Source organism: Seriola dumerili, unplaced genomic scaffold, assembly GCF_002260705.1.
Source record: "Seriola dumerili isolate Sdu_G_001 unplaced genomic scaffold, Sdu_1.0 BDQW01000088.1, whole genome shotgun sequence".
Classification (NCBI taxonomy): domain Eukaryota; kingdom Metazoa; phylum Chordata; class Actinopteri; order Carangiformes; family Carangidae; genus Seriola; species Seriola dumerili.
This window is the reverse complement of record NW_019174343.1, coordinates 4,670,497-4,814,675: the sequence shown is the minus strand read 5'-3', so window position 1 is coordinate 4,814,675 and position 144,179 is coordinate 4,670,497. Positions and strand designations below refer to the sequence as shown.

Sequence of the window (144,179 nt, the reverse complement as noted above, 5' to 3'; positions counted from 1 at the left end):
GTATTTCCCAAAATGTTGAAGGCTATGGGTTTCCTGTTTACAAGCAATGATGTACGCCCAGCAGGGCGGTAGAAAACTCTGCTAATGGCCATTTTCAGTATTTAGAAATAAATCAGCTTCTTGATAACCAGTAGAATTTCTATTTCAATATAAATGTGCAACACTCATCCTGGATTATTTCCACAACTCTATTTTTTTTTTTTTTACCCCGTGCCACCTTTGAAAGACTTCTGTCAGCTCTGGCTAGCTAGCATGATAATCAGTGCAAAATGGCACCTAGCAGCAATGATAATGCTAACACAAACCACACAAAGTTAGCTCTACAGGTAGTGAGAAATGATCCTAAAACCCAAACTAGCAGCACAGGTTAAAGCCCCCTTTACAACCTTCTCAAGTAAAGATAGCATATAAAGTTAAAAAAAAGTAACACGTTAAAAAAAAGTAACACTAGCATGAAATCCTCCTGTTTGACTGCTGCACAAGAGCGGCACAGAGGCATGGCTATTATTTTGCTGACATTAGCATGTATAAAAATCCTGTTGTTTCCTAGAAAGATATCAGACGCTCCCTATATACCAGATATATTAGTGCAAAAAATGTTTATTTGATATATATTTTCATATCCTGATAAAGATTCAGTCATAGTTTACTGTGTCAAGATTTCTGTATTATTAATATTTATATATATTTCTGTTATTAGTGAAGATTGGTCAGGTCCAAAATGTTCATTCAGCCTCCAAGTCTGCAGGCAAGAGTACACATTTGATTGACAGCTGAGACAATCACTGAGACTCACTGTAAACATATATAGTTTGCTGCTAACTGTAGCTATGCTAATTTTTTGTTAGCAGAGGTACTGAACAATCTGAACCACAGCATTAGGCTCAAATATGGGTGAAAGTGATGTTCACAAATAATAAAAAGTTTGTACTTGTAAATCAGCCTTTGTAAATCTGTAATATAAATCCGCGTGAGGAAGTTTGTAAAACATTTGTAGGCTGTGTGAACAAAATCTGCCAGCAACTTATATCACTGCTGAAGTTAAACAAAGACTAATGTCAATAAAGAAGTGCTTTTGTGAACATCTGTGTACAGATGTTAAAGATTAGAACTTGGAAAACATGAAAGCAATAGCATACTTATCTATCTATCTATCTATCTACTGGTATGGGGCTTCATGAAGCCAAACTGGTTAACCACTGCTCTTAGATCGTCAGCATCTGGTCACATGGTTTACTTAGTTTTTTGCAATTCATTTGTTCAGCATATGATAACACTTAATGCAAGCTTTTGTTCCTGCAGTTATTGTGAATACAGCCAAGCTTGAGCCCCACAGGCCTCTGGTTCACTACAGAGCCTTCCCTCAGGTCGATCGGTGTTGTCAGGCCCACGACTCATGATCCATGTTTCCCCTCATGTCTGCCAGATATCTGTGTCGTTAGGTGATGGGTTTTCCATAGTTTGTGAACATGGGCAGGCTGCTACAATGTCAACAAAAGGCTTTTTTCTGCATAGACTGTAATTCACTCAGGACAATGCCTGTTGTCCTCATAACCGCTTGTCTCAGAGGACGACGAAACACAAGGGCCATGTTTCATATTACCAGAATCAAGAGCTGCACATGGATAAAACCAATCTCCCCCTCTGTGATGCCTGCAAGGGCTTTATTTCATCTCAGAGAACTATTTTATCTTGCTTCCTGTTTTTATGTCCTCTTGAAACTGACACCTGCTCACACACACACACACACACACACACATACACACACACACACACACACACACACAAACACACATAAGCACACACACATTGGCAGCAGATCCCAATGAAGTGCCTAAATATGGTGAACAAAAGGTCTGCAGGGGAGTGAAAGGAGAAGCAGAACAAAAAACAAATAAGTAATGAAATTATAACAATACAGAGAGAGGGGGAGATAGAGAGACAGAGAAAGAGAGGGAGAGAGAGTAGGGTTGCCACAATGGTGAGGAACAATCGCGCCGCGTCAATGGAAAAAGAGAGGTGGGGGGGAGAGGGCTATCTGGACAATAGTGCCGGTGACAGGAGTACAATGGCTGCAGTGTTTTCAATTAGACATTATCTCATAGACAGAGTGGCAGGTCTCATTGTGCGAGGGGGCTATTTCAGGGCTGCCTTTGTGTGGGGCAGTGCCATACTCCCCAACCCCCCACCCACCCACCACTGCACACACACACACACACACACACACACACACACATACACACACACACACACACACACACACATGCCCGCAAAGGTCCTGTAGACAGAGAGCAGGCCTTTTATGCGGGTTGTTATGTGCTTTCCATCAGCGGAGGGCAAAGTGGAGCCGGAGCCGGAGCTGCAGAGAGATGGAGGGAGAGGGGAAAAAAGGTGGGAGATGAGAAGTCGTGATGGGTGCTGGTTGGTGACCCCGTCCATCTGACATGTGCTGCTCAGGCCCATCGTCAAGTCACGTTCGCCGACATTGATCCGATCATCCTCTGTCCTCTGGAGACTTTCTTTAAAAAAAAGAATATTGTGCACATCGCTATCGGCTCAATCAGGTCATTGTGGTCTCCATATCTCAATAGGGTAATGTTTGCGAAAAGCAGCTCTCGCCTTCGACATACGTCCGCAGCGTTGTTTTGCTGAATTAAGCGGATGAGGGGTCGGAAAAATGGGTGTTTCGGTGTGCTTGCTTCTCAGAAATAATATGAACTTTGCTTATCGGATGGGAGCATCTGTAACACGTTGACACGCTCACAAAAAAAAAAAGAAGAGTTGTTTCGACAAGTCTCATTCAGCCGTCTTTCTGCGGTTTGCTATATGTCAGTGCATGTGTGTGTGTTGTGTGTCAGTTTGCCTTTTTGCAACTTTCCAAACACGACACCTTGTTTGGGGTAAATGCACACGTAAGCAGATCTGCACCATTGCTGTGATATTTTATCAGTTAAGCAGAATAATCTTATGAGGTTTTTCCACTGTTGGTGTTTATCTCAGTGTTGTCAGTCAGTCAGGGGCCCTCCCCTCCTCCCTCCCTCCCTCCCTCCCTCCCTCTGGTTCGTATGGTACATTCCATATTAAGGCTGGATGTCATGGGTCACACTGTTGAAGGGTATTACTATAAATCTGTACTAATAGCTTGAAGGTGAAAGGTTGAATCTCACTGTCCAAAGCCATTTGCCTACATATTTACACACTTTAGGTGCAAATGCATTCATGAGGCTTTTTCTTAAATAACCAAATTGCGCTCAACAACCTTATACAACATTAAAATCATGACAAAGTGTAGCTTAAAAAAAAGTATTCAGCCTCTCTGGACATTTTCATATTTTGTTGTGTAAGAAAATAATAATAAACAAATAAAACACAAATTAAAACATAAGTGTGCATCAATTCAGAAACTTTACAAAGTCCCTGTTCACCAATCACTGCCACCATTAGCCACATAGCTTCATTGTAATGCCAGTGTTTGGATTGTACATTTACACTGTCTGGCATGGTAATGCGTCCAGGCCTCATCAAACCGTCAGATTGGCTCCTGGTGACATTTTCAGATCCACATTCAGTACATGTGATGGTGTTAACTCTCATAAGAGAAGTTCCCATGGTTTTAGGATAATAATGGCTGTTCCATTACACTTGTGGAAAACAGAGAAAAGTTGAAATTATCTTTTTTATGTCAAAAATTTCCTCTGGAATTAGATGAGAAATCAGGACAGGAAAAAACATTACTGAATGTGCAAATTCTACATTTCACATGTTTTAACGGAGATGTGATGACTTTTATTTGAATTGAAAACCACCAGTGATAGATGACCATGGACATGTTACAAACGCACCTAAACTTTACTCAAAGACATTAATACACAGAGTATCTCAAAAGAAAAAAATACTGATAACACTTATGGTATTATTAACCTTCAGTTTTTTCTTTTTCTTCTCTTTTTTTTAAAATTGGAAAAATTTGTACAGAGTTTTGTTTATGATACATAAAGAAAATATGAAAAACACTTTGTCCCCAGAGGGGCAGTTGTGTATTTAGCAGTGGGATATATGCATTTAGCACACATAAAAACATAAAAACACAGAGGCACATAAACACAACACCTAGCCCAAAGGATAAAGGACAATAAGTTAATAAAAACAAAACTGATGATAAGTTAAAGCAGCTACCTTTTCCTCCTCAAGTTCAGGAGGGAGATGGCAGAAGGAATCAGAGGAATGTTTGAATCTGTTTGTCTTGGCCAAAGGGAGTCTGCTGTTCGCTGCGTGCACATGCGGCTGAGTTAGAGTGTATACTTTGTTTGCACTTAATTATACATAAATGTCCAGAAAAAAAATACCTGCAATCAATCCGTAAAAAATGAACAGATTTCATCTTCAAAAATGATTGATTTAGATTATTTAACAACTGTATGAAGATGGCTGACTGCTGACAGAAGATGTATTATGAAAGTACTTCAAGAATATAACAGGAAAACATCAACCTAAGATTTAGATTTTACAAAAACATACCAGTGGTAACGGGCATCATAAGCGACACATATCGATCTGATAAGATTATCAGTTAAAATGACCGAATCTATGTGTCTGACCACTGGTGACCCAGAAGCTCCGGCGAGTGATGGCTATAGGCCGACTTCTCTCTTTGCTCCAGTGTTTCTCGTGTCTATTTCCGTGCTCTGAACCACTTCTGTGACCCAACAAACTCCAGCGTGTCTTTGTGAGGGTCATTTTTTTTTTTTTTTTTTTTTTTTGGGGAGGAATGGGGGTGGGGGGGTGGTGGGGTGGTGGTGGTGATAAGTCTCTCTCTGTGGTTTCCACTCATCGCACGGCCCATTACGAGGGTGGACGTTTTTACTCCAAATGGTGCAACAGCAGCTCAGTGGTGATCCTCCTTTCTCCTATCTCCTTTTAGTTGAATCAGTGTTAATCAGCTGATGCAGTGTTTGGATGGAGGGAGAACAGAGTGGTATGAACATACACAACACTGCTGACAGAGAGTTGCAGGCTGTTACAAAGTTCCTCGTCAATTCAAAGTAGGAAGTTTTTAGTAATGTGATACTGACACTGTATTTGGACCGGTGTGCGAGCCCTGATTTCATAAGGTCAGACTGCAATTACAGATGACCACATGTGCATCAGCTTGTATTTTGGTGCAATAGTTGCTTAAGTGTTCATTGTTGGTGCAGCATCTATCTAATATTTGAATAGTGGATATCATCCTGAACATGCCTGGGTGTTGGGTGTGTGTGTATGCGTGTGTGTGTGTGTGTGTGTGTGTGAGTGAAGCGGCAGGTAGTCTGTGCAGTCAGCAGCCCTCAGATAGAGCAGATATCTATCTAATGGCAGAGTGGAGATACAGCAGCTGAGTGACCTGATTCCAATCTCCACCATCAGGGTGTGACAACCCCAGAAAAGAGGGGCAAACTGGGACACAGGAAGGCAGTGTGGGTAATTGACTTCAGTTGAGGTTGGGGTTGTTATGACATGTTGCGTGTAGATTACGTTGGGCTGCTCACACACAGCCTCCACAAGCCTCCAGCAACTGCCACTGTGGCAGGAGGGGTTTGTGTTGCTGTGCATGTAAAAAACAACACATATTTGCTCTAATAACATATTTTCTGTCATTTGTCATATAGCACAGTAATATTTCTGATAAATTCTCACACATTGTAAAAAGATTATAATAAGCATGAATAAACCTTCGTTCAGTCTGGCATGATGTCATTAACTTTACTAAAATCCTGTATTGAACTCCATTTTTTTTGGCACAATTAATGCATTTAGTCTGATGTATTTATGATGCCTTTTACAATAATGTGTAATGAGCTCAATGTGTAACCTGCAGCATAAACATTCACCCATCATCTACATTTTCCTCAATTTGATCTGATTTGTAGACAAATATCTACTTATATGTCCACATCTACAGGTGGTTCAGTGCTACAGTGGTTAGCACTGCTACCTCACAGCACCAAGGTTCTGGGTTCGAACCAGCTGGGGCCTTTCTACGTGGAGTTTGCATGTTCTCCTCGTGCCTGTGTGTGGGTTTCCTCCACGTACTCCGTCTTCCTCCCACCATCCAAAGACATGCGGGTTAACTGGCTGTAAATTCGACTGTAAATTGCCCATAAGTGTGAATGTGAGTGGTTGTTTGTCTCTATATGTCAGCCCTGTGATAGACTGGCGACCCGTCCAGGGTGTTCCCCGCCCTCGCCCCAATGTCAGCTGGGATTGGCTCCACATCTACTGACATACATGAGTGACAAATTTCAGCTTCAGTGCTCCTTGTCATATATTTTACTGGAGGGATGAAACTTTTTCCTATAAAATATATTCCCTATATTGTTTTGATGAAGGTGGTGGACAGCGCAGTCTAACATATCACTCCATCGATGCATAGATGATCAGATGGGTTGAGATTTGGTGAGTATGAAGGCCATTGTAAATCAGTTACATCATTTTCATAGTGTCTATTCATGATCTACAATTTCCATTTTCACATGCATGCAAAATATATTTGTAATATATTTATTTTAAATCTAAACAAACCAACATTCTGGTTTCTTGTCATTTGTTGTTTTCACATGATGAACGTGATTCACGTGATTTCTTACATTTCACATGTGGAATGTATGAAACTGACATGTGCCTAGATGTGACTTTTTCACCTACTAAATGAAATGTATTGACAAATTCACCTGTTTTTGTTTGTTTGTTTGTTTGTTTTTTTGGTATGTCACTTTTTAGCACTTTCTCATATTATGTTTTTGTCTGATTTTAAAGGGGAAAAAAGCAGCAGCTCAATCCATGAGTGTGTGTTGTGAGCGTTGTTGCACCATGTGTGGACTGGTTACATATCTCACACATGTAGGCTGTCTACAGGGCAACTGAGCAACATATTCATGCATGTAACTTAAACCATCCAGCTGGTATACTTCTGCTGTGTGAATAAATGATAGCGGAAATAAAATCCCTCCTGGTTCAGGCTGTCTGTATATTTTAACTGTAAACAAATCCCACAAAGAGACCAACACTGACAATGAACTGAAGTCAAGTCTGATACATCAAATTCCTGTTTACCGAAGAGCTCTGTTGTCGTCCCATAAATATGTATTAATTCACAGCTGGAACTAGTCCCCCTGATAGCACCCTGTGGTGAGATGTTAGGAGGAGCTTGTTCACCGACATCAACTGTCTGATCCTGGAAATGAGGTTTGATGAGAGCCGTGAGACTGAACCAACACAACCAGGCCGAACTGGTGAAGATTGTAAAGACTTTAAAACCAAAACAATGAGCTGAAAGATGCTTAAAAAAAAAAAAGCTTCATAGAGTCGAATCATAATTGTCTGTGTGTTTGTCACTACACACAATATAAAAATATACAAAGTGAATGAAATCCACAGGTTCCTACTTACTACATAAGCCTCGGTATCTCCAGTTTTAACATGCATCTCATTCATACATTTCCACTAAACCTGGTCATTACAAGCCGCTCTTACAGGTTCCTGTTCAATACCCCTATTTACTCTATACCTGTTTCTCCTTTTCTCTGCTGTATCCTATTATTTGTTGTTGCAACAGCTCAATATCCTCATGGGTATCATTAAAGTTTCATCCTCTAAACAACCTGGCACACTGCTATGGAAACTCTGGTGCTTCCAAGAGTACAAATAGAGGCTGAGGCTTTATAGTACAGAGCGTGGTAATACAAGAATACGCTAGAAACTACAGCTGACAGCGGCTGAAGGTGCCGTAGCATGGTCCAGCCTGGCAGAACAAACACAGCCGGCTGGCACTGCCTCGGCAAACCTTGGCCAGCTTCATCAGCACAGACAAAGGTAGACGACCTGAAAGGTAGGAGTGAGAATAAAGCTACGGGACTGTTCAGGCTGGCACCAGGCTTCCCTCTAAGACAAACACTGTGCGGTTTGAATGGACAAAATGACACTTTAGTGGGGATTCAGAAGCAACATTGTTTTTGTTTTCTCCAGTGCGAGCAAGTTTGAAGAATGAACAGCTGCAGTTGGGCTCCCATCATATGTATATAGTTGTTATGTCTAATCTTATTCGTTACTCTATGGTACCCTTTTTTAAAATCAAAATTAGTGGGTATAATCGGGTTTTGTGAACGCAGATAAACGCGCTAAAAAAAGGCGATTGATTCACTCTACCCTGCCAGCCATGTCACCACATGCAGCTACAGAGCACACACACACACACACACACACGCCTCACACAGACGCGAGGGAGAAAGAGAGAGCTGCTAGCCGATGCGCAAACTGGCAGAACGTCCCGTCAGTGTCGGAGCCTCTGTGTGAGACGCTTCGATCAGTGACTGTGTGTTTCTCAAACTTATTTCAGGGCTGCAGTTCACTCTTCCTGAGCGCAGTGTAGCCTGGTGTAACAGCGCCGTGCTGGACAGGTATGTTTACATGGTTTGTGCTCTGAAAGATGGGAAAGGGGGGAAGATCAGTGTGTTCACCCAGGTGTTGTGTTATTTGACCCAGCTGTGGATGCTGACTGTATCCATTCCCATTGCCGACCAAAGCCAGATGTTAGCGGGTCTCAGTGGGTTTTTTGACCAGTGGAAATGGGAATTAACTCTTGTGGCCAATGCTGTTGCACAGCATAAACTAACTCAAAAGAAGTGGTTTTCAAAGTCTGACAGTCAGTGTTATAGACTTTTATTTAGTTTAAGCTCAGGAACTACAGTCCAGTGTGGATGGTAGACGTAAACAGGAAGTGTAATGTTAGTTAGCTGCCAATGAAGCCCAGTATTCCAGCCTGTATTTATTTACATTTATGGCAGATTGGGAGTAAGTATTACTAGATTGAGGGCGCCTCAGTAGATCACCCGGTAGAGCGTGTAGTACTGGGACTCGGTCCTTGCCGCAGCTGCCAGGGCTCGAATCCGACCCGTGGCCCTTTGCTGCTTGTACACACACTTTGAAAATCTTTGCACTAGAGTAAATTTACATATGAGCACGAAAGTTCATTTTTGACCTTCTAAAACTGTAGTTTGACTAAATATTCTAAACTCAAGCTCCACTTTCTAGCTTTTTTTTTTGGACCACCTAGCATCCATCTGCTGATGAAGACTGTGAGGTGTGGTTGAAGGCTCATGAAAAAGCTTGTATGTGTTAAGTTTATTTTGTCAAAGAACAGGTAAAATAATTTATAATTTGCCCGGATGTGTGATTTTGGATCTCTATCATCTGTGTGGGTGTGTAGAGAAACAGTTTTCAGAGTGAGAACATTATCGTGAAATAATTGCAAAATTAAAATAGCTCTATTGGTCATTCACACTACTTTGCTTTGCACTGTAGCGTTTGTTTGGCACTGGAATCAGAGTTATGGTCAAGTTTAGGTTAAGGTAAATGAAGTGGGATTCAATTAAAGAAAATGAAGTATGAAGACAGTTAATACATCACATAAAACTGACACCTTCCACAATAGCTGTTTCTGTCTAGGCCGAATCCAACGCTCTGCCCTGGTGTGAGTGAATGCAAATCCTGGTAATAACTGACATTAAAATTGCACTTCACAGCATGATTGTTACTGGAACTGCACACACACACACACACACACACACACACACACACACACACACACACACACACACACACACACACTGCCACAGTTAACTTCACAGTCTGTCAACAAAACACCAAACAGATGTAAGTGATATATAAACCTGGTTATGAAAATGCTTTCCAAGTCCCGCAATGCACCATGAGGTGTGATGAAAACAGAGCCTATAATTTTTTAGCCTGTTCAACATGTTGACATATCCGTTATTCAGAATGTTTTGGAGTGTTTTTTTTTGTTCGTGTGATGAGATTACATCTAAAATAAATGCTTTTTTTTCCATCTTAAGTATAAGACTGACTGTAATACACATGACATGTTGTCAACTTTTTTCCCACAAACCTTCTACCATGAAGACAATGAATTTCAAACCATGGCTAACTTTACTAACAAAGTTAAAGGTTTATTAACGTAAATCTTTATCATTTTTTTTCTTTTGCCCTAACACTGTATCCATGTGCCAGTGGGTGGGGTTGTGTGAGGTACATATCTACTGCAGTAGATTCAGATCAGTGTGCTCCCAGTTTGGAGAAGCAGCTGGGAGCACTGGCACAGAAGCTGAGTGATGTGCTGCTGTGGTTTGCCACAAAAATGCCCACAGAAAGAAAACAATATCAGTTTGTATGTGCTCAAACAGCCCTTTCCTTTGGAACGACATTTTAGTTCAACCATTGAATTACTGTATGAATACACATGCATGCGTGCGTTGAAGATATTAATGATAGAAATCATTTTTGAGAGTGTAAAAATAAAAAAATAAAAATAAAAGCATTAGAATTGAACAACAGTACTTCACAGGCCTTAGTGTTGGGACGCAAACATCACATAGAAAAAAATCTGATTCTGATTGTTCTGTCTGATTTGACACAGAACGGTCCAGAGATCTCACAGGAAACAAGTCTCAATAATATTCCTGACATCACAACAGTGTGTTTTTGAGTTTGGTTTAGAGTGAATGAATGATTCAGACTTCAGGCAGTATCAGTCATTCATCCTGTCCTCCCTCTGCTGCTGCTGTGATTCACTGCCGGTAGGTCCAGCAAGGAGGGGCTCAGCTGAGTTTACAAGAATTTGTCAAATTACATTTGTCAAAATACATGGCAAACTAAGCTAAACTGTTAAAATACATACTGGCAGCTTCTGTTATTAGCTTGTCTGTATTTATCAGCTAAGCTATAGTGGCTGTGGATGAGAGATTGCAGACAGAGCAGATAGATGTTGTCGCTCTTCTTCATGTTTACATGTTCACACTTGTTGGATGGGTGTATGGATAAAGTATCGGCTGCTTACGCACTTACAGTAACGAGCATAGTTGTCGTCAACTTCAGTAAAACTGTTTCCACTATGGGCTCTCTGCTCTGAAGTCTGTTCCTTGTGTGTGTGTGTGTGTGTGTGCGTGTGTGCGTGTGTGTGTGTGTGTGTGAGGATGTGCTCAGGAGGAGGGTTCTACACAAGCCAAGTAAGTTTTTCCAAAGTTACAGTTTACAGTTTTAGTATGAAATGTCCTCCACTGCAGCTCAGCAAAGAAAGGTTTTACTAAAAAAAAGAAAAAAAAACACCAAACCAACTAACAAACTGAACAGCTTCTAACTCCCCAGTACTGCATGGTTCTCCCACTAATGGATGCCCCCAATCTCCAGCAACTTCACATCTACCCCCCAAGTACTCAACAAATACCATCTATTAATAACATCTTATTTATTTAATTCCTACATATTTGTGTTGTTTTTTTTTTTTTTCATTTGTGTTCTGTTTCCCTCTCTTTCAAGTCATCTAAATCTATAGCATTAATAAAAAGCTGTCAGTTGTTCTCTGGATGCCATCATGTTACGTTATGTTATGTTATGTCTTGTTATGTTATCACTTTCTTTGTTTTTGTGTCACCAATAAAAGTGAAAACTAAATTCTGAAAGGGTTACTGGACTCGTCTAGTTTAAGAATCCTAAGTTAGAGCCTAATTGATCTGTGCTTGAAGTGAAGCGAAACGGTTCACATTCTGCTACGACAAGTCATACAGAGCCTGTTGGTGCCATAAAGATAACAGATGGAAGTGAAGCCCATGTGAAAAATAACAAAATGATAATAATCAAAACATTGTGTTGGCGCTGGCGGACTGAAGGTAGTCATTCAGCAAAAGACAGTTTCCCTCTATTGTTCACAGGCTTTGTCAGGAACAATGGTGTGTGTGCTTTTTAGAACAGGTGACACAAACAACACAACTGTGTTTCACTTTGCGAAATAGTAAATGCCCACTCCAAATGTTACTGTGTTCTGAAACGGTTCATACTATTAACAAAATCAAATTACTGTCTAAAAAAGAAAAAAAAAACTACAACAAAAAAGAAGATGGAAAACAAGCCTCTGCTCTGAAACAGTTCACGCCTGCAGTCACCTGACTCAAGAAAATACAAATAAAGTGGCATATTAAAAATATTTTCGGCCACATGTAGATCCTGTAGCAGAGCGAACAGGTGGAGGGGAGGAGGCAGGACAAAAAAATAATATATAAATAAATGCAGAAATAAATGATTAAATAAATAAACACAAAAATAAATACATTTTGGTAGTTATAAATGCTATTACTGTGTTTAACATTTATTTGTTTATTCATTTATGCATCTCTAAACTTACGTATTTATTTATTCATTTATTTCTATATTTCTACATTTATTAATTAATTTATTTCTGCATTTCTACATTTATTTATTTATCTCTGTATGTCTTCATTTCTACATTCATATATCTCTGTATTTCTGTGTCTCTATGTTACTAAGGTGGGCTGTTCTACACCAGTCTAAAGCTGGATTGGTTATAGCGGGTTGATCAAGTGGATGGATTTACTACTACTGCCTTGACTTGACTGATACACAGGAGCGTTTTCCAGATTTATGTTTCAATTTAGGGGGGCAAACTTGGAAAAATACATAATTGGTGCGGGATCTGGAGGTCCTCCCCCAGAAAAACAAATGTAATTTAAAATCAAAGTCAAGAAACAGCCGCCTGCACTAGCATGGATCAGTCAGACTGAGGAGCTGAAAAACAAGAATGAATCTAGAACAGTTTATAACCGGTGGATCAGGACAGGAAGTGATTATAAGAAGAATGGCTGTTTCATATTTGAAAGATTCATAAAAACATCATGTATCTAAGATGTTAGTTGGCTGCGGGCTAATGGACCGTCTTCAGGGTCAAACAAGGACAAACATTTTATATAGCTGACACAGCCTCACAACACATCACAAGATGATGATTAAACCTGGTTAAACAATCTGTTTGAATGAAACAGCGTTACAACAACAACATCTCATTCCAATGTCACCTGTTTACTTTACAAACAGGTTCTAGTGGCACCTGTTCTGATAGCAAAACTAACTGTCTCATAATCATAACACTCAACAGCTGATCATTAGAACCTACCCTTATCTCAAATGTAGGACTATTGTAATAACACAACTCCGCTTTGAACCGCTGTGTTTCGATTTGTCACATTGTTCTCACTGATTCCATCACAGGTGCTTTCTTCATTTACTGAAAAGACTTCAAAGGTGACTCATCTTCTGACACATTGGCAGATAAATGTATCTACAAACTAACTTCTGCGATAGATAAGAGATAAAAACCAACGCATGGTGATGATTTGATCAGTCATATTTGTAGTCGCTGTTCTAGTGTCACATTATTGGTGAGCCTAAATTAATCCAGCCTGAACTGTTTTAAACACATCAAACTTTTTTTAACGAGCATTTCGGTTTGTCATAGATGTGAAATTGAAGATTGGATCACAGTGAAGCCTATTTAACATACATACAAGTGGTTATAAAGCTTGGCTGTCGTCAGTGGGCCAAACAGGTTTGTTCAACATATGCTCACCTGTCTTCTCCTGTTTTCAGTCAGTGAAGGTAAATGGCACGTTTCTCACCTTCGTAAACAGACTCCAGTGTGGGTTGACAGACCGTGAATGTGTCAAACGGTCAGCCACAGGACGGACTGAATCAGCTGGTCAGGAATGTGTGTGAATTTTTTTTTTTTTTATTACTTGCGCAGAAAGTCACCAATCATTGATAGAAGCTGCTCAGATATTGTTAAGTGATTGCGGGGAGTATATGATGATAGGTTTATTTCTATAAAGACAAAAAGTGGAGGCAGCAAAACCTCAACTTTATTCCCCCACATTGAATAACTGGGATGCATTTGCTCCACTTGCTTCAACCGATGCTGCTGCGGCAGCTGAAAGGGTCAGGAGGGGACAGCTGCAGCTAATGAAGAGAGAGATGCAGGAGAGGAGGACGGCAGCCAACATGCTGCTGTGGGAGAGCCAGCTGGAGCAGAGGCAACAGGTGAGACTGACAGCAAACGCAGAGACAGAGCTGGAGATATGATTTGTTCGTCACAAAGTACCTGGCACCTTATACATGGTATTATTATTTAACAATTAATTTAAAGAAGCCCCCACCACTGTCGAGGGGTTTTCGTCTTATGCAGCAAACGGCGCCAGCAGAGCACTGTGGCCTGTTTGTACTTTCGTTGATTCCACCCAATTCCACCCCCTTAGTACCCCCCTTTACAGGGCCCCCGCCGCTCTGTCGATTTGGCTGCCAGTGTTGTGCCAGACTGTCGGCTGCATTTCTGTTTCCCTCACCGTTTTAAATAACAATAAGTGTAAAAAAAAAAAAAGAAAAGTGTGCCTGAAATCAGTTTATAATCAAGATTTCTGATGTCAACCTCTTCCTCTCCCTCTCTCATCTGCAGGTCCTCGCCCTCTCTGCGACGAGCCATCGGCCGCGCGCCCGCGTAGCGGTGATGACACGTGGCTCGCAGCCAGAAGGTCCTGAGTATGAACCTGCCGAACAGGTTATGAAAGTGGATGGAGGGACAGTTTACTACATATCAATGCCTGTGGTTGATTACGGGACAGTTTTGTGTCCACAATTGCTGCCTTGATTTTATTTGATCTTTTCTTTGAAGGCCTCCTCCGGTGCAGCCCTGTGTCTCACAGCTTCACTTCCTACTCCCTCCGCTTCCACTTTGTGACACACTACAGTTTGTCTCCATTGTTCAGATGCATTGTTGAAGACAAAAGGCTCGGTTTTGAAGAGAGATGACAGAAACAAGACCAAAAAAATTGTGTTGAGGTTTCAAAACTCCTCATACAATCAGTTCACAACTGCACTCAGGAAAATAAAATGATAATCCTTTAGGCAGTCTGTTTACTACCATTAGTTATAAGCTCTGTGTGACCAATACAACCTTGGCATGACTGCAGGTGATGTCGTCACACGTCACACGAAGTTTGTGATGAGATTTGAAAATAAATTGTCAGGTTGACTGAGGAATGGTGAGTATGTAGGAATGTGGACCAGCTTCACCACTTCCAGTCTGACAATGTGACAAACTGCCTCGCGTTCCTTCTTTGCTTCCATTTTATTACAAATACCATTTCTTTTGTCTCATTTGTTCAAGCTGTAAACATCACTGAGGTTTCCTTCATTTGCAATGATGTTGAGATACAGAGAAATACACAGTTAAAATTCAAAAGAAGACAATACTCAGTCGAAGCATTTGCACACTGAGGTGAGGTGGTTTGAGATCATCATCTTGAATTGTCCAGGGGTAGTGAGCGTGTTGATCAGGGGAAATCTGCTCTCAGTGCCTGGAGCTGAAGGCTCTGTTTACACTGTTCATTTAATGTGTCTCATCCCGAGACAAAATCCAAACAAGACTTGAGACATTTTCATTTGCACTAAGCCACATATATTATTTGCATCTCTGCTGGCCAGGTCACAAAATGCCCCAAAATGACCGACAAAGCGCTTCATTGTCTTTTGATGTGGAGACTAGAGGGTGACACGGGAGTGAATTTTCACTTCTGTCCCGTCCCAATCGTAGAAAAATGACTCCTGTCCCATCCCGTCCTGTGTTGTGTTTTTATAGGGGACTTTGACTCAATTTTTGGTAATGACATTTTTTACAGTGTTTCCCACAGGTTGACAATTTACTTGTGGTGTTGGGTGGGTGGAGGGGGTGGCATGTGCCCGATGTGCATGCAGAAGGGTTCAGAGGGGGAGAGCGTAACCCAGGGTTTTTTCTGTAGCTACAGTTTACAGATATCCCTTAAACACCTCACATGCAGACTATCAGATGCTACAATTTACCAATGTTCCATAAATGCCTCACATGTAGACTAACAGTCGATGCTACAATTTACCAATGTTCCCTAAACACCTCACATCCAAGAAAACAGTAGACACTAGCTGGCAGCTGGTCACAGCTGAAGCCTCTAGTCTCCACTCAGTTACTGCAGCGCAGCAGCGCAGACAGGTGTGTGGCCAAAACTTATTTAGTTTGAAAAACAGTGAAACAAGATGCACTGGCTCTGCAGTGAGCAGCCACCATAGCAGACAGGAGAAAAAAAAGACAACAGAACGACTGGCATGATGTTCAAAATAAAGTCACATGATCAATAGAGAAATTGACTACCATCCCGCGGGAATCCCACAAGAATCCCATTCGAATTGTCAGCCTCTAGTGGAGACACTGGGGGGGCCGCACCACGTGACGAGATGACGTCATGTCGATGTCAATCTCGATGAACTTCTCTTGGTGGGTTTCATGTCACAGACACAGGTCCTGCCAAAATGCAGCCGTTGTTGTTAATATGGTAAGGTATAATTGCAGCTGTTTCGTTCTTCACATAGAAGTAGATCTAACGTCACTGTTGAGGATTACCTGAGCAAATTTAGCCAGAACTCGTACTGAGGTAATCATGTCACACAAATGGACTCCTCCATCTTGCCAGACTCTAAGATATTCACTTGTGGCTGAATGACAGTGGTTTGTTCCTATCGGCCTCCTACTGGCATCGACCGCTTTGGTATTCGTAAAAGTGCCATTTGTACACTGCACAAAGACGGCGAACACTCGTCTACCGACACGCTAGCTAGCTTTCCAAGCTCCTCTGCAGCTTGTTGTTGTGTTGAGTTTTCTTTTCGGCGGTCTTCTACTGTGTCACGCGACAGACAGATGGTTCATCCAATCATTTTTTCCGTGAGCTCCTTCTGTTTTCCAAACAGTTTCCTATGAAGCCCTCCCACATTTCTTCTGCGTGACAAACCATCTGACACATCAGGTTAATAGTGAGGAGTTACCTTCTCTTATTGAGGATTTATAGACTGTCAGTCATCCTTCAGAGGCCTGAACGTCACCACACAGAGACAGCATGTCACCACGCCACCACATGTGTAGCAGCACATAAGAGCATGTTTTTTGTGTCAGAGAGAAAAGGGCCGAAGAGATGAACTGAAGAGGAAAAAGAAGGGAACGTTAATTTGAAAGTGGAAGAAAAGAGTAAAGTGGAAAAAAAAAGTGAAAGGGTAAAAGAGAAAAGGGTAGATGGAGAGAGAAAAAAAAGGAGAAGTGTAGAAAAGGGTTTTGTAATCTCAGTATAGTGGTGTTGTGCCGTCTCCATGGCGACAGGCACAAAGGCCCGTGGTTGGCCATTGATGGCTAATTGTATTCTTCACAGCTCTTTTGTTAATTGTTGTCTGCCCAGCTCCCACTTCCTGCTGGGCCACGGCACAAAGCCACGAACAGGAGGGATTAGAAATGGCACATCATCTCCCCCAATACACAGCCAAGCTCTCTCTACCTCATTCTCTCCCTCTCTTTCATTCTCTCTCTCCTCCTCTCTTTGTCCCCCTCTTTCTTTCTCTATCTCTCCCTGTCCCCATAGAGCCGCGCCTCCTTTTATCTTTTCACCGTCTGCACTCCCATGACCTCACCGATTCTTTTTCTTTCTTTCTGTCTTTCTTTCTTCCTTTCTTGATCTGAGGTCTTCACTTCTTCAGTCACATTTTTTGACACTGTTGTTTTTCACTGCCAACGTTATTCACACAGATGCAGATGAGACAAGGCTACTGTACAAGTTGTCGACACTAATGCAGATGCATCATCTAGTCACAGTTTTAGCTGTTTATTATCACTAAGCCAACGTTTTCCATCACTGAGCACTGAGCACGTTGCATCACTGTTCAGAAAAACAAAGTGATGTTATTGATACACTGTATTTTTATGTTTCTGGGGATCAAACTTTGATGAAGCCACGGTTCTCTACTTATCAAGTCCTTTGACAGCAGAGACAGAAAGACATCAATGACAGCTCCGGTGTGATCCAATATACTGACACACAAAACAAGCGATTACAGAGTCAGAGGAGACAGAGCCAAACAGAGTAACTGGTCAGTCAATTCGACCTCAGAGGGTTGCAGTAACACCGTCTTCACCGTATTGTGGTAAATACAATGAGCAGGAAGAAGAAGAAGAAGAAGAAGGGATTTAAAGGTCTTATGAAAGAAGCACTTAATCTTCTTGGAAAACAGAAGCCTCTTGTAAGGCGGTGGATCTTCAGCAGTGACCTTATGGTGCACTTGTAGATGTACTGGTACAGTCATATTACGTTCGCATCTGGCTAATAATCACTCAGACTCCCATTCACTTCAACCATTAAATGCACAGATGCATTTCCTGTTGGACTTGTAAGAAAGAATTCACATTTGTTCACCTTCTATCTTGCATAGTCGGCCAGTAGAAACGTTGATGCACAAAAGAGGTTTTTTTTTTCTTTCTTGTTTTGTACATTACACAACCAAAACAGCAGTGTCTGTTTTTACAGTTTCTGATCACTCTGCAAAATATTTCTATAATTATTTCCCACACTGGAACTGGAATCACATCATTTTATAAACCATGATGGCAGCATGGCTGTACGGCTCAGACTGAAATATTTAACAACAATCAGATGGATTGCCATGAAATTTGTACATTCTGTATGTTCATGGTCCCCAGGGGATCAATCCCAAAGACTTTTTCATCTAGCGCCACCATGAGGTTCACATTTGTGTAATGTCTCAACAACAGTCAGATGGATTGTGCATGATATTACACACCTTCATGTTCCCCTGAGGATGGACTGGAACCACCGTCATCAGGTCAGAGTTTTATTTTGTAATGAATGTCACCGGTACCAGCAAACCAGTGACATTCACATCAGCCTCAGCTGCTCTTTGTGTTTAGTGCTATTTACCAAATGTTTGCGTGTTGGCATGCAAAACTGACCTGACCATGGTAAACACTGCCTTACAACTGCATTGTCAATATGCGAATGTTAGCATGCTAACGCTACAACTGCTAACAGCCTCTGCAAAGTGTTAAACTTTCTGCTTGTCCTATCAACGAAATCCCCTCAAGAAGACAAATAATCAAAGGTTTTTTTTTTATGTAATAGTGCAGCTGGGGTTAAAAAATATAGAATATGGACAGAATATTAATAAGCAAAGCTGTCATAAAATTCGTCAACTTTTTTTTGTATATTCATAAGGAATTAAAGTGTTAGGGAAAAAAATATTACTTTGAATAAAACTTCTGTTAGAAATGTTTATGATAAGAAAACAGTTCACAGAATAATTTGTTGAATTTACAATATTTGTGGATTATGGAAGATAGATTTTTTCTGCAAAGACACATTTCTGTTGTTGTTAAATGTAATTCGTTGTATTTCTGTAGGGTTGTGGTGGTGGCAGATATTACAGTGGTAAATATCTTAAAACAAAACTTTGCAAACAGATCAGGAACTGCTACCGATAAATTAGAGAACCTTTTTGTAATTTGGTTGAACATATCCATGTTAATTAGTTACTAGAGATGAAACAATTACTCAATTGACAGAAAACTAATTGCTAGCTGGCATTTATTAAGAAAAATTAAACATTTGCTAATTTTAGCTTCTCCAGTGTGAGGATTTGTTTCTTTTCTCTCTTTATAATATATCCATATTATCTGTAATATATATATAATAATTGTTAACTGAATCTCTGTTTGTAATAAGGCACTGTAAGAGAATTACTGGGGTGGTGAGGGGGGCTGAACCTTTGAACTCTATCATTAACTTGAAAAATTGCAAACCCCCGCTCCTCATACCTTTAAATAATACTGCAATGGTAAAACTACTGTAATAATAAATAACCAAGAGAGGAAAACATAAAGAATTAAAGATGATAATTACAAATAATGCGTCATATTTACCAAATATTTCAGCCACTCTCTAAGCCTTTTTCTTCCTGTCTTTCTTTTTTAGCATTAGAGTTAGAACATTTTTTATTTTAATTGATATATACAGTATAAATTAAGCTTAAAAGTCTTACTTACAGTTCAGTTAACTGGAAAAATTAGCAATTAAGTGTGTGAGTTTAAATCACCTGTGGCCTGAAGACTGGTGCAGAACTGATCGTACGTTTCATGTCATTACACTATATGAGTGATGGACGACATGTTAAACTGAACCTGCATTATATATTTTACATACACACTCATCTTTCTCTTATGACGCAGAACAACAACGCGAATGTATCGTGAAAAAATGAAGTGGTAACATTTAATGACTGTATTGTGTTTTGATAAATACAATACATGTGGTTCATTCAGCCACTTATTTGATTATAATGGGCATAAAAGCCCTGGTAAGACATGATTGTTGTCCGTGTGCCACGCATGAAAACCATCTTTATGATGTAACTCTGTTGATCTCTTTTTGATATAATAAATCTTACAGCAGAAGGCTGAGCTCAAATATAAATATAGGGAGAGAGCAGCCGCCCTTCCTCCCTGTGATAATTTGTGTACAGTCCCTAAGACGTTTGAAGACTTCACCTTGGGAACTTGTGAGTGAAGCACTTTTGGATTGGTTATTGATGTAATGGAAGAGAAGAGACTGTCAACTGATGGGAACGAACTTGTCAATATTCATCAATAGACTGGTCAATTTGTGTGTAAGTATGAGGAGGGAGCAAGTAACAGATTATCGACTCTCTCTCTCTCTCTCTCCCTCTCTCTCTCTCTCTGGCCCCACCGCCACCACCTGGAAATCAGTCCCTCTCCCTTTAAGTGGGAGGTGAGCGGCAGGGCGCTGCGGACGGTGACTGTTGGAAACCCAGACCAGTAGATAGAAAGTCACCGGGAGTGAGTAAGTCTGAGCGGAGTTCTGCTCTCTGTCTCCAAAACATTTACGCACGGCAGCAGTGCTCCTCCGTCTCTCTGTCCTTCTCTACACCCCGCCGTCATCTCTCCAAAAAAAAAAAAAAAAAAAAAAAAAAAATCCACGACCACCCACCGACCGGCTCTCTCCACTCTTGACGGACCGGGAGCAGAGGAGTCCGCGCGCGTACCGAGCAGCCTCGGTCCCAACCACCGTGCTTTGCATGCGGTGAGCAATTAAAGCGGGAGAGGAAGAGGGGGAGGACGGAAGTTTTTTCACTCGTGGAGAGCTCAGTGCGCACGGGGACTGGTGAGTGGAGGCTAGATTACATTTCACTGTCATCACGCTTGAAATGCACTTCATGTAAAAAAAAAAAAAAATACTGTCACTGACAAAATGCTGTGGGTGTTCGGGACCTCTGCACAACTCGGAAGTCGCAGAGAGTCTTTGTGTCAGGCTTGAAAACTTCCAAAAACTCTCTGCAATGTCGTGATATTACCGGATCAGCTTCAATTCTACAACTTCCATGAATTTCAAACTTCCGTTTTTACTTTTGCTGCATCACCAACCACTTTGCTGTGACTCTGACCCAACTTCTCTCTCCTCTGTCCTCCACCGGCAGCTCCATCTCCTTCACTCTCTCTTGTGACATCTTTATTTATTTTTTTTTCCCTCTGAATGTGCCAGAAACCAGAGGCTGACAGCACAGAGCTGCACAGTGCTGCATGGCAGGCAGCTTACACAGTTATCCAGTGGGGGAAAAAGATGATGGTGATGATGATGATGATGATGATGATGATGTCAGTTCTGTTGGCAAATGCAAATGAACAGATATCAGCAGGTTCACGGAGAATAGGGACAGGTGTCAACAGCTTCAGAGTGAAAGTATGAAAAGTTGTTCTATAGCGGTCGTATTTTTAGAAATAAGATCAAGGAAGCAGCTGAATATCGTCTTGTCAGGTGTCATTTACCTAGACATGAAAAAAGTCACATTTGCTGCACAGATATAGTCATTTACAACATATAGTGCACAAAGCATGGGAGTACTATAGGTCAGTGGTGTCTGGGGTCCCACCCAAAGCTCCTCCTGAGGGTTCAGGTGTGTGTCCCCAGCATGTGAAAAAGCAGAAACAAGAGAGTGTGTGTGTGTGTGTGTGTGTGTGTGTGTGTGTGTGTGTGTGTGATGTGGATCAGCAGTGAGTCTGTCTTTGAGGATATCCTCACTGTGAACCCGGTTGTGGACGGACAGACAGACAGACAGACAGACAGAGGTGTCGTCTCAGCACACAGTACAAAGTATGTAAAAGCTTGTGGGCATTCTGCCACAGTGGGGGGGGGGTCCTACTGAACAGTGAAATTGTGTGTGTGTGTTTGTGTGTGTGTGTGCATGTGTGTGTTTGTGTGCTTGTCTTTTACAGTGGCTGGCTGAATACAAAGCTGTCGTCAGTGGGGAGTCCCTGACCTTTCTTTCCGTCAGTCTCCTTTTCTTTCGTCATTCGCTCTTTGCTCCCATCTTCACACCCCCTACTGTTGCCACCACTCCTTTTCTTTCTTTCTTTCTTTCTTTCTTTCTTTCTTTCTTTCTTTCTTTGCTGCGTCTCTATTTCCAGCAACAACTCTCCACAGTGGTGAACAGGACGGAGCAGTGCAGGTGTAAAGAGTCTGTCTATCAACACCACTGTATAGTGTGTAGTACACACACGCACTCACACACACACACACACACACACACACACACACACACACACACACACACAGAGGATAATCTCAAGGAGTAGTTTGGCATTTCACCTTTCACCTTTCAACCCCCCCCTCCTCTCTCTCTTTCTTCTGGAGCTTTGTCTTTCCAGGTGAATGGGTTCATGGAGGAAAGGTGACCCTGTCTCTCTCCTCCTATTGGTCGGGTTGAGTCCTATCATGTCTGAGTGACATCATAGCCAGAGGACATACTCGTTTATGATTGGCTAATTGTACATCAGGACACCTCAAACTGTTTTAAATCATCACTAAATCAATTTAATATGAAACTCCAGCTAAAATAACAGGTAAGGTGGAGTTCATTATTGTCCATACTGGAACGCTGTGCAGTGCATTAATGAGATTATAACACAGCTGCTTGGAAAAGAAAGAGAGAAAAGGGGACAAAGAGAAGGAATGCAAAGACTTGTCATTCAGTTTTTTCTAAAAATTCTTTTAACTCATGCCTGGGTTTCTTCATATAGCCCCAGCTTCTTACCAGTACATTAAGTCTCCGTGTTAAGCTCTGATGCTCGTGAAAATAAATACCCGGCGAACCCAAGGTCATTTAACAACATGTCCTGTCTGACCTTCTCTGCATCCGCCTCTCAATAAAAAAAGACTTTTAATCTGTTTCATAAGTTTCATCAATTTGTTCCTGTTTTTGACTCAGGACAAACCATCAGAACAGCAGGTAGTGTTGTTGTACAACCTTCTGGGTTGTTCAAAATTGGCAGGTATTTATTTTTAGGTAAATTGGACACTTCTCTGTGCAACGGGGATGTAATGGTGACACATGATAGGACCGTAAGAAACCAACACGACCGTGGGTTTACAAAAAAAAAAGAAAAAAAAGACATTCAGAAATGGATGATTACTATTTTCCTAATGCAGCTGTTAGAATCGCTGTAATGCACTGCAGCGTTGCAATATAGGAAATAATAGATTCCTCCTTGTGTATCAGGACACCGTCTTGTGCATTATTTTTATTGTGTTTTTCATACTTGCATTAGACTTCTGAATTTGTGCGTAATGAAAACACAGTGTGTGTGTGCATGTTTATGCTCGTGCACTATTTCCTATACATCCGACGTCTCCATAAGGGCAGCAGAGCAGACAAAGGTTTTCCCCCTCTCTCCTCCTGACCTCCTATATCCTCTGGACATTGTTCTCTGAATCCTATTGAACCAGGAGTCCACAGAGAAACACCACAATGGAGAATAATGGTGTGCCTGCATGTATGCATGCATGTGTGTGTGTGTGTGTGTGCGCGCGCGTGTGTGTGTGTTTGTATGCTCCTCGGCCTCTCCTTTAACGCAGTGTGAGGCCAAGCCAATCACACAGAACAATGCCGGGTTCGGGGAAGCCGTGTGATCTCTTTAAATAAAACCCTGTAGCTGCGTCGGGTCCTCGGGAAGAGTCAGTAGAAGTGAAAACACTCAGCTGGTCGACTGACGGATCAACGCGCTGCCGCTCCACAGTTTTACCCACTTCGGGCTGGTCAGCATCAGTGAGAGCAGGGCTCAGTCAGATTGTCATAATCCGATCGGATGTTGTTGTTGACCGCGTTACTGATTGAAAATGAGTTAGTGAAGTTTTTGTTTTGCACATACGAAGAGTTTGATCTTACGTTTATGTAGAAGCGGAACACGTCATTGCTTTGAATATCAGTTTGATTCGTTTTAGAGCTGAGCGTCAATTCTAACAATCAATCCATCGTTCATTCCAAATATTTCAAACGGAGTCTTTTCTCGTCTCCAGTCGGAGGATTTTCTGGATAGTTTTTACTGTTTTCTGACATTTTTAGGTAAAAATAATTGACAAATTATTAAATAATGAAAATAACTGTTAATTGCTAACCCTAACCCTAATCATTAGATTTTGCGTACAGTTGCAAAGTTGCAGTTTACTATATCTTTCTAAGCTGAAACATTATGATGATGATTTGCACCTTTCTTCCCCCCTGCCCTGAATGAGATGTAAATTCATTCTCATTTTCCTTTTATTTAACCGTATGAAAAGTTTCACTGAGGCGAACATGTGTCTGTGTTTTAACAGCCAACAGGGCAGCGTAGGAATATTGTCACACAGTAGATGTAACACCGACTAAGACTGAATAACATCCAGTAAAAACAATGAGTCAGAAGCAAATGCATCTGCAAAGATCTTAATGATTGCTGTTTTATAGATCCTTTAATTGCCCAAAAGTGATGTCTCACAGTTTCAAGTTGTCCTGCACACTGTTCCAAGCTGATCTGCCCAGCTCCGTCCTAACCGACATCTGTAGGACACAGTGAGAACGCAGGCTCATGAGAAAGAGGGTGAATGTCTGACAGTTTGTTGTTATCTGTGCTCACATGACTTTCCTGTGTTTTACAGTAACGTAAAGTTTTTTTCATTTTACGACTTTGACTTTTTACACTTTTTTATTTCGTCCAAATAAAAAAAAATAAAATAAAAAAAAAGAAGAAGCAGAAAATAGAAAGAATCCTCCTGAGGAGACGACGATGTGCCGCAGACCAGCAGTCTCACTGTTACTGCTTTGTGATTGATTCATTGATCAGCAGAAAAAAAACAATTTACAACTCTTTTGAGCAAAAGTGTGAAAGATTCTCCAGTTCCAGCTTTGTAAATGCGAGCATCCTCTGCTTTTCTCTGTCGTAAATGTCAGTAAAGTAACTGGCAGCTGTATTTTTAAGTAATTAAAGTGGCTGGCTTAGAGATGCCTGTGAAGTGGTGTTGTCAATTATAAATCCATGTTTCTATTCAGGCTTGATAGCTGGGTAATGTGTTTGTCTTCTATTCTGCGCCATAAAAAGTGGATAAAGTGAGATTATTCAGGTTAATTCTTCACTACCTCCCTGATAAGAGCGTGATACCACAGACGGTTTCTGCGCCTCACAATGCCCTCTTTTGCATTATGTAACAGCCCGTTCTCCTCATGTTGAGCCGTTATGACCCGCCGATGTGGTCTTCAAAGATTATACTGTCACACGGACAAAATCCAGCACATTTAGTTAAAGTGCTGCAGAAAACGCTGCTTTCGGCCGAGGGGAGAACTTCTCGCTCATCCCGTAAGAGTCGAGGCGTGTCTTGTCTTTTTTTTATCTTTGAACACTGGCGAGAAAGAGCAGTAATTATAAGCGGAGATGTTAAATGTGTCAGGAGAAGCTGTTAGAGGTCCTGTCTTTGTGAAGGAAACACAAAGGTGGAACCGCTCTTTGATCCCCGTTGCCTCATCTTCACATCTCCTCGCCATTCTTCATCGGACTTTTTAAACAAGAGGAAAAAAAAAAAAAGGCTGTAGGACGTTCATAGGAAACACACACACACACACACACACACACACACACACAGAGGACACACACACCAGACACACACAGAGGACACACAGGGCGGGTGATAAAGTGTAAGTCTTGCACTGGTGATGAGCCACTCTCAGAGACGCCAAGAGACAACACACACACATCCGTGTAAGCATCTACACACACATTCAAGGTAAGACTCCTGCTCTAACAAACCTCAATGATATGAGTCAGACTTGTTTGTTGTTGGCTTTTCATGTGTGTGTGTTTCTGAGGCATACACTGTTGAAGCAACTGATAAGCAGCAATGTGATATCCACATGTTCATAAAACTGGAGATTAAACACGGGCTGTTTTTTAAATACCTACTTAACATAGTGCATTTACATTCTGCCAGCTGTGCTCCGGATGTGCACTCACTCGTCCGTGAGTGCTGTCATAAGCTCTTAATAACGTGTTAATAACGCAGTGGGGGTAAAGGCCTGCGCTCTCAGCTGTGGCAGGCTATTTATCAACAGCTGTAAATCACTTTTGGGCCAGAAAGAACGGAAGCATCCTCGAATGTTGCCCTGCGTTTCTCACGCCACTTTTGAACAGTTTTTAATCCTTGAAAAAAGAAAAAAAAAAAGAAAAGAAAAGAAAAACAGCAGTTGAATTATCTGAACTTTCCCTACATGTGTGGACGCACGTGTGTTCGTTGAGCGAGCGGCGTCAGGATACAAGCTCATACAGGACTAAGGTGTGTTTCATTAAATACAGAGTTGAGAGGGAAGCTTTTGTCGGGAAGTATGTGGTGCGTTTTAAGTTCTGATCTTTGTGAAAGGGCCATAACCACAGGTTGCTTTTGTCTCGCTGTTCCCATAATGCTTGTCACATAACAGCACAGCATTGTTTTGCACACAGGACATGAATAAGCAAGTTTATGTGCTTTATATGCAACAATTAAAACACTGTAAAAAGCTGCCTCTCACTTTGACTGGGCGTATGGAGATGTTGTGTTGCTGTGATGGTGACAAATGAGTTTATATTTGAAAGAGTTTCGATGAAGAAAAAAGTTTTTTTTTTTTTTGTGTTGGAAATATTTAAATGAGGATTTTGACATAAATGTATGAAACTCACAGACAGTTGGGTGTTTTGCACTATCACAGTGACAAAAAGCCTCTGTCTGCCTTTTCATATGTTTCACCTCCTTTTACTACTTTCAGCGCTGACCAGCAGATTTGCATCAGCATCAGAGAAGTGCCAGCAAACAGATGTTTTTTTTGTTCGCCAAGATTGAGGATAAAGGTATAAAAAGGTTCTTTCCATCCTCTTTCCAGCTGATTTGTTTATGTCTGCGTCGATCGAGAGAATTCACAAACACTCTATTGATGGATGAGCTCGGCACGCACAAATAAAAACACAACAGTTTCCTGGTTCATTTACATGAATTTCGCACGAGCTCAACAACACTTCTCTGTTGTCATGTGAAACTTTAAGTCGATTTTTCTCTTTCAGAACGCAAAACTCATTTTCGACACCTGTTATGAACGTGTGTGTGTGTGTGTGTATGTGTGTGTGCTGTCATTTGCAAATGACCAGAGACCGTTTTGTTTGCCCTGCAGTCGTCCAGTGGCATGATTTGCATTTCCGTTCAAAATCTGTGAAATCTAAAGCGACAGTGGGGCCATTATATGCCCGCTTTGTGTAAGTTGGTTTCTTGTTTGACTTGGACATTTGTGTTGTGTGTGTGTGTGTGTGTGTGTGTGTGTGTGTGCGTGTGATACTTCTTCTTTCAACCATAATATGGCTTATAGTTAATGGTGCATTTGATCCCTCTGTTAGCGTTCAGTGAATTAAAACGGGTGTCTAACTGCGTCCGCTGCAAAACTCGACTCTTGTCGGCGAAGTGAAACATGTTTGTGACAGAGCGGCTGCTTTTCAGCATTTTATCTCCATCTCGACACGATAACTTGTTGAAAATCACACGCTCACATCCTGCGCAGTGAGATACGTTATCTGTGTCCCTGTCGTGTTCTCCCCGCCATGAGTGATCTGTCACCAGGAAAATGAACAGTAAATGATGTGATGTGTGTCTCAGTAGGGTTCATGCATATGCACTGTCCTGCTGTAACAATGTCAGTTACAAAGCCTAAACTTTTGTTATTACACTTCCCCTATTTGCTGTTCCTCTGCAGACAGATAAGGAGTTCTTTCCATGTTTTAATTCTCATGTGTCTCCAGTTTATCATTAACACAATTGAGGGAGAAACCGCCCTGATAAATTCCAGTATGTGGCGTTTTATCATTCCATCACCTCCAAAAACAAAAACTAAGACCACTGCTGTGAAGAATGGTGACCTTTCTCTTCAAATGACTATATTTAGTTTCCCCTCCGTTTCAAATAGTATTTCATAAGAAAGGTTCTGAAATGAAAAAGCAGAAGTTGGTAAATGAAGATGAAAATTTAAAACAGCTTTAAAAAACAGTTCATAAACATGTATTTTCAGCTAAAAGGCAGGTCACTGTAGCTTCAGTATCTTTAAGCAAACTTTACTCAAACAGGAGGAAATGGAGTATTGGTTGGGGACTATTTTCAGTGGTGGATTAATCCACATTTGGTGCTCTGGTGAGTGTTTACAGCAGCAGCAGGAGGAGTGGAGCAGCAGTGTATGTGCACTGAGTTAAAATAAACTACATGATAAAGGAACGTGTCACCCAGAGCAACATGTGGCTCACTGATGTGTTTTTAATAGTTTCTGGACAAGAGTGGAGCTCTGTGGCCCGGAGGAGGACGACACGTCACACAGCACTTGTTAGTCGGATCAGTTCATTGTTGGTTTTGGTGTTTTTGTGGAATTTGCTCACAAGACAGCAAATATAGAAAATCAGCAGCTTTATCCTTTCATGGTTTGCTTGGAGGCAAACAGACGCAATCATAGTATCAGCCGAGTCTTCACGAGCCATTTCACCTTTAGCTGTTCCTGCTCACCTCAGGGATAAAGACAACAGTAAATACAGTTTTCTACATGAGCTCATGTTCCTGTGTTGTCTTTTAAAGGTCCATGTTTTCCTCTTCTCCTCTGTTCTATTTGAAGTGTTGATCCATGAGATGTATTTGTGGCTTTAAGAACCAAAAACCATCTCAGTGTAGTTTAACATCTCCTCTCTCAGGCTTCTCTCTGGAGCTCTGGTAACAACAGGTCAGTGAGCCAATCACAAGAGAGGAGGCTCTAAGCCTCTCTTCTGATTGGCTGACTGTTTTTTGAGTAAAGGTAAACACTCAGAGAAACTAAATCCTACAAGGTTGGGTGGTGAGTCCAGGTGGGCGGGGCTTGGGGCATGGCTGAAAGTGGTGACTGCTTTGTTGTGACATCACAAAGTTCCAGAAGTCCTGACGGCTGGTTTTAAGGCTCAGTTTCTGAATACAGGCTGTGTGCATTTCTCTGTGGACTGAGCGCTTTGATACTTTCACAGTATTAATATAGAACCTAGACCTGCTTTATAATCAAACAACACATGGACATCTACCTTTATACAATATGGGGCCTGTAAAAGAATCATTGGTTTTGATGCATCAAGGAAATTGTTCCAGTACAGACTAAAGTAGGGTAAGGGAAACTTATTTTCTCTCACCTACTGAGCCAGCCGTCTGTCTCTGAGGAAAACGACAGCATCAATTGTTTCAGCAAAACACCATGAGAAAAGGTTCAGTAATTATGACGGAAACAAAGAAAACATGAAAACATGTCAGGTGACATTATAGAGAAATAAAGCTTGTGTAGAGAGGACATTTGGGTGGATGGATGGGTCAATAAAACATGGTTATTATTGCAACCATGATAACAAAGCTCCACAAACCTTAACTAAGCATTAATTTTTAACTCAAAACCTAAGCAAACTTTAACCAAAGCATCATGAATCTTTTGCTTTTGGAAGATGCAGACAAACAATGTCATGACAAGTAGAGGTGAAGGTGTCAGATCATAAAAACAGCTACAGAAAGCATGAACCAACAACGTTTTTTTTTTAATTTGTCGAATTTGCCGTGAGCTGCTGAACGCTCCGCTATGTCCACCAGCTGGTCTCTAACTGTGTGTGTCTGCTGTTTGGTGCTGAGCAGGTAGTGTACGATGAGAACAGCTGCCTGCTGCGGCCAAAAAACGGCACTCTGAGGGCCGCGAGAGAGAAAACGAGACATTAAAGTTGAGGAGCGGACAGCTGAGCGACGCGCTGAAAACTCACTATAGAGCTGTGTAAAGGCGAGGGGAGCCGCAGAGCCAGGAGATCATTTTTCTGTAAGTTCACGAGCGACGCCTGTCTCTGTTGTCACATTGGTGTTTGATATATGAAAACATTGGTTATAGCTGCTTTTGACTTACTCCTCTGATAATTATTGGTGCTGTTCTTCTTTCCTGTTCGTCTCTCTTCCTGCATCTTGACATAAGGGTTAATGGAGCATCTCTCGGCCGGGCCTGTGTTTGAAGCCAGGCGGCGTGTCATTACCGTGCTCAGCCAGCGACTTCAAGCATGATCTCCAGCTTATTGGAGCTGGTTAAGACCTATGGTACTAAGTTGTTTTGTAGCATAAGTAGCTATACTTGTGAAACACACATGTGCACACACACACACACACATACACACACACACACACACACACACACACACACACACACACACACACAGAGCAAAGACCTCCTGCAGTTTCTCAATGCTGAGACGAACAGGCCCTCAGCAGAATCACCTGTTGTGTTCCTTACTGCTCAAAGGCGTTTCCATAGTAACACCTCAGAGCCCTGGCCCCTTGGTCTATAAGACCCTCAGCAAACATAGACCCCCACCACTACCACCATTACAAACTCCATAAAAACACACACACGCGCACGAGCACACACACACACACACACACGTACATTGTGCACACGTGGGTGCTCTCTAGAAGCAGCAGTGAATGGAGTATATGGAGGATATAAAGTGTGCCGGGCTAAAGGAGAGAGCACATTGTGAGAGTCGGGCCTCCTTTGTCTGAGCTAGCCTGAAGGAGCAGGGGGTGGAAAGGGTGGGGGGGTGGTGGTGGGGGGGGCTTTGTGAAGGGAGAGCAAAAAAGTGGCCTTCATACACATCCTTTCTTCCCTTTCTCTTGTTCTATCGCTTTATTGGGAGTGTGTTTTGTCTTCTTCCCCCCCCCCCGTCCTCCCCCTCCTCCTCTCTGATAAATGCCACAGTAGCCTTTCGCTAGCCGCCACAATAGACGACCTGTTTCAGAGAACGCAAGGGGGAGAGAGGGGGAGAGAAAGAGGGATGAGAGGGAGGGAGGGAGGGACGCATGAAAAGAAAAATGGCTGCTTTTTAACCTGTGCTTCTGAAAAGCAGAAGAATAAAAGGGGCCGTGACTAAAGCCAGAGTCCTGTTCTCCTCTCTTTTCTCTCTCCTCAGTGTCTTTGTGAAGGGCACAGTTGTGTCATCAGCCTATTTATACATCTTATTTAGAAAGCCTCTGAGAGAGCAAGAGGGAGAGAGAGAGAGAGAGAGAGAGAGAGAGGTATCTGGAGCGTATTGGAGCAGGATGGAAATGCAGCAGACATGTTGGACTTGTTTAACACTTAACTTTGATCACTGTTAAGACATAAAGTCGCCTGGAGTCAGCAGAACTCGAATTTGAAATGACTTAATCTCTGACTGTAATGTGAAACGATCAACCGTCAGTAACTTATTGGGCTTTATCTCATTTTTTTTTATTGTAGGACAGTTTCACAGAATAATGGACTTTGTTTTGTAAAGCACCTTTCATACAAGAAATGCAGCTCAAAGTGCTTTTTTTGTGGTGCTTTACATGAAAAGACGTAAAATGAACATAACAACATGTTAAAAACATTAATGTATAATCAGATATGAGAATAATAACACAAAGAAAATTAAAACAAGTTAAAAATGGACATTTAACTGCATTTAAAAGAAGTGCTGAGCAGTGCACAAGTGTGCAGGTGAATCGACAAGTTTTTAGTTTTCTAGTGAGCTGTTCTCTGATATCTACAGGGAGTGTGTTCCATAGCTTTATCTCCAATTTTCCTACAGCTGTTACTGGGAACCTTCAATAAAGCAGCAGTAGATGATCTCATGTAGCTTGGTGCATGTATATAAGGAGATGACAGAAGGAGCAGTGGACAGAGGATGGCATTAGCATCCATAGCAACAAATTAGATTTTGTAAAATCAGATTATGTTTTGGATGAAAAATTTTGATTTGCAAAGTAACCAGTAACAAAAGCTGTTTAAAAAAAAAGCAAAAAGAAAAGGCATGGGACCCCACTAACCCTAACCCTAACCCAAATTATCTGACACCAACAAAGAATGTTTTACAAAGTCTTTGATTCCAAATGTTCATGATTGGAAAATTTTCTTAATATTAAGAACAATAAAAACCTAAATAAATGACTAAATGACTTCAATGGTCACATTATAAGTAACCCACATTATAAGGCCAGATAGTTACCGTAAGTTTATTTGAATTAAATTATCTTTAATAAAAAAAATAAAAAAAATCTTGTATGTTTGTGCAGATTTTAATGAAAATATTTGGCAACACTGCGAATCATCCATTGGTTATTAAATGGGGAGAGAGTTGCATTTTGAGACATTGCTGTGGACATGTTTGTCCCCTCACAGCCTGGGGCCCCAAGCAGCAGAAGCTACGCCTCTGAACTAAATCAAAAGTAGCTCAAATCGTGTTCATAGATACTCTCACATAAGACTTGATGGTGTTCCCCCAATTCCTTACTTTTATGTGTCCTATTTTTCCCACATAAAACATCTCGCTGTTCTTCCAGTAGATCAGTAGTAAAATATGTTTAGCTCATGTCACAGCACAGGTCGCACTGGGGAAGTGATTTGTTGTTACATCTACTTATGTGGCCTACTTAACAGGCCACAAATTGCAGATGCTCAGGCAGCTATGAGGAAAGCCTCGTGCTGTCATAACAAAATACTGAGCCGCGCACCTGTAACCAGGAAGACTTGTCCTGTCCTATTGTTTCTTCGTCTTGTTGACGCAGAAAACACTAATTCACACAAAGTCGCAGCAGCTTTGCACTTACCTCAGCTGCACATACCTGTCGACTGGGACGAATGTCGGACATCACTGTTGGTCACATTGATATTTCTGTGCCTGTGTTGCTTGTAGAAAGACAAGGATGTAAAAAAAAAAAAAAAAAAAAAAAAAAAAGAAGCGAAAGACAATGGGCCCTTAAAACAGAAACATTTTACAATTTAACAGTTACCGGTTCCAAATGTGTCCGTCCTTCTGCTTTGCACATGCTGCTCCATCTGACAGGGCTGCTCTCCAAGTCATCATCTTGTTGTACTTCGACAAAGATGAGACAATAAAATTATTTTGTACATTTACTTGACTACTGTGCTTTGTAAATCCATAGCTTTATAAGCTGTGGCTACATGGTTTAAACTGTCAGTATGTGCATCATAGTGTCATGAGTTGAATGCTCACCAGTGTGGGCTGAAGCTGTGTGTACTAAATGCTAGGAACCAAAGCTGACTCTACTTGAGGCAGTTTCTTTCTGCCTTTTTTATCAGTTCTGTAGAATCTCGACCGCACCACACAGAGAGATGAATAAAACAGAAACCACATCCCTCAACTTTGACAGTCAGTGGAACACAGAGGAAAGTGCAATCATATGCACAGCAGAGACACATATGACTGCACACAACTGATCTCCTGACAACAGGCTAAGGTTTTAGTGGTTGCATTTAAGAAAATTAGCTTATCTGCATGGTCAGGGGTGAGTCATATGTTCAGTTTGTTCAGCGTAAGGCCTTGTTCAAAACAGATCAGTATTGCAACAGATAATATTGCAGAGAGGAATGGTTTTTAAAAAAAAAAAAAAAAAAAGGCAACGCTGCAGATGACTTGAGTTTGGGTGTCAAATCAATCTGGTATCAAGTGATCATACAATGACTGAGTAATCATTAGGATCCCGAGCCCCAGTGTTGATGAGTATAGTCAGAGTATTCTTAGTTTTTACTGTCAATATTGGAACTTTGTGGCTTTGTGAATTAAACAGTTTAATTTGGTAGTAATCCAAAAATCTTAAATCTTACAAGCGGGGGGTTCGTCATCATAGCCGGTTTCTTCCGTATCTATGGTTTCCACCAACACTGGAATAAAAAAAAAAGTCCAGTAATTACAATTAATACAGTCTTTACAGCCACTTCTGCAGCCATGATGACGACCTCTTCTTTTGAGCTTGTCGTGTTTAGCCTGAAAAAGTCTTGGGTTCGTGGGGAATGTTGTTCTTTAAAGGCCGATGAAAACATTAAAATATTGGTACATCGTTAATAATGGTATTCCATACTATTTTCAAATCATTCACCACTTTTATCTCGACACGCGGAGTGAACCACACACGTCTCTTCAGTCTTGATGTCACACTACAGGTCTGCAGATTGCCCTGCCGTCCTCCTCCGTGTCCCACACATAAAACACGTCTTGTTCACTCGTTTCACCGCTGGTCACGCGTTTCACACGGGGCGGTGCGTTCTCTGCCGATGGGAGAATGTCATCTTCTTTATCCCCAAACACATAACATGTATTATGTGTTTGCATAACTTGCATAACTTTTAAAGTAACAAACTCACAGCTTTTCATTAGAAGTAGATATATGACATTATACAGCAAAAAAAAAAAAAAAACCATACCAGCTAATTTGCCACTGACTGTTAATGGAAGTGTGTGAATGAATCAGCATCTCACTTTGTTCTTCTTTCCTTGTCGGGTCATTCTTTCATGTAATTTCTCTGGTATTTAGCTTGTATTGTTGCATCACTGGGTATGAGGGAAATTTGAAGTGAAAGATAGAGATGTGTTGGAGCTGTGTGTGTGTGTGTGTGTGTGTGTGTGTGTGTGTGTGTGTGTGTGTGCGCGTGCGTGTGTGTGCGTGCAGTGAGCAGGCCTCTATGGGGCAGCCCCTAAACTCCAAGAGGAAAAGGGGAGTAAAATGTAGTCTTTGTGATGTCTCTATCAGTCAATCGCGGCGCTGGAGTTCCCAACACTACCCGTTGTGTGTGTGTGATGAACTGACCAACGACCACAGAACAACAGCAGCTTATCAGGGCTTGTATCTCTCTGTGTTCGCACACACACGGACACACACACACACACACACACACACACACACACACACACACACAAATACGCTCGGTACAAGATTTAAAAAAAAAAGAAGAGGAAACTGAGTGTGTATTCTTGAAGAGCTTATTCTTTGGACTGTGCACTATGGTTCAGTACCCTTGACATCAAAAGGCCACGAGAACAGAGGAAGAGAGGGGAAGGAAAGGAGAAGAGAGCGAGGCTTTTGTGTCTCCAGTCCTGAGAGCTCATTCTCTAATGAGGCCCAGTCAGTAACGCAAGGAAGCTTTGTTCAAGGACTGTGTGTGTGTGTGTGTGTGTGTGTGTGTGTGTGTGTGCGCGCGTGTGCGTGTGGAAGTGGTACCTCTCCAATAAAAGAAATTCAAGACCCAAAACATACGCACGCAGTTCTTGGAGACTCGATCATCTGTCGGTGTGATCTTCGTTACCTATTTCTTGTTTCACTGAAAAACTGTTTTTGAACTTATCTTAACATCAGTCGGGTGGCAGTAAATAAAAACCAGGTGAAGTGTTGGAAAAGGAAGCAAATATAGTGCGGAAAGGTGTGTAAAGCAAGCAAAAATCAGTCTGTCTCTGAAGTTCAGGAGTTTAAAGTGTGAGGGTGCTTTTATTTTGGAGGTCACCTGTACGGTGTTTCTCTGTCATCTTTTTCTTCCATCTTATTTGGGTGATTTTGGTCTTGATTGAGCTTAATTTTCCCATCTTGTCTCACTGTTCAGACTGTCAGCACATCACTGAGGCGACTTCCATCCGTATGTTGGATCTCAGACGGCTCATGTTCAGTGCCATTAGAGAAATGCATACTCCAATACGTACAGTAGATACCGGTGGATCTACACGTACTAAGCATGCGGCGTGTGGTCAGCAGACTGTGTGGGGTTTCTCAGCCGTCTGACTGGTGCCATAATACGTCTCCATATCTTACATCACACCTGAATTCTCTACATTTTCTCACTAAGTGCTTCTGATCATGGTCTCAGCTGCACGCGGCTCGATGCCAACTAAAGGCTCATAACGGTCACAAGTGCAGACAGCGGATGCACATGCAGCTCTGTTTATTCCTGTATTGGGTGTCACACATGCAGTTGCCGCATGTGGTTCGTGTGTACAATCGCCAGGCGAGGGCTGATGAAGACATTTATGTCACGCTGACACTTGCAGCTACGCAGACACGGAAAATAATTTGAATAGTCGGAGTCATATAAACTTTAAAGGGCACAGTTTGCACAAAGAAGAGCCTTTTATTTGCGTGTTTATTTTATTTTTCCGTACTGGAATGCCATTGGATGCAAGTCTTTGGGGGGGTCGGTTTTGGGGTCGGAGTTCAATTGGTGATTGAACATTGGTCCCCTTAACCTACCGAGCTGTGTGTGTCGCTGTGGTTCGTGCAGCTCCATGCAACATTGCGCTTGTGCTTTATTTTTGCAAACCCCTGTGTAACACCGAATTTGCAGCCGACTCAAGTAACCTGCCATACTTCCCCATAGCATGTGTCTGTTAGCGCTCACTCTGTTGTTGGAAATATGGCGGCCCTGAGACGGGGTTTTACAGAAGACAGCAGTAACACAGCAAAATGTAATCAAGAGATGATGCAGTGCATGTAAGACGTGATTTTTCTGCAGCTTAATATGTGGTTATGTAGCTTTTTTTTTTTTTTTTTTATGCCCTAAGTCGTAGCCACAGGAGCCGCTAGTGCAACGGCATTCAACTCAAATAAAAAGAAAAGGAAAAGAGCCAACATTCAACATTCAACATGGCTGTGGCAAGAATGAGGGTGTTTTTATTTTTCTTTCTTTCAATCTGTCATCTGATTTGACAAAAAAAAAAAAAAAAACCAAGCCTTGATAAGAAGAAGAAGAATAAAGAATCAAGACTTTTGTGCATTACTGATGTAAGGATCGGGGTATTTGACAGGTTTCTCTCTTCTAAGTGATATTAGACCGACTGATTCTCACTTACCGACTGACTGATTCTACGTGTTGCCTTTGTGCCGCGGCTCTGTCATTATTCCGACCTCGCTTTCCCCAGTTTCTGTCACCTGTCCAGGAAATCATAACGGAGGATAAAGCCGACTTTGTTAGAAAGCATCTGAACCCAATGAATGCTCTTTATCACGCTGCTATCACACCTGTTGGTGGGTTGATGTTCGATCAGTATCGTGCACGCCGGCCCTGCAGCGAGGTTTACCTGCAACAGCATGCTAATTATGCAAATGAGGCTCCTGTACGGTGGGATTTGAAGAGGCCCTTTGTACTTTCCCTCGCGAGTGGAGAGGTGGGGGGTAGGAGAAGGGAAGGGAGGGGGGTGGGGTCAGGGGTAAGAGAAGAGTAGAAAAGACAGGCTCTTCTGGTGAGGGCGTCCCAATCACTATGACTTGTGTCAGCCGCTCGGTTGCAGTCTGGCAGCACTGTTGGATCTCCTCACATCCGCTCGGCCGTGTCAGGTCAGTACCAGGGTCTGGTGCCACATACCTTCTTTTGAATTTAGATTTTAGACTTAAAATCAGTATTAAATGATCATATTGATAATTGTTTCTTCTGTTTTTCCTCAACTGAACTTGTGCACAAAGTTTAACTCTTAGCTCTAAATTTTCTGAAACATTACACTCACTTACTTCTGATGTGCTCAATCCAAGCAAAGCGACATCCCTTGCTGGTTTTTCAATCAGAGGTTCAGGTGAAGAGAAACAACAAAAAAAAAACAAAAAAAAAAACATAACATTTCAAGATGAGATTTGATTTCTGTCAGTGATGTTTGAGTTTACTGGCAGCTCTTGCCAGGCTCTATGGGCAGACAGGCACCAGCTGGCACAGGTCACTGGATTGTTTTATCATCCCCAAGCAAATACTGGTAACTATGAAACATTTCCCCAAACATTTGTTTATACATCGGTTTGCACTTGTCTTAACACGACTGCACAGCAGGTTAAAAACTCACTGTAAGAGCTCTGTCACGAAAAGCTGTCAACAATTGAACAATGTGTGAGAGAATTTGTTGCAAATGTTCAGGGACAGTGTGATGGAACCGGCTGTGTAAATATGCAAAGATCTAGGTGTGAGATACTTTACATTGGCTTTCTTTTGTGTGATAGACTGTTGTGTTTGAGCCAGCTGAGTGAGATGTGCTGTGGTTTTCTGTCTTTGATTCGTTCCTGCAGGGAACCTTCTGCCATTACAGCTGTCAGTCTCAGGGATGACAATGAGAAAGTCTTCATTTGCTTATCACCATGTAAACCTCTTTAGATATCTAACACTTTATCCTGCTGCTCTCAACTGCTGAGACTGGCTCCTGGCACTCTCTCCCCGTCCATTGTGCACTCTCTGTTATTCTGCCTCAGGCACTAGTTGGAAAGTGACAAGGACGATATAAACCCAACAAGCTGCTCCCAGTCAGGAGGGGGAAGAATAAGAAAAACACTGAGAGAAAGAATAAAGAAACAAAGGAAGAAGAGAAAAGAAAGAGAGAACAACAGAAAGGATTTGCATTGCCAACCCCCGGGGGGGGGGGGGGGGGGTGTTAGGTTTTACGTGTTACAACTTGTTGGGTAACTGAAGGTTTTGTGTGAAGTGAATCCTGCTTCGTGGGAAGTGTAAGGTTTCAGTGTTGTCATTGCTTAAAGGACAGGGGCTGATTTTTATCTGAGGGCAGAGGCATGTTCCCTCCATCCACTGTCGCCCCCCCCCCCCCTTTCCTCCTTCTCCACTGCGACAGGAGCATCCAGTTCACAGCTCGGGGGGGGGGCAGGACCTCAAAACTCTTGATTGTTGATCATTTCTGGTCCCTTAATTGATAATCTTTCAATATTCAGACCATCATCAGATAAAATTACTAAGGTGCATATTGTGTCCGTTTCCTTTGTAGAATCCCATCAGTATGTGAGGATATGAAAATTTAAGACATTTAGCCACGTAGGGCGATCAAACAAATGATGCTTGATTCTTGTAACAAACTTGTCAGCTCGGATTTTTACTTTTTACTACTGTTTCCCAGAAACAAGTGCGAGTGTAAACACGTTCTTCTCATAAAACAAACAATGCTTAGTATCTCAAACAAATACATAAGTTTCAGAAGCGAAACATAACCCCACCTGCCCGGGTGGTTTTATTTCCTGTTTGCGCTGAGCTCACCACGACAGTCGGTAATTTGTTCAGTTATATATATTTTAAATGTGAGTACAGTTGGTCGCAGACGTCTCTAATAGTAGTTTTTGGTCACTTTGTTCCAGTTTGTTTAGCTCAACAGCTGCTCTGAGGTCTGTTTTATTGTGATTTCTTAGCGGCATGTGGCGAGCGCCTATAAAAGCTGAACAACACCGTAGGTGGTCGGAAAACGGGCCTCAATCAGACAACCTCATAAGAAGGCAGCGCTATTCAAATCATGCAACGCACGCACACAACATACATATACACACAAGGTCAGTTTCCACATGAGTGCAGTCAGCTGCAGATAGGCTAAGTGTGTGTTTAACTAGATGAGAGTGATGTGGAGGGAAGCGATAACCTTGACTGGTTTGCTTTGTTCTAGCTAAGACACTAAAGGCATTGTTTAAAAAAAAACCCTTTGTGCTTGTGAAACACACACACACACACACCTTGATGCATTCCTCGCTGTCAACGGCTCTCTGGGTTACTGAGATTCTGTGCATACCTCTGCGTTGGGACACACACACACACAGACACACACACACAGTATCTGTGTGGAGGCGTGTGAAAGCCACCTGTGGCAGCTCTACAGTCCAGCCTCTGTGGAACATAAGAGGGGTGACCCAGGAATAACTCAGCGTGGGACAAAACTCAGTGTGCTGCCCGCTGCCAGCCCCGACCCCCCGCCATCACTCAATCAACCCCTCGCCGGTACTGACGGTGGTCACTGCCGTGTTGGCTAAATAGTTTGCCACCTCTCCCTCTTTATCCCTCTGTTCTCATTCCTTCTAAATGCTCTGCAAAAGCACACACCAACCCTGAAAATAGCAATCAGACAAGATGAGGGCTGATACAGATTCTTGTGGGTTGAAAGCTGCTGATATTTTATTCCAGTGGTAACCACAGATGACAAGTGACAGTGTGTTGGAAACAGCATTTAGATAATGGGACGCAAACCAAAAACATGCATTTTGTCTCTCAAATTTCAATGTTGCACCTTTTAAAACAAGATATGGGCCCAAACACAGAAACATCTGCACACACACACACACGCACGCACATGCACACGCGCACACACGCACACGCGTGTGCATTCACAAATAACTGTGATATCACATTCAAAGTCAACAGTAGTCAAACAGGTGGCATCAAATGAGTTTGAGTGCTGTTGTTCCCCCCACTTGCAGCTGTATTTAATGTGCCACAGGGCAGCTGTGCGAAATGGATTTTTTATGATTCAGAGTTTGCACACACACACACACACACACACACACACACACACACACACACACACACACACAGGCATAAATAAACACACCTTCACACATAGTTTGCACAGGTTTAGAGTCTTGGCAGGCAGGTGGCTGTGTGTTGAAATGCAGTAACAACATTATTACGCATTTGGCAAAATGCTGGCAGTTCTTTCTTTCATGTTGGCTGTTGGAGGAGAGCACCATGCCAAACTCCATGATGCTGTTCAACTAATGTGGCTCTCCTTATTGGTAAAGGTGCGCACCTGGTTCAACATGACGGAGGCTCTTTCTGAACTGTCAGGATTTGCTCTTCAGTCAGTAAAAAAAAAAAAAAAAATAGAAATGTTTCTTTTTTTAATTTCGTAAACAAAAAGTCACAGATGTTAAGTTTTTATATCAACATTTTAGTGGAATCATATTGAAAAATAATAACATGATATGATCATGTTATAACAGATACCTGATACCTTTTAATTAATGAGGAAATTAAGTTAAATTTAAATAAAAACTAAGATTTTTTGGAGGTTTTAATTTTACATGTGTTGTCCGATATAATAATAAAAATATAATATATATATTTAATATGATAATAACAGGAATGACACAATGAGTATCTATATTGGAAACATATTTATACAAATATAGTGGTATTGGTTTCAGATATATTTGCGGGCTCTGCTTGTCTGTAGCAGGTTGCTGAAATAACTGAATTGACAGTAGTATGAGTAGAAAAATAAAAGGCCCATAATGTTAGATACTCAGAAACACTTGCAGCCGTAACTAAGAGCAGATGATATGGATGAAAGTGGTATATGTCATTTATGCTGTGATAATTATATATATCATAGTATAGTGAAAAATCTATTTAGATAAAGTACGACGGGATAAACATGAGATCGTCTGTTTTTGATCAACTCGGAAAATGAAATACACGACTCACTCTCATGACTCCGAAAACAGAGGAACCGCACTGTCACCATCTTTTGGCAGATGTCGTCATATCGCCTAAACCAGGTAATAAAAGTCGTACTTGTAACACAAGTTTGTTGAAGCTGCAGTTGTAGGACTAGTGGTAGGTGTAGCAGCAGTAGCAGCTGCAGTAACTGGATTAGCAGTTGTAACAGCACTAGTAATCATGGAGTTTGGTAGCAGAAGCAAGTCAACACCAAGGTTCATTCAAGTTTATCAAATATTTCACTTGATTCCATCAGTTGATCATTAGCCCTCTAATCAGTTACAACAGGTTTATGTCAGTCAGTTTTTTTTTTTTAACTCATTCTCCGTGTCTGTGTTAAAAAGAAATATTCATTTTCATAGAGGATGATCATGCTGCGCCAACGCTGGGTTTAAGTACAATCTGCATGTCCAGTTCTGCCATTATAATACATTTCATTACCACTCTGGAAGGATTTTTTGTCCATGTATATGTATATGTATATGTATATGTATATGTATATGTATATGTATATGTATATGTATATGTATATGTATATGTATATGTATATGTATATGTATATGTATATGTATATGTATATGTATATGTATATGTATATGTATATGTAGTACTTGTTTTCTAGCCAAAATTCTGCATATAAAATTGAAATGCTTCCATATGGGGCTCTATAGTTGTTGTGTTAATCATTTTATATATAGAAATCCGCAGGAGTATGGCCTTTCCAACAGACCTGTATTTTTCTGGAAAAATACAAACAAATGATAGTAAAAGAAATGTTTTTTTAAGTGTCAGATGTAGCTGTGTAGTTGTTCTAGTTGTAGTAGGAGTGTGAGATAGTTTGACCACTAGTTGTGCTATGGAGCTACAGATGAGCAGGTCACTGTTTTGTTTGTAACTTGTGTGCTCTTAGCAGATACTGTATGTACCCACATGTGGGGGGTGATGTGATTCACATTCCTGCTGATGTGGTCATGCTGTTTCACTCACTGATAGTTGGCCGTGGCAGTTTGCCAAGAGTTGTAGCATCGTGCCAGCTAAAGCTACAGTAAAAGCAAGGGGAAGAGCTAGCAGATAGCTAGCAGACATGGTTGTAAACTGAGCAGGTTTCTAACAATGTAAACAATCAGTTCTGCATCAAACATGTTTGTCAGGCCTCAAGGATACTGACAGTGAACTCTAGTGAGAAACATCTGTTCAGTTACGAGAATAGTGCACCTTTAATCCTTAGAAGGTTTTTATAATCGCAGAAGAACAACAGATCGATTGTGTTGAGCTCTCACACAAAATTACAGTTAATAATAGTTTATTAACTTGTGTGACTTGCCGTGGGTTCAGTGCAAATTTCTCTGCCAGAGCTCTTTGTCACTGTTGTTTTGAACACACTTTTATGTTGCACTACTTAAGTTTTGATTCATCGCTTCCGGTGCTGGAGATTTCCAGCAGTGACCACAAAGAGCTCGACTTCATCATATCTCAGTTTGTAGGACACGGCATGGCCTTTACTGGTTTTGCTTTTGAGTCATAGCTGTATTGTGCAGCTTAAAACACACATTCACATGCATATACATCACCGAGGTTTGGAGCCTTAGACCCTGGCAGACAGGTGGCTTTGTTCACAAACACAGTATGCAGGCTGGGAGAGCTGGGTGAAGTGGAGAAGGGGGTGGGGTGGGGGGGGCTCTAATCATTATTATGCTTTCCGCAGAACGGTGGCGCTCCGCATTTTTTGCCGTGTTCCCGAGTTGGTCGGCACATTCCGCTGGCATTGTTATCCGGCCTGTTTCCTGCGGCCGGCGGCTTTTGTCAGCCTCTCCCCCATTGTCCCGGCTTCCTTTGTTCCCCGGCTCCAACAATGGCTTTTTTTCTGCCTCTTTATATATATGTGCACTTTTTGCCCTTGTGTGTTCTGTTTGTTTTGTTCTGCTGTCTGCTGTGTTTTTCTTTCCTCCTGCTGCAGAGCTGGGAAATAACACACACACACACACACACACACACACACACACACACGCCCGAGGTGATTTGTTCAAGTTCACTGTGGTTCAAACCTCTCTCACTCAACCTGTCCTCTCCTCCTTTCTCTCTCTCTTTCTCCCTCACTGAGTCGTTGTCTGCCTCCCTCTCCTCTATAACCCCCCTATTATTTATTGTCACACACTCACACATACACACACTCAGACAGTAAGCTTCTGTGANACACACACACACACACACACACACACACACACACACACACGCCCGAGTTGATTTGTTCAAGTTCACTGTGGTTCAAACCTCTCTCACTCAACCTGTCCTCTCCTCCTTTCTCTCTCTCTTTCTCCCTCACTGAGTCGTTGTCTGCCTCCCTCTCCTCTATAACCCCCCTATTATTTATTGTCACACACTCACACATACACACACTCAGACAGTAAGCTTCTGTGACTTCAGGTGGTGGTAACACAACCAGCACCTAACCCTTTGCCATGACTTCAGCAGTGACTTAAAACACTGGGTCTTAATCTGAAGGACACATGTCTGACGCCACAGAGCCAACATGTGATCATAAAACTGATTTACAGAAAAGTTCCATTTTTAACTACAGTAAATACAGCCTTTATTTTTCATTTCTACTGTTTTTACTTATATTATTTAACATCAAGCTCCCTGTTTTCTGATCCCATTTTAATTTGCTGTTAGTTTGTAACTAATTCCACCACTACCACAGCTTCTGATCACAATCTACTTTGCACTTCTTTCAGTTGCTGTTTAGCTTCCGTCCATTTCCTGATCAGATGTTTCACACTAAAAGCCTTCTTTTGCATCAAAGGACATAATCCCTCCCTGTCCAGGTAGGGTGTTAATGTGAGAACTCTGCAGGAAGTGTTTTGAGCTTTATTGACCATTCTTTAACCACGATCAAAAAAGCAGCAAAGTAGACTTATTTGGAATCAAGTAGAGTGAAAGAGATAATTCAGTGTGAAATTGCAACTCTGTAAGCTGTAGTTGCTGCGTTGTTGTACTGATGGAAACTGTGGAGGATTTACTTCTAAGATTTCCCTTTGTGTTAAAATGTTTCTCTTTTGTTGTAACTCTGTCACTCAAATGAAGTAAACCTTAGCCCCTTTTTATACAGTTTGTTCAGAACAGGATTGTTGCGCCTGTATTCCGTCTCGCTGTTCCTTATAAAAGATACGATCATGGACTGGGGGGGGGGGGCATCGTTGTTCCAGCAATAAGCCAGCAGTCTGCATCTACCATCAAAAATAAATCTGAATTTTGTTGGATGTATCCTAATTATTTAAGTGATCATGTGCGTCTCCATGTGGTTGACATTTCTGGTTTGGCCTGAAACGTCTCTGAAATTATTATCTGGTTTACGCCCAAATACCTACAAGATGAATTACATGCCCATTAGCCTCAGCTGTACACCTGTTGCGACACGCTCAACTAAGATGCTGACAATTGTAAACATTATACATTACCATTTAGCTTGGCATTTAGCTCAAAGCACTGTGGCAAAGGGCAGCCTCACAGACCAGTTAGCATGGCTGCTACTATCCACTCAACCAGCTGTTTTCCAGAAGCTGTTTTAACTTGTTCATCTTGCAGAGTTCCTCATTTCCCACAACGTGAGCTGAGGTGATATGGACAGATATTGACATTTTGTCAGTGTGATACAAGATTAGACAAAAGTTCCTCCATAAGGTTCCCTCATCTAATGTTTATTTGTTGATTCTTAAAAATGTACCCGTGTTATCTTGATCTCTTCTCTTTTCTGTAATGACACCAACTACCAAATCAAATGTTGGCATGGCAAGTGCACAAAACTTACCACACCCAAATGACACCTAGTATTGTGTGTTGTATTTATCCTTCAACAGAATGGTTGAGCCCAGCCCTCCAGCGCTGCACCTCCTCTCCGGTGGGGATGTCAGCATGGCAGGCGTTGGTGTCAAAGTAGAACAGGAGGAGTCCAGCGAAGGAGGTGGAGTCATTACCAATGACGAACTTCCTAAGACATCTCCCTTGCGTGATTGGTCTGGGAATCAGCCACTGGAGGCCCGCCAGTTGACCCCGCCGCTGTCCCGCTCCCCTTCGGTAAGGATATCACGAAAGGTGTGAAAGAGCGAGAAAGGTTGTTGACAGGCATTTAAGAAATGTGGGAAGTGTCACAGATTAAAATGTCAAGTAGAAAGTGTGCTTTTCCTTATCCTGGTCTGAGGAATTGTCACTTGATGTTCTCTTTTTTTCTTGTCCTGACAGGAGGGCTCTCCAGGTAAGGAGCTGCCTCACAGGCAAAGCCCCATGGGACTGAAGGAGGTCAGGACACATGATCGACCAGAAGGACAATCCAGCTTCAAGGAAGGTGTGTCTAAACTCTTAACGTGGTCTCTTATCCACTTTGTGCTCTGCAGTGTCAGGAGTAGTGTTGACAGAGCTGCCAAGTAATTGTACTCAGACTTGAGAAAGAAGCTGCGTGTATAATGATGTGCACTTTGGTGCCGTGTAAAACTGGAAAAATATCTCCTGTTTTTGAAGTTGAACTCCTGTTATTTAGAAGAGGAACCATGACTGTGCAGACTGAGAGTTCATTCTGTTTTGTTTGGCTCAACCTACCACACTGTTGATATCCTGTTTTGAATATTTTGACAAAATAATCTTAATGCAACATCTACTTACCAGCTTTTACTGTTAAACAGTGAGCTCAGTAAGTGTAAAAAGGTATTTGCTCTAACCATATGATTTACAATTGCTAATGATGATGATGATTTTTTTTAAATATATATTAAAGGATCATTTTGGTTTATTACAAGCTGGGTCTTATTTTAGCCATGTCAGTAGCAGTCATTCAGTCCAGATGTCCATGTGTTGTTTGATTATAGATCAGGTCTAGGTTCTATATTAATACTGTGAAAGTATCAAAGCCTCAGTCCACAGAGAAATGCACACAGCCTGTATTCAGAAACTGAGCCTTAAAACCAGCCGTCAGGATTTCTGTAACTTTGTGATGTCACAACAAAGCAGTCACTGCTCTCAGCCTTGCCCCAAGCCCCGCCCACCTCGACCCACTAGGATTTGGTCTCTCTGAGTGTTTACCTGAAATCTGCTATATATTTTTTTGATCAATCAGAAAACAGTCAGCCAATCAGAAGCGAGGCTCAGAGCCTCCTCTCTTCTGATTGGCTCAGCGATCTGTTGTTACTAGAGCTCCAGAGAGAAGCCTGAGAGAGGAGATGTAAAACTACATTAAAACCACAAATATCATATCACAACATATCTTCTTATGGATCAACACTGGAAAAGTGTAAAATATGACCTTTAGAAGTATTGGATGGATTCCCATGACATTTTGTACAGATTCATGTTCCCCATTTCTGGGATATTGTGGATGATTTTCAGGGTCAGGGAGCTTCTGTCAATATATGAGAGAATCCCTCAGAAGTGAGATGTCTGTCCTCTGAATTGCACCAGCTGAAGTTGGGGTGAATAGCTGATCATCATAGGGACGATTGAGACGCTTTATCTGTTAAACTATGGGGATAATGGCAGACATTTTCAGACAGTCTCTCCTAGAGGCATCTGTAGTGTTGCACTCAGTTGTTCACATGAAAAGTATTAGACATAGTTGTGTCAAGAATGAGAAAAGAGAACTAGATCTCGGAGGGTATTGGGACAAGGTGGTTTCCGTCCAACAAGCACATCTGATGCATGGCGCTAAGACAAACTGGCAAACGTTTCCTGCTAAACATCAGTTAGCATGCTGTTGTTAGCATGTAGCATATGTTCGACCTCAGACACCCCTTAGCGTGGCTGTAAACTCTCTGTCATGTTACAATTTTATAATAAAACAGCATTGTCAGAAATTGCTGATGTCTGAGAACACTGCAGCACCGCTAGAACAAAGTCTGACCAGACAAGAAACGGTCACATGATCAGACAGGTTGTAAACATCATAGCCAATGAAAATGAGGTCCTGTTTGTCTGTATGTGATTATAACTTCAGTCAAAGTATTCTGATGGCATACATTTTAGCTTAAGACAACCTTGGTGAAATTTGGCACAGTCTATGTTTTTGTTACAGCCCTTTCTCCTCAGTGTCTCTGGGTCATATCAGTGAGGGCACTACCATTAGGGGGCACTTTTTTCCAATCTGCACATAGTGTCAGTGTCAGTGTTTATGTGATATGTGATGTGTCGATTTTTGTTCACAGATCAACGCAAACATTTAATCAGATTAATTAAAACTGAAGTTAATGCAGTTGCTAATGTGTTAGACGAGACTCAGCAGCAGCGGCCGTAAAGTGACTTGTATTTGTATCTACGCTTAATTTCCCTCAACAAGTACTCGCCATTTGAAACATTTGTATCAGTGCAGCTCCTCAGTCTGTCTCCCTGCTGCACCTCAGCTTTATTTGCCTCTATGGCAGTCTCTTACTCTCAGACACGTCCATACAATTTTCTCACCGACCGGGCTTTGACGACTCCATATCTTATGTGTTTAAGTGCACTACATTCTGCTGCTATTCAACATTAAACAATGCAGTCTGCTGAAAATCGATGCGCAGAAGTGACGATTTGTCTAGCGAAGTGAAGGTGTTGTTTGGTTGCTGAATGGGCTCGGGGGGATCAGGGTGCTTTTTTTTTTTGTCTGATTTTGTTCAGTCCCTCATATGTTGAGTAAAAGGCTGCACTCCGAGCCGCTCCTGAGACTCTCCCTGCCCTCAAGTCTTTCACCAGCCTACACTCCTCGCCTCAAATTTTTCTCAAATTCTCCCGACTGGCTGACCTTGGATTGTTCTCTGTCCAAATATTGATCCACTCAAACACTCAAAACTTCTCCCAGATGCACAAACAACCTCTGCCCTTCGGCACCTCAAATGCCTTCTTCAATCAGTGCCATTAAGGAGGCAGAGGAGAAGGCTGAGAAAGTAGTTTGGTGTCAGATGGATTTTATTTGACAGAATATATTTTTCACGCCATCAAGTGCAGCTCTGTGCGGTTCTGCTGAGTACCTGTTGTGTCCTGTTAACAGTAATGCCTACCATTGAGAAGCTGCTGAATGCTGACTGGAAGGAGAAACTTCTGGATAAAAGCACAGTGAGGGCAGGACAACTGAAAGGTCAGCTTTCAGACACGACCAACACCTTTATACCATCTCTATAGAATTATTTCTAACACATTTTTATTAGATTGTATAAATGTCTGCTTTATTTTTCTCATTTTCCATGAACATCATTTGCTTTATCAATTTAAAAAAAAAAAAAGTGTTGCATAAGTTGTTGCACATTTCAAAGCAAAGCCTGGCTGTGTGCAGTAATTTGGTCAACTGCTGGTTGCTGTGGAAATTGTTGGTTTCAGCTAAAATCTGTGACAAAAACATGGTGACAAACAAAACGGCACATCTGGAGAAACAGGAGAAGGTGGGGAAACTTGCTCAGTGAAATAATATATATTATTACCAGGCAACAGACATTCACTAACTGACGTTCAGAGGAACCCAGCCTCGATCACCATTGTCCCACACAGGTCTTATATGTGGTGTCGCTGTTATCTGAGCAGCTCTCAACTCTCTATTATTTTTTTCACTTTTGTAGTTTTGGCAAGTGATGATAGTACATCAAGTCACCAAATCATCTGATAAGAACCTTATCCACTGTTTCTCATCTAAACTGTATTTGAATCATAAATGATGATAAGATACTTTTTGGAAAGTGGAACCAAAATATGTTAATATTAGAAAAGTCATAACTGAAGTAACTCTGCTTCTCTGACATGAAATATACTTCATGTGTTTAGGCATTTTTACTGTAGCCTGACACCTTTCACTGCAGCACTTCACAGTGTCCTAAGTTTCTTCCCTGATTTTAAGCAATCTTGATATGACTTATTTAAATATTTTTATTCATTCAAATTATTTTTTATTGTGGTTAAATACTATTTAAATTCTACTTATGTATTCCCATGCCTCTGTAAAGCACTTTGAATTCCCTTGTGTCAAAATGTTGCCATATAAATAAACTTGCCTCGCCTCACCTGACCTCTGACCTCCTTCAGGTACCCCCGAGTCCCTGGCGGAGAAGGAGCTCCAGCTGTTGATGATGATCAACCAGCTGAGCGGTCTGAGGGAGCAGCTACTGGGAGCCCACTCTGAGCAGAGGAACATGGCCGCCCTGCTGCTGGAGAAACAGCAGCAGCAGATGGAGCTGGCTCGACAACAGCAGGAACAGGTGCCGCTCAGAATCCACGCATCTGTCGTCATTGTCATCAAAACATACACACGTCAACTGTAACTTCAAAACAAATTTCTGTGTCCACTCTGGCTTTTTTCTCAGAGAGTGAGGAAGCCAAGGAGTTAAATCAGGAACTTAAAGTCGCCTCTGTTCACTCGTCTTTATGAAGAAGCCCAAAATACTCAGCAAATTAGACAGATGTCGTGGTTGCACACAAGGAGACAACAGCACAGTTTTTATTTGTAGTTCACTTCCGTACGACTGTGTTATATTTGAGTGAACGTTAGAGAGAAAGTGCCACGGTGGAGTGGGAGACTTAAAATGTTAGACTGACGAGACAGCCAGTGAATGCCTTTGCTTCTGGTTTATTTTCAGCTCAGTCTGTACCTTCATATGAGCAAAGTCAAGTTTTGGTTCTTCTGCCCTGTCACTCACTCATCCACTTTCTCCTTTCCACTTCCCCCTTTTTTTTTTAAGGTAAAAACTCAACATAATTTGACATTTTATGACATAACTTTCATTTAAAAGTCAGTGTCATCAGGAGTAACTCTGCTGCCTCGTTCTCATAAAAACACTAGTGACCACCAGCACTGACTTGCAGTGGGACGTACACATGTTGTAGCAGTTTGGAGGCTTATGTTTGACCAGTCGACTTGCTGAGCAACACTGTCGGACTCACGACTCACGCAGTTTAGAAAAAAAGGATTGATCCAACACAGTCAGAGCTATTGTCATTTTTATTCCATGCATCCTTCTTCCCTGTCAAAATCTGGCACCTACATTACCCACAATGCAACTCAACCACGAACAGTGCAGTTGGAGATTCAGGTGTGTTATTGTTGTAGCAACTAATGCAGCCTGGAGCCTCAGACACATATGAGAAAATGGGCTACAGAGGTTTTCTTTTCATTTCTAACCCTTCACCCCCAATCTCAACCGACGTTGACTCAAGTGACATCACTTGAGGCAGCTTGTCAGACTTTGCCTTTTGTGTTGCCACAAAAGACTTTATCACATATACAATAATAATCGAGACTTGTAAAAAGACTTTGGCATGTCAAATCTGTGGCGTTCGTCTTTTTCCTGGGTCATCAAAATAGTCGCCCTCATAAAAGCCACAGGAATCTGAGAAGCTGGACCCTTTTGTTAGTAGCAGTAGCAGCTACGGTCAAAGACCCAAAACTAGAATGAGGTTCTAAAAAGGTTCCTGGAGAAATTCCTGTGGTTGAAAAGGCTAAAACGAGGTTCACTGAGACACATGCTTCAGTCTTAGAAATTTCACATATCAAATTTTAGTCTCAAAAAGTTCAACAGTGCAACAACTGTACACATAATGTGAACTTGTATGACTTAAGGCTAATTTAATAAACTGTCAATTTTATAGAAACATATATTTCTTTAACATTTCTTTATCAAATATACTGTATGTATACAAGTATATCATTTAAACATGATATAAATATGTAGTTATACCTTTCAAATGTCAATCCTTCAGTATGAATGCTCTGTTTGTTCATTAGTAACTTCTGTGTGAGTATGAAATCTGAGCAGGTGATATGTTTCATAGTCATACAAGCTTCAGTGAAATGCATTCAGTGGAGGTTCAAGCTAAATTCCTGAATGAAGACCTGATCATGGTCCGACCCACACTGTGTGCACCTGTGTGTGTGTGTGTGTGTGTGTGCCACTTAAATACATGACGTTTGTGTGAAGCTGAACGTGTCTTGTGTCTCAGATCGCCAAGCAGCAGCAGCAGCTGATCCAGCAGCAGCACAAGATCAACCTGCTTCAGCAGCAGATCCAGGTCAGCTCCTCTCAAGACCTTCACCTTCACGTCTTCATGTATCACAGCCAGCAGCACCAACATTGGTTACCACGTCTGAACGAGACGTTTCCTCTGCAGCTCTGAATCCTGTGTTTCACACAAATGAGGCTAGAACTTTTATGTAAGGTGTATTTGTCCTGCCTTGTCCCAGCAGGTAAACATGCCCTACGTGATGATCCCGGCTTTCCACCCCAACACCCAGCCCCTCTCGGTCAGCTCTGACCCCCAGATGACCCTGCCACTGCAACCAATCCCCTGCAAGCCAGGTCAGTCATTGAGATAGCAGAGGTTTACAGTGGCTTACATTATACTGTGAATCCAAGGTTGGAATGGCAAAATTAAGTTTAAAATACATATATAACATGCAACATAATACTGTATATATCTACAATCCACACATATTTCAAATGTATCTTCTGTTGCATTGTGGTCTAAAATAAAAAGCTGTTATTTTTTGATACAGTGTCTGTCAGTGGCTCTCTCACTGGGCATACAGAGTGAATACAGATTAATGATTTAATAGAAAATGGACTACTACTGCATTCTGCCTGTCCTCACATCTTAAGTCCACCACTTGCACTGTGAAACACAGTCGGTGTTTAAGCTAAATGAGTTTACGTCCAAACATTGCACAAGTTTTAACTGAATATTCCAGAAAATCAGTAAAAGAAATTTGGACGCATTGAGGTATAAGAGGAGGGGGATGCAACAATATGAGGTAACTTAAAGGTCCCATATAGTATGAAGGTAGATGTCCATGTGTTGTTTGATTATAGATCAGGTCTAGGTTCTATATTAATACTGTGAAAGTATCAAAGCCTCAGTCCACAGAGAAATGCACACAGCACACAGAGATGTAAAAACTATATTGAGATGGTTTTCGGTTCTTAAAAACCACAAATATATCTTCTTATGGATTAACACTTATTAACACATATGGACCTTTTAAAAGTGACCAAGTGAACAAAAACGATGTGAAAAACATGATGGAAGCATTTCTCTCGTGTTAATATGAGTTAATATAAGTTACAGACTCATCAAACAGATGTGATGATTTCATCTGCAGCAGTTTGAGGCTGGCTCCTTTGCTGGTGCTGGAGTTCGATGCTCCACTGCGCTACCAGAGGTTTTGTCAAAATACGAAGTGCCAGGTGCTGCACTGTGCCCTTGCAACTGGGTCATTATGTCTGAAATGAACTTTCAAAATCATAGAAAAGAAAAATTGCAATTCTTAGGTGAATCTACCCCACCGTCCCCCACTACCCCTTACAGCCAGGAGCTACACTATGTTGATAAGGTTGTATTGTTCCAGGTATCGCTGAGATGATTAACTATGATCCTCGAGGGTGCGTTTGAGTAACAGATCTATGATTTTTAAGGCTTATCTGGCACAAAACACTACACAGTGGTTTAATATTATATCATCAGACAGGATTTTACATCTCTGGAAAGTTATCACCGCAACAATGACTTTATCTTTCATCGTAACATATGTGAGGTAAACAGTAGAATTACTTATAGTACAAAACAATCTACCAGCAAGGTATACTTGCACATATTTGATTAACAAACACATTGTGTGAAGTCAGGTTGAACTTCTTTTGTCTGAACACAATTTTATATTAGTAAACATGAGATTAGGTAATCTGTGGATTATGGTAGCAAAATCCGTTTCTGTTTGCACCTAAAATCAACTCAAGATGTGTCTGATCAGTCATGTTCTGTGTTCGCTTGAGTCTGTCTCTAGTTTTCATTGTGATCTTTTAATAATCCTCCAAGGTTTCTCTCCAGTGCTGAGAACACTGGGGTTTGTCAGTTCTTTCATAGCCTTTTCTCACAAACCCTGTTATATAGGAAGAATGAATACTCAATTTATCTGACAATAACTGTGTTCTCTGAAGGCCAGAAACTTTGTGCTGAAAAGTCGTCACCATTAGTGCAGCTCTAGTTCCATGGGCTGCTGCCCGTGCTCCAGCGTCTTCTCACGAGTGTTTTTGAAACATAAGTATATTTGTGCTCTTCAACCGAAGGCCTGTTTTATAGAAAATGGAAAGGAGTCAGTGAGACACAAACGTAGACTTCAATTGAACAATATGGTTGATAGCACCTTTCATACACTTGTGCTTGTACAGTTAGCAGGCTATAGAGGGCATATCTTAAAAAGCCACAGCATTGTGCAGTCTTGCTTTCACGAGTCTTAATAGCTGTGCTCGTGGCTCACCTTGCCTTTTATATCTTTTCAAACCTGTCTGACACAAGGTCAGTCTTTAAGACATTGTAGGTAGAATTTGAGGATAGCCATTCATTTGCTTTCTTTATTTCAAGAAACATGTGCATCTGTGTGTGAGTGCCTCAAAATGTTTTCACAGATGAATGTAAAAAAAAGAAAATAAAAGAAACGGTAGGAGGGCTGTTGGGTTGTGTGGAAGAGGTGAGCTGTAGCCAAAAACCTGAAGTTGTCTTTTCTTTGGTGTTATGGACAGAGTGAAGCCCTGTGCTGTTTAATTTCATGTTTGTAATGTGTTCTATTTGTTTGCTCATTTGAATATCAACTTCACTATCAATTGGACGTTGTACTTCGGGGAGTTTCCCTGTAAATCCAAACCAAATGCACCTCATTTTTACCCATGGCGAGAATCATGTTAATCCTGTCGCTAATGAAATTCTCTGTTTTAGAATGTTTTTATAGGACTGTCAGGTTTAAGTTATCAAATGTGAAAAACATGCAATTTGTTAAAATTTATCTGAACATATCCAAACATAACCTAATCCTGAACCATTTGTAGAATTGGTGTTTTTTTTCATTCAAGCTAACACCGAAGTCCTTATAGGCAAATCTCACCTAGGGGTGGGTGATCGATTTTCTAACGTGGACGATCTTACTTTATGATCTACTTTTCGGATGAATTGTACATAGCGCATCATTAAAAGTCTCTATATTCAATATCAAAAGTTCAATCGTTTCTAACCAGCCCATTGTAGAACGGTGTAACAGCTAGCCCACTAACTGCAGCTGGCGACGGCAGGCCTTGTTCTGCTCTGCAGCCTCAGGGAGTTTTGTGTAGCTGCTCATGAACCAGTTCTCCACCTGAGCAGAACAAGAACCACAGTCACCAGCTGCAGTCCAAGATGGTGGAGTTACAGTCTGCTGGCAGGGAAAGAGGAGGTGGGATGGGCAGGAGCTATCTGGTCAGCGGCAATTGAACTTTCGATGAAACACTTACATATAGCACCTAATAAATAACAGCGCTGTCCATAATACTCCACATGAACTGAGCAAAAAGTTAGTTCTTTGGGCACAGTTCGTAAACAGAAGACGGAATTGTGGACGAAGAGTAGTAGTGAGCAGACAAACATCGGAAAGAAGCATCAAAGTGGCAGAAATCACAACTTCTGGACATGACTTTCACAATAAGATCAGAGTGAAAACAGGATGCAGATTTTGATTGTGGATTGTGATTCTACCCGACAAGATTTTCATATGATCTGTTTGGCTCGCCCACCCCTAGTCTCACCACTCGGCAGCCATCTTGGCAACACCCCTGGGCAGTTATCACCGGCTAACAAGACCAGGCCCCTATCTACATGAATGAGAGAGCTATAACTGCACTTTCAATTGTCACCTTGGCGTAAAAACTGCAAATATAGAATCACCAGTCAACTGTAAAATAAAAAATTAAAAAATCTAAAAGTTTGGTGACAAAAATAAGGTTTAAAACACGTATGGTTTCGCTTGCATCAGTGCAACAACATCATTTGCTTTATATGTTTCTGTTCTGACCTGTTATATGATTTATGTGGTTATTTATTTCATAATGTTTTTATTTATTGCTTATTTATCTATTATTTATTCATTTATGTCTTTTGGGTATCCATAGTGTTTATGTAGCAGGGACTTGGTACAGCCACTTTCTGTATTTAACATTTGTGCACCAAGCCGAGCAAGTGTGCTCAGACATCTGAATCTGTGTTTGCAAGTAGTTTTGATTCAGAAAACTTTACATCTTCCACAGCTGTGGACTATCCCATGCAGCTGCTACCAAACCCTCATCCCACCCCCGTCAAGAGGAGCAGTGGTTCCTTCCGACAGGTACAGTATCACTGCAGCATATGGATTTTGATGTCAGCCATGTAAATGTATATCTCACGTTGACAAACTAATTTCCCAACTTCTGGAAACACAAACATTAGTAATGCTTACAAATACATTGCAGAGTTTATATCTCCAAAATGCAAACATTGTGTGGGAAGAGTGAATTATGACAGTGTGTTTGCTTACTGTATAGTGTGTGTGTGTGCGTGTGTGTGTGTGTGTGTGTGTGTGTGTGTTTGTGGTTGAAGTGATGATAAAGAAAGTGAGGCTCTCCAGATTAAACAGATAATGCACTTTCTTGGTATTTTGGAGGCTGAAAAGCATTCGGAATACACCACACCCTCTGTTCAAAGGTTTAATGTGTGTGGTACAGATGTGTGTGTGTGTGTGTGTGTGTGTGTGTGTGTGCAGCATGAACTGTATTTGCACGGCTTGTTCTCAAGCAGAGATAGAGCAGTACAGCTTAAATAAACAAAAGGGGAGAGAGGATGAGGTGAACATAAAGACAAAAGACCAGAAACGCTACAAAGGTGTGACAGATGCGCTCCGACATGCCAAATCTGCCGTGCATAGCCGGAATACATGCACAACCTCGCCCTTTACAGTTACGCCTGAATGTGTGTAAGTGGCCCCACCCCTCTCATCTTGCTCTCGCTGTGTGTTTAGGAAGCCAGTCAACCCTTGAACCTGACCTCCAAGCCGAAGGGGCTGGAGCTGGGGAAAACACCCAGTCCACAGAGCCTGGAGCTGGGATCGCTGGGGCTGCAGGGGGCCTACAGACCCAGAGATCTTCAGAGAGAAGTGTCCCACAGTCCGCCACGATCTGCCCTCAGTGAGTTCCACTGAAGTGGGAAATCATGATCACAAAGGAGGAAAAAAAAACTGTTGTGCTCTCATAAGCTTCTCTGAGATGCTCAAATCAAAGTTGTGGTATTAGACACCCTCTGCATTTCTGTGTTGATACAGTTACAGGGTTTGAACTGCCCTCCCCTGGGCCAGTGTTGTGTTCATGCATGAGGCCTCCCTCATGCATACACAGCAATTTCTTAAAGATACACTGTGGAGTTTGTGACCACTAGTAGTGCTATGGAGCAATGTTTTTTTTTTAGAGTGGCTCCCCATTTTGTTTGAATCTTTGTGCATGCACACAGGTGATGTTTTCACACTATTCCATTGATTGTCAATTGGTGTGTCAAGTAATGGAGCCATGAGCCAACAAGAGCAGGGAAGAAGAAGACTGTTGCATGGGTGCAAACAATATAAACTATTTCAAATTCTTCCAAAAAACGGCTTTGCAAATGTTTTATGAGGAAGGGAATGCATTCAGAGAGTTGATTTGGCCTCAAGGACACACGGCATGTTTTGAGGAGTAACACTGAATGAAAACATAACTGTGTTTACAAAAACATCCTTAAAGTCACTGTGTGTAGTCCTTCAAATTACTCCTAATCTTTCAAATTGTGCCAATAGCACTGGGAGGCACAAAGTCAAATCAAGCCAAAGTCGAGCAGTTTCAAATTCTACACATACCAGCTTTAAAGTAAAGATAAAAGTCATGTTGTTCTATTTGTTTCATCACTGATTCACACCACAGCTTTTATCTCCTACCTCTTTCCTTCAAAATGTCACAAAACAATGCATTTCACATTTCTAAGGCATAGTCTATGTAAAGCTGTTAATAAAGGGGAAGTTAGCACTAGCACAAATAGCAGGTGTTAGTTAATAGATGAATTAGAGAGGGCAGTTTACAGAAACTCAAATTCCAAGAAATAACCCACAGCACCACCCCCAGTGTTTGACTGACTCTGTGCCAAGCACACATACCACAGTAATGGTCGCTTGACAGCAAACATGCAGTTAACGTCAAAGCAGCAACTGTGGGTCATCACACTGAAAAAGCTTAAGAAGCAAACTGAAGCTGTTTGTGCGCACATGAAAAACTTTAATGTACAGTGGTTTAATGAACAGTTGCCTAATCTTTACTTTGTATTTTTGAAAAGCACATTTCATCAAAGCTGCCTCTTCACTTTTCTCTGTCTAACATCATTTTCCTTTATCATAATCTTGTTCCTCATTTTTTTGTTCTTTTTCCTCCTTCTCACCCTGTGTCCTCGTCATCAGGTTTCCTCGGAGACGGTGATGTGGTCACCCAGGCCATCCATGATGCACAGCAGCTCCTGAGGGGCCACAGCAGCGGAGGGCGAGAGAGGGAGCGAGACAGGGAGAGAGAGAGAGATGGCGGGGGAAAGATGGTGAGTTGATTCTCAATATACACAAAATGAATGCACACAGTCACAAGGTTTGTGAGCCTTTTCTCACATGCACATTATAAAGTAAATGTTGGCAAATGTCTGAAAAAGCACCTGAATTACTTTTACATTAAAGCTGTGACAGCAATTTTACTAATTCACACCTTTCCGTAACACTTCCAACATGGCACAAATCTGAGTTGAGTAGCGCAGGATAAAACATGCACAGAGAGGAAGTAAATACACATTTCACACTTTTACCTGAGGCTTCTTCACATCTTTTTTTCACATCTCTTTTTTCTTGATGGTTTTACCCATTATTCCTCTAATTTTTTTTTTCTTAGTTTTTAAAGGTCGTCTCATTACTCCTCTTAGAATTAGCTGATACAGACGTCCAGATTCACACAAATATCACATTTGTGTGAAATTGAATATGCATCTTATCTTAATGGATACATAAATATTAAGTTGTGTCTACACAGAAAGTATTTCCGCGTTTTTCAGTCATCCGTCTCACGAGTCTGTGTATATTGCGTTTTACTCACACTAACATGAAGTGGCAAAAACTGCAGTTCCTCTAATGACCACTAGAGTCTGGCTCCAACAGTGAGTCAATCCCCATAGACTCCCATGCTAAAATGTCCAACTTTACAGCAGAAATAAACATGTTTATAGCCTGGTTCATTGAACAGTTTTGGTTTCTATACCTAATTTCCTCCTCATGGCAACTACGAGGTGTGAATTTTTATATTTTTATCTAACACACCTATTTACATTTTATTAAGGCTTCAAGTTCTGCATAATTTTAGGGCGTGATGTTTTGAGTGATGGGTGGGTGAGTGTATGTTTGCCACAAACCAGGCAGGCACTGTCAAGATGGCAATGGCGGAGCAACTCACTCTGAGCTTCAAAACCGCTCTTCAGAAACCTGTGGGTAATGTCACGGAGGCTTCGTCCATCTTTATTTACGGTTTATACTAAACACACACGGGGCACTGGAGCAGTTGCTGCTACTCTGCTAACGTGTTGCTCATGCTAGGCCTCCTGTGTACTGTCTGCACCTACAGTTTACTACTTGCACAGTCATTCAGATCTTCAGACAAACACGTGCAGCCTATGTGTCTGTTTACTTCAACCTGCAGCAACTGATTTTTTGGCCATTGGGGGGAAGCAAAAGCTGTGAGCACAACACTTATCAATAGCCGTGTCCCAATTCAGGGGCCGAATCCTTCGGAGGACATGGTCTACGAAGGTGTAGCCCTTTGTAACGAAGGCCGAACCAAAATGAGATGGTCTGGTGGAGGATTTTCACTTTGCGTCACTAGCTGTGCCTGCCTTTACCGTTGCATTGTAAAGTGTGGCTCCTGTCGCCTAGCAACCTTGACAAAATGTAACCTTTTTTTCACAAACATTACTGGCGAAGCAATGAATCTTGGGATAGGTTGGGCCCAGGAAAAGAAGGCCGCATTTTTCAGCTGCATTTGAAGAAGCCACCTAAATAGGAGAGCCTGGTCTTCAAATGCAGCTTCCGAAAGATGCTAATATGGTAAGATAGTAGCAGACAGGTGTTTATTTACATATCCAGCAGTTACATAGCAACATTATCAATTACTTGGAGTTGTGTTTGTGTCCACCTGATGAATGTAACTCCAGTATTTTCTCTCTTTTAGCTCTGTTTTTGGTCTCTACCAACTCCCGAGGGAAATATCTGGGTCTTTAGTTGCTCAATGCTCCACTATGTTCACCATGCTTAATATGAGGCAACAGTCTCAGTCTCTCTGTCTCTCTCTCTCTCGTTCTCTCTCTCTTGCTGGCTAACATGTGAGGGTCTAATTAGGGGTCAGAGTCAGGTTTAGGGTTACAGGGAGTCATGTACTCCTCCTGAGGATTTAACTGACGGAGGATTGTCCTGGCTGTAGTATATACACACACACACAAGCATATTGTTTCACCTCATTATTTTAGGTGTTGCCCTCTGGAAAGTACTGAGAAGTAAACAGACAAAGAAGTTATGTCTCTGTTGTTTCCATTATTAGTAACTGAAAAGGAGCTGCCTAGTCAGTACTCCCTGACAAAGATGGTATCAGATGCTGTCATTCTACTTTTATGTGCCACTCTGAAAAAGTACAAAATATTGTTTTTACTGCACACACAGACTTTAGTGGGCCTCATGAATCTTAGTTTTCTATGTAGATGTATTTATTTCTGAGTGCTATTACAGACTCTTTTACATATTTTATTTTAATTACATATTTCATCTGGAACCGAATTATAAAAATCCTGCTTGTTATAGTTTGCTTTGGTTCCTTTAAAAACTGTCTTCTATTCTAGTCTTGGTTTTCCTTCTTTGAGGTGGCTGCAGCTTTGGTCCCAGCCTCATCCTGGAGCAACAGCTGTTGCAGCCTCACAATACCACAAAGGCCTCAGTGTGGCATTGACTGAGCCACCTGCCCTCTCTCTTTGTCCACAATAATACTGTACTCTGCAGCTCTCCTCCTCTACTCCATTATCCTGCTCCATCTCGCCTGTGCTGCTGCTTTAACCCCGATACTGTTTACTGACCTATTTTGGTATTCCACTCCACCGCACAGGGATAAATAATGTTTTACAGCACGCGAATGAATGATGGATAATACACCGATGGTGTGATAGTTGTGCAAATGCAGAAGTTGTTACATTCCCATCTCTGCCTTTTCTCCTTCACCTTTCCTCCCTCAAACAATAAACACCATTCTTCCTCCTCTGTAGTGTTGTAATCCCCTTTCTTTGCATTTACAGCCCTGCATTTAAACAGCAGCTGATATGGCGAGCGTGTCGTTTCTTTACCTTAAATAGCTCTACGTGAAACACATGCGTGTCTTGAACACACCCCGTGGACATCAGGTCATCTTTTTACTGCAGTCGAAATTCAAATCATCGCTTTGTGCTCGAGTGTGAATATTTGTTTGCCCTCACAGCATGTCTGACTTCACCTGTCTTTGTCTTTTTTATGTGTGCAGGATTATAAAGATTCTTCACACAGTGAGAGAATCTCTCACTCCGAGCGGGGTGAAGACAGACATGGCCTGCCGTCCACTGAGGACCACCTCAGCAGCGACTCTGAGGGTAGGAGCCTGTTTGTTTCAAAGGCAGTATACTATACTGTTTTATTATTGCCCCCCAGAATATCACATTGACATTTAGGTATCCAAAAATAACTTCCACCACCACCTCCAGATTCAACTGTATCAAAAAAACATCAACGACATGAAGTTTGGAGTTTAATGAGAAACTGGTGCAAACATCAGGATGGAGAATGTAGGTGGGGAAAGTGAATCACAAGTGAACAATAGGATGTTTGTGGGAGAAGAGAACCTTTTAATGAGTAATGCTTAATAAGCAGGTGAGCTTAAAGATATTCACCAGTTTTAAGGGTGTAACAGAGAAAGTTTATAACAAGCGGTGTACCACTCCTTGGGCTAGAGATTTATTTAAGGAGGAATGAGTAACATATGCCAGCTCCTGGTTGGTGTGGTCCCCTGAGTGTAGCCCTTTTTTTTTTTTTTTTTTTTCCTGTAGGTGCCCTGCCCGTTTCGGTCCCAGGCAGCTACGCTGAGGCCCGGCCCCCTCCCTCCTCAGGCCACATCAAGAGACCCATGAATGCCTTCATGGTGTGGGCCAAGGACGAGCGCAGGAGGATCCTGCAGGCCTTCCCTGACATGCACAACTCCTCCATCAGCAAGATCCTGGGTGAGCCCAGCGCTGGGTGGGGGTGGGTTTCACTCTGCGTCTCTATTCTGAGACGCTGCCTGGAACACGTGAGGGCACATATATCCACCTGCCTCTCCAACCGGACACACACACACACACACACACACTCACACACTCACACACACACACACTGGCCTGAATCCCTTTACTTGGACCAAACATTTACATTCCTTTCTGTTGTGGAGAGTGTTTGTGTGTGTGTGTTTATGTGCAACCACCCTTCACACACACACACACACACACACACACACACACACACACACACACACACACACAGACATGCAGAAGTGAATACACACATGCATGCCTATTTGCATATCAGTAATATTTGTGTTTTAAACACACAATTTTTAATATTAGCTACTTATCTCTCAATGTATAAATCCCTGTTTTCTCCAGTGTTCTCTACAGTGGTGGGCTGATTGAGATCATGTTTATGCCCGTTTTCACATCAGTTAGTGCACAACCTAATATCACACCTGCCTGTTTGAAGATGTTTTAACCACACCTTTACCCAGAGAGGCAGAGCTTCACTAATGAAATCATCTTTGACTTGGCAACAATGAAAACACGCATTCTCATCTGCCACGATGAATACAGTCCAGTTGAGTCTGTTTGGACTCCACTCTATGTGGTTAAAGCCAGTCTCAATTTTGTTTCTTCGTACCTCACCTCGCAGCTGTGACGAGGCTCTCTCTCTCTCAGTCTGTGTTCATGTGTGTATTTGTGAAACATCACATCACTCGTGGCCCAAGAACCGTACCAAACCCAAGTCCGCATTTAGCCAAGAATGATGTAAATGTTCTTTCTCTTTTTCCATTTTATCAATCATGCTCCGCTAGGTGACCCCTGTCATCCTGTTTACACAGGAATCCTACAGTTCAGGTTTGAAGTGTGGTCAATTTGGAAAATTTGCACCAACATTTGCAGAGATGTGATGGTCTGCTCGTAGTTCAAGCTAGCAGGTGTGCGGTCATCCCAATGGCTCCGAAACGTTTTAAACATAAGATTCATTTCAGTAGATAAACTTAGGCCTCAGACTCGAAATCTTTTATTTGTTGCTGGTTCACAGAAAGTAAAAAATAAGGTTGATGTTTTTATTTATCAGTAACTGCAACAAAAAAAATTGGATTGCTCAATATAAACTAAAAAGTCAACAACTTGCAAATAATAATGCACCAGCTGGAAATTGAACACATTGTTCCTTCCTGTTCTACTCTGTATTGAGAAAGCTCTCAGGAGACATATTTGTTGTTTACTGCTTGCGGTGTGCAGTCACTTCATTTTGAAGTCTTCTCACAACCGCTGTGACTGCTGTTCAGCAAAAGTCACTTAGCATGCTCTCACAGATGTATTGAGTGATATTTTTGAGACGGTGAGTCAAGTAAGTTTCAATTGTGACGTCAAAGTTATCACAAACTGAAGTAAAAGGTTTGGCAAAAGGACTATTATCCTTTTGGCATTTTTGCCTTTACTGGACACAGACAGGAAACAGGGTGAGACAGAGGAGCATAACATGAAACTGATGCCCCCCGGCTGGACTTTGCCATCATATTGCACGTGTCCTAACCACGTGAAATTACTTTATTTTAACTGAAAAGTAAAATAATGTATTTGAAAGATAAGCTTTAGCTTTCGAGTGGTACGTTTGAATTTAAACTAATTATAAGGTGACTAAAAACAGACTAAGAACTGTCAAAATCTGAGAATGACTCGTTCAAAGCTAACACACGAATCCCAGCCAAAACAAACAGATAAATGCAAAGCTAAATAAACATTTCAACCACGCTCCCTTGCCAAACCTGACTGAAACCAGCTAGAGAAATGTGTTTTCACTCACCGCCTCTGTGCTCATGTGTCTTTGTCTCTTCAGGTTCCAGGTGGAAGGCCATGTCCAACCAGGAGAAGCAGCCTTACTATGAAGAGCAGGCGAGGCTGAGCCGGCAGCACCTGGAGCGCTACCCCGACTACAAGTACAAACCCCGACCCAAAAGGACCTGCATTGTGGAGGGACGGAGGCTGAGGGTGGGAGAGTACAAGGCCATGATGAAGAGCCGCCGGCAGGAACAGAGAGCGACCTACACACACAGGTAGAAACCAGTGCGCGCACGGAGGCCGACGTGATATAATGTGAGAGAATTTGTCCCTGGCATACAACAGTGACTATTCACTCAATTAACAAGAGTTTGCTCTGCTCCTCCACACACTGTAGACAATGTCTGCAGCTCCCAGAGCAGTTTTTTTTTTTTTTGTTCTGAAGACACAAATAAAAGTGGAGTATTGATACTGAAGCTGGGCTGTTTTCAGTCTGTCCTTGGCGATGAATAGCATCCCTCGCCATTGTTCCCTCCAACTCCTCCAGCTAGTTAAGCTGGAGGAGTTGGAGGTTGGAACTGTTAAGAGTGGTTGGTTTTTAGTGTTTTTCTGTTTGTGTTGTTTGTTTTTGCATCACAGACGTCACACCGTCCTCTCTTTTAGATTCTCGTTAGAGACAAAACCTTAAAATCAGAATTTCACAAATTCAGTTTTGGATTTCAGTTCTGATCCTTATTTGGGAGTTACAGAGATATTGCAGACGACTACATTTGCATTTGTTGTTTCTGGTGTCTTGTGGGTTCAAGCTGATGTGTTACTTTTGAACTAATATTTTTCTTATAGTCACACTGAAACATTTAAAGTTGAACTGAAATTAAAATGAATTCAAGTCAATGAGAAAAAACCCACTGTAAATCATTTTGGTGCAATATTGTCTCGAGCGGGCACTGAAGAGTTCAACACGGGGAAATGTTGACGTCGACTACCAATTGCTCTGTCTCGTCACTTGCCATCAGCACAGCTTGACCCATGGAACAGAGCTACCATTAGCAAGAGCCCTGCTTTGACATAATGTGGGACGAAGGCAGTACTGAGTGGCCAGAAAGTCACATGTAGTGGTAGTCGGTGCTAATGTCAGCAAGCTAGGTTAACTAGCTTTGCAAACTTAGCAGCACAATCTCCTCGATGTTATTTAACACTCAGGACTCTCCCAGGTAGTATCGATCATAATGGGTTCATGTTATGATCATCAGATGTAATGATTTTGTTTCTGAGAGGTTATTTTGGTGGATGTCTCTTAATATAATTTACAATATAACCCTAACCCTAACATTCAGCCTCAGTTCCTGTGGAGAAGCCAGTCAGTGCTGATTTTGTCAATACAACATGTCGCCATAGTTGCTGATTACCCTAACCCTAACCCCACCCCTCACACAGTAAACTACACCCTAAACTTTAGCTTCCATCCTACATTTACGGCAGTTAAATTTTTCCCATACGTTTTTGTGTAGAGGCTTGTACCACTGACTTTTAATAAAAGAACTAGATATATGTTGTTAATCTTTTGTACCGTAATTTAACCAGGAGAGTTTCATGTCCATCCAAGCCGTACAGGTGCTTCCCCTAACACTGTCTGTGGAAAAAAATGAATGGACTTCCAGAACCAGAGGCACCTGGAATAACTCCTTGCAACATGTCACTCACTTACTGCCGTGGGGAACACACACCTTGAAACTCTGATCATTATAGTGTATATTTCCTTGCACAAAAACGAGAACTATAATTTTAGTTCAAATTCATTGATACATTAAATTAACAGAAAGACTGCGTGTGGTGTGTACATTACCCAGACTTCACCACCTCCATCATATGACAGATAAATATCTCTGAACACTCAGGTTGACTCATGTTATCGTCGTATTTTTGTGTCTTTTCAGTCAAACGGAGCCTCAGCAGATCCACTACTCCCACAGCGATGGCCAGTACCCAGGCAGCACTGGCTCAGTCTCCGTGGCAACCATGCCCTTTCACCCCGCGTTGCTGGAGCATTACCTACCGCAGGTCCCGCCCGCCCCGCGTCGAGCGGAGGGCCATTCCACGCCCACTTCCCTGTCCAGAGAGAGAGAGAGAGAACGAGAGAGGGAGCGACCTCCCTACAGCGAGGGGGAGGAAAGCGATGGGGGAGAAAGGAGTGAGGGAGAACTGGTGCTCCTGACAGACTGAAGGGGGGGGAGTGGGAGAGTTTAAAAAAATTTAAAAAAAAAAAAGGAAAATGGAGGCGAGGGATGGGAGGGGCGGTAGCTGTGGAGGAAGGGGTGCTCCTTGTTGACTGACAGTCAGAGAGGAAGAATGGAGGATGAACTAAGGAAAACAGGGAGGGAGGGAGTTGTCACTGAATGAGAAAATTGCTCCTCTGTAAGGAAATGTCACACTCATTCCCTTGTCAGTTAGCACAGTCTCCAACAAAACCCTGCCCCACAAACACACACACACACACACACACACACACACACACACACACACACACACACACACACACACACATAAAAGCACATTAACTCTTATCTTACTAATTTCCCTTAATAGACATCATGTCACTTTTGTTAGAATACAGGAGCTGAAGTTTTAATGTATGAGGTTTATCGTGTAATCCCTTATGCTGCGAGTTTCCTCCCATGTTGACTTTAGGCAAAACAAATGGCCCACAGGGATTAGATTCACCGGAGGAAAGTGTGAAAGGAACCATACAAATTCAATACAATCATTATTTTCACCTGTTCCCCCACTGAAGGACCTCAGAACAGCTGAGTAACCTCTCTCTGTTTGGAGCAACAGGCCTATGATTGCACTGTATATCATCTGTGTGTCATTATTGCCCCCTGCTGGTAATGGCTGGTAATTGCTGAGTGAAGAGACAGGAGCAGAGAACCTGTCTGTTCATTTTCACTTTAAGTATCTTACTTTTGCTAAAAATCTCACCCATGTAACTCATGGCTGAGATTGTCAGGGTTTGACATTACACAGGTGCTAGGCTATTTAAAAAACAGCATAAATGACAAAGGAAACATGCTGGGTATCAGTCATTGCTTCATGTAAGATTAATGGAAAATTGTGTTTGTCACCATTGACAGAGTAAATAGGGATCTCTCACTGCACCTAATGGTTTTCAATCCAATACCAATGAAATTATTTCGAAGAACACCTGTCGTTTCCCAGACAGTACATCGAAAATCAAACCCTCCTCTTCCTCGCCCTCCCACATCACACTGTTCACTTGAGCTGTGCTGTGTTATGCTGTATTTGTGTGTCTAACCCTCTTCATAGCATGGTGGGTTGACCTCAGCCTGACCTATTTTTTATACCTCTGTGTTTGCTTCTTTGAGTGTTTATTGATTGTCGTGTTGAGCACCTCCTATCTGTGTATTCAAATGTCTTGTTTTTTTTTTTTTTCTTTTGAGATGCAGCCCCCCGCACCACCGCAGAAAATATCCAAATTGTTTTTTTGTTTTTTTTTTTACCTTGAAAAACTGCTTTTCAGGAATTGTCATTTCTTGGTACTAGTGCATTGGGCCTCGTTCCAAACTGACATCTGTCTCAAATTTCCTGAATGTCCTGCATTGGAATTTGTTTCAGATTTGAAGACTGAAGGTGAAACTAAATCACATTTTTGCAGTGACAGATCAATCAGTATGCTATAAATCTTCAGTGCAGCTGTCGTCTCATTTCATCTTTTACTTTCCTGTTCCACAAACATCCAACAGACAGGCAAATCTGTGTGTTTCACATTGGAGAGGGAGCTGTTGGTAGGATGTACTTGAAACCCTCCCTCTCTTGTGGTGGATAAAAAATGGAGAAAATGTCAAGTGATGGTTATGTGACAACATTGCCCAAAGTGAAAAGAAAACTCTGGTCAAATAATGAGAACACAGACACCTAAAATATTCACAGGGCCTCAATACATCATTGGTTACAGTTATATTATGATCTATTTAAGCACTTGGGAAATCCCTATACTTTGTTCTTTGAGATTAAGGCGGCATTCAGAGATGGATGTAATTCCTTTATGATGGTTGATTTAGAAATTTTTGCTGAAAATCTCAGTTTTTAAAGCAGTACAAGCTTATACGATTAATATGTGTACTGTTAGCAGTGTGGGCTGACGTGTTGATTTGTCTCCTGCTGCAAACTGTGTTTATGAAAACTCAAGTAAGAATACAATCTTGAGAGTGATTTAATTTTGTTTTTCTTCATAGGAAATGGAGAAATACTTAGTTCCAATACTAAAATACGGTTACCTAAATGCTACTGATGCTAATGGTTTAGCATACGCTGTGTTAAGTGCCTGTAGGTTGATCAAGTAACTTACAAGCTTTAAAGTCAATGTACTTGCTTAATTTGTAGTGTTATGTCACAAATTGCTACAGTTTAAACAACATGTAAAAGTGCTAATAACTAGCCACTTTACTACTTTCAGTATGTTTAGCTAGTAGCATGCTACATAGCTAACACCTCTGGGCACATGGGTAGTTTTGGTGTCTTTGTTCTCATGACTCAATGAGTGTGTTGACCAACAGGACAATGTAACGAAAACTTAATGTACTTAAATTACACTGGGGTCAATCCACCTTTAGCTAACCGCAAGGTCGACAAATCAGAATGGCGGGAAAAGACAAATTTCGGACCTTGGGGTTGGGGCTGTGTAGAGTAAAGATGTTGGCTTGTGTGTACAGAGACGAATATCAGAGGAAAATGTTTATTATTTTGGTGGAGACATGCTGCGGAGTCTCCTGTCGTTACCCCTGCTGATGTAAATATAGAAAGAGACTATTTTGTTTATAAGAGCTTGTGTAATTTAAAGGTGTACATTTCTCTATGTTTTCAGAGTTGTGTGTGTGTGTTTTTTCCTTGAAAGATAATAAATTGGTTGTGTTAATTGTGTTTGGTATAATTCTTTATAATAAGTATGTGCATGCGTGTCAGGGTTGTGTGAATCTCCCCACAGTTCTCTGGGTGGTTCAGTAATTACTTTGCTCCATAATTCAGGTCTCCCAGAGGACTTTCCCAGGGTAACGCAGCTCTTTTCAGCTCATGCCAACATTTACACATTATATCAGCATGACAGCATATTCTTCCATATTGTATTTTTCCCTGTTATACAGTTTGTCAGCTGATAGGAAGCAGGAGACCTTGTGAAGTGGATAGTTTAACTCAAACACAGCTGAAACTAATGACGCTAATAACGATGTCATCGGTATTGTGCATGTTGTCCCACTGGAACAGACACACCTGAATGGAGCACAGCTGTCATTGGTGTTGGTAGTTAAACCTGTGATTGTGGAAGCAAAGTGGTTCAAGGAAACATGTGATGCTTGATAGATGAAAACACTGTGAAGAGAAGAATTTCAGTCCTGAAGAACAATGAGAAATGTCATTCAAATCATAATATAGGGAGGCAATGGAGGCAGTTTGATCACAAGCATTATGCAGCATTACATCAAAGCTTGTAAAATTACCCCAGAGCCGAATCAACACTTCTCTGATAGACTCGACAAAACCTGAGGATGAGACGGCCCAAAGAGCCAGGATTAGCTGCAGGGCTCCTGTAGTGGACTGAGCCATTTTGGACAGGTGTTCATATTATGATACCACCTTCTGATAAGGCACCAAAAAGGGTTTCTAAGCTGTGATTAATGGCTTTACTAATGGTTAATAAATCATTTACTTATGATTTAGAGATCATTTGTAAGCCATTAATGAGAACAGCATTTGGGTTGCCAGGTTGTGTTGTTGTTGTTGTGTCGTGTGCAGTCGTAAATGTCAGTATGACATCAACAAAGGGTCATGGGATTGCAAATTTCTAATGAGCCATTAGAAAAAGTTAGTCAATCACATGTATTTATAAATGTTAATAAATCAATCATGAGAGTGATTTAATAATTTAGAAATGGATTTTGGTCCAGATGTCCTGTGGCCCAAGAGCTCATTACAAGGACAGGCAAAGTGTTGTGCTGGTGGAGGTTTGTCCACAAATATGGCGACCCAAAGTTACTTTTATGGCTTATAACTGGTAAATAACACATTAGTAAAGTAAAGACGTACTATCGATTAATAGATCCATTAATCCCAGTTTATAAACCCTTTATAAATGGTGCAGTACAGGAAGTGGTATCCATATTACTGTGTCTATCCCATATTGTCAATCTACTATCAGAGCAATGACTTGTTTAAGTTTTAGATTTACATAGGCTCAGTTACTTAAGAACTACTATGGAGCATGAAGTGTTGAGTATTAAATAAGTTAATTCATTCTTAAATAAGGACACACAAATAAATTATGTAAAATATGAAACAATAATTTATGAAAATATTTAAGAAATTATTCAAACTCAATTCATTAACATGAAATGTTATTCTCATATTTCATAATTTATTCTAAAATGCAAATTTTAGAATAGGAAAGTTTTTATTAATTTTTTTCATACTTGGTTGCATTTTTTTCCCCAATGACACTTTTATTCACTTTTTATGCCCTCTCACATTTCAGCCAACCCTGTGCCTCCTCCCTTTCTTAAGCTAGCAAGCTAAACAACTGCAATCAGATGGCCAGTTAGCACCTGTTAGCTAGAGCAAAAACAATGTCAAAGTGATGCTGAATCAACTCTCAATTTAGCTGAAAAAAGCTGCACATGCTACTAACTAGCATGTGGCTAAAAACCTAGGTTGAGTTGTGAGATTTGATAATTAATCAGCATCAAAGTGAAGAGTCAGCTTCATTATGACTGTGTGGGAATGATTTGTTCAGATTTGACTGACATTAGCCAGCCAATGCAAGCAACAGCCCACAGCTGTCAAATACTGATAAAATCCTGATTGATGCACAGAAACATCACTGACATAAATCTCTCCACTGCAACGACCAAAACTGTTGTAGAATAGCATGTAGTAGTTGCATGTAATTCATAGTAAGACGCTGATTGAGAATATAACTTTTTATGGCCTGTCTCTTTAAAAATTTGGTGATAGCCCTGAAAAAGCCACTGTAAAACCTTAGGGATCATTGTATTCATTGGTAATAATCTGCTGTGTAATGCAGATGTTCACATTGTCACTTTCACAAAATGCTGGTATCTGCACTAATGGTTTGATTCTTGAATGGTGCTAACTCAGTTTTTTATTTGTGGCTATTAAATATAGCAAGGTAATGATGTGAGTGTGTATACAAAAGAGGCAGATGTGAAGTCAGAGACATGAAAAGTTGTGTGTCTAGCATGTTGGAAGTCATCACCATAGTGTGTCAGCCTGTGTGTGTGTGTGTGTGTGTGTGTGTGTGTGTGTGTGTGTGTTTTGGCAGGATGTCCTTCAACAGAGGTTTTTGCCTTCCTTCCTCCTGTCAGGGCCAAGGCACAGGGTCAGCTGGCATACAGACACAAACAGAGGAGAAAACTGGAGAGTCAACAGAGGACAAGTCGGATATTGGTAGTTTCATGAATTCCCAGCACCTCTGACACTGTGAAAAATCATAAGGAGACTCAGTTGTTTTTTTTGTTTTTTTAAATCATTTTATATATTTTTATGGAAATATTTACTGACAACTGTTAAATAATTCTTCTTGCCACTCCTACAGAGGTGTGAAGGATCACTGTACAGTAAGCTTTTCACAGTATTTCTTACAGTATTTACATCCTCCATCTCCGCTGACCACACACACTGACGCAGCATCTCCTTTAGCAGTGGATGAGTACATTTACAAAGTCACATCTACAAGCCAATCACTGGCTCCTTTTACACAGCGCTCTACATTTCAAGTCAAAGCATTTACAAAAAGTAAATATCAGCATACAAAGGAAAACAAGTAATCAGTTAACTGTACAGTGTTTCTTAAAATTAAGTTAGTACATTCACACACAAAAATAGTTAATCTCAAATGAACTGCAATGCAAACTCTCTGAAGCTAACCATTTTGGTATGATTAGAAAACAAAAAAAGAAAATGTGTAAAATGCAATGTTAAATTCACTCAATAAATAGACCCTGTTTACAACTGCTTTCAAACCTAAAAGGCCAAGCACAAAGAGGGAAATCTTTGATAGCCAGCGTGGAACAGGAAATTCAGACAGCCTGTATGAGATAAGAGCAGCCGCCGCAAAAACAGATAAACGTACTGGTCTATAAATAGGCAACGTTTCAGGAACTTCATCGAATATTCACACTAATTCTGTGTTTGGCTCATTGTCACTTTACCCAGTGTGCTTTGAAATATTTAAAGTATGAAAATGATACTTGCATGCATGCATGCAGTTATACTTCTCAATTTCATCCTGCAGTGTGGAGATCTGTTACTGCTGGATAAACTAGTCAAACATTATTGTCAGTGCAGTCAACAGTGCAAAACCTTTAGCTAACTTTTTAGTGAACAAAAGAAGTCGATGAAGATAATGTGATGCAATTGAAAGCCTCTGAAAAAGCTAGTAAGTGAACCTTTACATGAAATTGTTATGTCTTGTTAGTAACTTAGATGTATTTGTTGTACAGTGCCAGTTTGTGTATCTAAAGAGTAACTTAACACCTACTGAAAAGTGGTTTAACTTCTCACCTTGCTGCAGTGATGTGTACTAGAGGGTGTGTCTATACACTGTGACATCACTGTTGGGTGTGGTTACAGATACAACCAGACATACCAGTTAAAACACTGCTTTTCAGCCTGCCATTAGGTTACTCTTTAAAGACCTGTCAATCATTTTGAGAGTGATAGTAGGTTTCAGGATTTTTGATGCTAAGGGAATGTTTGATCACTCATTGTGCTTTTAACATGCTGTAAAGTTACATGTGTTCAGAGAGGGGTGACCCTCCCTATGAAAGTCTAAGGGAATGCAATGTTGAAGCCTTTACAATATAAACTGGATTGAACCATTTCAGTAGCATGAAGAATATTTTGGTGCCAAACAATACAGTGGGTAAAGTGACCAATGGGCACAGCTGCTAAAATATTAGCGCACCCCAGCATGAGTGCAACCTCAGTTCTGTGTGGAATGTGTTTTCAGTTCAACCAGACATTTAACTCTCGCCTTTAACATTAGTGTCTGCTACAGTGTTAGATGCCATTTCAGAAAAAATTAAATAAACCCGCCCAACTTTGTCTCTTCAAAAATCCTAAACTGTGTCAACAGATGAGGTCCACTCGGGGTCAGTGTCCTCCATTAAGTGAATGAAGAAGTTCATTCAGTGCTCATTGGGTGCAAATGCCCTTTTTATCTAGGCTAAATTCCTACCACCGTATTAGGATTGTGCGTTCAAGCAGCAAGCTCACTAATTTGGCCTTTGTCTGAAAATCTACTAAAGCAGATTACTCCACTATTAGGTCCCTAAAATAAGGGCCTCTTGATTAAATTAAAAATCCACTACTGTTGTGGGTGATTTGAGCTTTTTCAAGACAGTGCCATTGGTTGCTTTTTGCTCCCAAATATGTGCCATCATATGAGTACATGTTTTACTAAGTGACTCTTAAACCCATTTAGTCTCACACAGCCCTAAAAAAAAGAGTTATAGTTCACATTCAGAAGGCTATAATCATAACTTCAAGGATAAGAACCACAGACACATTTCAGATGTAAATGTGATCCTGCTCAAAACACTTCACCTGACTGAAAACCATTATCATCAGTCTCTGTCTCTGTCTGCTCTGCTGTTCAGGAAGGCTGCTGCTCACCTGGGAAACTAATAAGCCGTCAGTTACAAGAGACCCATTGTGGAGGACAAAGGTCAGAGCTCAGTGTCACCCCCTGCTGGGTCAATGAGGGGTTAAATATCCTTAAGAGTGTGTGTAGGTGAGAGAGAAGGCACATCCCTTTTCTGCAGCCTGGTAGCATGAATGAATAGCTTCCTAAGATTCATGTATGTGCTCATCATTCCAGTTTAATCGGGTCAGTGATTGCGTCGATTGGGAGGAGGCGTCAATCCTGTGCTTAAGTTCATTGCTTGTGTAGTATCAAGATTTTTCTGAGAGACGGGTCAGTGTCACGGTGTCTGCAGGCCTCAAAAAGGAAAACTGTATTAACTATTAGCAGTCAGAATAAGAAAAAAAGGAAAATAAGAAATTAATGAGCAAGGGCACCCTACTCCTGATTCTACACATAAAGAACTGGTTAATGATCATAGTTAGTGAAAACAGCTGAACGACTCTGGAAGGAACTTGATCAAGTCAGAGAAAATGGCTCAAGGCGAGCTGAAACGATTAGTCGACTGGTTGATTGACAGAGACTATTTTGATAACTGCTCAGTCGTTGCAGTCATTTTCTAGCAAAAATGGTGAAAAAGTCCAATCACTGGTTGCAGGTTTCACAATGTGCAAATATGTTGCTCTTATTTGTCATAGATCAAACAACAGGTCAAACTGAATATTTTGGGTTTTTGACCATTGGTCAGACAAACACTAAGACATTTAAAAAGGCCACTTTGGACCCTGGGAAGTTTTGATGAGCATTACTGCCCTGCTAATGAAGGTACTCATTAGTCACAGCAAGTGACATCATTTGAGTCATTTCATCTTGGGACTGAAGACTACAAACTCTCAAGAGATACCCTGCGTTGTAAACTTGGAATTTCAAGTTAAAGACATGGGGATATACCAGTCAGGGAAAAGATGTACCAAGTTGCATTATGGGATCCATTGTTTTTGGAGTAACCCTAACCCTAACCCTAACCCTAAAAATCAGGAGCCTCTGCTGCTTCAATTTTGATTTGATTTTAAGTAAGTGCAATACTACATTGCCAGAGTACCTCTTTAGGAGATATAAGACGAGACAACTAAATCTGCAGTGTATTAACACAAGACTGGACTCAAAGTGCAAAGGATCCTGGTAGGAATCAGAAGTCGTAGCCTCAAGCAGAAATGAGGAGTGGGCTACTTGGACTGTCACTTGTTCAAAAAGTCAAGTTTGAACAAATCTGAACTGACACATAAAACTGACTTGAATGCATACATATAGCATATCCATACTGCAGTTGCCACAAGTATCAGTTAGCACGACTCCTCAGATTTGTTGCTGTTGTTGTAGAGTCAGGTAACTGCTTTTTACAAAGTCAGAAAACAGCCTCATCTTTGTTGGAAATTTTGCCAACTGTGGCAAAGAACCATAGAACCTCCTAAAAATACTGCCTCACACTGATTACGCAGTTAGCATGGGCTTGCTCACTAGTATCTTCCTCCATTTTTATTCATTAGCTTAATTCACTGTGAGTGTCAACTGGACATGAAATACGTCAAGCTGGTAGTGAACTAGCCCTCTGCTTGACCACAAGGCAAACTACTTCAGACAGTCTGATCAACTTATAGTACGTTTCGAACAACTCTACAGTTCAATTTTTTTTTTTCATACATTGAAAGGAATGTTTGAATTTCAAATAAAAAGTCACAGCACTACAGGCTACAGAGGTCTGGTAAGCTCACCTATTTCTAATGCCACACCTCCAGATTTTTTATTTTTCAACTTGTTCAGCCCCAACCGACGCCGACTCAAGTGACATCACTTGAGGAAATTTCACACTGCTCAAAAGGTTTTATTAAACTTTTTTCACATTTGCAATAGGACTCCCCAATACCTGTAAACAGACTTTGATGTGTAAAACCAGTCAAGTCCCGCTTTAAGGGTTCTAGCATTTTTGCTGACAGTAGAATGAGGATTTCCTCCCTACAGGAAATGACAAAGTTAGTGTCAGAGTCAGATGACGTCTTTTTCCATCCAAGTACGAGGTGATGTCACGATGGAAACAAAGCCCCAGATAGACTTGGTTTGACCCTCCATATAACTTATGCAATGTCTGATTAAATAACAAAATTTGGCCTAGAATCTGTGATGTGTATAGGAATGGATTACAGTATGGTGCTCTGATGTTAAGACGGCCAGTGGAGCAGGTGTTGATGCCTCAATATCCACTGACAAAGGGAGAGATGAAACAAAACAGGGGTGGGAGGAGATAGTAATGTGAACAGGGATCAGACACAGGAAAGCATTAGACGTGGTGAGGAGGGGGGGGGGGGATTTTTCCAAGAGGTCTGGAAAGTTTAACAGAGCGCTTCACTTTAACCATAAAAGTCAAGAAGGTGGAAAAACAGTATGAGGACAGAAATGCACACAGAGTTTAGAGTGACATTTACACAGGTCCGTTATTTAAAAAAAAAAAGAAAAGAAATCTATCTCCCCTCCTGCTTCAGTTCCACTTCCCATTTCAACACAAAGCAACACTTACTAAAGCAACCCAAACTGAAGAGTTGTTGACCTGAGATGAATAATCCACATAAATAAATAAATGCACCTTTAGCCGCTCTCTATCACTGATTGCTATAACACAATAGTGATTCAACCAACAGCCAGGCCATGAAAAGCTTTTCTATTTGCTGTTCCACACACTCAGTGTCTGGTAGCTCCTTCCAGGGGAGAAAGTCCACTAGCACACAGAAAAGTATGTTTCATATTTCAGCAGCAGCAAAAGCAGTTTGCTGGGAACAGCTAGAGGAGAAACCGACAGAAGCTCAACCTGCATCGATCCGGGGAAAGAGGAACGACACAGTGCTGCCCACAGTGTGTGATGCACAGGCGATCTCTGGGAAATGCAGTGCAGAAATACCGCGGCTACAAGCACTTAGCACCATAAATGGAGAAATGAGAGGAAGGATCACATAGATTAGAAGTCAAACTGTTAAAATAACTTAAGACAGAAGGAGGAATGGTCCCACCGCACACCACATGCAGAATGTGAGGAATCCCAGGTGAAATGCCACTGGAGTCAGTTTCTAACTGCATTGAGGTCGTGGCATTGAGCCATAAGATACACAGAGAACAGAACGAACTGCCAACGTCAGCATCAAACTCTTGGTTACAGTCTCATCCTTCTTTTGACCTTCATTACCAGCACCGTGGAACATATTGGCGCCAGTGTGACAGATAATGAAGCAGGTTTTAAGTGAGTGAACTTTACCCCAAACTCAGACTGCTGTGCTCACTACGCCTGGTTCAGCTGCAGAGGGAAAGCGAGACGTCAGGTTTATCCAGATAAATTAAGAACATAGACAAGCACACACTCACATACACACAGCGAACGCACATGAGTTTTATAATTCTTGAGCTAGGGTTGTGACAGATGTGAAGCTAAGTTTGGAGGAATAAAAGAGGAACTGCACTCGTTGCAGAAAAGGATGCCAGGTAGACCACGGAGTGGTCCATCAATAGCTGGCTCACAGAGAAGCGTTCCCACCCTACAGGACGTCCCAGCACGAAACCTGTTGACACCCTCCCGCCTGTCTTCTCGCCTCATCCTGTCCTCCTCTGTCTCCTCTCATTCTGGGATCTGCATGGCCATCACTGCAGGTTTGGTCTTAAAGTACTGGTTGAAACGAAGCACAGCGTACCTGCAAAAAACAAGAGGAAGGAGGTGGTGAAGACACAGAGTCATAATTTTTATTTTTTAATTTAATTTTGATTTCCTTTTGGTTATGTACCATTAGAGATGCATTTGACCCTTTATTCTAGTCAACATTTGGGAGGACCCATTGTGCTGTTATGTTTGTATTCAACTCAGGATGTGAAAAGGAAGGCTAATGGTAAGGCACTAGACATTACTTTTCATTCGTGTCATTTCAACATCTGCTGAGTCATTGATAGTTCTCACACATTCATTATTGTGTTTGTCTGACATTATATAAAGGAGGGCATCCGTCTGGTATTAGTTCTGTCCTTCACAAATGCAGTGACAGCAAATGACCAGACTGTCAGAACTCTATGTATTCGCACGTATTTTGGATCTAATAATTTAATAATTAGCTTTGCTATAGAAAGTGTTTTCTTAATACTTTCTGCGCCATCACAGACAATAAGCTAACATTAGCAAACTAGAGCACCAAACGCCAGCACTAACAAATGAGATCAGCTAACCAACACACACTGCAGTGCTTCACAAAACTTTCAACTGATTCTGTTCAGGAGAAGAAAACAACTTAGTCCATTGTCTATTTCATTTCACAGGCCTGTGTCCAAACAGTGCTCTGGGTAATGTTAAGTTTCACTTCCTGAATCTGAGAGTCTGAACAAAATTGTGACACTAATACCCTTTTAAGCAGATTTTTTTAAACACTAGTAAACCTGCTAAAAAAGGCAAGTGACTCTTTGTTCACAGCCAGACGAGTTTTCCTGAGAGGACACACACAACTGCAGGGAGCGATGTCATCACAAGCAGTTGCAGAGCACACACCCAGACGCAAGGGAGAAAGAGTGAGCTGCTAGCCGTCGTGCAGACTGGATCTGAATTCACTCTTTCATCCTCTGGCGCAGTGTAGCCACGGTGTTTCTGGTTTAACAGCACCGAGCTGGACAGGTGACAGGTGTGCTTACAGTGTCTGTGCTCTGAAAGACGTCACAACAGGAAAAGGAGTGAAAATTAGCGAGTTGACGTGGGTGTTGTGTTTACATCAATGCTGATCAGAGCAGATAAATACGTGCTTCTACTGCAGAGTCATTTGACCCAGGTGTGAATGCCGAATTTTCCCTTTTCCATTGCCGACAAAAGCCTGACGTTAGCGGGGCTTAGTGGGTTTTTTGACCGGTGGAAAAGGGGCTTAATTAGAACTAAAATAAATTATAGGGTTCCCAAAGATTCTTTGGTAATTACGATTTTTACAAAATATGTACACAATCAAACCAATCACCAAGTAGATACAGTGGGACTAGACTCTAACCCTCCAAAAGTCTGAGATCACTTTCCCATTTAAGTGATGGGGAAATTGGTCTCAGACTTTTGGACTCCACTGTGTATATGTTATGTTATGTCACGTCAAAAACATATTTCATTTTAATTTTAATACACCTCCATGCTATGCAGCAGTAATCAAATTAGTAGACAGGCTCTTTTGACAGTCAAGCCGTTGGCAACATAGGAGTGCTAGGGTTGCAGTCCATGAACCTCCTTAGGTCTACTTCCTGGGAGGCAAACCTGGTGTCCGTTTGTGTTACAGGTAAGTGGACATAGAGTGTTAAGTGGTATGGAGGTTCACAAATGAAATAAGAGCCATGTTGGCTTCAGGGTTTTCAGTTTCAGTCTTTCATAATGTTCTGTTTAACCCGCACTGACAGATTCTTTTCAAACACACAGTCCAACTTATGACTCTATTCTATTCCACACAGGGGGCACCACACACAGCTCTAAGTCTTTCTCACACACACAACCAACCTTGTTTTACTATATTCATGGGGACCCAACGTTGACACAATGCTCCTTACCCTAACCTTAACCATCACAACTGAATGCATAAACCTAATTCTAACCTTAAACCTGACACCAGGTCTTGGCATTCAAACAGCCATTTAAACTTGTGGAGTCCAGCACTATGGTCCCCACAAAGCTGTCAGACCCCACATGTAAAGTGGGGTCTGACAGCTTTGTGGGGACCCCATAAATACTGTATAACAAGCCCAATCTCACAAGCACAAACTTACCCAAGGAAGTCAAAATCAATGGAGGAGTATTTGGCCTGGATGAGCGCCCAGAAGCCCCAAAAGAAGTGAGAAGCCTTGAGAGAGACAAATGGGATATTAGATGAGGTGAAGTAATGTGAGACACGGTGGGTGTGAGTGTGTAAGAGCTTGTGTGTGTTTGCCAACATATTCTTCCTCACCAGAGCAAACTTGTTGACCTGTACGTAGAGTGTCTCCAGCTCTCGTGGGCTGACCTCCTCTGTTTTCTTGGTGAAGAGTTTGTATGCCTGCAGGTAAACTTTGAGCCAGTCCATTTGCATCTCCCGACTGGGGTACAGCCCGTAGTCCAGCTCAGTCATACCTGGTCACATACGAGATGTATAAGCCAAACTACATGGAAAGATTTACACTCACATACAGATCACACTGTGGTTCAACAAACCTGCAAATTCGTTGAAGTGGTTGCCAATGTCGAAGGCCTGGTAGTTGTAGCTGGAGTATTCGTAGTCAATGAACCGAACATGACCTGAAAAAACAACATGTACAGCTTATTAAGGTGCAGCTGCTCAAAAGCAGCTTTGCTAACGCCACTCCCAACCAGCCACTGAGAAGACATTTGGGTCATTAAGCCTGGTTAGTAAAAATGGAATATCAAACTGCTTGTCTAAAGACCTGATCAGTGGGGTTCAGATGAGAGCACCTTGTGGTGTTAATGGTTCCAATATCGTCTGACATAAATGTTATCTGACATAAATACAGATTGAAATAACTGTGCTGTGTCTGTCCTGTCTCATGATTTCATGCTGCCGGTTGTTCCTGTGCTGAAACTCGTTCTCCTTCAACTTTCACCCTCCTGTCTGAAGACATAACAGGATCACTCTTCTGAACTGATACTAAACATCAAATGTGCAGTTTGGAGGAAAAATATCTAAAAATCACTTCTATGATAATAATTAAAATAGTTACTATTAACTGACATTGAAAGAGTCCAGTGACAATGTAGAATCCTGTATTTTCCTGTCTTAATATCATTCATATCATTATATCATACACTATTGGCTCATCGTACAGACTCTAGTTGGGAAGCACAGGGGAGACATAGGAACTTGGCTTTAGGAGTTGTAGCATTAATTTACTGACACACAGCCTTAATTGCACACACATTGCACTCTTAGCTATACTGCTAACTTCTTGCTAACTCTCTGCTCCAGTTGTCAGCCTCACTGCTCTCTCTCTTCCTCTCTCGCCCGCGACACAACCTACGTACTGAGCTATTCCTGAAAGGAGCCGCTCTACTTGTGTAACACAATGCTGTCTCAAACCTCTCAAACTGCAGATCTTGCACAGAGATGCCCTTATTTTAATGTACTAGTTTATTTTCTATTGTAAAGCACTTTGAGCTAAATCACAGTGTAATTTGCTAATTTTCTTGCTACTGCTAAGACTGTTGAAGTTATTTTCTAATGCACAAGTTCAATTCCACACACATCCATGCTATATAATGTATAATCTGTATTCTGTGTGCAATATCGTAACTGATCTAAGCTTGGTGGAAGATGGCAAACTAGCTAGTCACCTGTCAAACATCCCAGAGTTATCAATATGCATTTGCAAACGTCCAAATGCTGCTCGCCTGCCTGCTTGACAAGCCCTTTACAGGCGTTTACACTCACACCTGTACGTAATAAACATTCTTGTTTTCTTATCATCAAGGCAAGAGTCTCGGCTAAGGTCACTTAAAATGTAAGAAGGTCACCAGAGTCAGTGAAGAAGTTTGTTTGGAGTAAGGAGACCTGTAAATGTGATCAGCTGATAACTGATTCTTAAGAATATGGTCAAACTGTACAGATGCAATTTAGACTTGAGATCTGATCACAGATCAGTCAGATCAACTCCAGACATGGTATGGCTGAAGCAACAGCAGTCCTACTGCAATTCAATAGGCTTGTAATTACACATGCATTAATGCATTCTTCCTTATCCAGATATGATATTCAGATACAGAACATATGTTAATATCAGGTGTAAATGGGGTTGAAAATAGAGCTGTAAGGATTAATGGGCAACAGTTTGGATGTCTGATAAATTGTTGGAACCATATTTTTTGAGCAATAATGACAACAATTAATTGGTTCCAGCTTCTAAAATGTGAATATTTGGTGATGTGATAGCTCAGTTTTCTTTCATAGTTAAGTCAATATTCCTGTGTTTGGACTGCTCTGGTAAACTGTGTTGGACATTTATAGACCAAACAATCTATCAAGAAAAATCAGATTAGTGGATAATGACAATTTTCCTTAGTTACAGTCCTAAACTCTAAAATATGTAATACATTATACAAAATATCCCTACTGTTTTTGGTGCTGCAGTGTGGGGAGTGAAGATCATTCTGACTGTGGGAGAGGATGACACCCAAATCGGGTGACGCTCGATTTAAGCGGAAGGTACCTACCCTCTTTGCTGTTGTGGATGATGTTCTTGCAGAGCAGGTCATTGTGGCAGAGCACCACAGGGGAGCCCAGCGTGGAGAGATGCTCCTTCATCCACACCATCTCCTGCTCCAGCACCACCTTGCTGGGAACCTCCTGCTGGATCCTGGACAGGGAGCGCAGAGACAGAGGCAGAGAAGGAGAAAGAGGAAGAGGAAGAGAAAGAAAATGTCAGATCTTTAACACACTTCAGGTTCTTCTCATTAAACAAGTATTCGGACATCACTGGGCCCAAGTGTATGGTAAAGGAAAGTGACAGGAATTGTTTTACTAGTTGTTATGGACCAAAATAAAGCACCTTTCATTGTTTTTGGTATCATTAATAAGTGGGAACATGCTGCAGGTGATGTGAACACAGCTGAGACCAACATGCACAAACAGCACACAGGCTCAGTGGGGCACTGCCCGACAGGCTCCTGGGATCACAGCTACAGAGAAACAAGTTCTCAGAGGATACTCCTGGTGCTGCAGAGTGCTCCTGAATCACCATGGATACACCACTATGTCTCCTTTTGAAATGGGCTTTGAGACCTGATTACACATGCTTGATTTGGGATTTATTTTATAACTGTTTGTACATATTATGCTTGAAAATGGCACTGAAGCATCTCCTGCAGCTGCATTAAAACATTTGACCTTTTCCATCTGTGGGCACACGACACAGGCCCGCTCAACGTTTAGTGCTCAGCCCAGGCCAGATGACTCACAGTGACCCCTTCAGATTAACAGCAGGTGCAGCTTCAACCTGTGTCGGTCTGAAAGTGGTATTATTGGCTAGTTGAGAAAGGGTTAGGTTGCTGAGTTAGTGTCTCAGCCAACCAGACCGGTGTGTGCTGAGCAGAGACCCCTGTGCTGACTGTAATGGGTTTACCGGGCTTAATCCACAGTTAGCCTGATAGCAGGAGATGAGAGAAAGCAGGGAGTGAGGCTGGGTTAACACACACACACACACTCTCACTCTCCTCGGAGATCTCTACCTGGCTCGCTGCCTCTCCTTAACCTGTGGCCTCTCCAAGAGTCTCAGCTGTTCAATCCCTGCCTGGCCTATAGCACAGATATCACACTGTTGATCTATGGGAGGTGGCCAGTATTTTTTGTCATCACTACTGAAATAATTCTATGTAACAACAGAATATTATATATATTTACATATGTATGTATGTATGTATGTATATATATATATATACAGTATATATAATGTGGCTTTCTCTTCTCTCTGCTTCAGACCGCAGTGTAACAAGTGTCTGCTGCTCAGGACCAGGACACTCTGGCTGTCTACGTTACCAAGGAAGAGAGTAAAGTGACCTGACACAGAGCTAAGCAAACATCTGCTGGCCCACTGCATGCCTCAGACTCCCTAATCCAGTCGGCTATTATTGTTGCAGTTATGTAAGCCACATGCTGGACTTAATCTAATAGCCATCAGAACAAAGATACCAGCTGTGACTGGGCAGCTGGCCAGGTTATGAAACAGTCTACCTTTGTCGGCTCCACAGGTCCAGTGCCAAGACGCGGAGCGAGCCATCTTCAGCATGAACTCCTCTGAACTATTCATCCTTCCTCTTTCCCACAGATGACAATACAAGTGCATGAAAATCATTTCTCAATAGCAAATGCACCGACCTTATGTTTGTGTGTGTGTGTGTGTGTGTGTGTGTGTGTGTGTGTGTGTCAGTGCAGGGATCAAAAGTTGTTGGATAAGTTCAGAGAGTCACAAACTCTCTGTTTTTTTCCAGTGTCTTTGGTTACAAGCTGTCTCATTATCACATCACCTGATGAAGCTGATATATTTGAGGATAAGACAATTATATGTTGAAGACATCAGGTATTCTTTTTGAATGGAGAGAGCGCAAGTGTAACACCGGCTCCTACAGAGTGCTGCATCATGTGCAGACTTACTGTTACTAAGCTCGCGAAGTCCATTTATATCGAGTCTTTCAGGTTTGCTGTGATGGAGGAAATAATATGTGAAAACGTCTCCTGACGTCGTTACTGCAGAAACAGACAGCTGTTAAGTATTACAGATATCTGAAATGATGAAAAGCTCAAACGGACAAAAACATCATTCTGAGTGCTTCCAAGAGGTTGAAAGGAGACTTTATGAATATGTGACGGACAAGCTACACAAATGTGAGATTTACATTCTGTTTACAATTTCATGTTTCAGTTGTGGGATAAAAGGGTTCAGAGATGGATAACATCTTCTCCTTGGATTAAAAGTATCTCAGGGAAACTTCCCCAACAGAACCAAGTGTGAACATTTGTTGCATCTTCAAAAACAGGTGTTGGAAAAGGGAGGATCCTCTGATAATCAGGGTGACCTTATATTAGGGCCAACACAGCACAATGTTTACCATGTTCATTATCTTAAGCTAACATGTTAGCACGCTAACATTTCCTAACATTTCCTAATCAGGAATGTCAGTAGTTTTTGATGTATTTGGTCATAAACTGGACACTCTTTATGAAAATGCATGTCTGTACAAAAATTCATGGCGAGCCATCAACAGCTGATGAGATATTTCCCTCTGGTTCAAAGTGGTGGACTGATTGATCAACATTACCATCTCTAGTGCCACACCACTACCATGGCTAGTAATGCTACAACTAATCTACTAACTATTGCTGGGTGATAAAAAGACCTTGATAACTATTACAAAAAAAAAAAAAATTCCCACAATAATGATGATCAACTGATGAATACGTTTTTTATAAATGTATCTGCTCTACATTTGGATCAATCATTTGTGTTACAAAGGATGGCAAAATTGTGGCAAAGAGAGGTCACACAACCTCATCTCCCAGGTTTGGAAATGGTGTAGTTTTCTAAAGCTGCATGAATAGTGCAGTGACGTCTGTTGCAAGATATGCAGCGCACTGTGCCGAAGAAGACTAGAAACACAGCAAACTTTTTCACCAAAGACAACATTACCATCCCACCATCACAGTGTACAGAAAGCTAAAGTCTGCGCACCCAAAGTGCTAGCACTGATGCTAGCAGCCAAGCACCGGTGCAGCCGGTGTTGCACAGTGTTCAGGCACACACTAATTACATAACTTCCCCACTGTCCCCTCTGTCTTTTTCAATTTTTCATAGACATAAAACCCATTTGTTCCCACATTCATCCAATAAAAAACTTGTAAAAATACTAACGCCTATTTAGCGATATTCCAGATTTAAACCCAATGCCAAAGAGAAACCTGAAAACATGAACGAGGCCATCAGCAAACTCAGTCTGTAATTTACAGACACTGAACAGACACACTTCTTTTCTTGTAAAATGAGTGTGATCAGTAACACCAGTGTTGTCACCAGTTTATTACCCAGTGGGAAAATTTCCACACCGTGGCTTCGCAAACAAGCCTCTCGTGGTATCAGCAGCTGCTCCTGTCGGCCTCCTCAGGCATTACCTGATATGATGAGAGCTCAGAAAGAGGCAAGGACACAGCAAGTGCAATTTCATACTTCACTTACTGAAAGTGTTTTATTCTGGGTACTAAGTGCCCGGATGGGAACATTTTTCAAAAACGGATCTGCCTCAGCTTTATGAAGATTGGGTGGGCAAGGTGGGAGAGCAGCTTTACACACTGTAATCAGGCTGTACGACAGAGCTTTACAAATGTAACACTATAAATGTTATACCAGTTGGTTGCAGAGTATTGATTATTGATTAAAAAAATAGGATCATTTAGAAACTTAACAAATCTTGTGATTAATGTGGAATTCAATCCCAAATGGAATATACCCTTTCAAATTCAAATTAAAAGTTACCCACGGAGTTTCCTTGTAATCAATCAGTGTTCACAATCAGTGTGACTCAACATAACACACTGTGTGTATCACTGAGGTCTGACAAACGTGATGATCGTGTTTCCTTCTTTATTAATATTATTAAATGTATATCTCAATAACTACGTATATCAATATGATAGTATTTTTGACCATATCACTTAGCCCGACTGTGGCAGAGAGTCTGGAGTGTGAGGCCACCTTCATGTAAAATGAACTCTCTTCACTCAGCGTCTGTATGTACATGATGAGTTAGACAAACTAGCTGTGGCAGTTAGAAAATTAAACAGTGTAACTAGTTCACTAGTTAACTAATGGTACAGGCAAACCAGACTGTGCTTCATGAGCTACTGGATTATTATCACAGCATGTGCAGAGCCACAAGCATGAGGACCAACTACAAACTACTGAGCAGCAACTGAGGGTCCAGCTCTCACCTGATGTTGGAGGCTTGATCGGTGAACTCTGTGGCCACAAGGGAGAAGTATTTCCTCATCTTGATCCAGAGGTTAGGTTTGGGGATGCAGCCGTTGTGTGCGTGGATGGCATGAATACGAGCCATCTCCCTGGCTATCAGTCTGAGAGGAGGAGACACACACACACACACAAATGAATATGGTCATCATCATGACTAGATTTTCAACATGAAATGACAACAAATCCAAGGACTCAGTGACAGACAGCCCTGCTAAGGGATTAAGATACTTTTCTGTGCAAGGTTAGATGAGGACAAATATCTCTCACTGATTTCAGGGAATGAGTCCATTCCCAAAATCATCATGTAACACACATTTATTTAACAAAAAACGCCAATGACAATGTGCATTAGCAGTGAAGGGGACACATGCTTTAGGCACATTGCTGTAGTAATACAGTGACATGACCAACTATTTTGCACGGGCGCATCTTTGGAATCAGCCTTTGTTTATTTGTTTCACTTGTTTCGATGGAATCATTTGCATGTGACAGACATGTGAACGCTTCATTTGCCTCTGTAATGAACAGTGTCGAGGAATCAAAGCACGGCAAACAGTCTGTGTCTCAGTTTCTACGTAGGGAGTAGAAACCACAAAGGATTCTGAGCACGGTGCTACCTGGCACTGTTTTATAACTGCACCATCTCTAACGTGTCCCCACCTGAGTAGGGAAGGATCCCTGACATCCTGCGTCCCCAGAGCATCCCCCTGCATGAACTCATAGCAGATGCCGTTCTGAAAGGTGCAGTAGAGACGAGGAGCGCAACCATTAGCATGTAGCACCTAAAAGTGAGACACAAAAACATACAATTAGGTGGGAGAAACAAATCTGTGGCAACTTCAGAGGAGAGTACACACCCATTAAACTCCCCTTTGTTTTTACGCTACCTGAAAGCTCTTGAGCTCATTGTCTCTGTCCACAATCAGCTCAGTCTTGTTCCCGTACACTCGGACCAGCACGACGTCCTCTGGACTGTCCTCCACGTAGCAGCCCACCAGCTTGTTGGTGGTTCCATCAGTGAAGAGCTAGGAGAAGAGGAAGATAAGTCACTTGACGGGTCACAGAGACGTACCCTCGACCTCTGACTGTCCAGCACCACAGTGGTTCCCGCACTAAAGCTTCAATTTCAATCCACTCCACAGTCACACAACGCTGTCAGTGTTCCCTGGGCCTGGATCAACAGTGCAAACACCATGCAGCTCTGACCTATATGAGATAAATGTATCATAGAACAACATTCTGACTGTTTTATCCCCTGGGGGGCTGGCGCATGTTTCAGGGGCGTCACCCATCTTTTCCTGTGTTTCCACTTGGAGAAGAGATTCATTTTCCACTGAACTTTGGAATAATTTAATTCTAGAATTTACTTATAAACTCGCACATCTGTCTTCCACCATGACCACAAAACATTAAATGAAATAAGATATAAAACTACTTGCACTAATAATGGCAGAGAGGAGTAATAGGAGTGTTGATTTCATATTACATCCTTCAAACCTGGAATTAATCATGATGCAAGTGGTTAATTGATCAAACAACAATATAAACATTTCCCGAAGCTAATAGTCTATACATGTGGATTACACAGCAGTTCTTTGACTGTAATAATAATAATGTAGTGTGTGTTACCTCGTGTGAAGGATGCTGACAGTATATGGTCACATGAAGGACATTGTCTTAAAATCTACATGTTACATTTCAAACATTCTATGGGATAGAAGTTTGGGATTAAACTGTTGCATAGAAACATCTCATGAGTTACAGAACAGCTAGATATTTAATTATATATTCTTCCTCAGATCTGTGTCTGTGAAGAGAGTTCTGCTGGTCACTACCCAGGATTGGAACGTGGGTTGTAGTTTATGACTCTTATCTAGAGAGGGACAGAGGAAGGGAGGTTGGTGTGTGTGTGTGCATGTGTGAGTGTGTTCATGCATGGCACAGACAGGCCAGGATTCACACCTTAGTGTTAATCAGTCCTTTTGTTGTTACTTGTCCTATACAAGAAACAATCAAATATCATTAGACAAAGTCTTATTACAAACTGGAGATTTTGCCTATATTCTCCAGTTGCCTGGTGTCCATTGGTTAATCCTCTGGAGCTGACCCTTTGACCTTTGGTCTGGTTCTGTGTCCTGCTAAAAGCATGGTCTGTTTGTGGGAGAAGGGTCCTTTGTCTCTGTTTCCTATCAATTTGATAGTTTGATGGTGGGAAGAGTCGCAAAGTGTCAGTTGTGGGTCCGTAACTCTGCATGTCCTTATAATGAACTTCCTTAATGGCTTGTGGCTGATGCCAGGCCAGGTATGTACGCTACAGTCACATGGCTAAACTACAATACTACATATTCCAAAAATGATTACAATTAGTAAACACAAGATCTAGGTCACACGGGTATAGGCTCAAATTAAGTGGTTTTAATTAGAAACTGTTATTGCATTGTTTATACATTGGGCAAGAGAGAAAGAGCGACCAAATAGCGAGACTGGTGTCGAGTGTTGCTTGGATTTCAGCTCTCTCCTCTCGCTCTCTCTCTCTTTCTCTGACTGTTCAAAAAGTCCTATTTACAACCATGAAAAACAGCAGCTAAGAAACCGAACTGAGTGACATGTTCTGTCCTTATAAAGATCTCCTCTGCTCTGTTTAATCACAGTGCAGCACCTACACACAACAAACAGCGTCAGTCAGCTGGTTGGAGTGTGTGTGTGTGTGTGTGTGTGTGTGTGTTCCAAGCATTGCTTATATACATGAAACTATGGCAGGACAAATTCAATTTGATATTACTTTAAATACTACAACAAATACTGGTAATAATAAGTTACTACATTAATGGGTTTCTTTAATAAAAATGTTACATGTCAAAACAAGATTCACACCAGAGCTTCAAGTCCTGCGGTTAGAACCAGCAGACAAAAACAGAACAAATTTAGGGAACTCAATATCACTAGTGGTATTAGGGGATCTGAGACAATTAGAAAAAAATAAAAGTCAATTTGCCAACAATGTTCATCAGAGCAGCGTTTATTTAAGTTTATTTTAGATTTATTTCATTTTGGTTGGTCCACTTCTAGAGAAAGGTGTGACTCATTCAAACCTCCTAAACCACTGGGGAATTCTCAAAATAAATCCCATTAAAAATGACTTGTGTTTGTACAAGTGATCTTGCATGAGGCACAATGACCCCTCTGCAGGGTGGTGTTGGTGTTGCATCAGTTAGTCAACAGGTTGAGCCCAACACCCCTTCTAAAATGAAGAGTATGCAAAAAGTCTGGTGTGTCTGAAGCTGGGCCTTAAATATCTGAATGGCAGCATCACTCCAGTGGAAGCCAGTGGGCCAGTCCGTCCCACTGCGGCAAGCACAATAACAACATACACATCTCCCCCGGCCCAGACGCTCACTCACGCATATCTGACATTCCACACGTGGCTGACCACAAAGATGGGCGCACAGGCATCCCTGTTATGACCCAACATACACAAGCATACACGCCTTTGCTACCACATGACTGATCCCTTCTACCCGCCACACAATACGCCGCTAAGACCGGTGATCAATACATTGACAGACAGCGATAAGCTTGGACCCAGACAGAGGTAAACATTCATCCATATACCGCCTGACGTTTTATTTTTGCCATCAGTGAGTCTACGTTCGGTGGTCTGACTGTAACGGCCTGAAGCCGGCTTCCTTTGGCAGAGATGAGTCACTCTGACTGCAGCATGAGAAAGTTGTAAGAGGAGACTGCCGCTCGCTGTTGCTATTGGCACAAGTTGCTGTTTTCAGGAACTCAGTGTGTGTGAGATGTTTGGAAATGGACAGTGTGTATTTACAGTAAAAGTCTTCCTGTCCAGGTGGCGGGACTAAGCAGGTGTTTCTGTCAACAGTGCTGCCCTGCTGCTCCTCGCCACATTTAGCGCTTCCCGCTCTCATCAAAACAATGGTCCCGCTGCTCCAGAACATCCTTCCCAACGCAACCAAAATAACCAACATTTCTTTTTTTATTTTCTTTTTTTAAACTTAATCTCACATTTTCCTCAGTCCGTCATCATCATCATCATCATCATCATCTGCTGCTGTGACTTGGTCCGTGAGTGCGCTGCCAGTCATGCAGCTGTACCATTCCATACCAGGACAAAAGCAGCCGGTGGGACAAAGCCTGTTTGGGTGAGGGTCATTGAGAAAAGCGCTGCTGGTCTGGCCTTCAGCGAGCGAGGTAAACGACGTCACCTCCTGAGCTGCAGGTGTGTGAGTGGGTGGGGTATCAGATCCAGAGAGATTAGCCAGCAGGATGTAAACACATGGTTGCCGTGGCTGGGCTCGAACCATGGCACCGTGAGAGTAACAGCAGTAAATGGTGTCACTCCACAGACTTTGACCTGGCAATGACACATGGGCACTTGATCCTTTTACAAGGAATCAATTATGCATTTTCCTTTCCCTGACGAGCCGAGCGGTTCTACAGCACAGTCATGTTTCTGTAGTTTCAATAAATCCAACGCAGTGATCTGTCTTCTCTCTCATGGATCTCTTTTTAATTTCAGGAGTCGGAACTTCAGAATTCAGCTTTTAGTCATGTTATATATTTAATTCAAGCTGATTAACCTCATTGCCCAACCATCAGCTTCAGTATTTGGATCAAATGGCTCATGAAAAATAAGTTGTGCCGACGTCATTGGGCTACAGCTGCTATTTCACTGTGTCCCCATATATTCTGATGCTGATAATGTAAGATGAGACTCTGTGGCAGATCCACACAATTAGGGCTCAATAAAGATTGACTGGAACATCCCTACAATGGGACAAAATTTTACTATACTACATATAAAATACTGAATACTGGCATTTTGATGTCCTTTTTTTCTTCTCTGGTTTCTGAATGTTTTTTGGTTGGATTGTTGTTCAATTTTCTATATAATTTCTTCTTTTTCTTTTTTTTATCTATTTTCTAAACTTTGTCAGAAAAAATGTAAAAAATGTAAAAAAATATCTCAGACATTAAATACGACTCCATCTTGATAAAGGTTTGTGGAGCATGATAACAGAAGGGACAATGATGGAAGTAAGTTTAGCTCTTTGTAATTATATGATGTTCCCCTACTAAACATTACATCAAACAAAAATCTACACATTTGTTAAGCAAAAACCTGTCGTTTCTGAATGAAAACGATTCTGTTTAATCGAAATATTATTGAAAACGCCATATGGCCAAGTGCAGTATCTAAATCGCAAGTGCTGCAATTTTTTTGATAAAGGTAAAACATGTCCAACAGACCATAAATGAAGCATTGTAGTGCTACAGAAACGCCCCGGCCTACAATTCATATTCTCAGGACGTAAAGTAAGATGCTTCTTTGGTACAAGGCTCAACAAAAATCACATCATCATCTTTCTTATATTTTCTCCAGTAAAAGTGAAATGAAGAAAGTACCATTCGAACTGAAACCATGACTCATATTGCAATTGCTGAGTGATTTTTTTGCATGTCATTCAGCCCTATCTCTGCTGCATTTTCATTAGTGACATCAGTTGCATCAAAACAAGCACTCTCACACACTACTTTCTCCCTCAACAAATGAGAACGCACAATTACACCACATGATGCAGAGCAGCAGAAGCCGACAGTAAGGAAGATAAACCCAGTGAGAGTGAGTGAGACACACCGGCACAGGACAGTGTGAGAGAAAAGTTGTGTAAGGACAAATAAAAATGACTAAATGTCTCCTGAAGAAAATCCCACTGATGGTGGTGAGAACGAGAATGAGAACGAGAACGAGAACAAGAACGAGAACGAGAACGAGAACGAGAACGAGAACCCCAACTCTGCTCGCACCGGGAAAAGGTTCACATTCTGAGGTGTGTACGTTTTTTGGATTCAGACAAGATGATGAAAGACAAAAATCACGCACACTGTAAGCAAGCGGTGTTTCTAGCAGCGGCAGATGCAGAGTAACACCACAAAGTTTCACCTTAAAGGTCACCACACACTGCAAAATGATGAAGCTAGAAAGCTTAAGAAAACTTCAGCAGAAAATCTCTGCCGTCCGACCACACACGTCAGTGACAGAGACCATATACAGTGCATCGCCATCAGCATAGCCATCAAGCTCCCACAGACACAAGGAGAGAGAGGGGTTGTGTAAATAGGAGAAGTTGATTGTTAAGTGTGATTCATGAATTTGCATTTAAGTAGTGCTCCATTTCTGTTGTTCAAAGTTAATGTGCCGGTCCTATATCAGGCAACATCATAGTGTCTGTTGCGTTTCCTTGTCTCTCAGGTAAATCAGTGAAATACATGTTAATACTGAAAGAAAAACTGAGAGAGAGAATCATGATCTCATTTCTAAGCAACAAAATCATGATTCTCATTTTATCCATAATGGTGCAGCCCTATGATAATACCTATTCTCCAAACATTTTAAAATGAGTGCCACTGAGCTCAGGAGACATAATTAATAATAACAATAATAATAAATTAATAAATAGTGTTCTGTTACAACTGTCACACAAAAAAAAGAAAGAGAAAACGCTTTACAAATATGGAGTGTGCCTGTTTACATCCTGTAAAGCACCACCTAAAGCACTGTAAAATACCTCAAATAGGCTCTTTAATATTAAACTGAATGTGAGCATGAATGGTTGTTTCCCCCTAAGTGTCAGCACTGTGATAGACTGGCAACGTGTCCAGGGTGTAACCCGCCCTCGACTGATGTCAGCTGGGATTGGCTCCAGCTAAAAGGATAAACGGTATGGCTAATGAAGGAATGAATGAATAAATTTTAAACTGTCAGAGTAAAATGTTCAACAGAAGTGGTGAAGGCTACAGATAGCAGAGTGCTAACCCTGGATTAATATGTCAGAGTGTTGGATCAGTGATCCGGAGATGTAACAAATGTTCATTCCTTCTATTTGCTGTTTCAATATTTCTTTTAAGGAGTCTGTTGAATTTCATTTTTTTTTTCCTATTTACCTAATTTTGTTGGATCTTACTACGGCTGAAATCGTGACTCATATCCCAATTGCATCAGGCCTAAATCTTACGAAAAGGTTTTACAGAAGCTGTTCTTTTTTCCATCGTATCTTTAAAATGTGCATTTGAACCTTTTTATTTGTATTTTTGTTTTAATATTTTAAGTGAACTTATATATAAACTTTTGTGATAATCGATTAATCACATCTTTTTTAACAAAATATCCCCATATTCTCTTCTTTAAGTCTCCCAAATGTGAAAATTTTGACCTTATACAGGCCAAATGCTTTATCCATAATGAAAATAATGTATAGTAGCTGCAGCCATTCTAAAGTATTGTATGTTACATTTTATGTATGAAAGGATCCAGAAAAAATTAAGATTATCAAAACATTATTACTATCATCAGCAGTTACACTTTCTATGTTAATGACCCCAGATGAATTACATTAGACTACAAACTCCATTATGACATTAGGGCTGTAAGTATACTGTGCCGCAGTATTTTGCTATGCAAACTGTGTGCAGAGTGAGTTGTGAGTGTGTCACTGATCACTGATCTCTCTGCCTCCAAGATAAAGCTCCATCCCACAGATGGAGCTTTCATTTAAAACATGAAGTGGATTTATGGCTCACTTTGACTGCAGAAATGGTTTTACAGTGTCTTTTATGCCCAATCAAGCAATAGGTGAGTTCCCCAAATGACCTTTGGAGGCAATTTGCTGAGACAACAAGCACAGACTCCACCAGCTACAGTTTCTCTTATTCTACTGTGGACCTTCCAATGTCTGTAACTGTGAATTCATGAATAATACAACATCTTTAATCCAAATTAGAAGGTTTTTAAACTTTACACCTTTATACAACTAAAGCAGGTACAGATTTGTGTGTTTGTCCTCATGGTAACTGTACGTCTGCCTTCTGTTTCTGTCTTACAGTTGACATTATACGTATCCGTGTCATCTGTGTGTATAATTTTGCCTTGTAAAAGGCAAGTGAAATACAGCATCCAACAAGAGGAGTTGTTGGACGAATAGTTTTTTAGAGAAAGTTGATCCAACCAAATTCAGACATTATCTTACTGCCAACATTCTCATTAAGACATGAATTAGATTTCATAATATTTTCTATTATGAATCTGAATGCAAAACACAGAGGTTTGTCTTTTCATTTTAAACAGTGTATTGTTTGCATGTTGTACTGAAGTGTAGAGGGAAAGGTATTTTGATTGTTATTTATTTTTATTTATTACTGCTATTCTGCTAATCGTGTGGATGGTTCGCTAATCTACACTATGGGAGTTACTGGACACATTTCTCCAAGTGGCTAAATAAAGTATTTATCTATCTATCTTTCTATCTATCTATCTTTTAAAAAACTGTGAGTATTAATACTGTTTTAGTCTAATTTTGTTATAAATACTGTTTCAGTATCATATATCACCAGGCCTTTAGACCAGGCTGAGTTGTTGTGAACTTCAGTACGTTGCATTTCGTGTAACATAATCAAAACCGCCATCCTAAAGAGTCTCAGTATGCTTTTGCCTGTGTAGTCCCCAAAGCCACCACAGCAGATCATGTTTCTTTTATCATTAACATTCAGTCACACTGGATTCAGACAAGACAGCAAAAAGACATGATAAAAAAGCCATAAACAGGATTCATAAGGTGTCTTTGCTTCCTGGTGCCATTAACAACCCTCATGTTTCTCAACCAAACTGACCATCACGTCACTACCAGCTGGCCACTGACACTAAGATGACAGCATGACTTGGCTTTCATGCTACATTTGGTACTTGATGTTGTGGACTTTGGACATATTAAACTATCTGAAAACTGAATGACCTTAGCTTAATTGATGAAATAGTTTCCTAGTGGCTTTTGTGGTAATTTACAAGCTGACACTAGTTCGCTACCTTAGTTAGAGTTCAGACTGAGAGCGTCTTGCTAGCTTAGCTAACTTTACCATATTATTTTACTATCAAGACAGATACCAACCCATAAAACGTCCTCATTCATAAATCAGGAAGAGGACGTGGCTGTGTAGTGGTGTGCCGTTTGTTAAGAAAACTACCCGGTAGATAATCTGTCCACGGCCCTCCTCCTGCCTGGTTGACACTGTCTGGTGATGCTGCAGAGCTGTCAGTCTTAGCTTAGCTAGCCTAGCATACTCTGCGCAGCTAGCATAGCGGCTAACGTTACCTTGGTCTTGACATGGCTGGTGTCCCACGTCGGTCTCAGCTCTTTAATGAGCTTCATCGCCCCCTCCGTTACGTTGTGTTCGTCCACGAAAATGGGAATTTTTCTAATGACCGGCGACCCGACGGGCACATGTATCTGCGTCTCCATCCTGCAGCCGTTTATCTGAAACGTTAATCTCCGAGCCCTTCACAGACACCTCCAGAAATTGCAACATACAAGTGTTGCTTGGTTTATAAGTAGCTAAATGTTGATGTGTTTTTGTGAATAGACTGAAGTTCTGCTTGATAGATTTATCTTGCTTGATAGCTGTTGCAATAACGATGAGTAAGAAGCTGTGAAGATGACCGATGAAACTGCCGGGTAGAGATGCTCGCTGCCGGTTTTCTTGGGAGCAGTCAGCCAACTGTACCATTTCCTCCTACTTAGCTCCACCCGCCCGGGATCATCCGATTGTACAGCGGGTTGAGACTCACCATAGCCGAACACGCCCCTTTTTGTCCGAGTGTGTCCGAGTGAAACCCGAGTTCAGCCGAATTAATATAGACACTGCTTTTATGAGACTATTAGACCAATTACAGTGAATTCATTTCTTTCTTTCTTTTATCTCTCTCTTTTATTGAACAATTTTATTTATTCATTCATTTATTTTTTTTATCTTGATATTTGGTGTGTTATTTAGGCTTGTAATGGGTGCTGTAATTGTATAGGCTACATGCTGTGTGTGTTTGCATATATGATTGCTTATGTTGGAAGTGGGGTGCATTACGAATGCCAGAAACCACAATGAAGATGTGTGAACGCCAAGGAATAGGCTACATGATTTACTACTGAATATACTGTGCAAGAAAACATAGTGTGTAGCCTGTATGGGACTGGCTCAGTGATAAGCAGCAAAATGACCACCAGTCAGTTCATTTTATTTTTGTTTCATATAAATATGAACAGAACATCTTTGAGTTCTTGCCTGTTGATTGGACAAAACAAGACCTACCATGAGAAGACATCACCTTAGACTCTTGGGAACTGGGAACTTGCAATGGACATTTTTCACTATTTCCTGTGTTCTTTAGTCCCACACCCCAAATCCTAAAGATATTCAGTGTACAGCCTAAGACATTGAAGACGATGGAACACGATGGAATATTTGGAATCAATTGAATTGAATGTGAACACAGCTGCCAATTAATGTTCTGTCCATCTACTAATCAATTAATTGAGTAATCGTTGCAGCTCCCGTACACATCTTACAAAACAAATGTAATATAATATTCTAGAAAGTAGCATAAAAATGATTTCACCCATTATCAATTTTCATGAACTGCCACTTTAAATAGACACGGTTAAAACACAACACAGTATAGATGGAATGAAAAGGACGTGATCTGCATGAATCCAACATTATGGCAGTACCAACTCTCAGCCAAGTGGTGGCAGTATGGTAATAAAAATGTATGTGATGTGGTGCAACTGGTGGAAACCCTGATGGATGATTCCTAGGTAGCCTGTAGTATTGATATCAATATATTTAAAAAAACTCAGTTATTTTACAGCTGTGAGCAGAGAGATTTGCTGATATATGTTTTACACATCACTCTGACTGTTGTTTGAGAAGTTTCCTAACTCTGTCACTCTGTCAAGATCCACTTCAGACCAAAGATCTCCAGTTTGTTACAGATTACATCTCAGGAGTTCCCTCTTTGGACACTTTCGTTGTCAGTCTGGTGAGACATAGCTGAGATGGTGCAAACCCACTTTTATGCATTCCCAAAACTCCAACAGAATTTATTAGTGCTGAATATAAATAAATTGGAGAAAATATAATATATTGTGTCACATAGTGATATTGGGATTATGTCATTCCATCTTCATTTTTTGTGTATACAATACTGGGTTAAAAATGTCTGGTCTTTACCATCCAATATTTCAGAAACTCTCTCCGTGAAGACAGAACATACCTACCTCCAAGCCCAGGAGTTGACTGACAGTGCTGTGGCTCCTCCATCCTGGCCTCCATCATGATCCTGCTGTTCTTCACTCAAGTCTCATGAGAGCCAGTGAACAGCCGGTGAACAATGAGATAAACAACCACGGACGTCCGGACTCAGTCAATTTACTTGTTGCATGTATTGCTAGAGGCAATCAATGGTGTGTGTGTGTGTGTGTGTGTGTCTCTGTGTGTGTGTGTGTACTAAGTTAGAATACATAAACAAGTCCACAGGAAGTTTGGAGGATTTTTGTCACTTTGTTTACTGTTTGGGAGCAGAGAGCCATGACTGGGCCTTCTTCCCATTACTGTACATTCTTATTACAGCAGCCAAAGTCCTGATGCATTCATGCAATACCAAACTTATTACCCCAGCGCTGAATCCTACCCCACCCCCTTTATCATATATTATCTCTACCTATAAGATCTTTATTTTCTGTCTTTATTTTCTATCTTTGTCATATTTGTATAGTGACACTGATATATATTGGCAGAGGCGATAAACTTATGATATTGGTACTATTACTGTTATCACTGAGTGGCACAACACATGATGTAATTTACAGGTTTGCTGTATTCTTCTGAATAGTGTTTTTTCATGATGATGCACTCACGTATTTGATGTCAAGTTTTGATAAGAACTTGGAACTGTGGAACTGATCCTCAAAACACTATTCTATGACATCAGCATTCTATGGCAGGTATTTACTGTATACACAGCAGCAAGTGTTCAGACAGACATTTCACTTCGGACCTTCAGACAGGTGACACGCCAATCTGAACAGAAGAAGAACTCTTTGAAAAGAAGAGAGAAATCTTTGAGGGAACAAGACCAAACATCACTGACAGTGACAACAATGGCCTCTCAAGGCTTTAGCTCCAAAAAGTGGGCAGACGAGCTGAGGAACCATGATATTGAAAACGAGGCTCTAACCAACTTGAAGAACAGAGGGAGTCTCACGCTAAAAGGGAGAGAGAGGACCAGGAGTTGATCCAGGGGATGAGGAGTGATCTGGCTGCCATTTGTCATGTACGGGAGGGCCTGAAAGCAAAGCTGAGAGAACTGGCCTCAGCCAACTTTGAGTTTATTACCATGGTTGTGATCAAGCTCAAAGTCGAGGAAGAGATCAGCCAGACCCTCCAGGCAGAAAATGCCAGGATCTCTACCAGGCTGGAGGCAAAGACAAAAGACAACGAGTCTCTGTCAAAACAGGTAGAGAATCTCACCTCTGAGCTCCAGAAGGAGCAGCCCTTGAGGCTGGAGCTGAATGAGCAGTTGCAGCAAGAAAAATAAAACCATCTGCAGAAACTCGAAGCAGAATATTGTGCTGAAAAGGTGAGAGATTACAGGCAGCCGATCCAGGGGCTGAAACCAAAGGAGGACCTGACCTATAGGTTGGTCGCTGTTTGTAAACACACAAAGTTGGCCCCTCCTCCTCAGCTCTATGAGCGAGAGAGAGAGAGAGAGAGAGAGAGAGAGAGCAGCGGTGGTCCAGCAAGCCAGAGAGTGATTTAAGAGAAGGAGCTGCATTAGTGAGAACAAAGCAGTGAATCAGGGAAATCAAAAAAGTAAAAGTCCATTCCTAAGGATGATTCTGATGATTCAGATTTTATATTGAAATTAATTCATTTAAATTATCTTTCCAACAAAATTCTTTACAAAGCCCACACAAGTTGAAAGAAGGTTTCACAGGGTGTGCGGGCTGTCCAGATTTAGATAATGGACTGTATGCATTATTGGCTGTATCTTCCTGCAAATGATCAAATTAGAGGCCTCCATGTTTCCCCTGAAAAGCTGAGTGTCAAAAGATTTCCTGCTCCAAAATTCAGATAAAACTGAGATGCTGGTTGTTGGTCCAGCAGGGTTAGGGTTAGTGTTAGACACCAGTTTAAATATGTAACAGTAATCCTCGACAACTGTGTGATTTCTCAAAACAGCCAATAACCTTTAACCCATTAAACTTAATCCTAGCCTCTGTTTTGACAAGCACATTAAAGACATTACAGAGACCACCTTTCACCTACATAACATAGCTAAAATTTGGTCTTTTCTGTCTATGGCAGATGCTTTAATTCACACCTTTGTTTCATCCAGTTTGGATTATTGTAATGTTTTGTTTTCAGATCTGCCACGTGTTCGTATTATCTTCAAATTATTCAGTTTGCGGCAACTAGAAATGTAACTAAATCCAGAAAAAGGGACCGCATTACACCAAGTTTAGCTTCCCTTCATCGACTCCTCATACTTGTCCGATCGAAATTCAAGGTGTTTCTAATGACAAACAAACTCATACAAGAGCTTGCCCCCTCATATCTGTCTTATCTCCTTAACCTTCATACTCCATCCCATGCTCCTCACTTTTAGAATACAGGGCTCCTGTCTGTCCTCGGAGTTAAAAAGAAGTCAGCAGACTGCAGGGACTTTTCCTATCGTGCACCCTTCCTCTGGAACAACCTCCCTGCTGACATCAAACTCTCATTGAAGTCCGAACTTAAAACTCATCTTTATGCCTTAACTTTTAGCTAGGGGCTTTTTCTCTGATGGTCTCAGTCTCTGTGAAACCATGACACCTACTGTGCACACACACACTGTGCATACATACACACATACTTATACACACATCACACACACATACTTATGCACACACATATTTACATACTTATGCACACAAATATTTACATACTTATGCACACACATACATACTCAAACAGACACACACACACAAAGGCATGCGCACCTAGGTGACTTCTTATAGGGAACGCATAATATGCTAAATTGTGACAAATAAAACAATGTTTACAAATGACTAATGGCTACTTTTAGTTTAACAGGACATAGTGGGATGTGTTTGTGTGCACAGTCCCACCCAGACACTTGTGTGTGAATGTTTCTACCTGTAACCACATGCCTCCTCTGCTCTCCCTAAACTTCATTCAGGCTCTTCACTGGCTCTCAGGAATGCAGATAAATCTGGTGTGTGTGTGTGTGTGTGTGTGTGTGTGTGTGTGTGTGTGTGTGTGTGTGTTGATAGCTGTGGATGCGTGAGAGGGTAGATGACCGAATGTGTACACGTCTCAGCCATGACCTTGTACACAGGTGGGACAGCTCAAAGGTAGAGCAGTGCTCCTTCGATATCTGAGGAATGAGGAAATGTTTACATTGTCACACACTGGAGTGCTATTTACAACGTCTCTCACACACACACAGAGAGAGAGAGAGAGAGAGAGAGAGAGAGAGAGAGAAAGAGAGAGAGAGATCATAAATCACATCTCCATTGAAAGAGTGAGCTCCGAGGCTGCTTCTTGTCCAACTTAATTTGTCATGTCATGGTTCATGTTGACACACTCCTCATCTATCACAGATTGTAGGATTACAGTGAAGTGGGGTGTTTGGGCAGAGGTGACCAGTCCACGTGAAAAGTATTTACTTTCACACCCAACCTCATAACATTTGCTGCTCACACCCACAGAAAGGACATGGACTGGTTTCAGTGTTGACAGATGTTCGTCGAGTGACTGAACAATGTGCAGTTTATGATCTATAACAAAATAAGTGAAAGGAAGGTCACTGAAGGACATCTGACCATCTGGACAGTTGAGAGCTCACTGGACTGAAGGACTCTGATAGACTTTACTGTCCTTATGTCCTTAATGCTTTCTCACTGTCATCTTTTAACACTGTTCAGCAAGACAGTTGCCAAATCAAGGCTACATGTGATGCTGCAGTGACGCCCCCATATTGTTACAGTAATATACAATAAATAAGTGTGAATAACTGATTTTCAGATCAGCAAAATTATTTTGTTACTTTCATTGTAAACTGAAAACAATTTAAGAAATATCTTTTATTTTATTTTCCTACCAATTCCTTCTTTATGGTAAAAATCCGCTTGCTGACTGGGGCGCAGTAGAACTACAAAAAAACTTATAGACACCCAATCCTTTATTAAATCTGTACTCTCCGTTTACAGAACTGTGTGCACTCGGATTAAGCATACAAGAGCATGATTTATAGATTTGTAAATGGAGAGTAGCCTACAGATTTATACAGTGCTCTCTTTTTCTCTCAGCTGACCCTACTTTCCTCTTTTTCACATTTTTCTTCGTTCTTCCCCTCTTTCCTTTCTCTTTTCACTCTCTCTCCTCTATGAAAACAGTTCTCCCCATGTTAGCTGCTTTATTTAAAATCTCTGTGACATTTCAGAGTCGCAGTGTTGCCTGAGATTTAGGTCAGTGATTATCCCACTTCAGATACTTTAGATAGCCACACCTGAGCACACAAAGCAGTGAGATCACCAAAGCTCTCGAAGTTTATGCAATGCTGACAAAAGCTTGTTCACAAAATAAAAGCCAGATTACACATTCAGTCACATACAGTGGCTCTGAAAAAGGGCTGTTGACTTTTCTGCACAATTACAAAGCAACCCCCTTAAAATACAGTGGAGATTTATCATCATCATCATGGTCATGCGCACTTTGGATCATCACATAAGATGGGTGAGATAAAAACAAGCCTATCTCTCAGACAGATTTAAAATGTACTCACGCACTGTACCTAAGCACCATTTTTTATTTATATGTACCGCTAGCATACTTAAAGCAGCTCCAAGCAATATTTTATATCACCAACATGGATAACATGGCTACGATGTGAAAAGGGTCGTTCATAGTGACGAACCAGAGAATTATGAGCCGACTCTGCAGTTCCATAGGGAGCGTGTTAGCGTCTTTTAGCTAGTTTTTGGGGGTTTTCTGGCTACCTCCCATCAGTGTTGTTTTAGTCTGCTGCAGGTAGCTGTCACTAGCAAAAAAAAAAGCTCTGAGCTCTGAACACTGCCTGCCCAGCACCAGACAGCAGGCGGACACAGTTAGCAAACTAGCTGGTGAACATATGGAGCACTGAGCCGCTAAAAGGAGCCAGTGTTTCCCTCAGGAGTTGGTGGGGAGCAAAACAGCGCTAAAAGGAGAGTGAATATTGGACTTATACATTCATTGAGTGGGAAGACGCATGACTCCAAATGAATGCTAATGCTGTGCTGTAAGGGTAAAAGTTTGCTATTGATTGCTAGGATATCACTTACTCTTTCTTTTACCCATATCTTTTCTTTACAATGACTGCTTTGTGTACATCTTACTGTTTTAAACTTGAAATATTAAATGCTGGACTTTTACCTTTAGTGGAAAGTGTGTCCTTATAGTATTTGAAGAGAAGAAGAAAAAGCAACAAAAGGAAAAGTGGTCACTTTAGTTATTTGATTTGTTCAATGTTTCCGCCTTCATACTGCATGACAGCAAAACACAATCACAATGAAACAAGTGAGAGCTGGATACGTTTTATATAGTATCTGCCACTGTTGTGCTGTATGTTTGCACAACTAAATATGACAATGCAGAGACTGCGCAGGTGTGTGCAACCCTCCTTCTGTCCTTGACATGTGGCTCAACCCTGAAACACGATGACCGGACAGGAAATGGTCACGGATCAATAAAGAAGAGAGTGGACAACCACATAGGTTAACATGTGTGACCTCATGTTTAGAGACCTTCATATCCCTGTAGGGTTAAACCAGGACGAGCCTTCAGTGAACTGGACACAGTGTATCGGTCAGTGTCACCACTTCAAAGAGTTGTTGTGTGTGTGTGTGTGTGTGTGTGTGCGCGTGTGTGTGTGGCTGTATTTGTCTTTTTGTTGACCCTCAGAGGAGCATATGGCAGCCAACACAAAGCTCTTACCCAACTCCTATCAACACTGATACTGTCTCACTCCTCCTCTCAAAGGTGAACAACAGGACACACACACACACACACACACACACACACACACACACATGGCTTCAGATCCTCAGCCCCCCTTTATTTACAGCCCCTTCTTCTTGCTTCCCATCCTTTCATTTTAAGATCAGGTCCTTTCACCCAGAGCGAGCAGCAGCTGGAGGACTGACTCTCAGGGGGAGGCAGGACGACAGCAGCAGGACAGAGGGGACCAACTCTGAGCTGCACATTAACTACTAATTACCACTCAAACACACACACACACACACACACACACAAAAGGAAAACAGTTAAAGTGAGTATTTATTTTCACCAAAACACCTATTATGTGATTTATGTAAGCTCGTGCTCTTTTTGGACTAATCTCTATGGATAAACTCTGATTTCAGGACTGAGGGAGGATCTCACTGCAACTTCTATTATTTTCATAAAAGCCCCTAACTGATGACTGATCTTCACTATTTGGTTTTTTGCTGTTGCTGGGAATGGATGTGTGGCTGCAGGTTTGACTGACTGTGACAGCTCACAGTGAACTGGAGGGGAGACTGGGGACGGTTGCAACAAGTCTTATGTCTCCATCAGAAACATGCAAGAGTGATGACACTCAAACTTGTTGTGGAGGAGTGAAAGTAATTTTTTTCATGAGTTATATTTTCCTCATTTTAATGTAGAAGAAAAAGTTATTTTGAGAATTATTTCCTCTCACAGTCAAAGTAAATTAGTGAAATTTCTAATATGTTACAACCATCCCTGATCCGTGTTGCAATCATTAATTGTAGTAAAAAATTAGTCACTATTTACATTAATGCATGAGTAATAATAATCTAATGATAGTAATAATAACATGAGTCATTTTTCACTTTTACTTTAAATAACTGAAGTACATTGCAGTGCAAAAGACGTCACCTACACTAGTACTTTTCATTGCAGAAAACAGTGTAAAACTTTATATATTTACATGTTATATTTATGGTCATTGTTACTGTACGATAAACTGAGGATATTTTACTGTATTTACCACACTGATTGTTGTGTTTCAATGAAAACATATGTGTGCATGTCTGCGGCTGTAGTTCACACCTTGACCTTGACCGTCTTATCAGATTCCTGCCAAGAGGCCTGAAAGGAAAAACACAGCTTCCAACACAGCCAGAGGACCTGAACTGATCACCGCCGCTAAGCTCGGCCTGCCTGCCTGCCTGCACGCGTCTGTGAAACAGGTGATAAATGTCGTTTGATATCTTCAGGACACTCTCTGTGTCTGTGAGAGAATACATTTGTTTGACTTGAAGCAGTACGATATTTGTAGCCTTAAGTAGCACAGAGTGAAACAGTACACACCTTTCCAAAGGTAAAAGCCCCAGATGAGTCACTGCAGGCGCTGCAGCTCAACCATATTCAGATTAGTCCTGGAAACCAAAACAAAGACTAAACAGTATCCGAGCTTTTCCTCTGTGAGCTCATGTGAGTTCAGATGACTCATCTACTTACCAGTGCATTAGTGAAGAGAACAGTGTCGTCTTTTACTCTTATCTTCACTAATGTTGGTGATTCATTTTGATTTATTTTAAAACCCTTTGTTGAAAGAGGTGAGTTTTCTGCTTTGCTGGTCTGCACAAAACACATTTCCATTCATAGACAAAACCAAGCGTCTGTGTTTCGCTTTGTGTGGTTGGTTATGTGCAGCGGAACGCAGGATTGGCTGTAAGTAGGATTTTAGAAACAAAAGTCTGTACAATTTTAATACAATTTTCTAATGATGTGTATTCACGTCAAGTGGTAGTTTGACATTTTGGGAAGTATTCTTATTTTCTTTCTTGCCCAGAGGCAGATGAGAAGATTGATGTCGATCTCACGTCTCAACAGTGAACATGAAGCTGCTTGAAGAGAGTTGACATATTTTTCTGTGATAGTAAACTCAACATTTTTGATTGGTCAGATAAAACGAAGCTTTTTGAATATGCCAACTTGAGCTTCAGGGAATAATGGCGACATGTGCCACCATTTTCAACTCCAAGGATTCAACGAAAAAAAATAAAACTACCTGGGCTTTTCTGAGTGGTAATTACTTAACATGCAGAAAAAATTAAAGGAATTTGTTCAAAGACAACTTTACAATAAATGAACTCAACATTAACTAAAACATTTTGTGACAGAGTCCTGCTGCAGGCTGGAGGACCTGTTATAACTGATATTCTACTTCAGTGGTGTGACAGATGAAGACAGAAATGGAGGAATAAACTTGGGGCTGGTGGGACCCCTGAGGGTCAGTTGGCCACTTTGCCTAGTTGATAATCCAACCTTGTTCACTAACAGTACAAAAACAAATCAAAGTTCATTCTAATAGTTATTTTTTTTTAAACTTGCATCCCTTTTTGTCTTTGGTTTAATACCTTGTTTATATATAAAATAACATAAAATAATGATTACGTTTCCAGAGCCGAAGGGGACGTCTTCAGATTATTCTGTCTGAGCAGCAATCTAAAAGTCAAACATACAGAATTTATTGTATAAGCACATTAAACTGATTCATTTCCTGCCAATAGACAAATTGTTTTGGCTCTAGTCCTGGGACTGGTTTATTGACATTGTGTAATTCTCTGATTAATTGCTGCCAGTGGATTGTAATTCATATGTAATTTGTGTGGTTCAGTCATGCCCGGCTGAATTTGATCAAGATGCACCTCTTTGTTATGGCTGTCAGGTGTGTAATAAGTGGTGAATTCAAGGTAGGGAAAGTTATTTCCCCCAGGAGTCGCTCAGATTCCTGTAAACAAATTCATATTTGACTTCCAGGTGAAGCTCTGACTGGAGTCCAAAAGGTGCAGAGTATCAGGAGTCGTTTTACCCTTTTTCTTTGTTGCTGCCACAAAGGCCATGAGTCAGATCCCCTTAAGATTCACTCTGGTAAAGGTGCAAACTAAAACCCACCATGACTCACTCTTGACTGTTGTGGACTGTTTTTTGCCACAAAATGCCTGAATCTCTGCAAACTATATCATTTACCTCAAAAACATGTGATCCCACTTATGACTCAGGACTCCACACATCTGATCATTTATCACACAAAAGGAACTGCCCGGCTTGTTGGCAAATATATAAAATATAAACATACATGTAAAAATCAAATATAAAACCTATTAGAAATTGAAACAAATTCATATCTTGACGTATACAGTATGTCTAGCCCATACAAATATGTATGTTTATGTATGTATGCTTATAGTGCAGACAAATGTTACATAAATATACATATATACATCCCAAAACCTGTTAATATATGTTTATAAAATTAGAAACAGTAAGGTCCAAAAGTCTGAGACCAGTTTCCCAGAATGGGAAGATAGACATTAAAATTGATAAGAAAATATCTAATATACAATATAAGCATAACGATTTTTATATGTACGTTGTTTTAATAAACTTGGATGTATTAATTAAATATATATTGTTATATGCTCACAACATGTTATACCATGTGAATTCTTCATAGATATTTTTAATATATGTACTGTACATATACTTATTTTACTATGGGTATTTCATATATGTCATAAACTTATATCTTCATATAGCCAGAGGATGTACGTGATAATAATATACACATATGTCATATAGCCTATTACATTTCTGTATGGGGTGCGTCCTGAGCAGGAACACAGTCAAAGATGTGGGTTGTAAACTGTTTGTGGCAAAACTTGACATGTGATCCACTGTTGTAATCAAACTACCACAGCACCAACATCGCCCTCACTTTCTCGCATATCTAACTTTAAGCGGTACAGTCACACACACACACACACACACACACACACACACACACACACACACACATGCGAGTGTGCACACAAAAGGGTGGAGTCGGTGCCCTGGGATTTTTTTTCCCACCCCATGGCATCAGATCTTGGCTTGATGCGCTGGGAAGGAATCCAGGTTGAAATTTCCAGGGAATTACGCTGCGTCAAACCACACCGGGAAAGTGTTTCAGCTTTGAAATCATATCCGGTGCGAATTCGAATAATCCGATTTTTATTTGGCGACACACCTAGAAGAAAAATTTACTTTATGTGTAGTCATGGAGCGCACCGCATTGGCCCTGTCGCGCATCGAGCCCTCGCCTCGAGCAGCGCGTAAAAGCGAGTGGCTCCGGAGCGCTCTGGCCCATCACCACTGCCCCAATCCCGGTGCGGAGAACGAAATCGTCGTCCTGGCCACTGGTATAGACCAGTACCTGCAGGAGGTCTTCCACCACCTGGCCTACCCCAACCGGGACGATACGGTGACTGCGGAGGATTTCACCGCGCTGTGCGCTGTGTTAGGGCTCCCTGGAGCGGGAAAGAGGACGAGGAAAGGAAAAGAAGAAAATGGAGGTGAAGAGAAGGATGAAGAAGATGAAGAGTTTAGGGATGTGTGTTCTGGGTTGCCCTGCCAGCTGTCCTTTAAAGACTTCCACTCCCGGCTATGTGGGTATTTCCGTGTGCGCACTGCGCGTAGAGGCACCGGGGAGTGTGCCTGGCGCTTGCCCCTTACCGAGGACACGGAGCTGGTCGAGAGACAGATCCGGCTCCGGTGGCCGCGTGTCAGGCGGAGAAAGTGTGTCAGTTTTGATCTCACGAGGGACCAGAGTGGACCTGTGGACAAATCTGTTAAAGGTCGAACCAGAGAGGACCGTGAGACAGGTACTGCACCTGGATGATATTATTTTACATGTGCTGTTGCACTGAAATGCCTCGTACCTTTATTTTAGCTTATTACAGTATATAGGAAATTATTTAATAACCCTGTTGTTACCTTCAAACTATATACTGTATAATAGTATGGAGTGACAGAGCAGTTATTATCTTGAGGCAGTGTGCGGTAGAGGGAGCAGAAATAGCTGTAACCACCAATTACCTCAGCTCATTTCCTTTTCTGTCTTTTTTTTTTTTATCTTTAGCAACATGTAACATTTGCTACTGATTTATTCTCCACCTCTTCCATCTTTTCCATCAGGTCATTTACAGAAAATGTAAAAACACTCCTGCATTCCTACTTGAGTAAAAGTACAGGGACATTATCAGCTAAATGCACCTCAACTATCAAAAGTAAAAGTACTTTGCCCCTGTGACTATCATATAACATTATAATACTGATGTATCATGTGTACTGTAGCTGCTCAAGCTCGAGCTAGTTCGTATATATTGTTCAGCCCCTCCAAAAGGTCCCAGTACAGATCTGGCCGACATGAGATGATTGATAGGAAAGGAAAAAGAAAACGCAAAGCCTGACTGAAAGCCAGTTTGTATTGATTTTGATTATGAATTAATTGATTTTATTCTTCTTTTTTCAAATGCAACCATACACAAAGTCTAGAGGGGAAACTTGGTGAAACTGCAAACAACTCGTGTATCTCCAAGCTTATCATATACTTATTTTATGTAACATCTTAAAGGTCCCATATTGTATAAAGGTACACGTCCATGTGTTTGATTATAAAGCAGGTCTAGGTTCTATATTAATACTGTGAAAGCGCTCAGTCCACAGAGAAATGCACACAGCCTGTATTCAGAAACTGAGCCTTCAGGACTTCTATCACTTTGTGATGTCACAAAAAAGCAGTCACCGCTCTCAGCCACTTGGACCCACCATCCAAACCTTGCAGGATTTGGTTTCTCTGAGTGTTTACCTGAAATCTGATATATTTTTATTGGACCAATCAGAAAACAGTCAGCCAATCAGAGGAGAGGCTCAGAGTCTCCTCTCTTCTAATTGGCTCACCAACCTGTTGTTACTAGAGCTCCAGAGAGAAGCCTGAGAGAGGAGATGTTAAACTACACTGAAACTGTTTTTGGTTCTTTAAACCAGAAATATATCTTGTTATGGATAAAAAGAAAACACAGGAAATGTGTAAAATATGGGACACTTAAATTAATGTGTAAATAACTATTGACTCCCTCTCTCTGTTTGATCCTCTTCTTTAGATGAGGTATCAGCTCTGAGGGAGCTGGTGGAGGACCTCCGCTCAGCGCTGCAGGGGAGCGATGCTCGCTGCCTGGCCCTGGAGGTGGCACTCCGACGAGAGAGGGGCCGCCCCCTCCCGTCTCCCTCCAGCATTGACTCCACTGTTTCTACTCCTACAACTTCCATCACCTTCGTACAGGGAAAGCTGGTACCGACACAGAGAATTAAAGGACAGCGCAGAGGTGCTGGAGGGGATGAGGCGAGGAGGGTGGCGAGGAGACAGGACATCAGGGACCCCCTTCTGAGGGAGCTGAAGCTGATCCGCTCCTCACGTGATGGGCAGCTGGAGGAGGCCATCAAATTCAATCAGCGGCTGGAGACGGAGCTGCAGTGGGCGTACCAGGAGGTGCGCAAGCTGCAGGGGGTGGAGTCTGCACTGAGGAAGGATAACTCACAGATCAGGTTCGTTTTTTATTACAGGGAGCTTTTAAGGATGACTGGATGGAGTCTGAATGGAAGAACGTATAAACAGGTTTTGGATGATCTCCATCAGGAAGCGGGCGGAGGACGCCAGGGAGGCTCTGAGCATGGGGCTCCAGAGGGTTCGGCTGATCCAGGAGCAGGCTCAGTCCGTGCCGCAGCTCCAGTCCAGGATCAGCCAGCTGGAGGCTGAACTGCACCAGTACAGGTACAAACACTGTGTGTGTGTGTGTGTGTGTTTGTGTGTGTGTGTGTGTGTGTGTCCTTGAGTGAGTGTGAGTGTGAGTGTTTGTGAGCATGGGTATGTTTGTGCATCTATTTACACATCATTTGCCTCTGTGCTCTGCTGATTTGAAATTTAATGCATTCAAGCTACACAGGTTAAGTTACACTCAATCACTCAATCTGAATTCCAGTGTCAGGTAAAAGTTAGATGGGGTTAATTTTCAACAGACGCCACTGCATTTATTTTTAACAGAGACTCATTCCAGCTGTCCTCAGTGACCTCGTTACGCTCAGATTCATCAGCTGAAACCCACAGCGCTTTAGAGAGAGTTCAGACCTGCTCTGTCCAAGAAAAATCTGACTCAATAAACCACAAATATGCACATATAAGTTGCACCAATCAGTATTTAGAATATAATAATCACTTGCATTGATAAACCTGCTTCTGTAGTTCCACTCTGCTACAGGCGTCTCTCAGCTCATTGTTTCGTTTTTACAGCCACACCTTTACTGTTTTTGTTGACTCTCATCAGACTCCAGCAGCTGTCCATCAGCCCCTCCTCCTGTACACCGTCTGCTCAGCAAACAGCAGACAGACAAAGTTAGCAATACCTGATTTCAGATTTGCTTTAGGCCTCTCCTGCCTGATGCCCTTTATAACTCGTGCAAGTCATGTTATACTGAAAGCTGTGGTAATCTAAATGTGACATAGAAAGACATAAGTATCATGTAGACTGATCCTGGCATCACTCCGCAGCATCTAAACCATCACCTGTGGTTTCCTGTGGGGCTGTAGAGTGGAAAGAGGACAGCTTTCATTAGTCAGGTCCAAGCCAGTGAACAAAATTCAGATCGGGTTCGATAACCCACATACAAAAATACAGATGAGGGAGCATCTGTCCACAGTATCAGTGATGTTCTCTACCTTTACCACCCTCAGATCCTGCTGTACATGCCTCTTGGATTTGTCCCATCAACAAACGTATCTATTGGGAGCAGAAGACTCCTATAGACAGACAGGTAGGTGACTGCAAAACTGATGAATCACTGAGCAATTACGGTTCAGAGATCATGTGTTCTTAATAAACTGTCATTTTCCCTCCAGCTTTTGATCCCTTTGTTTGTCGGGGAGATTTTTGAAGCTTATTATTCATCCACCAATGCCTTGCAGCAGCAGCAGCATTAAAGTCATGTCACATTAAACAATATCAGTCCACACAGGTATAGCTGCATGTGTGGATCCTTAATCACTGAGTCGCCTTCGGGCAGTAAGGTCACTACATCTAGCTACTTTTACTGTCTGCAGATGCAGAGTGTCTGCAGAGGGCAGTGGAGGGGAAAGCTGCTTCTGATGAAGAGGAGGAGGACAGGGGGACGAAGGAGAAAGGACAGTGCTGCCTGTTAGAGGTGAAGAAGCATTTCAGCCAACTGCCCAGCTGCGGAAAAGGGTTAGCTAACATCTAACAAACACACACACACACACACACACACACACACACACACACACACACACACACACACACACACACACACACACACACATTCATCAACATCTAACCTTAAATAACTATTCTTACTTTGTGGTAGTTTTGTAAAGTGATGGTATTGGGCTCAGATCATCTCTGGATCGTCAGAGGATAGCTTTAGCTCTCTTTGCTAACATTTTAGCATAGGATACCATAGCTGCTAACTAGCTACCGTTATGCTTAACGAGAGAAAATGCAAACTTCCACCAATTAGAATTTCTTAAGGGGTTTATGCACCACTATCTAACTGTCTGAGTTTAAACCTCATCAACACTCACACGTTTGTCTTTCAATAGCTGTGAGGACCGTCGTTGACATTGTGTATTCCCTAAACCTAAACCTAACTCTAACCTTCACTTCAAACTTTGCCGTGGTGAGAAAAGGCTGATATGTCTTCACAATGCAGGAACGTCCTCATTATGGTTCTTTAAAACTGAAACAAACAAACAATTAAATCTCCTTCGTCTTCCTCCAGATGTCAGAACCATAAGGTCCATCATCTTCTCTCTCAGACTCCCCTGCATGATAAAAACCTCACCAACACTTCTAAAGACAGGATGGGGCGCTGTGACTGGAGGGGACCAAACCAAGAGCAGCAAGAGGGAAGCAGAAGCTTTGACAAAGAAAAGGTGAGAGAGAGAGAGAGATGATGGTAACATGTAAACAGCTGGAGGCCTAATGTCAGATTAAATAAGAAAAGAAAAAACTTCCACAACAGAGAACTAACGGACATCAAGTATGTGTAGCGGCAAAGTTGAGAGTTCCCTTCTATAGGAACACTGAATTGCCAAAGGATTAGATGAGCAATGCTACTGTGTATCGCCAGTGAAGAACATAACGATGCATTGGTTAACTTAGCTGGATAACTTCAAGTTAGACTTACCCACTAAAAAGTCCAGAGAGGTCTGCTTTAAGTCCTTTTTAGACTGGGGTAGTGGTGCACTCTTGTGTCTGAAATGAGGATTACAAAAACAAAAACTTGCCTCTCAAGACAATAATGAACAATGAAAAACAACAAATGTAGAAAAACTTGCCTGGAAAAAAATTCACCTGTTTTCACAGATGAAAAGAAAAACTTCTGTTGTGGTGTTGGCACTTTTATATAAGTAAAGTGAGTAGTGAATAGTGTTTCCGCCACTGCTTTAAGTTTTAGCCTGTTTACATTCGTTCGTTCCTCCTCTTGTCTCCCAGAGGCCTGAGGAAGAGGAGGACGAGGCATGGCTGGAGGAGAAAGAAAAGACACGTCTGTTTTTGCTGGAGGAGAAACTCACAGATGCCCTCACACTACTGCTGCAGCTACGCAACAAGGCACGCCACAAACACACAGACAGTACACACACTCATACCATCCACCTCGGCCATTACACATACAGTACCCACCTCTTCAACGCCATCTACAGTTTATTCCATGAATCCATTTTCTGTTGCTCATCCAGGTCACAGTCATTTATCCTTAAAATACTGTATATGTAGAATTGAGTCTTACAGATCCTGTGGCGCTGAACACATGTATTTTTCATTAAAACGCTTAATTATAATATATATTAAATTATCATTTTGAGAGCTACTGGCTTTGCAAATATATTTACCCCTGATTGTATGTTTGTGTTTTATATAATTAATTATCCCGTTCAGGGACGGTGAAGGTTGGGTTCAGAGAGCATATCCCATCATGCTTTTAGCAGGTTGCTTTGCATGTGCATCTTGTGTTAGATATGTAGACAGACAAACAATTTCACACACTTGATGCAACTTTGCAACCCATGTGTCTCATCATAAGACACCAGAAAGTGAAAAGCCTGTCCTCCTTCTTTTCTCTAGAACATGTCCCGCAGGGCGCTGGGGAAGATTGTGATGGACACTCTGGATGTCTGCAGTAGGAATGGAGATGGTAGGTCTGTTCTACATCTTTCAAATCATCCAAATATTCACATTTTAGTATTGCTTCAAATGAATTAATGCTACTTTTCAATTTCTCCATCCAGGTCCATCCAGGGTCCTACAGGTCGCTGATGCTCTCTGCCGCCGATTATCCTCCTGTGATCTCCTTGGAGACGGAGGGGATGATGGAGGAGGAGGAGGAGAGAGCAGAGAGAAGCTCCTGGTTACATCTACAGGTCATCAAACCAGCAGTGCCAACCCTCTGCTCATCTCCTGTTAAATAAGCTACTACTGTGGTACTTTTTAGTTATACTCTTTTTTTGTATTTTTGACCTGTTTGCACCCGTGTACATTTCCCAGTTGTATATCCAAGATGTTGACACTGGTTCAATGTATTTAAAGATGAATTTTATTTACTTAATTCAATCTCTTAGTGTTGTATTTTGTATCTATTTAATATAAATGATTAAATATTTTTATCCAAACCCCTTGCTCCAATGTAAGTTTTGACACACACAGCTGAAACAAGTTCAGCGTCTGTTGGAGGTTTAACTTCGCACTCTGAAAACCAAACAGTAACTCATGTTTGCAAGGCCACTCACCGTTTGAATTGGAAATTGTAAGTGACTGAAATTCAAGGTTTGACATAGAAAATCTCTAAGGCTAGAGAGATTAGAGACGTGGAGGAGCGTGGAGTAGAGCTGCTGCTCCTTCATATCAAAAGAAGCCAGTTGAGGTGGTTCTGGGATCTGATTTACATGGGTCCTGGGCACCTCCCAGTGGAGGTCTTTGTCAAGGTAGTAGGTTCAATTTCTTAATCATCATTTAATTTTCATTTAATGAGTATTCAGTCAAAAAAGTGAAGTTTTCTGTCTCAGTGGCCTGAGGGTCTGAAATGATAAGGGACTTCTTGGCAAAGGCTGCTAGACAATTAAGTAATAACTGAATGAACTGTGACAGTTCCGCCTAAATTACCCCGCACAGGACAGCCTAAAATGTACAGTATAATTTTTTTTATGAATATCCCCAGTTTTATTTATTTTCCTGATGTTTGTGGAATATTTTTCTTCCCTTTTATTACTTCTCACTTCTGTATGTACCTCCATTATTTTGATTTTCAGATTTGATTTCTGTATTGATTTTGCCCCAGATTCTGTGATAGCTCTTGTTTTTTAGCTCCGTGTTTGGTCTCCACCAGATTCTGAGGGAAATATTTGGCTCTTTAGCTGCTAAATGCTTCACTATGTTCACCAGATGGTCTCTGACTGTGTCTCTCTGCTGTTTGGTGCTGAGCGGACAGGGGATTCCCAGATAGCAAAATGAAACTTCTGGCCCAACATATGCTTGGATCCTCAGCCCAAGTCTGGCCCATATATTTCCACATCCGAGTGTGGGTGTTATCCTGCAGTATTGACTAACAGCCAGAAGATTTTCTGTGTGTGCACTAGAATTGGTCCAGATGTGGAAGTAGCATCTCACAATCATACTGTATATGGGCCGGAAGCCGTGGAACCGGGTATATACTGGGCCCGAAGAAAACAAGCATGTAGCTTAGGTATGGGCGGTATTTATTTTGCAATCTGGGTTTTTTTCTGAAAACAGACATCGCAGATAGAATTAGCAGCTAGCTAGTGAACACCGCGGAGCTATTAGCACCTGAAGGGACGGATATTTCCCTCAGGAGTTGATGGAAACCAAAAACAGAGTTAAATAACTGACATATTTACAGTTAAATTTGGCAAAAATCAGACACAAAGACAGGGGAATGGTATGAAATAATATAGTCCTTTATTTCCAGCAATTTACAAAGTCCTGCAGGGAGAAAGCCTTCCTCCAGCCTCACAGAGGGAGGGCTTTTACAAGAAGAACACACAGAGAACTCAGGAGACCTCAGCCCCAGTAAGACTGTACATGTTTTTACATCAGTTTCTCCTTATAGGCAACATAACTGACTGGGACAGTTGGATATTTAGAGTCTGAATCGAAGCCTCGATCTTGACGTGGATGTTGGCAGCCTGAGGGTCAGCGTGGTTCCCTGTGAGTTCAGGGGTTCAAGGGTTCGAAGCACTGAGGTTAACAAGGCAGTAGGTGGGTGAAGGGTTTTAAAGGCTGGGTATGTTATATACTAGGGGAAACATCTGGAATCATAAGAAGGTGTGACACTGTATCTTGTCATTTTGTACTTGTTTTCTGTTGTGTTTGTGGGTTGATATCTCACTTCAACTGGTGCTCAATTTGATTCCAGACCTTTCAGGTGCCCTGTAAAATCCAACCTGCTGGTTTTTGCACTCCCCCTCGTCCTCATTTTTGCAGATTCACATGAACAAAAGCTTGTAACTGATGTGACCAGCCCTCCTCTCCACCGCTACATCATATAAAGTCATTATTACATTACACATCATAATCAACTCACTGTACATCTTTTATTAATCAAAGATAATTAAAGAGACGCTACTCTGTGGCAAAACCTAGCTCCTGATTGGTTACTCTGAGTCGAGCTTGGCTCTGATAGGTTAAGGCCTTTTTCTATGTCTTATAAGTATGCTTTCCCTGTGCGAGACAGGGTGTGTGTGCATATGTGTGAGGTGTATAAAGACTGGTATTAGGCACTGTGCTATTCATTAGCCTCGCCGCCGTTCTATAGCGGCAAGCAACAAAAAGCTCTACTGGCTTTTTGCAAAGAAAAAAAAACACATTAAAGAGAAGAGAAAAATGACAGGAACATGGTGATAAAGAAACTGAGCCAAAATGAAATGATAAAATAAACAACCTTATATATAGAATAAATATAGTATGTACAATTTGCTTTGTGTGCTTCTAAAAATAAATAGACAAACTCACTTGCCCCCTTATAGAAGTATTCACAACTTTCCATTGACATAGAGGCAGAACGCTGGCACCTGGTCAGTAAGAGAGAGTGGAGGATACAGATGGAAGGATGTAACTTCTACAACACAGTAAACGCTGTAGAAAAGAAGACAAGATGAATGTCACTTAGAGTGGATATGTGTGGGTTTGAATCCAGGGGACACAGAGATACACAGAGAAGTTGTACAGTTAAGAGAATCCCTGTGGTGCCCTCTGCTGTCCATTTTGCAGATTACAGTACTTGTGCATTTGACCAGCGTCACAGAAGTTGTTTCATCTTTACAGTGGTTGTTTGCTTGATGAAATTCATTACACAAAACAATAATCATCAAGAGTTAAAAAGATTAAGGAAAGGAGGAAAGGGATAAAAATCACAATTTTAACAGAATCAATACAATAAAAAAAAAAAATCAGTCAGACCAAAAAAAAAAAGAAAAATCATTTTGACAGACACAACAATCAAGTTTTTTGCACATTCACACTATGTGCCCTGCACATGCATTCTGCTGGCCCCTTCGAAACAGCACAGAAGTCTGACAAGCGCCGGATAAGTCAAGCATCACATGCAGGTTTCTCCTATAAGACACCTGGCTTTGCCTCTGGGTCAACATCTGTCAAGATGGCTCACGACTTCCTTTTTCATTCTCCTCCTCACCTTACGCTCTCAAAGAGAGAGCCAGCTTGGTTCAGCTGAGTCTGGTGGAAGATAGATTGTGTGTGTGTGTGTGTGTGTGTGCATGTGTGTTTTTATTTTATGTATAATGAGAAAAAACTAATTCCATTATTTTATAGTAACCTGTGATGTCACACCAGAAACTACCAATGCAAAATTAATTTGTCCGGACACAGTATTTTTACCATTGAATTCTGTCTACAACTCACCACAGACTGCAGCTCTGTTGTGCAGCAGTTTATACACCTAAAGAGCAGAAAGTATAACATTTCTTGGTGTATTTACAACTAATATGTTAGCTAGCCTCAGAATACTACATAAATAGCACTATTAAGATGGTCAACGGTTTGAATCCACGTGCCAGAATTCATCAAAGTTGAACTCTACGCAATAGCTCTGTGCAAATTATACATTAGCAAGCTGGAAACAAGCTAATACATTAGCAAGCTGGAAATAAGCCTGAGTTAGTCAGTCAGAGCAGCTCTTCCAGTTTATATTTTCTCTGTACTGTGTCTTTAACTCCCCCTAGCATTTTGTTGTCAACATTTCCTTCAATACAGAGTTTCTGAGGGGGATGGAAGCTAACGAGACTTGCTAACTGACAGGAACCTCGTTAGCTTAGAGAACGTTTGGTCATTAATGGGAAAGTAAGTTTACACAGTTTATTTAAAAGATGTCTTTCTACCATCGACTCCTGTTTCATAACTGTCTACAGACCTTTCCTCTTATGTGGATCAGTTTATACTCCAGCAGAGGAGGGGCAGATAAAAGTGGAAGGTGCAATAAAGCTAATAAGCTACGATAGCTACCTCCATTTTGTACTCTCCCCTCTGGTCCCTCAACAGTCAGCACTCTCAAGACATTTTTGTACTGGTTAAGTTCACTTGAGTTGAACTCCACGCAAAATATTTGAGAAGTTTTGCTTCACCCTATTGGCGTAAACTGATTTAGAAATTTTGAAAATGTAAAACTGGGCTGTCAGACAGCTTTAAGAACTGTGCTGATCTTTTGATGAATCTGAATCTAAAGGCTACCAAATGAAAAACCAATACCGACACTGAACAACTAAAATGGTTCGTCACAACTTCCTGTCTGATCATGTGACCTAACCGTTAACCAACCTCAAAGAACGTCATTAGCCCGTCTTTCATGGGAAAGATTCAGCGGTCCAACATGGTCTAAATGCAATGCTAAACCTAAACCTCCACAGAAAACACCAGCACTCAGTACCTTCTCTCTGGAATCAGACTGTGCTAGCTGAACCCAAGTGAGCTCCTCCCCTGAGCATGCTAAGGCAACTCCACACCCTGTATCCACGTGTGAACACAAATGCTGTTCAGCTGGGTAAGCTCTGCAGGTTTGCTTCAGTCCATTTGCAGCATGTTGAGCCTCTTGTCACTTACTGTAAGCCCGGCTTGGGCAACACAACTACAACAACTGCTCCAGTAGAGAGTTGGCAGATGGTTTCAGACAGGGGGACTGGTGCTATTCTCATCTTGCGCAAAATAATACCTCTCTTGGCATCCACAAAAAAAAAAACCAAAACAAAACAAAAAAAAACATAGTGAGATGCAACAAAGAGTGAGGTGTGTGCGTTTTCCTTCCGAACCCACAGCTGTCTGGCCATTTTCAACATACTATTTTCCACTGTTTCTGTGTGTTTGCTCACTTTTTAATGAAAGTAACAGGACATTTCACGACTGTAATATTTAGTAGTAAAATTGGTAAAAATAAAAGTAATGTAACCTCTGTGAACTCTAGAGGAGGTTTGACTATTGTGTGAATGAACAAACAATCCTCACTAACAGAAACAGGGATTAATTAAATGATTCTCCTCTAAGAGAATCAGAGGTAAATCTTTTCTTGTAGTGTCTGACGTTTAAACGTTTCTCAGACTGTGATCTGATCCCAGATTCCTCAAGCCGTGGATTGCGAGGGAGTAAACGCGGAAATTACAACCTTGATTTCCTGCCCGTTCCTACTGAAATTAAGCTATCTGTTGATGGGAGCCAAGACCGCTGTAGCTTGTTATGTTTGCAGTCCAGGCTCCTGTAGTAAACCCTCCCCAAGCCTGTTTCCTTCTGTCACAAGACCAAAGTAAAACAGAGAGAACAGCTAGCCTTATGTACACTTCTAAATCAAAAGTGAAACACATTAGATTTCATATAATATTCTGTTTATATGACATAGCACTTGGTGATTAAGCATTCTAGGCTTGTTTGGATATATTTTTTTGCTGTCTTTTTGTCATCTTGGTTTCAAGTGTTAAAAGTTGATCTTTAAAAACAGGAGGGCAAAAGTCCCCATTGAAAATAATGAGGACTGACCCTTCACATAGAACAGATATCGAATCATATCAAATTCATTATTTACCAACAACAATAATCATTGTCAATAGTATAATGATAACAAAAGTAGTAGGACTGAGTTATTAAGTAGAATAAAGGAGGAGTAGTGGAGTCTATGGGGCCGGATCCATCAGGTGGAGTTTTGTTGGGTGGTTGAGTTGGAGATAAGGTGAAACACAGATAGTGTCTGGATTCTGGGCGGCTGCTGCTGTGGTGCATCAGCGTCCCGACATCCTGAAGATGAAACTCTACAGTCCTCTAAGTGCACTATATCATCAATCAGAGCCCTACAGGAGATTAGCCCTTTTAATGTAGACATCTTCCAGTTTCAGATAATGGGTCATGTTCGTTGCTGTCCGTGCGTGCAAGCGTACAGTATGAGAAGTAGTTTTTTTTTTTTGTTTTGTTTTTTGTTTTTTTGTGCGTGTGTCTGTGCATGCATTCAGTTGCCCACGTTCGAGTCTCTGTCCCCGATGAACCAGCGCATGTGGAAGCAGAGGGCGAGGAAGCCAGTTCCCAGCAGGTCACCCAGCGCGGTCAGGTAGGGGATGGAGAAGTTGTCGGGGTCCATGCCTCGGCCCCACATCCAGTGGACCATCCAGTCTGCCAGGTAGAGGAGGATCATCACCTGGAGGCAGACCAAGCAGAAGCAAACGTTATTCACTGGAACCACTCAGGCTCAGCTGTTCTCGGTAAGCAGCTAAATGAAAGCTTTTCATTATTGATTTTATGCATTCCATGTAATCCAACTTATTTTAATTATTTATTTATTCATTTATCTATTTTTTTTTTTTTAATTCCATCTCATTTTACATTTATGTTTTTAACATGTTTTTGCGTTCATTTTATTTATCATATATGAAGGTGCATGTAATGTATATATAAACAAATATATATATATATATATATATATATACACATATAGACATAAAATGAGAGTGGTAGTGTGTGTGTGTGTGTGTGTGTGTGTGTGTGTGTGTGTGTGTGTGTGTGTGTGTGTGTCATAAGCAATAAAACACAACCTTCCTAATTCAATAAACTGTAGCTAATGGTGGCTAAGGTTTGCAAACTTCGTCAGCCATTGTAACTGACTATACTGAGTGAGTTCACACTTTTTAACTTTTATCATTGTCCTGTAAATGTTGTTTGTGACCACAGCGACTGCTGTTCAGTAAAAATGACACAGTCTTGCATTAAAGCGCTGTAAGCACTAGGTTTACGGAGGCTGTTGGGCAGTCCTACATGGCACAGTGAGAAGGACTAAAGACTCAACTTAGGAAAAGTAAAAGTTAAATCTACTTAAATGCAATACTTGTTAGAGTCAGGACATAATTTAACTTAAGATGGTTGTACTTTTTATTACAATTTCTAGAAGACATGCTGCACATATGTTCAGTTTTGGCAGCAATAATCACAAGGAAAGTGCCGAAAAGAGCTCATTATAGTTCAGTTATGAGGATGTCTGTAAAATAATGTGTTTCAGCAGATTAAACTTCTCCTGTGATCGGCTGGACTGACTAAACTAATCACTGGAGTTCATGTTCATGTGTTTAAGACAAAACAAAAATAATATGCATAGTGCTAATATAAACTGTACTTGCATATATGCATGTGACAACAGTCATGAACAACCATCAGAGTGGTTTTGTATGTGTTGTGTTTCCTTACATCTGACAGATATCAACACCTTTTTCTAAAATGCACTGTGTGTGTGCGTGCGTGTGTATGTGTGTCCCAGTGGGGACTCTAAATGTGAATACACACTGACCCATGTGGACTCACCATCACCCATCGTTCAGATGCTTTTTAGGGACCAGGTTAGAATTAGGTTCAGGTTCAGGTTCAGGTTCAGGTTTATTTAGGATTAGGGTTATGGAGTTAGGGTAAGGGGCTAAGGAATGCATTATGCCAATGAGTTGTCCCCAACGGGATATAGAAACAAACGTGAGAGTGTGTGTACCTGGAGTAGAGCAGCAGCCAGGTAGAAGGAGATGAAGATGGGTGTTAGGGTGGTGTGCCCCCCCCTCAGGGAGTTGATGGTGTAGAGGAAGACGAGGTGACCCGGGGCGACCAGGAGGAAGAGCACACGGGCCGAACGTGAGTTCACAGCTGGAAGAGTGAGAGAAGTCACACATTAATATCAAAAAGGACGATGATGGGATGTAACTCAGCTTCCCCTGCATTTCAGAGGAACTGAGGTTTTTTTTTTTTTTTTAGGACAGAAGCTGGAACTAAAAGCCAACATGGAAAGATCTGTTTTTAGAGAACAGAGAAACAGTGGAACGTTCCACAGCCGCCCGGACACTTACTGGAGCCGAAGAAGGAGGTGCAGGGTGTGGGGCACTTCCTGGGGGTGGGGTTGGGATCCCCCATGGGTAGACCGTTCATGTGAAGATAGGTGGAGATTCGACTGGCCTGAACCGCGACCAGGTTACCTCCCACACCTGATACACACATACACACACACACACACACACACACACACAAAACACACAACATGAAACCATGGAAACAGAGCGAAACACCCTCAATACTGGTGTGATGAGCCTGAGATAAAAGCAGAACTTCCAATTATGGTATTTCTCCTTGTTTGAATATGAAAGCAATATGCTACCCCCATCTGTTAGGAGATCACATAGCAAACAGATTTAAACCCACATTTAATACTAACAGACTTTTCTATATCTGTTCCCCGTCTCCAGCAATGAAACATCCATGTCAACCTCCATCTTTATATTTATACTGTATATAGTTGTTATTTTACTAATTAGCATTTTAGCTGCTGTTATCTACACCACTCACTTGTTTTTTTTTTCCTATTCCTGTAACTTATTCTCTGCTGTTGGGATCACCCACGCTCCCCAGAGGCATCATTACTGTTTTCGTGTGAATTAAAAAAAGCTCCTTACCGTTGATGACCGGGGTGAAGACGGCCATGCCAGCAAAGTTCGGGTCGGTGACGGTCTTGTCGAGGATCAGACCACCAACACTAAAAGACGGACAAGAGGGAAGAACTGAAATCTTTGCTTTCAGTTCATGATCATCATTACACAGAAATAATTATCGATCACACACTGAAGAGTCTCAGACACACAGTCTGTAAATCAATAGTAGTAAATGGAGTTATATTTTACTTGCAGTGTTTTGAAAATGGAGACAGAAAACACTGATTTGCATATATATGAAATGGCATTACGTTAAAAACAGCATTAAACAGTGGAATAGAGTGACAGTATCTGAGTGTATGTTTATAGCATGTGAACAGTCTTCTGTTTGACTGTTGCCCTGATTAGATAAAGGTTAAATAAAGACAGTGATCCCTGCTTGCTGTACCTGCTGATCGCCATTGCGATGATGACCGGCTCCCAGCCGGAGTACAGGACTTCCCTGGTGGATGGGATCTTCCTGGCTATCAGCACCCATAGGGGGCACATGGCCACAAACACTGCACACACCAGCGGGTTGGCATAGTCATTGAACTCTGTGAAGGAAGAAAAAAGTGGATTTACTCCAGAAATCCATGGATTATTTCTTGTATTGAAATCTCAGCCAAATAAGTTTTTGTGCCTAGTTTATCATCCACTTTCACTGTCAGCCACAGCAACAGGTACAGTCATGATGGGGATAATAACTGGACACAGTCTTACAGCAACAGTTTTAGTATTCCTCCAAATTAAGATTACATTTCCCATCATTCCCGTTGCCAGGTGTCACACAAAGGAAAATGAGGCAGAAATGAGGCATTTGTGAACAGTAAATACTGGTCTACTGATTGTAGACATTTCTGAAGGTTCTGTAGTGAATGTTGCTATACTGAAGATAATATATTTCTAATAATTATATAGTCAAATCTATTGTTTGGACAGTTGGACACTTTTTTGTTCATCAGGCTCTGAGCTTCAGCACATTCAATTTGAAATAAAAAAAATGGATCCTACATTAAAGTAACAAGTCTCACGTTTACTTTGAGTAGCTTTACATCAAGGTAGAAAGAGCTGCGTGGGAGATACAGTCCTTCTAACAAAAGTTTAGAGGTCCAATAGTAAAGAGCTCACACGAGGCTCAGAGTTTATTGATAGTTGCCATTTGTAGGCCGACATGTTTCTGTGTCAACGATCAAGCCTTCATGACCAGAACCTCTTGATCTCAGTCTGACTGAGCTGTGTCCCACCTGCCGAAGACCAGAGTAAAGACAGAGAGACCCCACAACGAGCAAGAGCTCAAGGAGGCTGCAGTGAAGACCTGAGAGAGCCAGAGAAGATACAAAGCGTCTACAGGTCTAAGACTTCAGGCCACAAAGGATTTTCTACACAATATTAAATATGATGATTTTGTTAGGACTTCATGTGTATCTTTTCAATTACTTTTGAACCTCTAAACTTTGGGCACTGTGTTAAAGGACTATATCTCCCACACACTTCTTTTTATAATGATGTAAACCTGCTGGAATTTAAATTGAGACTTTAATGTAGTGTCTATTATTTTATTTCAAATTGAAGATGATGAAGCCTGAAGAATTTAAATAATTGCCCAAATACTGGCCTGGACTGTACATATTTAGATCGATGTTGCTGATGTTGAAGACAAAAGTACGTTAGAGTTAATTAAAATGAAACCCAAATCAAATAAAACACACAAGAATGTAAACGTGCTTCACAAATTTGAACTTTAAAATCAGATATCAGTGCACCAGGTAACACCTAATCTTGACTATAATAAAACGAATATAGGTGAACTGAGCTGGAGTTGGACTGACATTAAATACCTGGTCTTGTCTCTAGGAGGCAGTGTTACTGCTAAATTGATACCACAGACCACTGAGACTACAAACCACTGAAAACACAATGTTTAAGCAGACAAACAATGTACTGTATGCACAGAAGACCCAAACACCAGCTGTGTTTTTGTGTTTGAGCTGAATATAGCTCCTGACTGAGGCAGTTAAAGAGAGTAAGACTGGAACGTTGGTCTCAGACGGATGACTCCACACTCTGGTCAGGATGGTTTCATCACTCGTGTGTGTGTCAGTGTTTGTCTGTCTGACTTTCTGTCTGTCTGTCTGTGTGTGTGTGTGTGTGTGTGTGTGTGTGTGTGTGTGTGTGTGTGTGGAAACGCAGCAGCAGTGGGGAGTTAACAATAAAGTTTCTCGCCCTGAAAACACAGCGAGGTTAGATGTGGGCAGCTTTCATCCTTATTTACCACGCACAGCCGGACACTGAGGCACATTTCACACACTTCTACACACACGCTGCTGCTTTTTTATGATAACAGCTTCAAAGGTAATAGAGGCGCTTGAAGTCGCATCATTAATGCAGCAACTCTCACTGAAATATTGGCTCTGTATACATGATTCTGGCTCATTTGGGAGATACTGCTGGAAACTAATTAAAGGCTTGATTTGATACTGTTGTGTATGTTAGTGGCTCTCAAACTTTTTTCACCTTAAGGACCCTAAATTGACACAAATTAGACAACAGACCGCCATTTGAGAAGATTTTTGCTTTTAAATTTTTTATTACACAAAGTGTTTGAAACCCATGAACCAAAATAGTCATTTATTCTGTCATTGTGTTACTTATGTATGGAATTATTACTTGAGAAGAATAATAGGTGTATGTGACACCTATTATTTTCTTTTCCTGACAAGAAGGAAACACTATTTGTATCCGACTAAAGCTGAAAGAGCAACAACATTTCCACACTAATTAACTTCACATAAATATATTTTACATCCAATCCCCTCAATAAACTTCCTCACGACACTTCACAGCTCAGTAAACCCTGCACAGTATGTACTGTAAACTGTAAACAACTAAAATGTCTGACTGTGTCAGATGTAAAGAACAGTGTGCGTGAGTGTTTTACCTAGTTCTTTGTACAGTCCTGTTGAGATGCCTGCCAGCAGGGACAGGGTGATCAGGTCTCCCAGGCTGGCAGCGATGGGTGTTGCCACGTTGTCGGGGTTGATGCCGACTTTCCTGGATGCGATGATCACACCGATCATGATGAGCCCTGTGGGGTTTCAGGTCAGAGATGTCACAGCATTAATGTCTCATGGTTTGAAGAAATGTAACAAGCAAACAAAGAGTAGAAAATGTTGTCGTCAAGGGTGAAATCTTTCTTTTTCCCCAAGAGACTAGAATGGTATCCTTTTTGTTTTTCAGGAAAGTTCAAACTGGAAAAAAATAAAACTTCAAGGTTAAAAACAAGTACCAAGATCTGAAGCTGCTGACCAGAGGAGCTGTGAGCTGACTGGACAGTTTAGAACACAGTCAACACTAATAAAATAAGAATTAAGCTGATGAGTTAATCAAATCCATTAATAAACAGAATTACAAAGCTACAAATGGTGATTTTTATAATCGGAGTTTGACCTTACATTTTGCAGGACCAATTTTAGCTTTGCTAGCATGAATGGAAATATCCGTCGGTCCATACACCACCTTAAACATATCTCAACAATGGTGGATGGATTGCATGAAATTTTGTACAGGTATTCATGATCCTCAGAGGATGAATTTTACTGACTTTGGAGATCCCCTGACTTTTAATCTAATAGCACCATGAGGCTGACATTTGTGGTTTTGAGTGAAATATCTCCACATTCATCAGATGGATCGCCACGAAATTTGGGACACACGTTCATATCTCCATCAGGATAAAATCACTTTTGTGATCTCTAAACTTTTCCTCTAGAACCATCATCAGGTGAAAACTGTAATTTGTCCAGTACTTTGGTTTTTGACCAAATACCTGCAAAACACATTGCACAAACACAAACATATGTAAAAGATATTCCCACCAGCCTCAAATGAACTGCTAATGACCTAATATTAACATGCTGTGAGCATGTTAGCATGTACTAAATCAGAGTTTGGGCTATAAGCTGGCCTCAGTATACCTGTGTAGACTAAGCACTAAATGATCTGATTTCACTGCAGTTGCTTGTTTATAATTTCTGATGTAATATAGCTTTGTAGCACTTGTTTTATTGTTTAGCTAAATCTTGTATTTTTGTTCTTCAGCGTTCTCGAAAAACATTCTGACGATAAAGTGAAGTCCAGTCGTACCTAGCAGCAGAGAGGCTATGAAGGCGGTGGCCACACTGGAGGCGCACAGCAGCACTGCATGGCCCATCCTGAAGTGCCCCTCTGGGATCCAGCCGAAGATCACGGCAGCTATGGAGGCCAGGAACCCCACCACTGTGGCCTGGACCTGCACGCATTACAATGATTCATGCAGCTGTTGAAAGCAGTCTACATGTAAACTCCAGATGAAAGCTACTCACTGTTGAAGCTTACACAGCCTTCATATGAAAAAAAAAAGTCACTCATTTAACATTATGGACTCAAGAGAACACCCTCATCAGTCACTCACTCACTCATATTAGCTTAGCATTAGACTGTGACAAGCTACTAAACCAACAAAACAACTAACACATCCATCTAAATCTGGATTCTCCAGTTCAACTGTCTTCATGGAGCACCAGTGTGAACCAGTGAGTGCACGCTCACCCTAAATAGGAGGTTGTGTCAGCACCCAGCCAGCACTGGTTTAAAGTGTTCCAGGAACTATGGACTTACCAAACATTACATAACAACAAGCCCACTTCAAATGGCAGAGAGGTGACTGATTCACTAAGAGCAAATGAACAGCTTGTTTTGGGAAATTAAATACCAAATATTGATATTCGATACATATAATGTACCTATATAGATACCAACAGGAGGAAGAGATACTTTCAGTTATTCCTGCTGATTAGACTTCTGCTCAGGTTCACGTTACATCACATTTTGGCCCAATCACATTTTACTCTCCATTCATAACAAGCAACTGCCTCTGTTGGTTGAGTGTTTGAGTTAAAGGTCTCATATATTTACACTTCCACAGTGTTTTATTTGAAGTGTTGATCCATAAGAAGATATATTTGTGGTTTTAAGAACCAAAAACTATCACAGTGTAGTTTTACATCTCCTCTCTCAGGCTTCTCTCTGGAGCTCTAGCAACAACAGGTCGGTGAGGCGACTGTTTTCTGAGTGACTGAATAGAAATATAGCAGATTTCAAATAAACATTTAGAGAAACCAAATCATTTGCATTTCTCTGTGGATTGAGCACTTTGATACTTTCACAGTATTAATATAGAAACTAGACCTGCTTTATAATAAAACAACACATGGACATCTACCTTTACACTATATGGGACCTTTAACCTTAAGACTGAATTGATGAAACGTGAATGTGAAGTTCTCATTCAGGAAATATGGAAAGTTTCTTAATCTCCTTGTTTAGTTTGTTTGCAGCAGCAGCAGCAGAGAAGAAGAGGCAGAGTGCGTACAGGGGCAATAGTAGAAACTCATTACAATAAGGTGTTTGATGAAAAAGCTGTGTAGCTGCAATTCACAAAATGCTGACATTAGCTTGTTAGCCGTGCTAGCTCCTACACTTTTCTTCTACCACCAGATATAAGTTGTTTTTGAGATCCGAGCTTAACTGGGTTAGGGTGGGACAACTTATACTTGAATTATTCTGTAGTTGCAGTTAGATCAGATAGTGAGTGGGAGGTGTGTCTGAACTAATTATGTGCTTTCTTGAGATTATATTTGGCTTTTCTGATTTCTGACGAGAGCTCATGTTCGGGAGCTGCCATACATTACACAAGTGTTATTTCTGTGTCCACTCGTGATAAGTCATTGTGTTTACTGTAAACACTGAGCACTTATGAAACCTGATTGTTCCCAGGTTTGGCAGTAACTTGATCCCTGAGACACTGTTTTCCTCATCAGTGTAATACATTAATAGATAATTGGGTCTGTTTCTGTTGAAGAAGCTTGATTGTTTGTTCTTTTTTTTTGGGCAGAAATCACCAAAACAAGATCATGTTGCTGTGACAAACATGATCATTACTAGTAGCTGTCATCCTGATATCTAAAATAGTTGAACTCGAGCTGAAATAGGCGAGACATCTGATTACTCACTAACTGCATGAAAGCTGAGTTTTAGAGAAATCTGATGCATATATAAACTCATTATCTGATTTCTTGCCTTAATCAGATTTTTCTCAGTAACCTGGTTTGTTAAAGTGCATGTTAGCGTGGTCAGAGCTGCTCTGTGACACTACACTCGAATGTATTGCTGTGTATCCGTTACCTGGATGAGGGCCAAGTTCCCCATGATCATCTTCCACATGTCCTTGGCTGTGTCCATCTGACCAATATTGGCCTGAAAGAGGCAAAGAACACACAAGGTCAGCAAATTATCATCTCCATATGTCTGTGTGTTTGTGCGCGTGTGTGTGTGTGTGTATGTGTGGGTGTACAGCGTGTGTACATGCTGTTGCCTCTTGGTCCCATCAAAACAATAAGATGTCAGTTCTCTGGACAAAGACACTCTGATCTGATCCCCCACCCTGCGGCCGACTCCACTTATCTCATCTCCTCTCTTTCACACACACACGCACACACACAAACGTATACACACAAACTGATGGTCTCAAGCGTCAAGTGGCTGTGGCTACAGTGGGCCACTGTGTGTCCAGAGCAATGATCCTAATGCTCATCCACAGTGAGAGGACACAAACAGAGGATCTCCTCTTCCTCTCTGTCCCACAACATTTACATATGCAGAGGGAAGGGAAACATCTGGGCCCATAAAAACACCTATCTGCTCCATGCTTGAGTTTAATAAAAAAAAAAAAAAAAGAAGAAAAAAAGATGGAGGTAAGGGTTGCGCATGTATATACAAATAAACACGTATAAGATAGATAGATAGATAGATAGATAGATAGATAGATAGATAGATAGATACTTTATTTATCCCCTAGGGGAAATTCATGATAGATAGATAATATATATATATACTGTATATATATATATATATGTATATATGTATGTATGCATAAAACTAATTATGTTTTAAGTGTTATTCACAGAGTATAACTGTTGGAAGGAAAGGAAGGAGAGAAAAATACTGCTTTATTGAAACTGAAATTTTTCAGGGTATGAAGTGTTATGTCACAGGCACTGTATTTTTCTTCTGTTAAATAAATAAATAATATAATAAATAATGATTAAAAAGAAATGTGAACCCCTCAGCAGGAAAACTGTGTGTGCGCAAAACTACACTAATTAGCCTACAGCAAGGTCAAAGCTGAACCAATAAGCTGGGTGTTTATTTAAAATTTTATTCCTTTATTGAGTAGACAAGTAGAGCGCTGGCAAGAAATCAAGGCAGAGTGAGATGGGAAATGGCATGAAATAAACTAAGGACGTTATGAGGCCACCAGGCGGCTCAGTAAACTGAATGCTGTTTTGTTATTGATGTTTGAGTCAGACGGTTGAGGTCCATTTTCCTTTGTGTTCTCTTCTGAATACCTTTGACTGGGAGTTTGTTTTTCTTTTTAGCTATGTTGAAATGTTTTCAGACCTGGGTTTGTATAATCTTATTATTACCAGTATAATTGATGGTTAAAAACATGAGACCTCAGCTGTAAATAAAGTGGAATTATCCTTTAAGTGTCTATGTTAAACCTGCATTGCTCAATATTGTGGATATGAACAGTGAATCAAATGGCTTGCCCAAGTGTTGCATAGTGCTGGTATCACCAAGAAGCTCTACTGAACATTTAAAGCTCTTTTAGCTTATTATTATTATCATTATTATCATCATTATTAGCCTTTTATTAAAAGCTTTTACCCTTTTATTATTAACCTTTGTAGTTTTACAGCAAATCTACTGTTTAGTACTCATGGCTCCCAAAAACCTCTGCTGGCTGTCATTTCATCCAAAGTTAGCAACTAGCTAAAGCCATATGTTTCCCACAGAGACCACAACAGAGCTGGACGAAGTGAACTAAATGTTTGACTTTCTGATTGGACAGCTGGCCACAAACATGACTCCAAAATGAATGTGAATGTTGCTCTGTGTCATTGAGATGTGTAAGAAAGCAAATGTTTGCCAAGGTGTTAGCTAGTACAACTCATGACTGTGTATCTGTTAGCTTGTTTGAATAAAGTGTATTTAAATGGACATATAAAACAGAAGTATGTTCAGCACTGAATAATAATGATGAGCAGTAATGACATGGTCTCAGTGACTGTGTGTTAATATTATTTTTCTTTAAATATATTTTCTTAAATATGTATGTGTGTGTGTGTGTGTGTGTGTGTGTGTGTGTGTGTGTGTGTGTGTGTGTGGCTTTCCTCTCCCTCTTGAATTTCTCACGACAAGCACCGTCCTCACTTAATGATTATGTCTGGCAGCATGACAGGGAAAACTCACAAGCCTGACTGACATGTCTGGACTGTGCGTCATGATAACTTGTGTTTGTGCCAGATACACAGCTTTTACAACCGCGAAAACATACTCCTCACTCATCGGCACCATGTCAATTTGTACACGGATGCCTCCTGCAACGACAGCCATGCCGTCGTTCAGAGGGGGCAGACTGCCACAAAAACTGATAAGAAGGTTTAAGGCGGAGAGATAAGAGAAAACCAAACATCTGTGCAGAGCACTGGGGGCATCATAGACTCACAACGAACTCTACATGCAAAGAGAGGCATATAGCTGCTTTCCGGCAGAACTACTATCTCCAAAAGATTTCAGGAGTTCAGATAAGAAGCCTTCATTTCAGCCTTTAACGGTTCAAAAGCTGTTGCAACTTCTGCAAAATTAGCTTTTAGAACAACAACAACATGCAAACAGATGAAGCTCAGGAATTCACAGAAGCATCGTCTGGTGTTATGTGATGGTGGGTGAATATGATGCCAAGTCCTCAGCTTTTGGTTTGTGTGTGGGCGGCTGGATTAGTGGTGTTTGGATCATCACTGAGATGGATTCACTGTGAATGTTGTGAAAGTGATTCACGGACAACATTAGACGCATGAGAGGCTGAAATACCATTCAAGTTTCAAAAGCATCAATACATTTTGTAGATGAGTAATAATGACATTCATTTTCTAGGAGTAAACCTGTTATTTACAAGGCTGAACATACAGTACATGAATGGAATGTATGTTGAAACATTTAATACACATAAAATGAGAATAAAGTAGACTTTTAGTAGCTGTTGTAATCTCTGATTACGCTGTATTTTTGGCAACAGTTGCCATGCAGGTGCTGCCAAGTTCCAGTAATTCACAAAAAATCCTACAATCCAAATACCTACAATCAATTAAGCTCAATAACATAAGAGGGAATGAGACAGAACAGAGAAAGCAACTGCTTATTTCTTTTAGTCAAACAATTATGAAAAACAAGGAAAGGCTCAATTTCAGTAAATTTATTCAAAGACAAAGAGGTTAAAAAGACCAAAAAAAAAATAAAAAGGAAAAAGGAAAAAGGAAACACAGTCATGTGAAATACAAACTCCTACAGCCAGCCAGTACTAGGGATTACATTATTTTTTTCAGTAATAAGCGCATTAGGAAACTTACAGTGGTCTTAATCTGCTCATAATTAGCGGCGGCGTGGAAAGAAACGTGGTCCTGCTGGGGCCAGCCAGCAGAGAGCTAACAGCTATGTCTTAGGACAAACACCAGACTCTGGCCTACTTTGTCATGATGGATGTGGGAATCCTTTTATACTCAACTGAAAACTCTGCAGATTGACAAATCCTTTTGGAACCACTGCGCTATATATGTGTAATATATATATATATTTTTTTTTTAAATACAAGTTTTGTCAATGTGTTTAAACAGTTCCATACAAAATCAGCTTTTATCATGATTTGTATGATTTGTATGTTATAGATTTACTTGTCTCATGACTTTGATTCAATTTGAATCAATTTAGTTGATACAATAAGGATTTAGAAATTTGGTGGCGAATGCTTGTAGCTCAATGGAATAGGATATAGAACTATTTGGAGACACACTGCACTGGGAACACATGAATGTGGAGTATGTTATCCCAGTGTTCACTTGTTTCAAGACTTGAAAACTGTCAGACTAAATCTAAATGTCATGTTTCATTAGATTATTCTTGTAGTGTGAATGAGCTGAGTCGTCCACGCTGGGTGGGCCGCTGCTAGCGATGCTAATTAGCTTCGTCACCTGTTTCCTTCAGGCCAGTGGAAAGAATGTGAGGATTGGTGCGCTTAAGAGCAATACTGGGCTAATTCTCTTATGTCTTCGTAAGTAAGGGTTGTGCTGCTATCCACTGGTTAGCAATGCTGCTAGGTCATTGACCCCACAGACTATACAAAGGACAATACTGTTAGCTCAGAAAGAGGCATTATAGCAATGAGCTCTGTGGAAGCTACAAGTGACAGATGTTATGTACCTATAGCATCAAATTCTACTTGTGGAAACTGTGTACCATGAACAAAACAGCTTTTAACTGCCTTAAAGGTGAATGTGGATAGCCAGCAGGAGAGCTAGCTATAATTACAGGACCACTAAGAACCAATATCTGGTTAAATCAAACACAGCTAGCAAGCCAAAAAACAGCATCCAAGTTAGCACAATGTTAATTTCATCTCTACTTTACATACTGTCTTATATTGTCTGACAAGATCACTATTTTATTCACTAGTTCAAAGGAATGCAAATACATTTTGTTCAGATTATTTCTGGCTACTCAGCGGAGGATGTTTGAGATAATCAACATTCAGTTTTAGAGATGAAAACTTGAGAGACCTGCTTTTATGAGCTTCAAACAGCAAACCAACCTGTGTAGTCAGGTGAACAGGGCGGGCAGGGTCAGCAAAAATGTTCAAAAACAAAGAAGAGGGCAGGAATGTTGCTATCAGTTTGCCTGAAACCCAAGTCACGTTTGGCAATATGACCTCTGACCAGCGAGAACAATCAGCTTTAATGGGTTTTAATGGGTCCGACAGTCTTAGAGGGAAGAGGCAATGGGACAGATTGGGTAATTTTTGAGTGGAAAGGCTTTAGACAGCCACAATGAATTGAAAACAATTCTCCAGGCTAAAATTAGACAAGGAATTTTCGTGTTTTATACAAAGGAAAATAATGAAAAAAAAACTATAGATGTAACTACTACACAAACAGAATGATTTTTTAACGGAATAGAATACAAACTATGACACTGCTGGCAGGACATCATGTAAATTTCTTAATTCAGGATGGCGAGAACATATCTCCACACAACAAAGGGACACACTCTCACACAAACACACACACACACTCGTTTCTTACCGCTGTGGAAAGTCTGGAGGCCAGCGTCATCTCTAGGTTGCCTTTGAGCCCAAGCAGCGCTGGAACCAGGATGAACACCTCCGACACCTTCGTAAACACTGTCCAGTGCTGCAACAATCACATATGATATCAATAACACAACATAGTAACTACACTGCCATATTGATATCAGATTCACATAGACAGAGTGACTCCTTAGTTGGGAGCAGAATGTCTCTGGTTCTCTGTGACCTTGTTCTTTCATATTGATTCAGTGGTGAAACCAGACCTTTATGATGGACCAGATAGTCTCTACAGACCTTTCACACTATGTATCATATCGGCTCTCCTTTAACAAGAACAAGGTCACCGGGGCTTAATGGTGAAATGATTTATTATTGTCCTCTTTTGGCTTTCACTCTTCTCTCCCTTGTGATTCCCCTCTTCCACCTCTACTCACCAATCTTCACCTACTTCTGCTTACCACCTCATATCTCACTATAATCTCCATGGTATTTAGATACACACCACCAGTTAATAATAATGTTATTAGTTAAGCAAATTTTAACATTTCTGTCAATACATGTGTGGTACAGATATGAACTCTGAATATTGACCATTAGTACTGACATTTATACTGCACAGTCTGAAAAAATCAAACCAGACTACTGTCCTCTCTGTTGGAGGGACCTTTGATCCCTGTATAAAATTAATTTCATGTATTCTTTTAAATGCATGTAGAGTTTCTAGCCTGGTTCCAAACCTCTGAATTTCCAAGCATATATTCAATTTGTTGTTCAAACAGGTCTACTTTTGTGCTCATTGATGGCATTTCCTCTAGTTGGAGAAACAGTCAGCCAACTGGAGCTTAGTAGGCTGGTTCAAGAATGGGAGCCTAGCTAGCTAGCTACCTTGCGACTCCCATGAAAACAAGTGTGAATACAGGAGATGGACGCAGCAATTGTTGTAACTCATCATTCAGAAATAAATTGTTAAATTTCTTTTAACATCATGAAAAACATTCCCAGCAACCAGCAACCAGCAACTTCTGTGTATAGCAGTCTCTGCCCTCAGCCATGCCCCAAGCCCCGCCCACCTGTACCCACCATCCAACCTCGCAGGATTTGGTTTCTCTGACTATTTACCTGAAATCTGCTATATTTTTATTTGATCACTCAGAAAACACTCAGCCAATCAAAAGAGAGGCGCAGAGCCTCCTCTCTTCTGATTGGCTCACTGACCTGTTGTTACTAGAGCTCCAGAGAGAAGCCTGAGAGAGGAGATGTAAAACTATATTGAGATGGTTTTTGGTTCTTAAAACCACAAATATATCTTCTTATGGATCAACACTTCAAAACACAGGAGAAGGGGAAAATATGGGACCTTTAAAGACTCATCACAGTACTTCAGCATAAGGACTAGCATTACATTGCCGTCCTTGCTGCTCCGCCCCTACCTCAGCATAAAGGAGCTAAATTTTGCTGCTATTTTCCCCCCAGAGCCAAAGTGTCATAGTGTGAAACAAAGTCAGCTAGAAGCTAGACCAGGTAAATCTAAAGGACAGCTTGTGCAGGTGGTGGGCTTTCTGAAACACAAATCATGTTTAGCATGTGCTAGAAAACGTGTCCACTCAGCCTAGTAGATGGCCTTTAATGGGGTATTTATAGCCTATAATATTAGCCCTGGTCCCAGATAACCTCCTCCCTTACTGACAGCCAGTCCTTGAGAGGTGGGCTCCCTGTGAGCTTGTCAGTGTGGTGAAGTGCCTCTCTATGCTGTGCCTCCATGAGAGTTCATGCAGTGATAGCAGGTTTGTGGTCTACTGTGGTCAGAAACAAAGCTATTGCTGAGGCCGAGGCCATCGATCTTTCTCCAGCAAAAGTGCTTATCTTTGGAGCCGGTCCCACAGGCCCCCAGCACTTACAGTCCAGTCCACCCCGAGCTGAATCAATATTCACTGAGGCTGACACAGAAAAGAAAAGAGAGGCAGAGGAGAAAATAGACGAGGGGAGGAAAATAGAGGAGTAGCCGACATTGAAGCTACATATAAACACTGTTGGCCTGCATTTCTCACACTAGCTCGCTGTTTCTGTTTCACTGTGTTGCTCCCACTGTGCATCCAGATGTACAGTGCTGATAAGGGGGTGTCGTCTACACTTCAGAGTGTGTTGTATCAGTAGGTGTGGCACCTAAACTCCAATTTTGGGTTAAACTCCTTCTGCCTATCCCCTTGCTGTCATCGGGCCAAGCACAGCTCCTTTCCAACAGCCAGCCCCTCAGCTTGGCTCCCTGCCTTCTGCCAACCCAGCAGCCTTGTGAGCACCTCTGTGAGCACTCCTCTCTTCTTTCACAGCCGCATGCTTTCAAGCTTTCTCCCTCTCTCTACTTCTGTCTCACTCCCCTATCTCCCTCTTTGCCTCCCCGTGGTGATATATGTTGTTGTCTCCATGGAACACTGGCTTCAAGCCAAACAAGCCCTCCCTCCTCACGGCCACCTCCTCAGTTCTAGGAACTCTACAGGACAACCCCAGTACCTCTGTGTACAGACCTATAGGAGCTCTGGTATGCAAGCCCCACAAGGGTCGGGTTGCCCAGTTGAGTAACATGGCCCCATTTTATTTGTGATCACTGTACTTGCTGTACTGAGTAGGAAGCTGAGCCTGATGGCATGCAATGTCAACGCAACTCAGGCAGCATCACAGAAACTACATCAGGTGGTGTCCATTTCCATTTTCCTGGTGGTGCAGCATGAATGGTAGACTCAGAGTCCAGCCTCACGTGGTAACACACGCAGGAGGGGTCAAACGAACATAGATTAATGGCCAAGATTAATGGGTATAGAGTTGAACCCAAAAGATGAACATCAGCAATGCAACATCATTACTGGTATTAAATGGATGAACATTGAGGAACCAGATTCATTGGATTTCAGTTGGATTTTTGTGTTGGAGGATAAGGAGAGAAGAGTTTCCCATATGTACACAAAAAAGTGTGATCAAGCTAAAGAAGCCTGAGATATGGGCCTGAGATATGGGCTGTTAATATCCAAGGGTCAAGCCTGAACTCTCTGACCAGAGGGAGTCCATCCGGACAAGCAACTTGGAACCCTCCAAGGATTCCTCAGGATCCTGGACGGAGTGAAAGATTAGCCAGGGCTTGGTGCAACACAAAAGCATTCTAACCGGCTAATCCTTTCAATCTCTATCACTCACATCCTAACCAAGAGGCGGTCTGGGACATTGTCAGGTGTTAATAGCTGTGAGCTGATATGTTGTTAATGATTGTCATGACATAACATCTTCTGTCATCAGCTGCCGTAAAATAACTGACCAATATGAATAGAAGCAATCAATCAGTGCAACAGGAGGTGCAAATGGTTGGTTGGACACCATGGAAGGTTTTGAAAAAACCACTTGTTTCAGGGCCTTAGATCATATATTTTTACAATAATCATAAATCCTGGAAGAAATAGGATTTCTGAGTCAAGCCAAGCAGTTGCATACATTTGAATATGAGCTGGTTCAGAGCCAGGGATGGAAGCCAGCAGTTGGAAGGATGATTCAGTTTGAGGGAATAAGCCCACGCTCTGGTTTCACAGTGGTTCATGTGTGAAAACCAGGCAAGTGGATGTGGTTGGACCAAAATGGTGGCTGGTGGGCAGCGAGGGCTTGGCTGGTGTTAAACCTTTGTGTCAACTACGATTTCCTGTTTACTGGAGCCTGTATTTTTAGACTGTTTGTTTTTTAGGCTGAAGCTGTGTCCCATCCTTTGGCATTTCAGCACAGGGCAGACGGCTAGACTCTGAGGCAGACATAAACACAGAGATGATTATGATTATGAACTTTATTTTTTTTTTTGCATTATTGGTTTTCTGTTTGACTGCACAGACGAAGGAATCGTAGGGTGATAGAAACTCAAACTGGGTCTTTTGACTCTTTACAAATCATCCATTTGGCCTTTGACACTTTGACACAAAACTAGCTCTACATGATCTTTACAAACCATGTGCAACCTTTAGTCCAAGTGAAGCTGGTCACCCTCAAACCCTGTTTCTGGCCCTGGCAGTTAAAGACTGACAGTTTTAGGTCATTCTGCTACTGCTGCTACCATGTCACTAAGCAGAACTATGCAGACGTCTCACTCCTCTATACCAGCCTGGACAGTCCTTTCTGGGCCAACCTCGAGTGGGAATGAGGCCAGAAGCTCTGCGTGTTTGTGCTGCATATAGTCAAAGTGGCCAACGTTAAAGCGGTCGAATTTCAAAGACGTCTTATAGAGAGTGACGCAAAAAGCCAAGTCATGCGCTGGTCCAAGCCACAACTTCTAAACTCAGGCCAGGCAGACACTTTAACTAAAGACTGTAGAACGTTACAGTTTTCAAAACGTACTTTTAGCAAAGGAACTGGCGCAGTCCGACCAAACCATAGAGAGAGAGAGAGAGAGAGGGAGAGAGAGAGTGAGAGAGAGTTAGACAATTACCTTCCTGCAAGGACAGGGAGGATTAGCTGAGTTAGCATTTCACGGTGTCATGGAGGGGGAATTAGGCAGTGAGACAACCTGCTAGATGCTCAGCCGAACTCACTAGAACAGTCGCTTCAGACGAGCCTCGCTCTGCATCTTGCTGCAAGCATTTCTTCCAAGGTCTGCCCGCAGACTAGAAGGGAAAGATAAGACCTTGTACCATCTGTATCTCCTGTTTCACTGCCTTACCTCTAAAGGAATAGTGCACTGAGTGTTTTGGAAATTGGAGAAACTGCAGCAGCATGGTGCCTAAGTTGAGGCAGCATGAAAACTTTTTGACCTCAAACCTCTGCATTCCTGGTTTAGTGAGAATACCTAACCACATGGTAATGGAGGCTTTGACACCACACAGTATTTTGTTTTTGTTTTTTTCCCTCACTAGCTCGACTGTAGTGTGCTGCCATTTCAGGTGCTCAAAGAAACCACACTAACTTCCCTGCCTGTCCCCCTCCTCTGTGTGCCGAGTTCCTGGGGTCCACCATGTTGGCATCAGTATGCGTGTACACAATGTGCCTGGACTGGTCTCCTGGCAGCCTGACACCTCCAGTTTTATATGCATCACAAGCTGACTTTAAAGGAATATATGACCTGTCAGCATGCTTTGGCCCGCATTTCCACATTGCACACTCAGATGCACTCAGATGCAAGACAGCAACTGCAGCCAGTCAACAGGAAAAGAAGGAAGGACAGAAATTATAAGTTGGTTTATATTCTTCTCTCGGAGGCAGAGTGGACCCAGCAGCTCTCTCTCTACACTGCACCACAATGAACACCTTCTCCTCAAGTTTCTATTCTAGCAAAGTATGTCAGATTTCCAATAGAAGGGTGTGTGACAGGCCATTAGAAGACACACTGTGTACCAGTATGTGACAGCCCCGAGGGACAGGGAAACAGGCCATAGAGGAGAAAGAGCGTTATGTAAATACCCCATGGTGTGTGACAACTGCCCCATCTACCCATTCCCAAAGGCATGCCATGAAATAGGCCCAGCAGCAGCAGCAGACACATGCCAAGGCGAACAGGGCTCACTAAACCAGTTCATTCAAATGCTCCAGGAACGAGCCCATCCCACATGTTGACTCAGTACACATGGTCCGCCTGGAGCACTGGCTCGGCTCAGAAACACAACTGTAGATGAACGTTACTGGAGGATTAAATAAGACGGAGGTCCTGTTGTTTTTCACAGGTGACTGCACTTAAGAAAAGGGAGTATGGTGGAGCTCAACGATCTAGGTTCAGGTCTGACTGAGTGTTTCCAGACATTTGAATCCAAGCAATCCTGTGATACTCCCAACAAAGTCTAAATTATGTTGGTGCACAACAGTTCAGTTCTCCACCACCCTCTTCATCCTTTCCATCTTTTTCCATCCATGTTCTTTAGACTTCTACAAGAGCAGGACCATTTTTGTTGATGAATCCTTTAGAAGTTTCTAATTATACTCACAGAACATTTCTTCATAAATATATGCTATATACTCATTATGTACATTACAGAACATTTCTGGATCACTCACCTGGACGATGTCTAGCACCATTCCCGCTGCCACTGTCCCGAACCCAGCCAGCAGGAAGGGGAACACCACCTGCAGACCAATGGAGAAGGAGGTCTCCTTGAGTGGCGCCGGTGGTTCGGGGCTCTGGTCGGTGCTGGTGTCGTCGCTCTCGTTGCTCTGGCTTGCGTTCTCCAGGAGAGCGTCCTCTTCCCGCTGACCTTTGGCGTTGGCCCGGCAGTCCATCGCCACCACAATCTCCGACCTCTCCTCATCCTCCCCAGTCTCACCGGTCCTTTCCGCAAAAGCTGTGACTTCTGTGAGCTCAAACTCATTCCCGGTCCCTGGGCTCACCTCCTCTGGGTCTTTGGTGAGGATTACCGGGAGGACAGAGCAGTTGGAGTTGAGGAAGGCTGGCGTCAGGGGGCCTCCCTCCTTCTTAATTTCAATGGCCCCGGAAGACATGTCGATGTCGGGGAGTTTGTCTTGTTCGTTCAACCAAAGTACCATGCGGAAGCCTTTGATAGACAGTGGGCTTGACAAAGAAAGGTCAGCTTGCCTTGGCCTAACAGTTTTAGGGAAGTCAGAATGGATTTTTTTTACCTGATCTGGTTTTGAACCTGATCAGTCCAATTGATTTATCCCATTAAAGAGGTTTACAGGGAGTGGATGTCGCTATTAAAGACCAGGAGAAAACTGCTCTGTAAGAAAAAACCTGCAGCAAGGCACATGCAGCCGTGTGTCTGCAGAGCCCGTGTTCCTGTCGGTGCTTCGGGAGCAGAACCAGTATGTTCTCCATTCACTGCAAGGTGCTCACGGTGGGCCGACAAAAAAAAGAAGAAAGCATAATGGTTCAACGCAGATGAGAGAGGAAAACAATGTGCTCGGGGACTCACCACAGAAATCCCCTCCAGTCACTTGTAAAACAGTCCTTCAAAGTTCAGTAAAAAGCTGAAATCACAGGTCTGAAGTGGAAAGATTGCAGTGCAGACTGGTCACGCTCTCAGTCCACTGATCATGTCAGACTGGTCAGTGTACCGGGCTGGGAATGTCTCACCTTACACCACGTGGCTGCTGGGAGGTTTTCAAGGGAGATATTTAAAGGTCTGCAGTCCGAGGATTGAATTACCAGTTGCAGAAAAGTAACTTCCCAACCAGAGTGGACAGTCACCTGGGAAAAGAACAAATTAATTGATTATTCAGTCTTACATGTGACTGTACTAAATATGAGACATTTCCATTTCCCCTGATAGAAAACAAAAAGCAGGCATTGTACAGGCTAACATGCAGAGTATTATAGCTGATCACAGAAATAATGAAAAAAGTAACTTGCTGTTAAGCACCACAATAAAAAAATACAACTGTTAGAATCTTGAAGACAAATGATAAAAACTTCTTAAGTACCTTAACTTCTCTGAGTACCTCAAATGCTATGTAAGTCCTTGTAATAGACTATTACAGTGTTTAAGCCCTGGATAAAGCTCTGTCCTCTCCACTGACATTATGGCAGAAGTGGAGAGAGACCAACAGTGAGGTTGAAAACAGATTCATCCCACGCCAAATTTCCTCCCGGCGTCTAAAAATATTCTACCATTAACAGAGGTACAGCTTACATCCTCTGGAAACAGAGTATCCCACCACCTTCAAAGCAACAGCATTGCAAGGACAATAATTCCTGTTGTGCCTTTCAAAATAAACAACCCTTGCCATCCTTTAACGAGCATAAACTACAGGCAGAGTAAAAATACACTCTCAAATTTAAAGTTACAACTGTCCACACAAAAAGTTTATTTAAGGAAACTCATAGAAATGTCCTAATTATACAAATGAGAAAAACAAACTTACATGTGACAATATGTTTGAGAAACACATTTTCAACTAACGATGCATTTTCTTTAGTCATACCAAATACTGAAAATTTCAAATATCTTTAAAATAAACAACAAATCTGATCTGCAAACCACTGCCTTCTAGTCAATAACCAGGATAACCATTAAGCAGCAGAGCTGTCAAATGTGTTTACAGTGTTTATCCTCTTCATGGAAACAGAGGTGGAAAGACATTATAATAGAGGTGAGGCTGGTACATTTACTGATTTTTTCCTTGTTTCCATTTACCAAGCAATAGAACAACCATAATGTCCTGAATCTGATGTGGTGAAGGGAGCAATAACTAACAAAATATTATTAAGATATAATAGTAATCCTAGTATGACCTCTATTGTGATTACAGCTGACAGATTAGATTTCAGCTCAGTTTAGCCACATGATGCTAAATACCATGCACCTGACCTGACAACACACATCTGACACAGATGCCATTAAGCAAATAGTAAATTTTCCCAGAACTTGTAGGCTACATAAATAAATAAATAAATAAATAAATAAATAAATAAATAAATACAAAAACTTTTATTTTGAAGGCCAGGCTGCACGCTTCCAGCCTTACTGCTGCGGACTGGACGCAGCTTTCCTCAGCCTGCATGTTGCGACATCCGCACACAGACTGGCTTTCCCCGCTGAAACAATCCGCTGTTTAGTAGTCAGGACCAATACCACCCGAACCCAACATGGCAAAGGCGTAAATTAGTGCTCCCCTGGTCAGGGCTGAATAGACGAGCCCTCCTATTCTATTCTGCTGCTCATTTAAACAAGGGCAGAGGGCTTTCTGTTCCAGCACCGGGCTGGAGCCCATGTCACTGCCACTATCACCACGAGTATTTAACTCGTGAAAATGAATGCAAATGCATAATCATTTTCTATTCTTCCAATATCTGCATACATAAACACCTAAAGAAGCAGCTGGGGTTTTGCAGTCTGAGTCGCTAAGTGACACATTCCGTCAGATAAAGGCATTACGTGACTCTCACAGCCGGTCGCTCATGCTGTTATGAAATTAGAGCTGAAATGTCCAGCAGGTAGTCAGAAAAAAAGCTCCTCGGCGGCAGTTACCTTTTGGTGTCAGCGGTCCAGAGAGGAGAAGCGGACAAACCGGAGTGATGAGCAGTGAGAGCACAGAGACTCTGTGTGGCTGGCTGCATGTATCCTCCAGCTCTTGGTAACGCGCTCAGGCTGAGGCGTGGACGCCGGTGTGCACGCCTTATGTACGGTACCGGCTCTGCACAGCTGCCTTAATGGTTAATGGTGGTTAATGGTTAAACCCTCCCTCCCACGCGGTTAAAGGCTGTGTCCCAGTCTCTCCCGACCCCTTCACATTGCACCCGTCCAGTGGCCCCCGCCGCCCGGCTGCTTGGATGTGCATCTATAATACACCCGTCCGGTGCAGGGGGCCAGGAAGCCACAAGGCGGGCCCTGTCGCCACACTCTGAGATGACGATACAGCCCCCCCCCCCCCCCCCTCTACCTACCACACCTCCCCTATCACACCACAACCCCACCCTCCCACCCCTTGTCTCCATTGCGCACAAGCATGTCCCCTCCCTCTACCCCATGTGTGTGGAAATGTGTGCCCGTGCGGTGCCAGTCTCCTCCAGCAACCCTGCTAATTTACTACCAGGGGGCCGAGATACGAGTTTTAATTTAACAATAGGACGAGACTTCTGAATGAATGGACACACACGCATATCAGCACTGTCTAACTGAACTGGGGTGGATGTAAGTTACTCATCCACTCACGGAATAAATAAATGCAAGTCTTACATAAGTCAAAGTGTTGAAATTACACCAAAGTGACCTGGAAATACAAGTGAGGAACAGGGATCCTGAATAAATATTGATAAAACAATAAGAAGAAAAAAAGAAAAGAAACCTCTTCTAATAAGAATTTTAATAATACCACAGTATTTGTTTAGGGACTCATAATGAGTCCCTATAGGCTATTCAACAAGGATGACCCATAGTAACTTTACCTGACTTTAAAACCATGTATTGTGTACTTGATCCTCTACAACATACAACATATCTATAATGAGGGAGCTTTTTGTTGTAAGGCCTTGACTTTTTTGCCATTTTGGGGGTAGCAGAGCAAGCTATAAATGCAACACATTATAAAGGTGTTATGGTGAACAAACAGTTGCCTATTTACACAGAAAGGGCTTCTTGCCACATGGCAATAAGTCTAATATTCACTCTCCTTTTAGCTCTAGTTTGGTCTCCACCAGTTTTCTGAGAAAAATGTCTGATTATTTAGTGACTGAATGCTCCATATGTTTAGGAGCTAGTTGGTAATTTTGTCCAAAAAAATGCCATTGGCTGCTTTGGCCTACAGTGGATTTATCAGAGCTTTTTTTTAATGCTGAAAATAGCTGCCTGCTGTTGCTGGAAACAAAATGATGAACTATAGAAATATGGATTGTAGCAGCTTTAAGCACTCATCTTGACCCACTTTATATTATTTATAGTTTTAATTTTCTTTAAAAAAGTCCTCTGTCTTTGCATACTGAGTTTTACATTGCCTTTTAAATGTTTTAATTCATTATGAAAAGAATTGTATTTTAGTGTGAAATCTGCTGTATAAAATTATTTACCGTGTCTTGCCAATGTGATGGTATCTTATGCTTTATTCCATATTTTAAAATTATATTCTGGTTCTTGATTAGCTATAACATTCACATAACAGAAAGTACTACCAAGGCTCTTTTTCCACTATGGATTGCACAGTATGTGTGTGTGTTTTGTGTGTCATCTGACAGATAAATTGCACGCTGCCTTGGCCTCCTCACGCTGTTCCTAAGAGAGCGGCAGCTCTAACAACGTCCCCAGAGGACCTGCCGCTTTGTTGAGCTGTTTGCCTGTTGCTATACAGCTGCTCTGCTCAGCATCGCCAGCCCCGGCATCGCCCAGAGAGCAGAGGCTACAATCCGTCCACATCCCCCCCATGCTGGCAGAGTGGTGAGCTGAGCCAGTTTGCACACAGCGTAAACATCCAGTAATGACAGGGGAATGAGAGTCACTCACACTGTGGCACTCTGTGGCCTGTTAGGGGCTTTTTTACCCAGGCACGTAGGTGAACGGGAACTTTTGACTTGCTTTCCCCCTGTGGTCTTATTACTCAGACTGCAGTCAAGCTTTAATTATTTTGCACATTTCTCTAAATCATACATATAAATATGTAAAAGAGGAGTGCCAGTAAAAGATCTGATAGAAGATTGTAGTGTTTCAAGAACATTTAGACATTGGTGGATGTAACCTGTTGTTAATGCAGGGAACGTCTGTCTGTGTATATTCTGTGTAACTAACAGAGGATCAACTGGTTTATCTGAAATTAAATTTAAAGGAATGCTTTGGCATTTTTTGGAAATATATTTGTTTGCAAATGTATTTGCTTTCTTGCCAAGAGTTAGATAAGAAGATTTATACCACTCTGATGTCTGTATGATAAATACGAAGCTACAGCCAGCAACTGGTTAGCTTAGCTTAGCACAAAGACTGTAAACAGGGGGAAACAGCTAGCCTGCCTCTGTCCTGAGGCCACAAAATCCACCTACCAGAACATCTAATTCAGGTTAGCTTTTCCCTTGTCTACCTTGTGTTCATGCTAAGCTACATAAGATAACTTCTGGCAGTTCCCCTCATACTCAGCATGCAAACTGGTATCGATCCACTCAAGAAGCAAAAATGCATAGAATATTTCCCTAAATACTGACGTATAGTCATTCAAGGTCTCTGGACACAGTCTTTTCTCTAATGAAACTGCAGCTCTCAAACTTTGGCATAAAAACATGGGATGTGTGTGAGATTATACCCTGTGATAAATCATCATCCTTTACAGACGTGTAGCTGAACTTGGGCTTGTTATTCATTTATTTTTCTGCCCCATTTGTTTACAGGAGTGAATATTCACTTTTTTTCCAATTTGCAGATGTAAGTGAATTTACCATAGATGTGTACCTG

At 41.5% G+C, this 144,179-nt stretch overlaps 4 protein-coding genes across 6 annotated transcripts; 2 read left to right on the top strand and 2 right to left on the bottom strand.

Annotated features, from left to right (window-relative positions):
• The first annotated feature begins 45,012 nt into the window (after positions 1 to 45,012).
• Positions 45,013 to 65,316, top strand: sox13 (SRY-box 13). Of its 2 annotated transcripts, none has more exons than XM_022745239.1 (13): positions 45,013 to 45,228; positions 45,394 to 45,496; positions 48,164 to 48,250; positions 49,186 to 49,358; positions 51,097 to 51,165; positions 51,341 to 51,452; positions 55,200 to 55,276; positions 55,946 to 56,111; positions 57,401 to 57,531; positions 60,528 to 60,633; positions 61,087 to 61,257; positions 63,152 to 63,368; positions 65,031 to 65,316. In XM_022745239.1, the coding sequence occupies exons 1-13, from the start codon at positions 45,013 to 45,015 to the stop codon at positions 65,314 to 65,316; spliced, it is 1,914 nt and encodes a 637-aa protein (XP_022600960.1). The 2 variants fall into 2 exon arrangements, with proteins under 2 accessions (XP_022600960.1, XP_022600958.1); XM_022745237.1 differs by having other exon boundaries at positions 51,338 to 51,452.
• A 5,349-nt stretch (positions 65,317 to 70,665) lies between these two features.
• LOC111221703 (ethanolamine kinase 1-like) lies at positions 70,666 to 94,859 on the bottom strand. Of its 2 annotated transcripts, XM_022745213.1 has the most exons (10): positions 94,480 to 94,859; positions 86,942 to 86,956; positions 86,200 to 86,337; positions 85,973 to 86,094; positions 85,273 to 85,413; positions 81,009 to 81,151; positions 78,999 to 79,082; positions 78,757 to 78,917; positions 78,578 to 78,651; positions 70,666 to 76,497 (listed from the first exon to the last, which is right to left on the bottom strand). In XM_022745213.1, exons 1-10 carry the CDS (start codon positions 94,624 to 94,626, stop codon positions 76,425 to 76,427), a joined length of 1,098 nt encoding a protein of 365 aa, XP_022600934.1. In that variant the 5' UTR covers positions 94,627 to 94,859; the 3' UTR covers positions 70,666 to 76,424. The 2 variants fall into 2 exon arrangements, with proteins under 2 accessions (XP_022600934.1, XP_022600935.1); XM_022745214.1 differs by lacking the exon at positions 86,942 to 86,956.
• Positions 94,860 to 106,310: 11,451 nt separating this feature from the next.
• On the top strand, positions 106,311 to 112,641 carry LOC111221577 (EF-hand and coiled-coil domain-containing protein 1-like). The gene is made up of 10 exons (XM_022745030.1): positions 106,311 to 106,565; positions 106,614 to 106,914; positions 108,196 to 108,637; positions 108,729 to 108,863; positions 109,821 to 109,900; positions 110,187 to 110,328; positions 110,882 to 111,035; positions 111,598 to 111,714; positions 112,228 to 112,297; positions 112,392 to 112,641. Exons 1-10 carry the CDS (start codon positions 106,311 to 106,313, stop codon positions 112,565 to 112,567), a joined length of 1,872 nt encoding a protein of 623 aa, XP_022600751.1. The 3' UTR covers positions 112,568 to 112,641.
• Positions 112,642 to 114,051: 1,410 nt separating this feature from the next.
• slc41a1 (solute carrier family 41 member 1) lies at positions 114,052 to 141,576 on the bottom strand. Its single transcript, XM_022745261.1, has 11 exons — positions 141,279 to 141,576; positions 138,352 to 139,498; positions 132,338 to 132,445; positions 127,326 to 127,397; positions 125,247 to 125,391; positions 124,042 to 124,188; positions 121,510 to 121,657; positions 121,086 to 121,165; positions 120,486 to 120,620; positions 120,137 to 120,285; positions 114,052 to 118,804 (listed from the first exon to the last, which is right to left on the bottom strand). The coding sequence occupies exons 2-11, from the start codon at positions 138,835 to 138,837 to the stop codon at positions 118,619 to 118,621; spliced, it is 1,656 nt and encodes a 551-aa protein (XP_022600982.1). The 5' UTR covers positions 138,838 to 139,498; positions 141,279 to 141,576; the 3' UTR covers positions 114,052 to 118,618.
• Between the last annotated feature and the right edge of the window lie 2,603 nt (positions 141,577 to 144,179).

Excerpts from the sequence above, each read along its gene's own strand:
- sox13 (XM_022745237.1), top strand. The coding sequence starts at position 45,013 with ATGGTTGAGCCCAGCCCTCCAGCGCTGCACCTCCTCTCCGGTGGGGAT. Across the intron at positions 49,359-51,096 it reads CTCGACAACAGCAGGAACAG|ATCGCCAAGCAGCAGCAGCA; the intron begins GTGCCGCTCAGA and ends CTTGTGTCTCAG. Across the intron at positions 51,166-51,337 it reads TGCTTCAGCAGCAGATCCAG|CAGGTAAACATGCCCTACGT; the intron begins GTCAGCTCCTCT and ends GCCTTGTCCCAG.
- LOC111221703 (XM_022745213.1), bottom strand. The coding sequence starts at position 94,626 with ATGGAGACGCAGATACATGTGCCCGTCGGGTCGCCGGTCATTAGAAAA. Across the intron at positions 86,095-86,199 it reads ATGAGCTCAAGAGCTTTCAG|GTGCTACATGCTAATGGTTG; the intron begins GTAGCGTAAAAA and ends TCTCACTTTTAG. Across the intron at positions 78,918-78,998 it reads CCACTTCAACGAATTTGCAG|GTATGACTGAGCTGGACTAC; the intron begins GTTTGTTGAACC and ends GTATGTGACCAG.
- slc41a1 (XM_022745261.1), bottom strand. The coding sequence starts at position 138,837 with ATGGTACTTTGGTTGAACGAACAAGACAAACTCCCCGACATCGACATG. Across the intron at positions 132,446-138,351 it reads TGGTGCTAGACATCGTCCAG|CACTGGACAGTGTTTACGAA; the intron begins GTGAGTGATCCA and ends TGATTGTTGCAG. Across the intron at positions 127,398-132,337 it reads CCTCCAGACTTTCCACAGCG|GCCAATATTGGTCAGATGGA; the intron begins GTAAGAAACGAG and ends TGCCTCTTTCAG.
- LOC111221577 (XM_022745030.1), top strand. The coding sequence starts at position 106,311 with ATGGAGCGCACCGCATTGGCCCTGTCGCGCATCGAGCCCTCGCCTCGA. Across the intron at positions 106,566-106,613 it reads CTGTGTTAGGGCTCCCTGGA|AAGGATGAAGAAGATGAAGA; the intron begins GCGGGAAAGAGG and ends GGAGGTGAAGAG. Across the intron at positions 106,915-108,195 it reads CAGAGAGGACCGTGAGACAG|ATGAGGTATCAGCTCTGAGG; the intron begins GTACTGCACCTG and ends CCTCTTCTTTAG.